At 43.5% G+C, this 120,755-nt stretch overlaps 1 protein-coding gene across 1 annotated transcript; it reads right to left on the bottom strand.

Moving 5' to 3' along the window:
- Positions 1 to 11,463: 11,463 nt before the first annotated feature.
- Positions 11,464 to 111,723, bottom strand: LOC118100360 (protein ELFN1). Its single transcript, XM_047338243.1, has 7 exons — positions 111,380 to 111,723; positions 47,281 to 47,344; positions 20,984 to 21,656; positions 20,736 to 20,889; positions 19,393 to 19,559; positions 16,323 to 17,618; positions 11,464 to 16,279 (listed from the first exon to the last, which is right to left on the bottom strand). Exons 3-7 carry the CDS (start codon positions 21,265 to 21,267, stop codon positions 15,478 to 15,480), a joined length of 2,703 nt encoding a protein of 900 aa, XP_047194199.1. The 5' UTR covers positions 21,268 to 21,656; positions 47,281 to 47,344; positions 111,380 to 111,723; the 3' UTR covers positions 11,464 to 15,477.
- Between the last annotated feature and the right edge of the window lie 9,032 nt (positions 111,724 to 120,755).

Here is a 120,755-nt window from a genome sequence, read left to right as displayed (position 1 = left end):
ATTTCCTGGCAGCAATAAAGAGAAATGGCAGAAATAAAGATTGGGGGGGGGGAGGGAAGCAAGGGAGCAATCCAATAAAACTGAGAAACGAAAGGAAGTGAACCGAGAATAAAGCCACTTATCATAGCAACAATATAAGAGCTCCAGCTGGTGCAGCCATATGTCTCATGAGAAAACATATTCCCCCCCGAACAGAACATGCTACATACTGTCCTCTGTCTTTGTCTTTTGTTGTCCTCCCGCTCTCATTTCGACAACATAGCACATCTCCTGCACAGCCGGCAGCTACATGTCGTATTTGAGAGGATTTCCGATGAGCTGTGAATCACATTCAGACGTGTCACATACAATTGTTCTGCTTCAGGAGTGTCAGATGCTCTTTGGCTTTATAATCCCCCCCGTCCCCCCCCGTCCCATTAAACTGCTGTATCCTCTCCTCTTGTTTTAAAGCTGCAATGCAAATGGTAATCAATAAAGCGTTGGTCTGACTGGCTGCTGCTGAAAGACTGACTTTAATGAATAATAATAACTCTGCTGCACCAACTTTGTGGTAACTTCTCCTGCTCTTCCTCCAAATGAGTCGAGACAATACCGCGGCTGCTGAGAGTTTTTTTTTTTTAATGAGCCGAGTAAGTTGACAATTCTCCCCCCCCGGTTGTTTGGTTCCCCGTTTGATCGCGGCTGCTGCCGTGCCGTCAGGTGGAGCGGCTCTGGTGAGCTCTCTGAAGGCTTAGTCCCAGGTGAGCAGCTGAGCTAAGTGCAGTTCACAGACCTCCGTGGAAAAAAAAGAAACTGTCTTTATCAGAGAACGGTGTCATCTGGACGAGATACCGGCGAGTTTACAGGCGAGAGCGACTGGTGGTCACGGGGGGGCTGATATAGCTCAGGACAAACGGGGTCAGTCTGATAATGGAGTGGTGGATGCTGATGTAGAGGGTCTGGAAATCCAATAAAACACGTAGGGTCCTCTGGTCAAACAGTTATATCAATCTCAGCTTTGCCCACAATGCAACAAATAATCTGCAGACATTCCTTTGACCAGTCGGGTGTTAGTCAGTGTGTTGGACTTTACTTTCCTTTTAGATTCATTTCATGAGCGTGAATGTCATTTCCAGTGTTTATCCCTGTGATGTTGGTTTGGAAGAAGCACAGGAAAATGTGTTAATTGTCTTGTTACCGTGTTTTAGTGTCTGATAAACCTTCCAACTATTGGATTCAGAAAATAAATTGCACTTGTTTCTTTTATCACCAAGACCTGAAGCAGCACCTCCCCAACAATGTGGTCCCGGTGTTTTTTTAACACAGGGCTGTTTTCTGTCTAAATCCTAATAAAGTGTGAATCATTTCTCCGTTTATAATCTGTCCTTCTCATCCTTATAGCTGAAACTTGGCGAGAAGCCTGGTGCATCCTGGAAAGGTGGCCAGTGTATCTCAGAGTCAACATATAAAGAAAGAGATCATTACAAACATCGGCTGTGTCCGAAGTCACTCACTAATCACTATGTAGTAAGTACGCATTTTGCAGGGCTGTCTGAGTGCTTAGTGAAATTTGTTATACCCTATAAAGTGCTCTCATTGTTTTACCATAATCCATCATGATAAATAGTGCACTACCGCGTTGTGCTCTCGCGGCAGAGAGACGAGAGTAAACAAACTGAGGCACGTTCATTTCCACATTTAAAGACTGTCATTCAACATTTTTGTTTACATTAAAGTGTATATACCATGTGTAAAATAAACATTTAAAGTTTACGAAACTTTTTTCTTTTGCCGATTCAAGTTCTCGATATAGAAATCACTACATAGAGAAGTAGGGAATAGTGGGTGATTTCGGACACAGCTTTATTGTACAGGTGAAAAGTCGCCGTGTGTTTATCAATCATTTCTGTACATATTGTCCTGCAGTCGATTTAACTCATCGTTGGCTCTGTTTCATCAGTGAGAATTTCCTGATACTCAAGAAATAAAATAAAAGATTTTCATTACGTGAAGATTTGAGTGTTGGTTCCTCAGTGGGCAACAAAAAAGAAATGGATGATCCTCTTGTTAAACTTCTGTGGCTGTGAACTCTGCCCACAAAGAAGAAATACTAAGACCTTCTCCTTTCAGCCGTCTTCCATATTATTTCCATTCCTGCCTTTCATTACCTGTTAAACCCTCGATTGTCCTCCCGCCTCGCACCCTTCCTGCTCCCCCCACGTCTTCCCCCTCTTTTATTCATTCCTTTATCTTTATTTCATCAGCCCATCATCTCTCAGTCGAAAACAATTAGCACACGCCCTGATATCTCATTAACTTTGAATGAGGTGGTGGAGCCAGGTTGAAAATGCCAACGCTTTAGCTTTATAACTCTGCAGCATACTTTCATATTTTCACACACTCAAAGGAAAGGCACCCGTCCTCATCACGCGGTAAACAATCGATTTTGAAAAGTGCGTTTAAAAGAAAATACGCTGCAGAAATCATTTTCGAGGCGGCGCTGAATCTTTAAAAGCAATTCTCAAGCATGTTTAATTTATGAGAAAAGTAAAGGAGTGGCATTTAAAACTTCGTCTTCAAGCTTTTTTTATTTCTCACCAAGGAGAAATATTTGTAAGTGAGGCTCGCTGAGAAGAGACATCCCCTTAGCCAGGAACCAGAGAGGCTTATGGGACACAGAGAGAGGACCTGTCACTTATTTCTTTCATCTCTCATCCCTCTCTCCTTCCTGTCTCTACCTTTCTCACTTAACTCTCCCTCTGCCCGTTTTCCACTCAGCATCGTTTGCTCTGAAGTGAGTCTTTCTCCAAATCTCTGCCCCCCCCCCAGCAGAGAGACAGAGCAGCTGTCACGCTTTAGCTCAGGTCCCACTGTCTTCTCCCCTCGGAGCTGAGGTAACGTGATACTGTGAAGCACCGAGGAAGGTGCAGTAACACAAGGGTGAGACAGTGTTCATGTGTACATGCAGCAATGTGTGGCTGGACCACCCTAAAAACACTTTTCAGCTGAATTCAGTCCAGACTTTACCTGACGCTGCACTTTTGATTGTTGATGATGATGCTTTTCTTTTAAAAGGTTTTACAAACGGGATATTTCGGATAGTTTAGCCAACATTTCTTTCTGTAATAGTAACACTGTGCATAGCAAATGACTCACTGACATCTAGAGATGCAGCCAGATGTTCACACAAGTTTTAAAAACTGACCTCTGACCAGCTATCTGGTTCAAGCAGATTAGCTTCAGATAGCACAACGATCGTTTTACTGAATTTTGAAGCATATTGGTAATTTTTAGATTTAACTATCTGGGCTTTATTTTAAATATCTAATATCTAATATTCATTTGATAGGCTGCTGTACCACTTTGATCTAAATGTCTCCACCTGTCATGGGTGTGTCTTCGTTCTATCACACAACAAACCATCTCTCATTCACCTGAAAAGACCGGTGCACCGTGGCACATTGTTTTGCCAGGTAGTACCAGAGGACATTCACAGTTCCATCACGTGATGGAGTTGACCCTCTAATGTAGACACACACATTAATGTATCATAATTCATCCATAAAACAGTTTAGTGAAACTGCACCATGAATTTCAAACAGGTTTTAGTTGGTCAAAGTGAAACCACTTTCCACTGCCTCAGAATAACAATGTGCTCGACCAACAGGCCCCTGGACACAAAGACGGGTGAAAGTGCTTCTGTGATTAAAACACTTTTGGTTTCTTGACTCATTTGTCTTTGACATGTTGTTGTTTCCTTGTTCCCAGATGTAAACTATATGTGAATATATTATTTCAGAAACAAGGCTGATCATCTCACATCGTCTCATGACCCCTCAGGTGTATCACTGGACCACTCGGGGTTCAGTGGTGAAACACTTCAACTCCCTCTCCAGTTTATTTCAATTTTCCAAAGCAAATTGATTTTCTACCTTCCAGGCAGCCATTGTGTTCCGGCATTAAATTCTATTCAATCAGTTTGGAGTCCAGTAAATTTACAGAGACATTTCATTTGACACAGTTTTGTTGTTTCTATTCTAATCTGGAAATGCAGCTCTCAGCAAATATACTAATATACTTTAAAAACTCTCTGTGGCCAAGATTTTAAATGTCAGGAAATCTAATACAAACGACAAATTAAAAACAATGTGTAAGTCGTGTCTGTGTTTTAAAAACAAAATATAGCCCAAAATATCTTGGATGTAAAAGCTGCCATCTTGTGCATTTGGAGACCGAGTCAGTGCAGTGGCGATCGGGGGTGGGCTCAGCTGTCAATCAAGACATTTCATCCCATTTTTATTGCATCAAGTAACTAATTAAAACCAAACTTCACAGAAACGAGCTCCTACAAACATCAGTGTGAGTAAAAACTACCTCAAATGAGAGAAACCTGTGAGAAACATTTATTTCATGTTGTATTTTGACTTTTTAAGTTTGTTCTGTCTCCCGTTCACCAACATGAAGAAGGCGATGTTCATGACCTATTCTGCAGCCGGCCACCAGGTGGCAATCGTGACCCTTTGGCTTCACTTTTGAGGAGCAGTCATGTCGTCCATCTTTCAGTCTTTGACCAAAAACAGACGAAAGCCACCGTCCCGTCTTTTAAATCAAGCACTTTGAAGTAAATACGTGTCAGATCCTTTGAAATTGTGGATATTTTCAGCCATTACCAGCCTAATGCTCCTTTTCTGGCACAACAACCGGTCGAGTTTAATGGTGCAATTATGCAGTTCGGAACTGGTGTCAGGCCAGGAGAACAAATTTGGAGGGAGCCGTACCAGGGCAAAGTTTATACCTCTGATGATGGAGCGGCTCCATTAACACATCTCTCCCCATTCATTTTTACACTTTGGAGCTGCCGCGGCGCTTAACGTCTGGCGCGTGTGATTCTCGACAGCCGCTGCCTCTAATCCTCGCTCCCGTACAGTGCGTGTCGCTGCTCCGAGGGCCAGTTGAAAAGTGCAGGCAGGTCTCCAGGCGGGACTCCAATATGGCTGCCAGCGCAGGAGAGTGACAGTTTGGCTAATTAGAGCACTTTTAATTTGTGCTGCCTTGATCTCTCGTCTTGGCCCTCCTTCACTCTGTGAGCCCGTGTGCGTGCGCGGGGATGTGTGCGCGCCGGTGTGAGTTTGTGCATCTCGAGCCAGCTCGGCGTCACCTTTTGTGGTCATTTAGTAAAAAGGTGGCACGGTTTGAAGGGAGGCTAAATGCCAAAAATATCTGTCATTTAGTCTTTCTCTAACTTTGCCTGTCCTCCACGTCGTTCTCGCTGCTAAGTGACTTCTTAGGCATCGTGTTCCAGCTCCTTCATTTCTTGCATCTGGTGTAGAAATGTGTGCACACTCCTCCACCCTGTAACATCTGGCTTCTGACACGGGTGAACGTGCCAATTTCTTATTCTTCTCTCATTCCTGTGCGATGATATGACGCGCACTTTTAAGGCGTTGCCACCTAAATGGCCCTAAACGTTTCCAGCGCATTTGTGACATTGATTGTGAAATGTGAAAATAAAACAAAAAGGCAAACTCCTCCACCAGCAATGGGAACAGAGTCAATTGGCTTCTCTTTTTTTTTTTTGCAAATTCAAAAAACCTGTTTATACTTGTGAAAGAAGTATTAATGAAAGCAGCAGGATTCCAGTGCAGCTTTGGTTATTACCTCCACCATGTTTTCACCCTTTGTTTGTTGATTGGACGGTTTGTTTGTTTGTTTGTTTGTTTGTAAATAGGACAACACAAAAAGAGCTGTGTGTATTCGCTTCAGGTGGCAGATCCAGGAATTTGTTCTCTTTCTTTATCATTTTGAGATATTTCTTTACCTTTTTCTAATTATTTGTTGTTTTGATGTTTAGGGAACTGATCTATGAGTGTGTGCAATTTTGGGCACCTGTATAAATGTATTTAATACTTAGTTGTTATGTCAACTCTAATATTGTTAGATTTGAGATTGTTTAAACTGACAAATGGGTTCATATTTTATATATTTTTATTTTTATACGAATATGTTGAGTTTGCATTTGGAGCAGAGATCTAACAAGATGACGTAAACTGAGGCAGTCTTTGTCTCATGTTATATCACTGCAGTAAAAACAACCTAAAGGGAGCTGCGGTGTTTTCCTGGTGTGTCCTGAACTCACTTACATGTTCCAAAACACAGTGCACACGCTGTCTGGAGGTTTTTACAACTGGTGACATGCCTCCGTCCACAGAGGGGCCAAAATCAAGAAAACTGAAAAGTTCCTTAAAGGAGCTTCAGGGGCCGTTTGGCCTTTGCGGAGGTTTGAGCTTTACCTCGTTCTATTTTAGTTCATCCTATGTCCTCGTTCTTAAACTTATCTTGTTCCCTTGGATCTTTTCTTTTTTTTAAAGCGATGTTGCTGCTCTGCATCGACATCTCCGGCCTCATAACTATTTATTTAGGAGCAGGTCCGAATCACATCCCTTCAGTCAAGAGGAGGATACACCAGTATAACCACTGACCTATTAACTCACAAGTCATGTTGTTCTCCTCTCAGTCGGGCCCCGACCTTTACACAGCGTTCTCTCACTTACACTGTACATTATTAATGCTGCTTGGCCTATCGTGTGTGTGTGTGTGTGTGTGTGTGTGTGTGTGTGTGTGTGTGTGTGTGTGTGTGCGTGCGCTGCAGTGAGAAGCGGGGCCCTCCCGTTGGCAGGTTGATTTTAATATGTATTAATACAGCGGTGAGAGTGTTTCCCGTTATTATCTGTGTCATCACTCTCTCTCCGGCCTCCTCCCACAGGCTGGCCCACATTAGGCCACAATCTTGGAGAGAGACAGCGGCTCTAATTCCCTTTTCAAAAATGAAGGTTATTTCCCAGAGATGACTCCCAGGGCTCGGGGAGAAAGCACAACCCTGAAAATGAGCGAAGAGCCTCGTCTTTCTGTCCTCTCTTATCTGGCTTAGCCTCTTATTCATAATGCTGTTTCCTGTTCCTTTTTTTTTTCTTTTCTCCCCTTCTCCTTTCTATCCTCATATCTCGGCTGTCGTCCATCCCGTCACTGTAAATGCCATGTGGAGGTTGAGGGAAGGGGGGTTATTGTTTGTGCCTGTAGGGAGGCCTCCTCCTGCACTCGGGCAGGCGTCAGTGTGGACAGCTATGGAGTGACGGGGGGGGGACGGGCAGCACACACACACATAAAAGACAGATATTTTGGTCTGTGCGGCGCCGGCTGTGACGAGCCTGACAACTGCTTGTGCTCCAAAAGTGTGAGCTGCAGGGTCCCACTCCGCTCTGCATACGACTGCTTTGATAAGACCACAGCGAGGAAAGGGCAGCGCTCAACCACAGCGCCTCAGAACTGGACTTAATGCAGGCTCTCCTCCAGCGGCAGTAATACCACAAGTTGTTTGGCTGCCCTTTTCAACTGGCCCCACTGGGTACGGGGCCCTGAAATCTTTCATTCTGCTGGCCAGGAGTGCTCTTTTTTTTTTTTATAAACCGCCCAGTGTCATGTTCACGTAAATACCACGTCGAATTTTAAAAAGTTCAACAACAAAATCAAATCAGAGGGTTCAAAACCGTTTTTTCAATCGTTGTGAATATGAATATCTCCCCGCATCTATTAAAGGGATAGTTCACACAAAAATTAAAATTCACTCATTATGTACTCACCACTGTGCCAATGGGGGGTGAAGGGTTTGAGTTTCAGGGGTAAACAGCGTTGCAGCCAAATCCAATACAATTGAAGTAAGTGGGGATCGATTCTTCAAACGTAGAAAAACAACAGAAGAAAAACACAACACGCCTCCATATTCCTCCTGTGGTGTCATCCAAGCCCTGGCATTCAAATTCGATTCAGCATTGTTTACACTGTTTGCCCCTGAGACTCCAGAGGTGTGTTGTGGACTTCACCCACCCCTCTATCGGCACAGTGGTGAGTGGATAATGAGTTTATTTTTTTAAATTTTGGGGTGAACTATCCCTTTAAGGGCTCATGTCTGTCTGTCTGTGCGAGTTTGAGAGCGAGCCCGAGATCTGAGGTGTCACAAAAGGGAGGAGGATGAGGTTGTGGAGGCTGATGATGTAACCATGGAGACACACCAAACTCACCTGCCCTGGGTTAAAATCACACAGTACAGACACAGGGAGATGGAGGGATAATGGAAGGATCCTGTTAGGATGTGTTCCCTTCGCGCCGTCTTGATAGAAGCCGCCCGCCGTCAGGCCCCGAAGCCACTTGTGCTGCAGCCGTTTAAAGATAAGGTGTAATGAACCTGCACCGGAGTTACATCTTTCCCTCAGTCGGTTTGGGATGGAGCTGAACGGTGCTGCTGCAGATGAATTACGACGCCATAATGAATCCAGAATGAATCTTAAGGGTTGTTCCACTCGGAAGGTTAAGCCCCTGAAATGAGAGTTCAAAATCTCCACATCCTTGTAAATATCCCTCGAAAAATCAATATCAGACATGAAGAGGATCCTGCTTTTAGATTTGAAGAGTTCAATGTCACTTTAGTGCTGGAGAAAAGATTTCTTAGAAGAAGAGGCATCATGAGAAACAAGTTTATTTGCTTTTTAAGGACAGATGAGAACATTTGATTCCAGTCTGATGTCTGTGCTGCAGTGTTCAGTTCCCAAGTCTTCTTGAATAAGCAAAAGAACATGAACAAAGTCGTGCACAGTATTTGGTCGTTGTGTTCAGATCTTGAAGTAATTACAAAGATGTAATACTCACAAGTAAAACTAAATACATACTTGCAGCAAACACTAAAAATGTATTTAAAAACTTAATTAATTGATTAATTGAATAATTAGGTTTTGAAAGCAACAGTATTCTACATGTGTCACAGATTAATTACTTGTGTTGTGTTAACTTTTTACTGCTGCAGCTTGGACCTAGTTTTATTATATTTATAAACTGTTCACAGCTGAATCTGTAAAAGCAGAGTTCACTCTATTGTTTGGTTCTAAAAAAAAATAAAAAATAAATTCAAATCTGTGCTGTATCTTGAGAGAAGAATGTGTAATGCACTTCATCACCACAGGATAAACAGACAAGCAGCTTCAGGACAGACGCTGTCATTCTATAAACAGAAACTTGAATATAGAAAATACCTGAAAGTGATTGATTTGCACTGAAAGTAAATAAAGACTAAAACTCAAAATGACTTGAAAGAACTTTTGGGTTGAAGATGGTATCAGAAGTTAGTTTGGTACAGAAACTACTAATTGTGCCTCTGCAAATATATTGAAAACCTTTCCCCTGCTTCCAGGCTTTATGCCAAAAATACACGAGCTCATTCCTCGGTTTCCCAAAATGTCAAATTAGTCCTTTAAATAATGTCTGAAATGTTACCAGGTTTCATAGAGATTTTGGCTTTTTCTTTTGACAACAATAATATTTTTATTCCAAAATCCACTCCCTGGATTCGACTTTTTGCTAAAATCAATCTGGATTGTGTTGTATTAGACGTCACCTGCCTCGTCCCACCAGTTTGTAACTCGAGCGTTGTGCTGGAAACGTTCAGCTCCTGAGCTCGAACTCCCAGGTGTTGTGATTTAAGGGATTTCCTCTCCTCTCGCGCTGCGGCAGCTTCTCCACATCTGTTTTTCAGCAGCTGAGCGCGGCTCCCTGTGACAAATAACCCATCTCCATGTGTAAATCAGTGGATTTCCGCTGTAAGTCTGTCACAGGAGTACTTACCCAGCGCCGGCTGTGACATAACCATCCACGGTGTGTAAAACAGCTGCAGGTGGATAAGCGGTTGTGTTCTTGTGAGGTTCATGTAGGATTTCAAACCTTCTGTTTGTAACCACAGTGTCAGGCGGTAACAAAAAGAGAGAGAGGGAGAGCTTCTTGTTTTCAGAGCCACGCACCGCTGCTTGGTGCACAGTAAACCTTCTCATTAAACGACTCTGAACCAAATTGGATTGTGCAACAATGAGGAAAATGGCTTTGTGTGTGTATGTGTATGTGTGTATGTGTGTGTGTGTTAGGATCATGTTAGATAACTTTGGCGCAGGCATTTTAGACTTTTGCTGTTTAAGCTGCTGAAGGTTTCAAAATCCACGTGGAAGCTTTTGTTTGTTGTCGGAGAAGTAGGTTGAATCGACAAACACTGGAAACTTCCTCGGATTAAAAAAATAAGGAGACGGGGAATAATGATCTTCAATCCGTCTGCCGTTGCTTTTTCTTGGCGCGTTAAACGCCGAGTTCCAGAATGCGTCTTGACCGGCTCTGAGCAGAGATCCTCGCTCTCCAGACACTCCTCATTAGATGGTTCACTTGGTCCATACACTCGCTGCTGTTAATTAAAACCCAGCAAAGTAAGCATCCTAATTAATTTCACCAAGGACACGCTCCAAATAGGGCCTTTCATTCTCAGTGCCAATTCAACATGGCGCTATATCTCTTTTCCCCCCGATGGATTTCAAGTCTTCCTTGAAGCAGTGTTTTTGACTGAGGGTGTCTTGGAGTTAGTCAGTGTCCATGTTCATCCAAGTTTTCCTGGAGCTCATTTGGCCCACATTTACATTCACTGTGATTTTTGTTTGCACTGAGCAGCCGTGTTTGCCAAAAGTATTTTTCTTCTGACAGGAGTTGTGTAATTTATTTAACAGGATTATATTTAACTACGAGCCAAAAACAGTTCGCAAATATCAGCCGGTCATGGATTAATCAATTTGAATATTTAATTATCGTCGTCTCCTCATGTTGTTGTGTGATGCAGTAAAAGTACAAATTAGCTCAGAGTTGTGTGTAGTTTTACATTCTGAACTGTGCAGGGTCACATTGTAGGAAACTAACTTCTGTGTCCCGTCAGCATCTGATCAATCTTTCACTTAAAAACTAATTATCTTCATTACCTCTGCTGGTATTTTGCTTTTCAGTCAATTAGGTGTAATTTGTTGGCCATTTGAGATTCGATACAGGTGTTCAGCTCCACTGCATTATTATCCCCTCTTGCTTTTATCGTTATGATGAAATACTGTAAGTGCAGCGTTGTCTCTTGGCTCGTTCATTACTGTTGAAGTTTCTGGATGTTTTAGTGGCACGTTGGTCCCTTTGTTTAATTTTTCCGATAACCTGCTACAGTTCGTATCTTCCGCTGCGTCCCAGAATGCAAAGCGCAGCTGGCAGGCGGATCTGATCAGGTCGGTCAACATCATAGACTGTACACAAAGATGGACGGCGTGAGAGCTGCCCAAAAGTAAAGCCAAAGTGTCTTGATCGCCACCTGGTGGCTGGCTGCAGTATAGGTTAAAAAATCCTGCTTCCTCCATGTTAGTGGATTGGACATGGACCAAACTAAAAAGTCAAAGTAAACAGATACATTTTCCTCAAAGATGGTTTCTGTCATTTTAGGTAGTTCCTATCAAACTGATATTCAAGTGTTCAAAAGTTTGGATTTAGTTAGTTATTTGATGATATGAAAACAGGTTGAAACGTCATGATTAACAGCTGAGACTGTAGCGTGTTGTATCTTCTGGGATGTTTTAGCTTCATTTCTGGACGAAGTGGAGACACATGGTCCGTCTTTATTTACAGTCTACGGTCCACAGCCGCCTTAACAAATCGCATCAAAGGGGAAACAAACCAGAGTTGATTCAACCAGATGAAAAAGCACAGAGGTGGAAACACCCTCAAAGACGGACCACTGGAAGTAAGAATGTTTGTTTTCTGATTCGGATAAAATAACATATATTCCATGGGTTGTATTACGAGAGCTGCTTACATTTGTGTCACCTACATCATTCTTTAACTCCTTCTATTATGAAGTGTCAAACCATGGAGGGTTCATATTTTTTGAAACTTTTGTAAAGCCTGGAAATGGGAGTTTTACTTCGGTGACATCATCCCAATGTAACGCTGCTGATGTGCAGCGGTGCCGAAAAACCCGGAAGCTAGAAAACATTTTGTCTCACGCGCCAGGCGAGCATCTTTCATCAGGGTGCCATCTTTGAGAGCAGTTCCCACCACACATCCATGACTTACTCGAGCAATCAGCCATCGTGGAGAAGTGGAATGAAAGTCCTGAGTGTGTTTGAAGCGTCTGTGATCTCTCCAGGAAAGGAGCCGGTGAAAGAAAGGCTATTTTATTGTGCTCATTTAAATTTTTTGACAGGAAAATAAAGAAAAAGCCTCTGAGAGATCCTATGGCAGAGCGTTCTCTCTCTCACTCCCTCCCCCCTCTTGCTCGCTCACTCCTGAGTCATTCACCAGAAGAATATTACACAAACTCCCATCAAGGATTTCCTTGCAGCATGCTCCATTGTCTGTCTGTTGTCAGAAGGACCTCTATTTATTTCCACTTTCTAGGCATTGTTGTTTCAAAAACACAGTTTCTCCTCATCACGCTTCAGAGAGCAGCGGCGCTGGTCCGGGGTCACGGTCGAGCGAGCGCCTCGACCGCCGGCCTCGTTGTCGCCGGATCCTGGACGAGCTCTGCTACTCTCTGACACGTGATAAATTCAGGCCATTATTGTTCATAAACAGAACAGAGGGGGGGAAAACAAACAAAAAACAGTTTAATACATCGCTACATTGATATTACTGTTACTCAAAGAATGCTCAAGTGAGGCTTAAGAATCAAGCAATTACAAAATTGCAGTCAGGAAAGTATAAGTTAAGAAACGATTTTTTCGATTTTCAAAGCAATGCTAAAGTTAAAAATATTCAAAGAAAATCGAAAACGTTTTTAAGGCTGTTGTTTGGGTTAAAGCCACAATCTGGGAGGTGTGACGTGAAAACAACCACAGCTCAGGAGCGTCCTTCAGGATCTGAGGGGCTTCGCTGCAGAAGCAGAGGAACCACGTCGTAGCTGCTGCTGTGAGAAGGAGGAGAAAATATGATCTGGCCACACAACCAAATGTGCTTTTTGCAGAGCCGCGAACAGCTGTGGTGATTTCACCCGCCCACGATCATGGCTTTAACCGGGGCTAAATAACTTGAGCATTCTCGACTCGTTATAGCAGAGAGAAAAAAAATTATTTTATACAGTGTTTCCATTCACCAATAAACTTGTCAGTTGTTTGCCAGCTCGGTTGTGTCTATTGTGTGTGTGTGTGTAGCTGTCCGTGTCGTTTCAGGGCTGGAGTCAATTCGGTTTCAATTCAGGAAGCGGGGGGTTGCAGTTCAGTCCGTCGAGCGCTTGTAACACCGCAAAGCTCGTGAAAAATTCAAAAATCAGCTGAATTGAAATGTTCTTGACTCCATCCCTCGTCTTTATGGTCTTCGTAGATAAGTCGTCGTAGCACAGTTCTGTAAAGTATAAACAGTATTTTTGCTGTCACATTTCCAGCCTCCAGTGTTTTAGATCCTGCAGATATTGCAGATATACATGTATAGTCTCTTTTTTTTCACCACACTGGCGATACTAATCACATCACTATCACATTTCTTCTATCAGCTGAAAACCTTTGATAAGGCAGAACCCCCCGTTTTTCTATCGCTTCAGTAACTGAATGCAGTGGCAATTTTTTTTTTTTAGGGCTTCAACATTTGGTTCAATTGGTGACACGAACCGGTGCGAGGAAATCCAAATATTCCGTATTCATCCCCGGCTCTGAAACACAAGTGGCCATCTGATGAAGGTTTTTTTTCTGCCAGACAGATGAAGACACTTTGAATACAGCCCATATATCAGGAACAGGAAAAAACCAGCTGCTGAACAGTATTAATTTCTCAGAGAATACATTCATCTGTGTGTGTGGTTGTGTGTGTGCGCGCGAGTACACTTGGATGTTTGTGTATACATGTGCTGAAGTAGCATCTGTATGGGTGACGGTTGATAAACAGCTGGGGCCGGGTCCGGGGCTACGAGGGTCAATTTACTACCACAGTACTTTGGTCTTAGAAATGATTGGAGGAGAGAAGGGAAGCGGTGAACCGATGGAGCCAATGGATCGTTTTTGTGCAAATTCTCGTTCTGTTTGGCAAAACTCGTGTGTATCGATGTGAAGGAGAAGAGGTGTGTAGATTAGTAGTATTTGAAATAATTTTCAAATACTACTTTGTGAGTTATCACGTTGGCACCACAGTGGATCCTGAGGAATCCAGCAAACAAAAAGCAAAAAAGACCTGGGAGAGAAAGAAAGAAACGAATCGTTGATACAACACAGTGGAGCTACAGTGTATCGGGAATGAAGCTGAGAGTTTTAGGTCTTTTTCCTAAGAGTCGTTTTTTGATTTTGAACAGTGCAGATATGTTTCCCCGGCGGGAATTGAAGACATTCATTTAGAGATTAGAATTTGTAGTTCGATTTTTTCAAAATCAAAAACGTACCGTTGTAAGTGAGCAGGTAGGTGACTAACTTGAGATTCTGGTTTCCTGAAAAGTCTGAAAGATTTCAAAACCACGTTGTACAAACAAAACAGTCACCTCTGTTGCAAATATAGAACTTCTCTCTCTCATCTGTACAGCGTTCCCTCTTTAGGAGGATGAGGAGCAGGTGTCGTTGGGGGTTCGCCAAGAGAAAAGACTGCTTTGTTGTTGGCTCGGCGGCGAGCACATTCCTCTTGGTAAGAAAAGAAGAAAAGGGTCTCGTCCGTCAAACTCTGTCTCTGTTGCTGCGCACTTCTCAGCTGAGAACGTCCCGAACAGTCAAAACACAGTCACATGACGGAGCCATGCCATATTCAAACAAGAGAATATTAATGACGAGGATCATAGGAATAATAATAAGACCAGTAATGATAATAAGAATAATTAATAGTAATAACAACATATCGTTCTAGGTTTTTTAAATTCACTCTATAAAAACAGGGGTGAGGAGACGTTGGTACACAGTAGGGCTCGACTCTCCCCTTGGTTGATTTGGCACATTATACTCACTCCCTGGTGAGAGCTACCTACTCGTTCTCAGCACAGTTGAGTGTTTCTGTTGCCCGGCGACCCATCCAGCATTTCTTATTTTTAATGTTCAAAATATCGCAAATCACGGGCAAAACCTTTCAAAAACGTCTGCTTCCGCCGTCGTATCGCAGGACGCGACACAAAAACAAGCTCCCTGGCAACGCAAAGCGGTGAGCGACAAGCGGACGTCGTGAGGATTGTTGAGGTCGATCTGCCGCGGTCAGGATTGATGGACGTCGCTTTCAAGGCGGATCGAAAGCGTAGCTGTTCGGGACGGGTTGCCCGGCAACATTTAAGCTTTCTGTTCTTAATTGATTCTTTTTTTAAATTTTTTCTTCGATCAAAACTTAGTAGAAATTAGCTACATCGGTCTGAGCTATAATTTTCATTACATTACAAAAAGTAACTCAGTCTCTCTCATAAGTTATGATTTTTCTTGTTCAATATAATATTTTTAGTTTGGTCCTTCATGTTCTCAGACGAAAAGGCTTAGTTTGTGTAAAGTGTGAGCCAGTGTTGTGTGTGTGTGCAGTTTGATTCTGTAGGTCCTGTAAGTTGTGTTTGTGTGTATTTACAGGTCTTTGTTGTATCAGTCTGTGTTTCTGCATCATCATGTTATGGGTGCAGTGTTATGTCTCCATCTTCCAAGTGTTTGGGGTCTCCAGGGGGGGGGGGGATCAGGCCTTCTGCTGGGCGGACACGCCCTTCCAGTAGTCCAGTATGTCATGAAGATCCTCATCCTTGGCAAACTGAACCTTCCGCCTCAGCGCATGTCCCGCTGCCACGTATCCCTCGTCCTCCATGGACGCCTGCCGGTGCCTCTTACGGTGCAGTTTGAACCTCTCCCACAAGCCCAGGGTCGGGGTGCACAGGAGCCCTTCCTCCTCCTCATCTTCCTCGGGGCTGGAGCAGTAGCTGAGGTTGTGGTACTGGGGTGAGAGCGGGTAGTGAGGCGAGAGCTGGGAGTAGACAAGCTCGCGCTGCTTGGCCTGCCTGCTGAGGGTGAGGGGGTCTAACACGGAGGGCTTACGGCCCCCGGGGTGATGGTGGAGCTCCTGCATAATCTGAGGGTGGTGCTGCAGCTCCTGCAGGTGCTGCTGGGAGCCGGGGTAGGAGTGGCGGTGTTCATTGTACTGGCGGATTCTCTGGGCTTCTGCTCGAAGGATAGCTGCTGCCGGGTTGACTGTGCGGATGGCTTCTCCTCCCCCGCCTCCCCTTTCTCCTCTCTCTCCCGGTGAGGTCCTCTCGATGTAGCGGGTCTCTGATGAGTGGTAACCTCCCTCTGAGCGGTAGGAGCGAGGGCTGCGGGCGGAGCCAGGGGACGAGGAGGTGCTGGGTCTCTTGGAGGTCGGAGGACCCTCCATGCTGTGGTGTCGCTGCAAAGAATGATGGTAGCTTCTCCCCCTATCTTCTCTTCCTCCTCTCCCACCTTTATACACGGGGGAGAGGAACTCACCGCCTCTTTCTCCTCTCTCTCCTCTCTCTCCTCTCTCTCCTCTCTCTCCTCTGTCCTCTCTCTCCTTGCTCAGAGAGAAGCACCAGCTGCGGCTCTGCGGTTGAAACAGCTCCTCCACCTGCAGAAGAGGGGGATTTCATCCCCTGCTGAAAGGAGGTCGACTCCGATTTGAGAGCATCTATACAGTTGTTGATGATCTGGTTAACTTTATCAACTTCTTTAGCGATGGTGGAGATCTCTGCGACCGAGCCCTGGGGATTTGCTTGCGGCGACATCTCCCTCTCTCTCTCTCGTTCTCGCTCCCTCTCGATGCCGGATCCTCTGACCTCCATGTAGTTGAGTTTTGCAGGCTTGTGCGCTGGTGTTTCTATCACCTCCTGCAGCTTGTAGGGATCGATCTCCCCACCCTGAGGCAGGTAGGGCATTCTGGACAGGCTGTCCCCGGCAGCGATCTTCTGGGAAACAGATCCTCCGTTCCCTCCCTCTATATCCCCTTCTCCTCCGTACTTGAGCTCTATCAGCGTCCTCTGGATCCTGCTCATCTTTCGCTCCTTCGCCTCATTGATTCTCCTCTTCCTCAGGCAGTGGACAAGGACGCCGAGAAAGAGCAGCATCCCAAACAAGCAGCCCAAAATAGTCATAATGTAGTGAGTGGCTGACGACTCATTGGCTATCCTCTCAGCCCCCGCCCGGCGGCCCATAGAGATGGTGAGACAGGTGTGGTTGAAGCGCAGAGAGTTCCGTATGGAGGCCACACAGTATGTGTAGTCGGTGTTAGGTTTTAAGTTCTTGAGCTCGATATCTTCTCTTTGATTTTTCAGGTTCTGGATATTCGTGAAGAAGCTGTTGTTGTAGAGCACCAGGATGTACATTTTCCTGTACGGTTGGGGGATCTGAACCGTGATCACAGCACTTGAATGCAGCACCTGCTTCAGCACCATGAGCGGACTGGTGTCAGAAAAGATGGGGTACGTCAAGCTGATGACCTCGTCAGGGGGCGTCCCGGAAGCGCAATCGTCCAAACCGCAGGGAGAGTTCGGATCCGGGGACGGGGTCGTGGAATCGAACGCGCTGTTGGGATAGAAAGGTGTCACGCTACTTCCGTCGTCCGTGCACACAGTGCTGAGCACGTGCAGAGCGGTGCGCTGGGTGGGCATGCGGGGGTTCTGACTCAGGAGGGTGAAGCCGGAGATGCCCACGGGGGAGTCGCACACCATCCGCTCACTGGTCCGGTTGGGGAAGGCGGAGAGCCAGTGCAGGAATCCCAGCAGCTCACAGGAGCAGTTGAAGGGGTTGGTGTAGAGTTCGCAGGTCGTCAGCTTCGAGAGTCCAGAGAACAAGCTGCTGTCCAACACCTGAATCCTGAGGAGGACACAGAAAGACATCAGGGATGCAAAGAGGGAGATTCACCTTCAGATGACACTCGGTCGTTTTAAATAGTTCTGCTAAGTTTTAACTTCGTATTTTTGGTCTTACTCTATTTTTTAAAGACCCGAAATTGAAATGATCCTTCATCCTTGACAAAAAAATGTACCCACAATGCAGTTTGGCTGAGTATAGGTCATGAAACCTGCCTCCTCCATGTCAGTAGATGGTACATAGAGCAAAGTAATAAGTCAAATAATATTTTCTCAAAGATTTCCATGGTCATTTTAGCCATTAGGCCATAAAAATGGTTTGAAACGTCACAGTTGACAACTGAGTCTGACTCCTGATTGGTTGATTGCTTCTATTGACGGTGCTGCGCTCCTGTGGCTCCACGGAGACACGTCGTCCAATATTTATATACGATCTATGGTTCATGCAGAGATTCAGGTGTATTGAGCCAACACCAGCTAACGTAGCCTCGAGCAGAGATGAAGAGCAGACTACGTGTCCCCGGATTTAAGAGAGTAATTTAAAAACGGTCAGATGACATCACTTCAGGTGATTCTTCAGACTCCAGGCAGCTGCAGCCACAAAAAGGATTAAACGACCTTTGTCACATATATAGCGGTACTCTCCGAGACCTGTAAATAGAATTAGGTGTGTAGAGTTTCAGAAGCTCCTCCGTCTTCTTAGACTTCAGTTTAAGGCGTGAACCATCTCCCAGAATACTTCTTAACAAGCCCCAGACAACAGTTAAACTTGTTCCATTCGGGCTGTTACTTCAACATTTAGGTGAATGATCGATACCAATTACGCCGCCAATAGTAAGAACAAGACCGTTATTCCCACAGAGGAACAGTGCGGGTGTCAACTTAAATTGAAACAGTGCTTTGTTGCAGCGTTGCATCATGATGCACTGAGAGGAGAGTTAGTGTCTCCACATCCTCTGCACTGAGCGTAAGTCTGCCCAACAGTCAGGGAATCCACAAACAGGACTTGGTCTCTGATTTTGTTTTAACGACATGAAGACATTTAAAATTACTGTTTTTGGAAAGTTTCATATTGCTTTCCAACAAGTGCAGCTCGGTTTGCATCATTAACCAGTGAAACCCAGAAAGCCTGACCATGAATAACCTTTACGTGCATTGGATTCCTCTCAGCATCACGTCACAACTAAACAGTTTTAGGGTTAAATCACTGCAGTGACTTTAATCAATCAATTATTGAAGTGTTTGGTCATTGTCAGCAAAAAATCATTAAAGTTTCCCAGAGCTTAGAGCAGCATTTTTTAATAAAGATAAAAGAAAAGCAGCACATCCCCAGAGTTATGGGGATTTATCAAGTGCACGTTTTTACCTCCACTAAGGACGACTTGTTGGTTTGTTTGTTTCTAAGCAAAAATATGAAAAAACCACAGGACAGAGAGAAGTCGAATAGGTCAGGGAAAAATTATTTAACATTTGGCGTAGATGTGGATCCAGTGTTGTTTATTTTAACACTGTGAGATTTTCAAGATTTCCGTTGATTAATCCAAATCAGACATGTTTATGGAACTGATATTTATGAGTCTATGCAACGGGACCATTGGGTTTTGGCAGAGGTGTGAGCACCACTGCTTTATAAGTGACTTCACCAGGTAGTTGACTTAAAATCAATTAACTTTCATTCATCCAATCAACTATTCATTCCAGCAGCACCTCTCTCTCTCTCTCTCTCTCTCTCTCTCTCTCTGTCTCTCTCTCTCTCACCAGATGCACATGGACAATACCTGTTCATGGAGAGATCTATGTTCTCTATGTTGGGACACTCCCAGAAGGTGTTGGGTGTAACAGCCTCGATGAGGTTGGCTTGCAGGTAGAGATACTGCAGCTTGCCGAGGCCTCGGAGCATCCCCTCTGTCAAGTTCCTCAGCTTGTTAAAGCCCATCTGGAGAACCTGGGGACACCAAGACAAGTGGGATTATTCTAATCTCCGAAGAGCCGGCCGGCGCCAGGCACCGCTCACTACAAGCTGGAAACAGACCGAACAAACAGACGATGGTGGAGAACAATTCGTGTTTCACATGGTGATCTAAGCCTCTGTGCTGTTCCGAATTCACTCCGATCTTTTTTTTTTTGTTTGTTTGTGTTTTACCTCCCGGCACGGCTCCAGCAGCTGGGGGTAGTTGTGTAAGCGTGCCAGCTCATTACGGACGTGTTGAGCTAAGTTTGGTGAAGCACTTTCGCCTGAATGTTTGTGGGATCCAAAAGGAGCAGGTGTGTCTGTGTTCATCTGCCTGATTAGATGCTTTACTCCACTAATACTGATTATCTGGTGCAGATATTATAAATGTAAAATGTTGTCCAAACACAAGCTGCATTTTTATTCACATATTATATAACAATGATACAAATTATATTTAACATTTGTAAATAACTAAAATTCCTGCCTGGCATTTGGTGCTTATCTACGTGACGACTTACACTGAGCTTTAATACACAGCGTTAATTATATATTATGTAATTGGATCATTCGCCCGCTGATGCAACAAGGTGTAATGAGCGGTTTGATGTTGCAGATGCTTAAAAAAAAAAAAGATCAAGCCAATTATAACTTTCTATACTTTCAGGGATTTTCATTCTGTTTCATGCTGATTGTTTTTCTGGTTGATTGATGGAGTTTTGGGGCGGGGGGGGGAACTAGGGTCCTGGGGCCGGCTGCAGGGGGCGGTAGGGAGACGTCAGAAACTGGGGGAGATCTTTGAAGACGAGCTGTGAGATCAGGTCCCGACGTTTTCCACATTTGTGTCATGTGTTTCTGTCTTGATCTTGAAATGAGTGAAATGTTGATCTCCCCGAGTGTCGCAGAGTTAAAGATTATAGAGTGGAGTGCTCAGGAGTTCTGTGGTGCGCCCTCTATTGGAATCCTGCAGTAACACGGGTAGTACCGAAGCAAGTATGTGAAAAATAAAAAAATGTATTTCCCTCTAAACTGTAATGAAGAAGAAATATAGTTAAATAGTTTTAAAAAAGCCAAACAAACCTCAATGCAGAATGTTAATGTATTGAATGCATCAACATGAATGTGCATTTATCTGGATGTCTAGTACATGCAGGTCATGTAATGTCTCACCTGCAGGTTGAATTGTGCTGAGAACGCTCCGTCCTCCACGTAGCTGATGTCGTTCTTGGTGAGGTTCAGGTAGGTGAGGTTGCCGAAGCGACTGAGCGAAGAGTAGTGGACCGACCGTATCTTGTTCTCGTTCAGCCTCAGATCCACGATGGTGCTGTGGAGACACGTGAAGGCTGAAGACGTTCGGCAAAGAGGCGAAACATTGTGTTGGAAAAAAAGAAAAGCCCTGAGTGTATAGCTTCTCTTACCTGTTAATGTGGGAGGGGATGGCCTCGTAGGGCGGCTGGTTCATGCTGCAGATCGCCAGCCACACGAAGCCCTTCTCCCCCTCGATGAGCCAACAGTCGGCTGTAACCATCGGCAACCGCATTATTGACAGCAGGGTGAGCCAACAGAGGAAGGAGCTGGCCCTGGACAGGACCACCGACGACGAACCTCCAGTCACGTGATGCCTCTGCCGTCCTATCCTCTGCGCCATTTGGGATTTCGTCGCTATATCCATTGGAGAAATCCGTGAGGAGCTGCTCGCCATCTAACATTTATCCATGCGGGCGGCCGCCATTTAAAAGGGAACGAGGAATATCTCAGTGAATGTTGATTTTCTTTTTTTGCCCGGTCACAGCATCGTAAATGTTCTCCTGAATTCTCCAATGTTCTGACAGACGCTGAGGGTTTACATAGGATGAAATACAGGAATGGGATGTTTCACTTCATTGGCAGTATCTGCTCCTGGGTAAACTCTATCAATTCTTTAAGTACGGGGTCACATCTGATTTGTTAGGTATAAACTGGCAAGTGGACGACGTCCTGGTGCCAGACTGGGTGGTGCTCATGTCGCCTGTGGCCATCTGCATCTCTGATTGGACGGGCCCCTCTTCTCTTTCTTCCTCATTGCTCACTGGTCGGTGTGAGAACTCGTCCCTGGAGGCAGAGAGAGAGAGAGACAGGAGGAGGGAGTTAGGAAACAATCGCTGATAAAACACAGTGGCTTACGTGGTGAGACGCCAACAAACACAGCTCCGAGCATGAGGAGCGAGAGGTAGTTGTTCTTATGTAACAGTCTGGCATGCATGCACTCCTCCACACGCACGCAAATTAACACATGCACACACACATCTCCCTCTTGACAAGTCCATTTAGTGCACACATGGGTGTGGGTACACAACAAGCACCTGCAGACCTAAACAACACACACAGCTTGTTGCTACACACACAGATTCACGTTTTCTGCCACACTATTAGCCTCGGGGGCCTTAATAGGCCTGGGCTAAGAATGTCCATGGCTCTGATACTGTATCTAATTAATTAATCTGCTCTAAATAAAACACTTCCTGCAGAAAAACAAAACAAAAAACAGCAGATTTCTGATAGAACAGGACAGACAGAGGGATGCGGGGGAAAGAAAGAGCTGGGAGGGTGAAGGAGGAGGAAAACGTGGGGGTAAGAGAGTGGCGAGGAAAGATGTTTAGGGGGGAGGGTCGGGAGATGGCGGGATGGAGGTGGTGAGGGAGGCAGAGGATGAGGAGGCGAGGAGAGAGAAAGAGGCAACGATTCTGTGAGAAAAAGAGGAGGCTGGGAGGAGAGAGGGAGATGAGAAGTGCCTCTCTGTCTGGGGAATGTGCTGGAATAGTGGCTCTCTCTTCTCTTCGAGAGGCTTTCTCTGCGCCGCGAGGGCAACAAACAGGATGTGACGTCACGGGGGGCGAAGGAGGAGGAGTGGGAAGGAGCGAAAGGTCTGGCTTTTCCTCGCGAGCATCACTTGGCTGCTGCGCCCTCCTCATTGATTACAGATGAATAGCGCTGCAGAGAGGTGCTTGTGCGTCGCTTCTCTTTTTGAGAACAGGACAAAGATCCTCAGAACATTTCCGTGTCCTTGTCGAGAGGAAGTGTCGCACTGAAATCTTCTGTAACACCGAAGATCAGTTTTTATCTGTTTGTTCTTTGAAAAAAAGGTGGAAAAGCTGTAGTGAACTGCTTATTTAGCTTCACATCATTTTATTTGCAGGAGATATCAGTGAGGATTTGAAAGATGATTTCCTTCCGTTTGAATCAACCCTCTGTAAAGCTTCAGTTTCATCTCCGCTCTTTATATAAACGTCGCAAATGCCCGGTGGCGTACGCGAGTGTCTGTGGGTGTGTGCACACATGCAGGGGCCTCTCCAGCCAGTCAGCACAATCTATAATTGATGGTGATACTTCCTCCCGCATAGCACGAGACAAACTACCCGGTCAGGCCACCAGAGAAAGGCGAGGGAACTGCTGCCAGCTCCACACAAACAAACAGATGCACACATATGCACAGGATGTCCATTTTGCTGACCGAGGGGTTAAGCTCGGGTAAACAAACTGTTGAGGCCGGAGAGCGTGGGGGGAGTGCGGCGAGGATGCTCAGTGGGCGGCGGGAGACCAAAGGGTTTAGTTAATATGCAGAGATGGACGATTTCCGCCTGACCTCCCTCAGTAGCGAGGTAAGCGGTGTCGGCTGAAGGTTCAGACGCCGGGGCAGGAGAGCAGGGCAGCAGCGAGCAGGGAGCGATGGTTTGCACTTGACCTGCTTTTGTAGTGAATACACTTGTAGTAACGAACGTGATACGCACAGGAGGAACCGTTAAGAGTCTGTCGGCCTCTTTTCCATTTTGCATCATTCATCGCCTTCCCCGACTGCAGTCACACACACACACACACACGCACACACACACACACACACACACACACACACACACACACACACACACACACACACACACACAGACAGAGAAAACAGCTGCTTGGAATATTCCAGCACTCAGCATCATGACCGACTCACTTTCCAGTCATGTCACACTCAAAGATTTATCGAGTACAAAGCGCCATGTGCAGAAAGACGGAGGTGGACTCTGACCTTGCTTTAACTGAAAGGGTTATGACGCCGTGGTTGTGAATATGTTGTGTAGATTTGCACCTTTTCTGATGTATAAGAGGAAATACCCGGAGTATCAGTTTACGGACGTACTCTGATCCAGTCACCTTTGTCACACAATCTGCCAAACAGCAGGGAATCGAACCTCACTACAGGAGTGTGTGTTTTTGCACTAAAGCTGCGGTGGAGGTAAGACATACATTCACAAACATACATATTTATTTTCAAAAGCAGCCAAAGTCGCTGTTAACAAAGCAAAAAACAGAAAGTCTGGTGTAATTTGACTTTATAATCTTAAAACCTACATGACAGGAATCTTCTCACACTCTCATTTATTGTTAATATTGAGCCGGTAGCTTTTCAGAGAGAGAAGAGCGGCAGCAAATGAGGCCGGTTAACAAAACTTTATAATGGACCCAACAAAAAAGAAGGGAGGCTCCCACAACAGAAAAAAAAACATCTTTTATTGTATTTCCGATGTTCGATTCTCCGCTCAGACTTTTCTGTGAAACATCCACAACCATCTCCAGTGTGACTCAGTGGAGTCTGAGCAGAGTCAAGCTTTCAAAATACGATAAACATCTTGTATTCTGTTGAGCAGCGTCAAAGCTTTTCTTTCTACCTTTGCCAAGAATCTGGTGCTTCCACCGAACTGTGCCTTCACCAGTTTGTTTGACTCTTAATAGATTTCAAGTAACACATGAGTTTGAATGCAGCTGCTTCATCCTGATGCTCAGAGGATCAATCAGAGGCTTTTTAGATCATATACAGACATGATGCGAAACTTCAAGTGTTTTTCAAAAACTACGCCTTCAAAAATATCTGCTGCACGTCACAACCCTTAGACCAAGGCTGTTCATTTGTACTTTTGAAAAACTCAGTGACTCTGGTTCATAAAAACTTGGTTTGATATGGTTTTATATTTATTTTCATTACCGTATTTTCATAGTTTCGTTCATCACCATCTAATAATTCAAGAAATCGCTATCTATCTATCTATCTATCTATCTATCTATCTATCTATCTATCTATCTATCTATCTATCTGCAACAATACAGGCAGGTTTACTGTGTGTATTACTGACAGCTTTATTCTATACTAAGAATAATTGCTATTTAATCTGCTTAATTTGGAGAATTAGCTAAAAAATTATCCCACAGGGAAATTAGATCAAACTTTACAGATCTCGATATTTCAGCTGAACCAGGAAGTTGCTTGAACAGATAGGGTTTTAATTAACCCTACGTCGAACCCTAACCCCCAACTTGTATGATCTTCCCAGATGTTATCAATTCATTTTAAGTGTTAAATGTTGTAATGAACTGGAATAATTTGTTCATCAACACAGAGATAGTTTTTTGTCCCTGTATTGTGATAAATACACACACACACACACACACACACACACACACACACACACACACACACACACACACACACACACACACACACACACACACACACACACACACCCGTTACAACACTGTCCCCATTCCCTCCAGGGTGTGAGTGATGAACAGCACTTAGCTGTTTCTGAGTGTGACAGAAACATGAGCACATTAATAACAGGCACACATTGTTATATGCACATACATGCAGAACCAGACACACACACACACACACACACACACACACACACACACACACACACACACACACACACACAACACACAGACATGATTACTACCATTACTCCTGTTCCAAACCAGTGTGCAAAAGTAGCAGCTCCCATTAAAGAAGCGAGGAGCCATGTACAGAAGAATGATGATGAAGGTGAAGAGAAAGCAGGAGGATAAATGGGCCATGGTGCATATATGTACTAGATGTGTGTGTGTGTGTGTGTGTGTGTGTGTGTGTTTGTGTACAATGCATTGTTTCTGCATCTAGAGTAAATGTATATCCATGAATTATTCCCTGGGAAATCTGGGAAAATGTTAAAAAACCATTTCAAAATATTAAAAAAACGAAAGTGACATTGTAAACATGTAACGCAACGCTTTGTAAAAATGTGGAGTAAAAAGTACCTGAAAATAAATCTAGTTAAATACAGATACATGAAAATGTAAATGTACTTCGTTACGTCCAATCACAGCAAACAAACCAACAGGGAAGACAACACAAAGTAATAATGAGGTAATGATGAAAATAAAATAAACTTTACCGTCCAACACTAAACCAGGATGATGTGATCGTTTATGATGTATTAGAACACAGGTATATATTATCTGTTATTTGTTTGTAGTTATAATAAAATTATATACCTCATTTCGAACTGCTTAAGTTTTTAGTTTCATCCGATAGTCACTCACTGTATTTACATTCTCTCCACAGTAGTTTTCATTGGGGGTTTTAAAGTCTTTGATTCACTCGCTAAATTCAAACACAAGCAATGAAGCTTGTATCTGATCCACTGTTTACTGTTCAGCTTCTGTGCACGGTGTGTGTATGCATGGTGTGTGTGCACGGTGTGTCTGTGCACGGTGTGTGTGCATGGTGTGTGTGTGCACGGAGGTGTATTACAGCTGATGCTTCACTTTAAAACATTCAACAGTTTTTATTGTGACACATATTTGCAGGAAAATGCGACGTCATCAGAGTTCACGGAGCGAAACCGCGACTGTTCCTCCAAACTGCTCCTGCAGAACAAGACGTCGTCATCTTCCACTTCTTTTTCTTTCTCAGTTTTTAAATATTGCAGTGACGGGAAACAAAGGGGAGCAGCTACACTGAGCTGCAGCTTGAAGAGTTTGAGGAGTCGAGCTGCTCTCCTCCAGCTCCTCAGCCAGACGGTGAATTCTCTCTCACTGTGCCCTGCTGTTATGTGGAAAATTACTCGGGTCACACGCAGCATGGAATCAGATCGCGATTGCAATTATTTTTGACTGACATCTTTATTACAATAACATTTCTCATTTGGCGGCACTAGAACATTTCTCTCTCTCTATTGTTTTGACTTGTATTTGCTGAAAACTGTAATCATCAAAAAATATGTATTTATCTGCCATGATTACGCCCCGTGGGTTGTGTTCTCCAGAGCTTCTGGGTTGATAACGTTTCTACTGCTGGTAGATACTGAACTTGGTGTATTTTCACTGCAGTTCCAGCAGACTGTTTATCAGCTGCAGGACCGATACGGCTGCTCATTGATTTTTTTACTGACTTGATCACCACCTGCACGTTAGCTACTGTGAGATGTGATATAAAAACCACAGGGTAACAGACAGGGTTCCATATTGATGCTAATCTCCAGATCTAATTTTGAGTTTAATTCACAAAAATCCATATTCAATTACTTTTGTTATTTTGAATTTAATTTGAATCTTGATGGTTCTGTTAAATCAGATAAATACCAATGTTGTTCGTAGGACTGTTTAACATAATGATATAAAACTTGTGATTGTGTCATATTGTGTGTGCTCTATCCTTTATTATTGCTTTTTAAGACGTTTTTGTTGTTGTAATTCTGGTATATTGTGTGTCAGTCACGTGTGAGAAACGTCATCATATGCTCTTACTCTATGAGTTGGGTGTTTTTCAACATTCTTCTGGATTTCTCAGAGAATAAGTTCTGGATCTAGATGAAATTAAAAAATCTGACATGTTTACAAGACTGATAAATATGAATTGTGTGCAATTTGATGCAAATCTGAATAAAGATCTGGATCCAGTGAACTTATGTGAGTATTAAGACTTATTTCTAAATCCATTCTCTGTAGATTGAGCTGGAACTGTCCTGATGTTCTGTTTGTAAATGAGATGCTCACCTCAATGCATTCCCATGTGAAAACAAAGGTTGAATGAAAGAACAAACTATCACATCAGTGTCTACGTCATTAGGCAGCTCATGGAGCCAGTTATCATTCCTCACCATCATTTCAACAAAGCTGAATTTCACACAGAACTAAATGAAGCACTTAAAGTTGAGGTTTACTGCGAAAAACACAAACTCAAAGATCAGTCCTAGGGTTATACAAGTCAGGATTAGCATTAATTAACATGCAGAGCACTGCGGTTACTGCTGTAACCTCTGTGTTTCTACAGTCTGGTTTATCACAGGTGCATTGTGGGAGCTGTAACCGTCTGGTCTCCACAGTGTCTCCCTCCAAACGCCACACCGAACAGTGATGCACAATAGCTACAGCATCGTCTGTTTATATTTCCTTACATCAAAGGTGCTCAACATTAATGTTTCATTTCCCGCTCACTGCAAACGTCTTGATTTCGCTGTGGAACCACCCCCGACTGTTGTTCGCGGCTCCTCTTAAAGCTCCGTGTTGATTTATAAGCCTATTTTTGGGAATCGCTCCCAAATAATTTAGGTATTTATGTAACACAGAAACACGGACGTTTGGTAGTTTACGGTTTCTCTCTTTGTTGCCTGCAGCCCTGACAGAGACGTGCGAGGCGCTTGTTATGATGCTTTGAGTTCATCGTGTAAATTTCTCTGCTTAGAGGCTGAATTCACAAGCTCATTTCTCTGCCGGAGTTCAAAGGCTTTCGTTGGAGCTGTTTGAGTTGAATCCACGGGACTTGTCATTGCTCGGGAATAACATGGGTCTTTCTTTTCTACTTCTCTGCTCTGTCCCTCAGTCTGTCTTTCTATCGTTCCGCCCTTGGAGCCTTCTCTGTATTAGTCATCGAAAACTTCATCTGTAGTTCTGCGGCCTTGTTGGCGTGATTCTCCCTCGCAGAGTTCACACCTCAGAAGGTTTATTAAATGTAGATTTAAAATCAGTAAAAGACGGCGAACACCTTCCGCCCCTGTTTTCACCGTGAGGCTGAATGATCCCTGTGGACGAGCTTGTGAAGAAGAATTAATCTTTGCTCGGTGTCTTGGGGACGTCACATCACAGCGTATTCCACAGTCTGTGCTGGAATAGAACTACTTGTGTGTGTGTGTGTGTGTGCACCACGCAAAACACACACTTTACAAGGCGCAAACGACACATGAGATTTGTGCGATCGATGAGTGAGCCATTTGGATTACATTAGATTACGCGGCAAAACGAAGTGAGGTGGCAAAGAGGAAAAAGAGAGAGAGAGAGAGAGTATGAAGGAGAGATCAAAAAGCAGCTCGCTCCGAGGCAAGTTCAACTACACAAGAGACACGGGACAAGTGTGTGTGTGTGTGTGTGTGTTTGTGTGTCAACACAATTCAAAGACTTCCATAAGGACGTCATTTGTTTCCCATCCTCATCACCCAACCCCCTTGTCTTTTATCAGAGTGATTGACTTACAGAACACACATCACACATCCCTGATGGCCCGTCTCCGCCTTGGGGGCTTTAAAAGAGGGGGCTGATGGGTAGTGGCGATGGAGTGAGGGGTGGGGTGGGGCGGGGGTGGGGGGACGTGGCGGTTGAGCTGACGTCCACACCCGGGCGTGATGGACGTTTCTATAAGAGATATGGAAACACGGAGCGTGACGGACATTTCTATGATAGAAATATTCCACTGCCTGCTACCCGGCCTGTGGCGTTGACAGAAAAGGGGGGAGACGTGCACCGCTGTGTCGAATGGGAGAGCTACTGGGACGCAGTGGGAGAAAATATCAACACTATTGATACACGATCTTTTTACTTTCTCTCATCCCAGCACAATGTTTGCGTGTCATCCGTCTCTGTCTGCTTCTCGGCAGCGGAGCCTCCCTGTCTGTCCATCTCCCCCCCCTTTGTCTTCACAGTGTTGGGGTTATGGCAGAATTACAGGCTCTGCTGATATACATCTCCATCGGCCCTGCGGTGCTCCCACTTGTCACTCCCCTGCAGAGGGAAGCGAACATGTGAGACGCCGTGGATGATCCTCTGTAGCGCTGCATGGTTACGTAATGTGTTTAGTATTCAGAGAGGAGAGGAGGAGAAGAGGAGGAGGAGGAGAAGGGGGAGGGAGGAGTAAAAAAAGGGAAGCAGAGGTGGAAAGTGTAAGAGCTTCATTAAACTGCATTGAATAAGCAAATCACAGCAAAGGCCTCAGTAGGAAGAAGTGCGAGATTTAATTTAGTTGACAAACAGGTTCAGAGAGTTAAATTTCAATCAGTCTTAAATCGATCTGAGAAAAAATGTATATTAATGATAAAATCTAAATTGTATGATATCCAAGTAAAAGTGGATCATTAAATTTGTCCATTATTAATTCTATTCTGTAGAAAATGTGCAAAACATAAAGGTGTCCACATACTTTTGGCCATCTAGTGTATTTCCTTATTAGATTTTTGTATGATAAATTCAAACTTTTATGTGGTAGCTTTTATTTTGTGTTCCAATTTTCTTTAAATCAACATTTATATTGACCTTATTGTCTTTTATATATCTCCGTTTCATATCGCATTAAAAAAATACTATTCATCACTTAAAGGCAGAATATGTGAACGTGTATCTCTATATTTTTGTTGATGATTTTCTTTCCAGAAATCTTTTTTATCACTTTCTTTGACATTGTGAGATGAGGTGGTTTGTTTTTACACTTTCGTTGATATTTCAGAGAGTAATTCATGGATCTGGATGAAAAGTGTGAACACGTTGGTGCAGATCCTTCCTCCACACTTCCTGTCTGTGTCCAATTATCATACGCAAAATAATTTTACAAAAAGAAAAATACCATCATCACCACTTCTCTAAAAGCTGATACACAAAGTGTGACACACTCTTAGTCCTGACCTGAAAACCACACACACACACAGGTGTCGGAGAGAAATCTCTCTCTCTCTCTCTCCCTCCCTCTCTCTCTCCCTCTCCCTCTCTCTCTCTCTCTCTCTCTCTCTCTCTCTCTCTCTCTCTCTCTCTCTCTCTCTCTCTCTCTCTCCCTCCCTCTCTCTCTCCCTCTCCCTCTCTCTCTCTCTCTCTCTGTCTCTCTCTCTCTCTCTCTCTCTCTCTCTCTCCCTCCCTCTCTCCCTCTCCCTCTCTCTCTCTCTCTCGGAGAAGGCAGTAGGCCAGAGAGGGTTTTAACACGCATAATGGGATTTCACACTCTGCGGTACACACACACATGTACACACTCTCGGACACACACTAATGTTGAAGATAAACATGTCTGAAAGCTTTGTGTGATCCCAGACAAATAAACACACACACTCACACATGCACACTCTCTGATATAAAAGGATTTGTCAGGCTCCCACATTGTACACATGCAAAACTAATGGACTCCAATAACCACACAGGAACGCTGCTGTTACCGCGGTGTTTCCAAAAAGACCTGACTTTACACACCTGCCAGGGTGAACGCACACGGGCAGCGGAATCCGCCGCACAAATCTGCCGCCATTACGTGTCTGTCCAGCTTCAGCGTTGTGTTGCACACGCTGCTCAATGTGACCTGTTTCTGTTCAGGACGTGTTAGAGGAGGAAGTCCACTAAAAATCCATCTTTTGGGAATCAAATACTTTCAGCCTGGAGGCCAGAAAGGCGCCTGTGAGTGGTTTGTAGCTTGTTGTTTCCTCTGCAGTTGTGTCAAAACGTTCATAGACATCTTTCAAACTACTCCGGCTCTGTAATACATTTCTCCAGCGCTGACGTGTACTTTCACTTTGCTGGAAAACACTCACGTCTTCGCAAAGGACCTATGAGCTCCAGTGCAAGGACACGCTATGGTAGAGCTGGGATGTCACTCAATAGAGCAGATACCTCCACCCAAGCCCACCAGTCCCCCTAACAAACCACATTTAAATTCACGAGATCCAGATTTTCACACATTCATAGAAATCGTAAAAATTTTAATCAAATGTGGAAAAACACAAAAAACAATGTCGCAATGTTAAAGAAAGTGATAAAAAAAATCCTGCACCAAAATTCAAGAGGTTCTTCCTTCATCAAGTTTCATGGTAATCCTTCAAGGAGTTTTAGCATTATCCTGCTGAATGAGAAACAAACAAAAAAACTAAACCAACACACAAACAGCAGGGGGGGGGATAAAACCTCCTGTGGAAAATGTGTTTGGAGCAAACTGAAACAATGCAGACGATCAGCAGCGCTTTACGGTACAGGAGCAGTTTGAGATGTTTACATTTGTCCACAGTGACAACCCAAGCTCACACATGCAGAGTCAATACAAAGGGAGCTCCATGCATGTGAATTCACCATGAAAGCGGGAGAATCTAAAATGAAGTAGAGTGGCATCATTTCGTTGAACCATCTTCTCCTGCAACGGTTTAATTCCACCCAAACGTTATCTTGATACGTCAGTAAAGGATAGAAACGAACAGTGATGTGCTTTTTCTTTAACAGCTTCTTGAATGCTGACCTGACTGGTGCATATTCTACCCTCTGATGGAAGCCCAGTTGTTCCAGTGAAAGAAAAACAAATTGTTAAGTGTTAATGCCAAGTCAAAACTATAAGGTTTTATTATTTTGAGACATCAAGTCATTATTTTGAGAAAGTTTCTTATTATAATGACTTTAAGCTTTGTTTTTTTTTACAAATTTGTAGAAATGAAATTCAGATGTGTCTCATCAGTATCTCAACTGTTATATAAAATTTAAAAAAGGTTTAAAATATAGATTTTTATCATATTTTTCTAATATCTCTTTGCTCCATCCTGGTGTAACCAGGCAACTGATTTCTGAGAATCTCATCTGACTGAAGCAGAGGCAGTGAGATTTGAATCTGATGCTCAGAACTGTGGTTTTCTGTGAATTACTCCTTCAAGAGCTCATTTCTTTAGACTCAATACTCTTCCAAACAAGCAGCTCTACTGTAGTTATCTGTTGTCTTCAGAGCATGCAGTGAAATATGGGGCCTGGGTGCTGAGAGAGAGAGAGAGAGAGAGAGAGAGAGAGAGAGAGAGAGAGAGAGAGAGAGAGAGATTTCTCCGTAATAGAAAGCAGAGCTTATGTGCTCTGGTAGGTGGAGCGTGTTATGGCCTGTCTGAAAACTTCAGCAAAGTTTGGCTTCAGAACTTCACCAGACAAATGGCCGAGGCTACAAAGTATAACTCACGGTGGGAAGCATCTCTCCCTCTTCCTCTCTTCAGTTCTGTCTGTCTCTCTCTGACACACACACACACACACACACACACACACACACACAAGGACTTTAAATAGTAGTAGATATAAAATCTTTGTTTCTAACTGATTGTTCCATTTTGAATTTGCATTTTTGTCGGTTATTTGTTTTCGTGAAATTAATTTAGAAACGTAGCATTTTATCTTTCTGCATCGATGTCGGGAGGTTTCAAGTTGTCTCTGGCTCAGAGGGCTCGACAACCAGAGGGTCACACACACGGGTTCGTCCGTTCTGCTCAAACATTACAAACTGTAAAGAAATATCTTCATCCCTCCTCGAGCTTTTACTCCAGGTCTAGTGGATCCAAACCTTTTGGACTTGTCACCCCTTAAACTAGAGAGAAACCCACAGGTTAATTCAAGCTGCTCATGCTAATCATCTCTGAGCAGTTTCCCTAAAGCCCCCCCACCCCCCTGTGTTCCAGAACTTGTTCTCGGTGCCATTAATCATCTTGTTTTTCCACAGATTTAACTTGCAACCTCTTGGCGGAGTCCCAGCTTCCAGGTCAGAGACCTTAAATCTCATTTTAATACGAGCGCTTCCATTCACAACGATGTGTCGGCGACATTTCAGGTGAGAAAATACGTACACATGGACCTGGAGGAGGCCGTAAAGGTGACAGCGTCTGTGCATCAGAAACAACAACGTACAGATATCGCCGGTTCCTGATCCCGTCCTGCCGAAGGGAACCTGAGGGGTTTCAGAATGTGCTGCTGTTCTAAAATCCTAAATATCCTGTTATCAATTTGTTTTGTTTTTTACACTGATAAACAGACTTTTACTCCCTCTGCTTTTAAGAGACAAAAATGCAATGTGTGTCGCATTAGTTCACTTGGTGCTTGTAGCTTAATGTGATTCTTGCAGAGCTGAGTAAATGTACAGGATGATTGGAGAACAGGCCACAAGCTCGGAATCAAACTTTCTTTGTTGTGTTTGGGAAACATTCTGCTCTTTTGGCTTTAATGTTGCACATTAACATTTTGCCCCGACTATTTCTGTCATAATGTACCTGCCACAGTTTTTGCCCCAGAGCTGTGAATCCATCCACTGAACTAAATTACAGCAGCTGCCTCCGCGGCGCCGCCATTAAAGCTCATCTGTACTTTTTACTGCTTGGTGTAAAGTCGCACTTACGATTTTGATAACAGCCAATTTGGAAGACTTTGATACGGAGCCAAGTCCTGATGTAACGTCCGGCTTCTCGTGAGAGGTGAGATTACAGGGTTCTGCTTGGACCTTAGAAAAGATAAAGTTAAATGTCCAGTGTGTCGGATTCAGGGGAATTTATCGATGACTGTATATAATGATGTAAATGTTTGTTTTGTCTTGTTGCTGTTGCTACTAGGAACTGTGCCAGTGGGTGATATGATACTGGGTACGTGTGGCAGTTTGCTTACTGATACCAAACTTCAACTTGTTTCAACAGAACAAATGATCTGTGTCTATTTATCTCTAAAATCTGAAATGAAGATGATCTAACACTTTATTGTCTTCAACGTCCTCTGAAAGGCTTTTGGCCAAATTGTCGGTAATTTAAATCATTAGAGCTTCATCTACATTTTCATCAGTGTCGGCAAGTGGACCTTAATTTGGGATAATTAGGAAAAGAATGAAATGTCATGCTTAACAAACATCAGTTCTAAAGCATCAGCTTCAAAGTTTTCATCCTGTCTGAGTTAATCAATGAACTTCAGCTAATCCTGCAACATTAATCACGTCGTAATTGATACTGATCACAATTCTATCAAGCAAAGCTAAAGTCAATAGAGGAACATGAGAGTTAAACAGAGAGTCGCCACGGTGGTGCAGTGGTTCGCTCTGTCACATCGTAGCAAGAAGGGTCTGGGTTCGAACCTCCGGTGTGGAGTTTGCATGTTTTCTAACACATACAGATTATGATAATTGGAGATTGCCTGTATGTGTGAATGTGACCTTACGACCTGTCCCCTCAATGTCAGCTGATTGGCCCTTAAAGAATAAGCAATACACACAATTTGTCTAGTGAAGACAAGACAAAAATTCGACCTAGCTTTGACCTAGTATTGCAATTTGTAGCCATTTTCTTTTAAAAAGCTAATCAACATTCACTACTAAATATTTTAAACACACAGAGAATCAAACCGTCTTGTTTCACGTCCGTTTGAATGAGATGTGTTGACACTCAGCTCCTGTGAGACGTGTGTGTACTTTGTAAATGTGTGTCTGGAAAATGGAGAAACCGCTGATTGATGGAAAGGTTAATCATTCCAGACAGATGGTATGTGCTGCTAAATCAGCATTAGGTGAAGTCAGACTGTGTGTGTGTGTGTGTGTGTGTGTGTCTGTGTGTGTACACTTCAATGTGTCCATGCCTCCTTAAGCTGTAATGAGCCACTTCATTGGCCGTGAGGGGATGGGGAACCAGTCAGTCATCATGGGAACCAGTAGCCTCATTGTTTTCAGTGTAAGGAGATGGGATAAAAAATAATGTACAATACGAGCCTCCTGACTCGTATTGTGTGTGAGTGTGTGTGTGTGTGTGTGTGTGTGTGTGTGTGTGTGTGTGTGTGTGTGTGTGTGTGTGTGTGTGTGTGGTGGGGTGGGGGGGAGCTGCTCAGTGACATGAGACACTAAGCAGCGACCAACCAGGAGGGCGGAGGTCAACACCTCATGAGGCTGGAGCTTCTCTGGACAAACCCACAGAACGCTCGCCAAGGTCATTACATAGCAACGGTGACTCCAGAAGTGTGATTGGACTGACTCTGCATGGAGAGGGTGTGTGTGTGTGTGTGTGTGTGTGTGTGTGTGTGTGTGTGTGTGTGTGTGCAGGTATGTGTGTGTAACAAATCCGATGAAACCCTGTAAACCTTTTGTCCAAACCTCATAAAATCTGTTGACCAAAGGACACTGCTTCACTGATTCACTGGACCGGCCAATAAAGCGCTGACATCCATGCCAGTGCACAGACACACACACAGACACACATGCACACATACACACACACATGCACAACACAGTTTTAATGCATAGCTTTGCTAAGACATGCACTACAGCTGCAATGTTTGCATGTGTTACATACATAAAACATGATTTCGTGTAAACAAAATGCCTTCGCACAAGAAAACCCATGAACAGCCTCCGAGCACCAGTACACACACACACACACACACACACACACACACACACAAAACACATTCACACGAGTTGGAAAGGAAGGAGGAGGCAGCAGGCCGCAGCACAATGTGATAAATGTGTTTTTATATCCTGTATAATAACACACACACACACACACACACACACACACAAGGGCAGTGAAAGAGAAGCAGAGAGAGAATGAGTAATGGCTGGAGAAGGAGGAATTGTGAACGAGATGATGAAAACAAAAGATTCTCATCAGCTGGTTTCACAACCAACCGAGATGTGTCCGCATATTCAGAACGAGTGCGTCATTGTTTCTCTATCCAGACATTGTGTATTTTATGTTTTACAGATTGTTGAGTTTGTGAGCACAAATCAGATGATACGCAAAAGTCTCGTTACATTTGCGTGTTAGGTCTCCATTACACATTGAAGCAGTAACGACCGACATGATAGGAAAGTTGTGCGTTCAAAACTCTCTCTCTACTGTTTGTGTTATTACCCTGAAGAGTTTGATTGACACCTGTGAGCGAGCAGGCGGAGCTCCATCACAGCTTCCTTCTCCCACAGTTCCAGCTCCGCTCAGACGCAACAAGCTGCTAATAACGTGTGTGACCGTCGTCAGATTTCCCCTCTTTGTTTTATCAACCTCCTCATATTCTCTTCATTATGCTCGTGCAACTGCCTGATTGGGCAAACATGCTCATGTTCAAAGGACCATTCAACAACAGATGCTTTAAAAACGCCTTCTCCTCTTTTTATACGTCCGTGGATCCGATCTCTCTTCTTTTTGTTTGTTTCTTTGTTTTGATTTCAACAACAGCCGCTCATCAGATCGACTTCACACCCAGCAACGTGTCCACTGAGGGGTTTTGGATGAAGCGCTTGTTGAGACTCCTCTTATCTGTAATGTCGTAAATGTCATAAAAAACGTTACGTCCATCAGGCTTTTCTTTTAGTTACAACGCACATTTTTAACGACCACGTGACAGTCATTTGTCCATAAAACCAGCCATTGTTGGAACAAAAGAACCGATAAAAAGACTGTTTATGTTGATTCATATGTTGATTCAAGGTTTTTATTTCTGCCCATAAATCAACCAAACACACACAGAATTTCTTCTTTCAGAGATAAATTCTCTGAAAGCTGTGTTTGACACATTAGTCTCCAGAAGTCAGACTGTCGATGTTTCTTCATATTTCAGCTCTGACAGGCGTGAGAATCGTAACTGAAAAACTTCTGGAGCAGCAGGAAAATCCAGCCGACCCCTCACTGTCTATCGAGGGGTCACATTTTCCCTCTTTTCATTTTGATGCTCTGTAATGCAAAGCCTTCCCCCGCTCAGTATTATAAATCTGTTTTTATCAATTCTTCCAGATCACATCTCGTAACTGCACGTACACACACATACACACACACACAAATAAATCCTGTTCCTATAGACTGTACACAAAGACGGATGACACACCGTCTCCCAGAGGGACAAAATAAAAACAAGTACACGTCAAATGAATATTTCTCAAAGACGGTTTCTGTCATTTCCAACACAACACTGTTTGTGTTCATGTTTCTGATTAGATTGGATTTGATTTATTATTTGATGCTCAATAAACAGCAGATTTTTCTAGATATAGTTTCTGTTCTTATTTTTTATTTCTTACTACATTTCCCCTTTGTGCTGCTCAATCAGTTTTTTATTTCCGACACCGGCTGCACAGACTCTGGCTCCAAGTGACGCCATTGGCACAAAATGGCGACGTTGGTATCCAGGATATTTTGGCTTCATTTCCTGATAGTGGGAGCATCGTCCATCTTTATATACAGTCTCTGGTTTAAACATTAAGCTCTTATAATATGCTCTAATTCAAATGTGGGGATTGAATGTAACTTCGTGCATCTGATGAATATTTGAATATTTTGCATGTTCTACTACATGCTGAGTACTTTCAATTCTTCCACTTCACTATATTTCAAAGTTGAATATTGTACTTATAGTATTTAAAAACAAACAAACATGTGATTAGTTTGTAAAACATGATGTATGGGTATAAAATAAACTACTATACAACACATGAAGTTGGTAAATTAGCTTCACTAAGGTGAATGGACTTGTATAGCACTATTCATACACACACATTCATGCAGCGCTGGGCTGTTGTACAAATACACACACTGGGACACTTTCAGCTCAGTGTCTTGCCCAGGACACTTAGACATGCAGATTGAGGAACCACCGACACAACTGGGCCACAGCCAGGCCGAGTACTTTTACTTTAACTGAGATGTACAGTGCGGAAAAAACAAGAAAAACTCAATCACAAAAAGTATTTCACTTGCAGAAGAGCAGAGCTTTCCCACATGAATATTCATGTGTGGAAACGCTGACTTTATTCCAAACTTAAGTGCCTCACATTTCTGCAATCACAGGATTTATCTCTGAAACACCGTTTGATCCTGGAAATGAAGTCTTTCCTCCACCGCAGCCTCACCTGCCCTCTCCGCCACGAAAACACAGCCTCCTCGCGGCTTATTTTTGGTTTCCACTGCCTCAGACGCCCTTTGTTTTGGATTTGTGACGAGCTTAGAGTCAGGCTCTAAAGCGATGACGAGGGATTATTCTATTAGTCATTTTTCCTCACCGAAATAATGTACCAGGGAAGATTTAATATGGTTTTAGGTGCCGGGTGGAAAAGATCTGACTAGGCTGCAGATTTATGACCATTTTACATAATCCCAAGAGACATCTGTCTGTTTACGTGAGTGTGAGTCCCACCTTGCACATATCACATTTGAAGAATTCAAATGAGATGCTTTAGGACAAGAGACACACACACACACACACACACACACACACACACACACACACACACGGGCAGAGATGCTAATTTCAACAGATAATCTGTCATTTGAGGCTCCTCTTTGTTGCCCCACAGCGAGAAGGCTCTTTGAAATCTGATTTTAATTTCAAACCCAAACTGTTTAAAGTGTGAGTGTTTTTTTTGTAGAGGGCATGTATATGTTAGTGCAGATAAACGCTATAAACCCTCGGCCGGAAACTTTCCAGCTGCATCGCTGTTTATCTCCTTATCGACGATTATTTGTTCATTGGTTTTTCCTTGTTTGTTGGAGCTCGGTGGATAAGAAGCACCTTTTGTCTTGACTTATCGGACACACACACACACACACACGCGTCTCCATCTGCTAGGCCTTGTCCCTCTCTCTTGTTCCTCGTAGTTTCCTCTGCATACCAAATGCACGCCCTCGTACTTTGTGATTCGTTTTGTTTGTTTTCCGTTTTGTTCTCCTTGCGCTCGTGTCGCGTCGCCAGACGATCGTCTGTCACATCTCGGAGGCGTCTGTGCACACGCGGCGTGGATGCGTGGGCCTGTGCTAAAGCGAGAAGTTGTGTGGCTGGTTCTCATTCCCTTTCAACTGTCAGAGGGCTGCGCATCAACTTCTCTCCGTCTGTCTTCAGCCCCCCCCCCCTCTCTCTCACTCCACCTGTCGCTGCCACGCTGCTGAGACAAACGAGCCCCACAGATGGTGACAGGATCTTCTCAGGACATCTTTTCCTCATGTGCATCTGCCGCTGCTCTCGCTAAGCTCAGCCTCTTAAAGTTAATGCATCATCACCACCTTCGTTTTGAGGCGTTAAACAAACCGGCCTCCGTGTGCTCGTGCACGGGACCTGGTGGGATGTCAGCTGGATCGTTTCCTGCACTAAACACGAGGAGGTTTCTGCTGTTTTTAGAACTCCTTCTGAGCATTATGTAAAGAAACAGCCAAATTCACGTACTCGTGTGTTCGGTGCAAGAGTGGGAGTGATGTGGAGATTTGATAAAAAAGACTATTTTAGTTACACGGCGGGGGCACGATGGTGCAGGGGTTAGGACTCACAACAGAGAAGGTTCTTGGTTCAAATCCCTATTTTGTCAGGGCCTTTCTGTGTGGGAGAGATGCAGATTCGGGTTGGCGATCAGTTCAGGGTGTACCCCACCTCACGCCCCCCCAAACCCTTAAGCAGTGCAGATAACGGATGGATGAATGATGACATAGTTTGCATTTATAGCAATTGAATAGAGTTAATTACAGTTTAAATCAGGAGACGATACCTGAACTTGAGCTTTTTTATGCATCGGAAAACAACAGATGGGACATAATGGGGCCTAATTCACAAAATACACCAAACAAACAAATCGAAAATAGAAAGTTAACATAAACGTAGTTAATGACTCAAATGAAAATCGTACTGTACGTGAGTAAATCTTATTAGAATCCAGTCATGAAAATGTAACGAAGCAGCATTAAAAGGGTCTGAAGTAAAAAGTCTCTCTCTCTAGAGGAGCTTCAATAGATGGTTTAAGCATATTTAAAACTTCCATTTTCAATAGACACCAGCTGCTGTGTTTTCTTAAAATGTCCACATGCTTCTTTTTTATTGCATATTTGTGTTCAGTCGTTCACTGATCTATTTGTACGTCCTGTGCAAAACCATTAGAGACAAAATACTACAAATGATGAAACGTATCCGATTGTCTCTTTTGAAACAGCCAGGAACATTTTTCTATCAGTGGCATTAGAATAAATATTTTTCTCTTGATTCAAACACGGAATAAAAACTGCAAATGTTGCAACGGATCAATTTATCTTTGTTTCACCGATTCGAGAATCAACCTTTTCATCGGCACAGTCAGATTTTATAAACCAGCTTCTTGTACGACTGATATTTTAATAAGGATTTCAGATTAGAGGGCAAACTACTGCCCAATAATAGAAAATACTTATAATTAATTTCTATAGCAACTTTCAAATCACAGTTATATCGTGATTTACAAAGTTAAAAATGAAAAATTGAAAGCCAACAACAAGAAACGAATTAAGTTAAATAAACTCTTGACCCGACACGAGACTTGATCCTAACATTTGAAATTAATTCACCACATCTGCAGTTTTCTTTACTTGTTTTAAAAAAAGACTGTTAAGCCAATTAATGACTTGTTAACAAGGAGATTTCTGCAGATGAGAGAAGAGTTTAAACTGTTGTAGATGGTGGGAGGGGTGAGAAGGTTATAGTGTTGTAGAAAATCCAAAGACAGAATAAACGTATGCAGATATATGCCAGTGAGAGGCAGCTGGACAAAAGGAACCATAATGTGTGAAATATGGTTTCAATTTGAACAAAACACAAAGCTACTCTGTGTTTTAGCTCATTTGTAATCACACTGAGATGCGGTGATTCATTTGGCCGTGTTGATATATATCGATGTTTACAAATGGCACACGCAAGCACCTGATCAGTCAGGTAGACGCCCGGATAATTCGAGTGAGGTGCCGATGACGGCTCAGAGCTGGAACGTGTCGGCCGCTGTCGCCGTCTCTTATCAATAAACCAAGATGGATCTGCCCTGTGTCCGCCCCTTCCCGTTCGGATGGTTATTGGAGCCTCCACCCAACCTGAGAGGCATTAGAGGACTTTAATGATATCATATCAGGCTGAGGGCACTTAGTCTCACTCCATCACAGTGATGAGATGTGAAAGAAAAACCTCTTTGTCTCGGCTTCATCTCTCAGGACGAAGAACAGACTTCGTGAAAACGTCCGTCAGACGCAAAAAATTGGAGAATTTGAGGCTAGAAAAGTTATCAATGCAAAAAATTAAAACTTGCTTGTAGGGTAATTTATCTATTTATTTTTATATTGAAAACTGGTCTCACCACGGATATTTGGTCAGTTTCAGGTACAAAGTGATATGGAAAAAAGAAAATAGTCGTATATTCTATGCGATCATAAAATCTCTGATATTAAAGTCCCAGAAAAGTTAGTTTTACCGTCTGCAGGGGACGATCTCATCAAGTGAGTGTCACGTACTTTGCAGTTGGATGTAACACAAAGTAAATAGTGGAGAATCGGTTATAATTGAAATGCAGAGGGGAGGTCTGAGTGATAATGAGATGATTTATCAGGGAGATGAGGGCGGTGGCAGGCGAAGGCCGAGGGTAAAGAGGGGATGGAGGTTTGCAGGAGGGAGAGAGAGAGAGAAGGCTGAGCTGTGCGTGAGGAGCAGACTGACCAGGCAGGAGGTGGAGATGAGGAGTTTGTTGTGTGGTGAGAGTCAAACATGATCAATGAACTAAAGGTTAAACAGAAAACTTACAGATCCCATTTGAATTCGTAACCAACAATCTCCTCCTGTCTCATTTCATACACCAGTGATTTTAATCTCCAACCGTTTATTCTTGTGAATTTATGACTTTATGATCAGGGAGAGTTTTACAGTTTTGTTCTTGTAAACTTTTGAGCTTTTCTTTATAAATTGAACACTTCACCTCAGGGAACATTTCTTTTTCTTTTCCGTATATGTTTTACTTTAATGGAAAAGATTCTGAGATTGTTCACTCAACACAACCCCCAGCTGAGACTTCTTTAAAACTGTAATGGCACTAAAATGCACAGAGTGGAAGAAAGAAAGAAAGAAAGAAAAGAAATCAAAAGGTTAAGGAAATATCTTTTAGAATTACAATAGCACGGCGGATGGTTGGATGTATTGATCCCAAATGGGGGAATTGCTGTGTCACAACAAGGCATCCGACACATAACAGAGTAAACAAGATGTAAAGCTCTAAAATATTTTGAATATTGATTTTAAAAAATCAGATTCTCAACCTTTTGGACGTGTTTTTGCTCATGTGATCTCCACTCAACCAGCCTCCATCAGAAAACGACTGTTGACACCTGTCTATTAAACCTGCACAGAACACAAACACAAATCCTCGCAGGGCGAAGACGAAGCCTCAGTGTTGCACGGTCAGCGTCCACTAACAGCCCCCCCCCCCACCCGCAGCAGCCATTGTATCATCGAGCGTCGTCACATACAGCGAACCCTAACAGCCGTGTGATTGATCACTCAGCAGCCGCTCTGATTTATGACCTGGCGTGTGTTTTATTGCACATTTGGACTGACAATGAGCGCGGCTATTTACTCCTGCTGAATGGAAAATCAAGCTTGTAAAATTCACACTGTGTGAAACTCGACCGAGGCCTCATGACTCAGCCTCTGGATTAAAGGGACGCTGCGGAGCTCCGGACCGCCGGCGGCACCGCGGGATGAATCAGAACCGTCTCACGTCGTACCGGTCGTCACACTCGGGCTGATGTTGGTCATTAAAATGGATGTTTTTCCTGTTACAGCTGCGATAATAGTGTTTTTACACAACTCGAGAAAAAAGGCTCTCCATGTAAATGTTCAAGCTGTGACTTGGAAAAGCCTGTTTGTTGATCTCGTCTTTATTTGTGCTGTTCCAGGATCTTGTATCACCAAATTTGAATATAAGCGGTAATTTCTTTATTTCCTCAATTTTGTGACTTTCTCCACAAAGTATACATTTCGGCAAACCAATAATGTGCCATCCTCTACCAAGGGACAAGATTGACTTTTTTTTAATCCACCTAAATTGTGCAGGTGGATAATTCCAGGATGAAGATTTAAACCAATGTTTTGAATTTACAATTATATTTACACAGAGATTAGAGAGTAATTAGGTGACAAGACACAGGAGTCACACGGGACATTAATGGAATATCAATATGCAGTGTTTCACAAATTAACATTGTTACCTCCGCCCGGTAGGTTATGTTTCCATCTGCGTTTTGTTTGTTTGCAGGATTGTGCAAAAAACGACTTTATTAATTTCCAAGAAATCTTGTAAAGTGGTGGAGCGTGAAGAAGCAATACAAATTTGGCGTGGATCCGAATCAGGGGATGGATGAAATTTGTCCCTTTTTTCAACATTGTGAGATTTTTATAACGTTTTCATGTAATTCATGGATCTTGATGAAAACAAATCAGGCGTGTTTAGGGGACTGATATCTTTTAAAATAAAAATCCAGATCCAGTGAGTTTAAATGTGGTGTCCAATGGGAACTGTTGGGCCTTGGCGGAGGTACACGCTCAACTGAGAGTGATTCTAGGTTAATATATTGTTACGACTGTGTTTTACTAAACGATCATCCATTACCTTTTTATACACCATAGTTATAGTTCACAAACGTATTAAAAAACATTTAAAACTGCGTTATAGGGTGTAATAAAGATTTGTTGATTGTAATGTGAAGCGTGAAGCGTCACATCCCATCATATAGCATCATAGTCATAGTATGTATGCCCCTTTACACACTATCGTGACTTTTTTAGTTTCTAAGTGGAAAATTGCACATGCATTGTTTCTCCGTGTATCATTTATTCATGTGTGGACTGGGCGTCACAAGACGAACACAGCAGCAGTCGTCTCTCCTCTCAGATCCAGCTGCCCTCCTGTCACGAAATATCTCTTTCCCCAAAAATCACACCTAACCACCCCTTCGCTCTCTCTCTCGCTCTCTCTCTCTCTCTCTTGCCCCTTTTTCCTCCCTATTTCTTCATCCATCTCTTTTCCTCAGACACGAGCATCTGCCGAGCTGTTGAATTTGAGCTCTCCATCTCCGAGGTAAACACACAGCCGGGCAAAAATAGCATTCATCTCCACAATCCATCTCTGATTCTGGGCTCAAAGATGAGAATCCCTTGGCAGAGATTTCTCGCTCTCACTCACTCACACAAACACACACACACACACACACACACACACACACACACTCTCTCTCTTTTTATCTCAACACACAAATTGAATCTGTGGTCTTGACAGGGCAGGAGGACAGGAAGGACGAATAAAAATCACCTCATTACATACACACTTACACATCACCTCACACACACACACACACACACACACACAGACAAACAGGTCATTCACATGCATTAGGGATGGAAATAGAAAAAGCCTTGAATCCCGGGCAAACATCGTTTGGTGTGTAAATGCTGACAGACGAGGGCAGGAGGCCACATGCGACTCTGAAGGATCAGAGGCGCACTTTGGCGAGAATAACAGGGACGCACGGGGAGCAACAACGGTGCGCACGTTTGCGCAGGTGGAACGGATGATGATGATGACTAAACTGGTGAGTGATGAAGGTCACGGCGGTGATATAAGCAATGAAACAATGATAATGATGATGTTCTCTCAATCTTTATATCGTTCCCTCCCGTCGCTGATAAAGACTACGGCTCCTGAGATGCACATTAATGTTGTTGATGGCCTCCGTGTGATAATTCCAGGGTAGAGTGACGGCTGCCCGCAGTGCAGCCGTGACTGCAGCTTAGAGTTCAAGGTGCTGCTGAAGAGATTATTGATCACGCCAGACTGGGTAGATATTATCAGGACACGTCTCTGTGAAATCTCCCCCTGCTAAATTTGCTCAAAGGACATATGTGTTCGAGCAGTGAGATTTTTGACGATTATAATTTTAATGTATTAATTTATTGCAGCAGATTAACTATTGGTGCATATACACGTTAACAGAACTGTATCTGAGATCTGGTGGAAGAACAGTATGCTAATAACCAGGCAGCAGAGACGACGCCATGAAAATGTCACTGACACAGTTTTATCACCTTTTAAAGTGGCTCGATGTAAATTTTGCCAAACTGGGACCACGAGGGGCGATGACAGGATAACGGCAAATAATAAAATGAAGTGTAACTATTGCACGAGCAGAGAAAAGTCATAAAGCCAATGTCACTTAAACATCAATATCCACCTTAAGTTCGCTACTATTTTCTACCATGAGGCGCTGGTCACAGCCAAAGTTATACGACGCGTCTCCACTTACTCCCGGTATCCAGAAATGAAGCCAAAATACCCCGGATTCGAACGCTGCCATCTTTGCAGTAGCAATCGGGGGATGGAGCTGTAGTAGTGAGGTCTCACCGATACATACACACTTGACCAATCACGAGTCAGTCTCAGCTGTCAATCAAGATGTTTCCTCCCCTTCTTACTTGCATCAAATAAATAATCAAAACCTGCTGAAGAATTAACACTTCAAACATCAGAGTAAAATATACTTAAAATGACAGACATTGATCTTCCATCTTTGACAAAATTTACTTGACATGTACAGTCCCACCTACTAACATGGTGGAGGCAGGGTTTATGATGCATACTGCAGCCCACCACCAGGTGGCGAATGAGATGTTTTGGCTTCCCTTTACGGGAGCAGTCATATCGTCGATTTCTATATACGGTCAGCCACAATCAACCACAACCAAGTGGCAACTATAGTATACAGTATACCAGGTTTTAATGTCGTGGTTGTTTGGTATATGGAGTAACTTGAACTTGATATGAAGTAAACAGCTTTGGACGCTTGCTCTTGGCCACCCGGTGAATATACAGAAATTCCAGAGTTGACTTTAATTCCTTTTAGCTCCATTTTTAATCTCCACCAGCTCCTGAGGGAAATATTTGGCTCTCTAGCAACTAAAGGCTCCTCTGTGTTCACCAGCTAGTCGCTAAGTGTCTCTCTGCCCTTTGTTGCCTGTGTGTTGCAGGTGCACATTGGGTTTTTATAGAGCAGTGATTGTGAACTAAAACACTGCAGTTGTGGGCTATAAAACAAACATAGGAACTGGATTTATTGACTTTTGCTTGTGTGCCTCCACCGATCAGTGAAGTTACAGGAAATGTGTTTGGTCATAAACAGTAATTGTGAGGTCACACTGTCCTGACCTCTCACTACCAAACTCCAATCAGGTCAATCTCCAGTCCCAGTGAACGTTTCTGCCGAATCTGGAGAGACTCCCTCAAGGCGTTTCTGAGAATCAAGAATCTAATGGACGGACGGAGAAGCTGAAAACACAAGGCCTCTGGTCCCAGCTGTTCTCAGGGTGGAGGAATAAAAACACTGTAGAGCTGAGAGGAACTAAAGAGTCAGGTGACACATCTTCTGTGGGTTCATCACGACATGCGACCGCCTTTACATACGTTAGTCATGTGACCCTTTGCTTCATAAATCAGAATCAGAACTTCAAACAACTTCATTATGTGAATCCAGTTGAATTTAAAGCAACCAGAAGCAACGTAAAACATCCTGGACCACGCTTGTTGACATGTAGAACGTCACCCCCGCCCTGTTGCTACTGATCCCAGAAAAACAAAGGACATAGTGTGTGTGTGTCCTCAGTGTCTCCAGCTCTGTCTCTTGACGAGCAGGTTGACTCTGGGTTGGGAAAGTGACAGAGCAGCGTTACCAGCGTCTCTTTGCCCTTGAGGCCTCCAAACCTGCCCTGACTACTGCACCACACTGCTCAGTGGCATCCAGCAGATCAGACTGCGGTTAAACTGAACAGCGTCCCGGTGTGAATGTGTCTAAATGGCAAATTAACAACAGTAGTTTTGCCAATTTAGCGACAGAGGAAGAAGAAAATTTGAATATGTCAGGGCTTGTCTGTGCTTGTGTTCGGGTGCACGGAGGTGTTGTAAGCATTGCTGTAACATTTGCTGCATGCCTTTTTTTCATCCGGACTTAAAGCGATGTTTTGTATTCCGCAGACATCTTCTCGCCGAGCGGAGCAGGTTGGCGTTCAGACGCAGAGACAGAGAGCAGAATGGGAAACAGACAGAGGCAAAGAGGAAGGAGAAGGAAAAACGTACCTCTGCGGATGGAGGACCTCTCAGAATCCGATGAGCCTTCAGTCTCCGCACGCTTTGCACATCACTGTCAGAGGGAGGAGAGGGAACAGGAGGGGCGGGTGGAGACAGACGAGTGGTTAGAACGACAAAGGTGAGACATATCTGGAAATCAGTCGGCAGCTGCACAGATTGACAGTTAACACTCAAAAACAGGGGCAGCTGCATAAGCAGCATCAGAAAAAAGAATGAAAACCCAAAAAGTGGAAATTAAGTTTGGACTCGTTTGCGTTTCCCCCTGGTTCCTGAGTGAAACTTGTCAAAAAAATAATAAAATTGTGTTTATATAACACAATTAATAAGACACCTCAAAGCTCTGTGTGAGTCACAGGCGGTGGAGAGATACGCTGGGAAAAGAGCGAAGCATTGTTGAAATACGGGCTGTGTGGAGAGAAAGCAGAGGGGGGATTCCCATTAGAGAGACAGATGAAGGGACGGCTGAGGATGACAGCAACATCTGACAGTTGGCAAGTCAATGATGGACAGAGAGGGAGACGGAGAGAAAGAGCTCCTACTTCCAAGGCTAATCCGTGGCGCTGCCTCACACGGGAAAAAACCCAATCATGAAAAGAGTTTTACAACCTTCTCCGTCCCCTTTGTCACTTGATTGCTCATCCTTGCGTGTCTCACGAAGACCTCGGTGTGTGTTAGCGAGTGTGTAGGTGTATAAAAAAAGAGACCTTCCTGTAACCCAGAGAAAGAAAACGACCTCTTCCTGTAAAGTCTGTCTATCATTTTGTTCTCACCACCCCCGCAATATACGACCAATTTCCTCGCAGCCTGTTACTGTGTCATATAACACCGACTCAAAGAATTACCACAAACGTGACTGAACACCATCTACGGTAGTTAGACCACTTTCGAGATTCTGTACCGACCACAGAATAAAGATGGACAACATGACTCTCTACAGTATAGGTCATGAATCCCGCCTCCTCCATGTTTGTGGACGGGACATGAAACAAACTAAACAGCCAGAATACACGTCAAATAAAAATGTTCTCAAAGACGGTTCCTGTCACTTCAGGTAGCTGTTGTCACTCTGATGTTCAAATGGGATAAGTTTGGTTTTAATTAGTTATTTGATGCTATATAAATGGGTAAAAAGTAACGATTGACAGCTGAGACTGGCTCGCGATTGGTCGAGCGTGTGTATTGACTCTGGTTTTGGATTGTGATCGTGGTGGCAGCTGATCGTGGACTATGATAACAACAAGACTGCTTGATACACAATATGTCCACTCACATATTCTATCATTACTGACAATAACTCATCCATTTCCATCATCAGTGCTGCTCCCTTCGTCTCTATCAGACATATCTAACCCTAACCCCTTACAGTGCCATGCTCAAAGAATGAGGCTAAACGTCTAAGGCAGATGTTAGCATCCTCTTGAGCTAGCCCAGTATTATTGCGCATTATAATGTACTTATAGAGATTAAATTAAATTCACTGTGAGCTATGGATTGATTAGAGGAAAGCCTTTTGACAGGCACATGTGTCACAGTGACGCTATACGATGTTAGTGTTTTTCTCACAGCGGACTTTACTTTCACACGAGCAGGAGGATCTGAGGATGAGTAATGGGTTTGGCAAACATAACGATATATATCTGATGCCACTTTGGCTGCTGGAGTGTGAACCAATCCAGCCAAACCAAATAAAAGGGCAGGACAGAACCAATATCATTACACCGTGATGACATTACACAGTGGATGTCCCAATCCCCCAACAGGTATTTTTCTAACAGGTATTTTTCTAACTTAACCTCAGCGCCCCACTAAATAATGTACGATGGGGGAACACACACACACACACACACACACACACACACACACACACACACACACACCCTCCACCCTCTTTATCGCTTCTTTTCTCTGAGGCTGACGGCCGCCCACCCGGAGCCTGGTTCTGCTCGAGGTTTCTTCCCATTAAAAGCGAGTTTTTTTCTACTTGCACTTGCTCACAGGAAACGGTGAGTCTCTGTAAATAACAGTACATTCTAGATCTACATATGAGGTAACGTCTGACACACATAACACCGATAATATGGTTAACCGAGTGTTTTGCTCCCGTTTTCTTGGTTTTTGTTTTAAGACTTCACCCTCTAAACAATTCATCCCTCCTCCTACGGCCACACGCACACTGCTACATGATGTTGGGGGAATCCTGAGGTTTGACAGGCCCGCTGTGCGGAGTCACGGCTGCTACGTTATAATTAGATAATCGCTGCTCAGTGGAGGGTTTAGTAAACAGTAAATTTGTTGTGGGACGGTTGAATAAAAGCGTTTGTTCCTCTGGTGTTCGTGATATTTCTACCAGACCTTTAAGTCTTTCAAACCTATATAGTCCTCGTGATGGAGTACAATTCAAAACGCAGCAACTTTGCAGATTTATGATCTATCGACACATTGCTGGATAATTCAATGTAAATTGATTGGATGTTTATATCATGCTATCACTTTCCTATTGTAATTAATTTGGCGTGTAAATGTCATATGAGGAGCAGTGTGATCCTATGATTTGATCCATGTAATTACTTTTTTATGTACAAGCAACCAGGATTTACAGCTTCAGACAATGAAACCCATTCAGATCATTAGAAACAATAATGGCCAGGAAAAGGAAGAACTGCTGTTTTCATTTGGCCATTACAGTCACACTTCATAAACTTTCATATTGTCTTTGCAGCATAATAAATCATATCTCAGCAACATGGTGGAGTTGAATCAGCGAAACAAGATGACAGTATATAAAAACGACATATTAAGGATAAAATTCAAAATAACAACACTGTTGCACAAATGAAGGACAGCATTTGGTCTCACTCTCCCAGACACACATACGTTCAATGAATGTGTGGACTCTCATTGACTTAATGCTTCCTCTAGCGTCTTTCCCCAGTAAAATGAAACCAAGGACCAGCCAAAATGTCCTCACAACAACAGAATGACACGCAAACACACACAAACACACACACGCTCCTGCAAACTGCAGCCATGGTTTTTTTTTTAGTAAGAGAGCCCGAGGTGGACAGAGCCAGCAGGGAAACAGAGACTGAAAGAGGAAGGCAGGGATGCTGGGAAACGAGCGGGGGCCTGAGTGTAAAAGGTAAAATGGAAAGAATGGCAGACTGTAACAGATGAGATAGTTGTTGATTGTAACTGACAGCTGCTAACACGTGTCATGATTCCGGTGCGTGTTTGTGTGTCCGTGTTGTCCCGTGAGGCTGCTGGACTGAATAAACAGTCAGACATTCAGTCACCGAGCCCCTGCTCTGACGTCAGATCAGTTCATTCACCGCAGGTATCACAAATCATCTGTAATCAAAGCAGGTTTAATAAAAAAAATAAAAAAATTCCACAAACTGCACGCAAGAACAGAAAATTGTCAATTTTTATTTCCCGGAAGTAATTTTTGGCTTCATTCCACTCGCTCATTATCTACTTGATTTGAGGTTAAAAACTCAATGAAAACAAAAGAAAATTTAAATTGTTTCGGTGAGGCGGCACGAAGTGGAAGATGAAGCAAAGCTGGGCTGGAACATTCAGTGGTAAAAAAAAAAAAGAAAAATGAAAGAGAAACAAAGAGGAAAAACACAAGGGAGGAGATGGATGTGGAGCCTGCAGAAAAACAAAGAATGACTAAAAACTGAGGTTTTGCATTACTGCTGGCAAATTAGCTAAGTACTACTGAACTGTCGTACACACACACACACACACACACACACACAAAGAGAAACACACACACACACGCCGTACTCTTTAGCTATTCTTTATGCATCAGCAGTGCATTTGCTCCTTTGTAGTCCCCTTGACTGCGAACGGAGAGGACAACAGAGAGGAGCTGGGTGTTTATTGTTATCCTCACAGACTAGTGTCAGTGAAGGCTAAAAACCCAGTGACCAGCGAGCCCAGGAGCAGTGTGAGTGAGTCAGACTCAGCTGGTCTCCATCAGTGGGAGGTCTGCAGTGTGCGGTATCTGATTTGTTGTGAGAAAAAAAATGTTTAAAAATCTGGTTGGCTGCAGGCGAGCTCGGGGCGCAGTGAGCCGGTCGCGGCGGCCTCACACTGAGTGTTCTGAATGTCATCTCTCCAGAATGCTAAGCAACATGTAATTTATCAAGTGATGTATATGTGTCATGCATGCAACCACAAGATGAGTTTAATAAAAAAAGGGAACAGATTGTATTGTCGGACAAGAATGAAAATGAATAACTGATTGTGTTTAATGTGAAGAGGGCTTGTTCCTTGATGCACAACCTAGAGAATCATGCCTCAGCTCTGCAGTGTTTTAGGGGACTGTCACAACTGCCATGTTTGGTCCAGACCAAAATAAGAGGTGTGAACGGTACCTTAGACCACAGTCTAGTCCAAAGAAAACAGGAGGTCTGAGTCCAGATCAAACTGAACCACAGTTTGGTTTCTTTGCACAGTGGAAACTTCATCGTTTTGACTTTCGGACCAATTGCAGGAAGTTGGAAGTGGAAGCCGCTGACAGGATCACTTGTAGTCTTCACCTCCTACGATGTGTTTTTAACGACGAGGACGTTCATTAGGAGCATTCCACCTATTATCGAGTACTGGACCTAAAGTTGGTACAGTTGTAACGGAATTGATGATTTGATTCATTAGTGTTTTCTCCAGTCAAACAGAAAAGACGACTTCCCACTGAATTGACAACATGCGGACATCAGACACCTTCCCGTCCACAAACAAAGTAAAGTACAGTATAGGCAGACGCAGCCAACGTAGGGGATCACAAGTGGACGTAGGTCATAAAGAAGTCTGACGTGCGCTCCTTAAACTGTGATGTGAAACCAAACATGAAGCTTGTTCCGGACTTCCAGGTGTAAAAGCTCCCTTAGTGTCTTTAAGCTCATTGTTTAGATTTAAAGTCAACAACTTCTTTTGTTCACTTGTACTTCTCCAATCAACCTCTTCTTTGGGCGGCAGTATCATTTTCTCTTGTTAACAAAAGGTCTAAAACCCTCACTGTAGACTACTTGCCAGGCACCAAGCAACAGAGTTAGCGATTAGCTGCTAGACAAAGGTCAGTGTTAAGCTACTTCCCTGAGTCGTTGGTGGAGACTAAAACCAGAGCTTCAGACAGAGCGACTGTTATACTTGGACAATGAATGTTGCTGTGTCTGTGGGAAGTGTTAATAAGCCGTTCCCCTCAACAACTTTGTTAGGTGATTATATCAATGTTGTTGCACAGCCGCAGAATGGTTACTGCCTCATTCAAATGCCAAAAGAACAACATGGATCCACTTGTGCAGCGCCGCCGCCTCTTCATCCACTTAAGAATCCGACCATGACTTCATCCGTCTTTGTTGTCGAGCAGAAACTCGTTTATATTAGGACTGCGAGATGTGTCTCAGGAGTGTGTGACGGTCTACAGGCCTGTAAATGAATGCACGGACTCATACCTACGCTGTGGGACATCAAACGACTCTCCCACGGCACTACAGATTACCTCTGTGCCTGTGTGGACACTTAAGATTCCAACAAAACACTGTTTTCTAAAGGACAAACTCTGGACGACAAAAGCCATCAAATCCTTTCTAAATAGGGAAAGAGCTCACAGGGTGTTTGGACAAGGAGGAACTTAAGTCTGTCCGGGGGGGGAGCTGAAGAGGAGAATGGAGGATGGGAAGAACACCTACTAGGAGAGGACAGAGAGCAATCCACAGCAAAAACAGTCTGAAGGAGGCGTGGAGTGTGGTGAGAAGAATCGAGCAGGCAAACCCAGAGAGGAACAAGTGGTGTGTCAACAGGGGAATCAACTGCCTTGCAAGATTTTCATGCAGACTATACGAGCTGGCACTTGGACTTGATGATCCTCCGCTTCCCACTCAACAACCACATGCACACACACTGATCCTCTGCGGTGATACAAGTCCTCCAACTCAAACAACCACAGAGGTCACTCTTCACTGCCCTTGGATTCAACACCAAGGAGCGTACCAGCAGCAGGTTTACCAAAACCAGGGGTTGTCATGGCTACACAAACAAACCTGGGGTTAAGGTTGTGGAACAGTCTCCAATAAAAGAAATTCAGATTCACACAGGAAACAAACTCCCGCATCAACATCTTGTTTTCTTCAAACCATCCTTCCAACCACAGCCTCCTGCAGTAGCGTGTTCTTGACAATCTATATACTACAGCGCCCCCTGTAGCCACAAGTTTATCATTGATTTTTAATTCTGTCTAGCTTCTTGTCCAATTAAGTCGTTGTCTTGTAGAGAAAAAACGAGGCCTATTAATCTGCTGCGCAGTCCCACAGCACCAAAAAGCAACTGACTGGTGGCTATTACCCATGAGTCCCTGCTTCCTGAACCAGACGAGCTGCCGCTGTAACTGTTCACCAAACTCTGTTTTGAATTCATGACATTTTTAAAGTTTCCTGGGTGAATAGTCGAGATAAACGCTGGTTTTTAAAATATTTTTAACTGATCTGCAGTTCAGCATTACTCTTGAACTTGCTGGACCTGATTCTGACAGCTGAAGATGCGACTGTCAGTCAGTTCCACAGACATTCAGTGTGAGCAGTGAGGATTTAATCAGCCCAATTCTCTCTTTTCCAAGTCAGTAAATCAGCCCAAAAATATTTGAAGCTGCACTTTTCAGATAAAAAAGTTGTATAGTGTTGCTTTAAACCGTCCTTTGTGTGTATCATTAGTATAAAGGGTGCAATGGTGCTTGAAATATCTTTTTTAAATTACCGATTCACATGTACGCTTCAACTTAGCGTACGAGAAGTCAACTTTTAGCTACATCCAATCACTAACCTCATATTTCTGCTCTGAGAAAACTTAAGATCTCTAAAAACCTGATGAAACATTCAGCAGTTTAAATTAGTTCACTTGTGGAGTCATGATTTAATCTCACATTGTTCACTGCTCATTTCATCTGCAATGACAAAAACCATGGTAATATCTGGGGCTGATGGGTAATGTAGCCATCTGCCTGACCGAACTGATAAAAATGAGTCCTCCTCATCTATTGAGGACTACGGAGGAGCAGATTTGAATAACACTTTGAAATAGGACTTACAGTGTTGAAGGAGCTCTTGTGGCAGCAGCTGCTCTTCTGACTTTACACTCGATTAAACAAAAAGACTGATCCAGATTTGCAGGTTAAGGTTTTAAGCGGTTTTCAAATGCTCCAGCTGACTCTTTTCTAGGCAGCACAATGACTTTGGCAGTGTACATTTCCCCTGGTGGATGTTTGTTTTGTGGCTTATTCAACAAGCCATGGCACAGGACAACTGATGTCCCCCATGCCGGTAAATATAAAAGATCACAGCCGTTAGAAAGTTAAAGTGGGTTGCATCGTAAAGTTTGTGGCTTTTTTGGAGTTGTGACTGGTTTATTAGCTCGGTATGATGTTGATGTGTTTACGAAACTGCTGGTTTTATAACATGAATGTCAAACTGGGCAGTGGTTCGTACTGTTGCATGTTCTTCCCATGTTTGCATAGGTTTTCTCTGGGTAGCTTTCTCTTCTCACAGTCCAAAGATGTTCAGTTTGGGGGTTAGGTTAATTAAGCTGCTTTCACACATGCACTGAACTCCAGATAATCTCCAGAGGGGGTTTGTGCGAGAACGCAAACTTCCGAGTAATAGGCTCTGCACGTTCTCCGGAGTTTCACCGACCAGCCCTCGAGCTAAAACTCCAGATAATGACCGAATGAGAGTGAAACACAGCAGGAGATCCTCTGGAGGACTCACTCCTAGCTGGTGGTTGATGACAGATGCAAAAATGCGAAAACAACAAAAAAATAATACAAATATCTCAGGATGAAAAGGAAGTTCTATACATGTAGAAGACACAGAGAACTTTTGGGGATAAGGGTCGACGCCTGTGTCGATGAGCTGTAAACAAATACATGTGATCTCCACAACTATTATGTAACATCCTTCCTCCTGGACGTGCTTGTAAACACCGTACATTCCTCCAGATCAGTGACATGCTGCCTGAAATGTTCAGCCAGATTCGACCTGCAGCTAAAAAACATCCTGCATTTACAGCACTTTGCCCAATGTCAGCTCCAGTGGTAGAGATAATAGATGGACGGATGTCAAACTGGTATATCCACAGAGCGTATGAGCCCAGTCATAAAAAAGAAAGCACTAATCTTTTGTAATCTAATTCACACAGAAGATCTGTACGCTTTAAAAAAACACTCAAATTTAATTTCAGTTGGACTTTAATATAAAAACGCAGTGAGAGTCATAATTGAACTCCCTCAGCTATGAGGCAAAGCCCTGTTGTTCTTAGTCATTACTCCCAGAATGCTTCTGGGTCCCTCCCCGTCTGGCAGGGTGTCAAATCCACTTCCCAACAAGGTTTGGTCCAATGGAGCCAATCTGTCCTCCGAACAAATGAACACGGATTCAGGAGCAAACAAAACCTCCCCAAAAAAACCAGAGCTCACATTTCACTCGTTTATCTGCGTGGCACAGTCACGAGAGGGAAAAACAACACGATCCATTTTCTGCTAATAGCGAAACGCTCCCAGACACACAGACACATGGTCGGGTCAGCGATCGGCTGTCGCGCACTGGGCAAAGTTATGAGGCATCGCTGCTGCTGCTGCTGCATGCATCCACAGGATAACACACAAACACGCGTGCCTGAAAACACGCTGCCTGCAAGCTGAGTGCTGATTTGCTAATGAGCTGTCATGGTGACAGATACTGCCATTTAATTGGCTGGCAAAGGAGGCAATTAGAATTCAGTGCGTAGATGCATAGATGAGAAACGGAGCGGAGGGAGCCGGGGTGATGGTTTTTTGTACATTGTGTGTGAGAGTGTGGGCTTCAGAAGCGAAACACCCATCAGGAGACCGCAGGCATGTCACTCACTTGTTTAAATTATTAATTCTGATGATCCTGTTTAACTGCTGCTCACTGTATGTTTAGTGTGTGTGTGTGTGTGTGTGTGTGTGTGTGTGTCCTTGCATGTGTGTTACTTTGCCTGCATGAGGTTTTTACCTGAACCCTGCTTCTCCATCCCTCCCTCTGCTCTCTCTCTCTCTCTCTCTCTCTCTCTCTCTCTCTCTCTCTCTCTCTCTCTCTCTCTCTCTCTCTCTCTCTCTCTCTCTCACTCTCATCCCGCATCTCTACCTCTTTCTTATTCTCATTGTCTTTCCTGAGCGATGCCGTTTCATTCATCCTCGCTGTCTCTCACATTCAAACTTTCTTTATAACTTAAACTATTAAAGTTCAAGCTCCTTTTTTACTTTAAACTCCTTTTCTTTTTTGATTACTTTGCTTGATTGTCTCTATTCATTTGACATTAATGTATGAACTGTGACAGTTTTATGATTCCTCGCTTATTATTGTTGTCAGACTATGTGTCATATAAGGGGCAGTCAGATTTTGACAGATACCAATTTTAAATATTTTAAATTAGCTGCGATTTGAGAGTATTTTTGGTGTTAGATTTTTAGTTCATTGATTAACTTGAGCTACATTGTCCATTGGGACAAGTTTTGAGGTTCGGTCTATAAAGTTTGAGACATTACTGCTGCATGCATTTCGATTTTGTTCTATTCGTCTCTCGCTTGTCTTGCAGGCCGCTCTGAAAAATGTGTGTGTGTGTCTGTGTGTGTCTGTAGTGTAGGTGTGTGTGTATACGTGCGCTGTGTCTTGTATGAGCCAGTGAGGAGCGAGCACAGATCAGTGACCTTCGCACTAATACATTTTTAAACCAGGCCGTGAATAATAGATAAAGTTGGAATAAAACAGCGAAGGATGAAATATGAATTAAAATAATCAGAATTACAGAGAAAGGGGGCCGAGGGGATGGAGGGAAGAGGAGGAGGAGGAGGAGGAGGAGGAGGAGGAGGGCGAGTGTGAGATGGAGAGATGGAGAGATGAGGGAGGCAGGGATGGAAGGAAAAGAGAAATGGACAGATCTCAAAGAGAATGGACGAGTACACACAGATGAATGACACTACAGAGGGTTGTTATTTATAAAGACACAAGGCTCGGCAGTTACATTATGTACCAGCCGATCGTGTGATTGGTTAAAGGAGTTCACCCCCAAAAACAACATCTGCACATCGTGTCTCTGTCTTTGTGCAGGAAATAAAAACCGTCGACTGATTGTGGTGAGTATCCATCCTGTTATATTTAGAGAGAGACATCTCTGTGGCACTTTTTAAATATAACCTTGTTCTGCTTAGGGCGTCACCAGATGTCACTGGGCTACAGTTTGTTCACATGCAGTAGCTTCAACTCAAATAAATCACCTCAGACTGAAAAGGAAGATGCTTAAAAATGGATGTTGCACTAAACACTACATACAAAACAAAATGTTGTTCCTCTCTGGATTGAAATTTCAAGATTTCCCTCTGAATCAGTAATTCAGGGCAGGAATTTGACTTCTTTTCTCTTCACCCCAACACAAACCATCATAAATTTATAAGCTAATCATAAACTTGGCCACTACCCATCTGGTGGGAAGGTTAATCCAGATTATTACACATAATACAAAAAGTGTAGGGCTGACCAACAACTTCATTATAAATGTTAGTTTTCAACCAATTCAGTATTAAAAGGAGAAATTGGAACCTGCGTGTTTGCTGTGTAGTCATTGCAGGAACCAAATGTAGGCTCCAGTCGTAAGGTGGAGTGGTAAACTGTCCATTATGTGTGGACATGTGCGTGTGAGCTACAGCAGTTCAGTGAGGTGCCCACCAGACACAGGTGAGACCAGCTGAGAGAGTCGCACCTGATGCTATATCATCACTGGTCACTGTTCACGACAATGAGCCAAACCACCCTCAGGCCGAAGGGAACCGTCCCAACGCTCCCGACGAGCTGTCCGCCAGTTCCTCTGGTGAAGAGTTGAGGCTCCACCCATGATGAATTTGTTCAGATGAACTGACAAACACAGCTGCCAATAAAAATAAACTTTAAATTCATCAAAAACAACAGACAGATCCGAAGAAAGGCCATCAACGGAAAAATGAACAAATAAGACCTTCATCAAAAGTAACATTACACAGTTTACTTTTTGTGTAGAGTTAATGTTCTTCAGTAGTTCCATGACTTTCATCTCCTGCAGCTCTACCTTATTTTAAAATTCAAAAAACGGAGCTTTGTGTTTTATAGAACTATTGTGTTCTTGGTTCAACATGAAGAAAACTGTCTGAAACGTTTTGTTTTGTCAGCAACAAAACTTTTTCCAAGAGTCTAGAACCGAAGCCACTTTATCAGACCTCTATGAACTGAAGCTCACAGTTCAACGTGACCTCCTGGCCTTTATGACCTCTGCCTCCTCTTTTACTTAACTCACAGATTCATTCATAAAGAGGCGTTTCCCTGATTTGATTTGATATTCCAGCAAAGCGTCCGTCCTCACTGCTGCTCTGTCGCTCCCCTGCCACACCGTCCCACTGCGAATCTACCGAGACTTCCAACTTTGAAGTCCTCCAGATACTGAATGATCAAAACAAGCGAGTTCTTGCTCATCAGCGAACCATCGACTGCTCCGCTGCAGATGCTCATTAAATTCAGATTGTAAAAATGAGCTGGGAGAGAGACAACCTTATGGCTGCTCTTCGCCTGCACACAGCTGCGGAGAAAATGAGAAGGGGGGATGACGCAGGGAAGCTGAAAGACGAGTCTGAGCGACAACACATCATGAAGCAGAGGCTCTCCTCAGACGGCTAACGTGGCGTGGAAAGCAAACTTTGCTCTGTTCTGTTTGAGTTTCCCCTCACACAAACAGCAGGGCGGCGAGGAGGAGACTGCCGGCCTCGTCACGCTCGATCAATAAAGCCATCTGTCAAAAGCATCAATCAGCGAATCAATCCATGTCACCGAAGCTCAAATGAACGGAAACAAACACCAGACGGTGCTGCTGGTACGGGGGAACAGAGCAGAGAGAACAGGAGCCGGGTCATCAGGTGATAAATGGAAGTCAGTCAGTGTGGGGCGAGATGCTCCAGTCCTCTGCCCCTCTGGGCTCGCACCGACCACACGTTTCATAAATCATGGCATTTTGTTATTGAATTGTGTGTGTGTGTGTGTGTGTGTGTGTGTGGGCACTCGTTTAAAAAAAGCACTTTACCAGTATAAATACTAACCCTGAAAGGACCAGTAGACCTCATGAGGAAAGCCTGGTCCTAATAAGGCAAAATTACATTTTCAGGTTAACCTGGTTATGGTTAGGGGTAAGATGAATGATCCCTGGTTTTAAGGCTGCGGGCGATTGGCCGAATTTACTGTCAATTGGCGATCGGTTGATATATTTTGCTAATGTGATAGACTGTCTCCTCATTCAACTCTATTAAGAATTAACCTAGGAGCTTGCACTTATTTATATTATAAACATGTATATTTAATCATCCATTCATTCATTTAGTTCCTCCTGCTCGCTCGCCCACTTCTTTTCTCTCTCCGGGAAGTGAGATCCGATCACAGGAGGCCACAGGAAACAAGTTCAGGACACACTTTAACGCCAGGTGAGAAGAGATGAGACTTAATGCTGGGCCACTTGTGATTGGATCTCTCAGGACGGACGTTAATGCCACGTCTGAACAAACAGGAAGTGGCTAACTGTGGCCAACGAGGACATTTTAGCATATTGCCAAACCTTATCAAGTTTCAACGTTTTTGTGAGGCTGTAAATGGAAGAAAGTGCAGTGTCCTAAAAAGGATAGATACTCTGTGTGTGTGTGTGTGTGTGTGTGTGTGTGTGTGTGTGTGTGTGTGTGTGCGTGAGTGTGTGTGTGTGTGAGTGAGTGAGTGACGGACACCATGGGTGCACCGACTGTGAAAGGAATGCAATTTGGGTGACATTGAGGATGAAATGCATTTCACTTCCCATTGTCCTAAATGTGAAACAGCCAGGGACAGATTTCAAGGAAAATTCCAGGATATGCTCCGTGCACTTTACAGCCTTTTCCATTTCGTATTCAGAAGAAACCTCTCAGTGCTGCCGGAGAGGAGAGACTCACTCTGCTGCAGATTCTCTTTCCCGTACTCACACACAAGAAATAAGGACCTTGAACAAGTATAATGTACACTTTAAAATAGCAGAGCACCTTCTGAATAGTGTTATTATTAAATTGAATATGTACAGTAATCAACTGAAATAGTTTAAAATTAGGTTATGAAAGGTCTTCAATTTCTGTGCAACTCACAAACTGGCGATTTATTCAAAGTGAAGTATTCATCATCATCATCATCATCGTACTTGGCCTTCATCTGTTCAACACATGCAACACGTGCTTTCTCCCCGTGTTTTCACTATAGGCCCCGTCTCCCTACATTAAACATTTGGTCATTTGATTATTATTGGAATTTTGATTATCAATTAGATCATGTAGCTAACCTGTTTTGTGTTGTGTGTTGCATTCTTTTCCAGCCAGTATGTGACAGTTTATGTTGTTGTGTTTGTGATGTTGTTTTGCCAGGTACGTGGGGTCAGACCAGCAGGTCGATCAGGGAGAGTGACAACAGGTTTGCACGATCGGGTCTCTGAGAGAGGAGGAGCCGGGCAGACTCAAGGTGACAGAGGACGGGTGACGTGTGCTGCGTTGGATTACGTTTCAGTCAGGACGTTGTATTTATCTTCTGTATTTCTGCAGATAGGTTGAATTGTGAGGTCAGCAGTAAACCCAGAGTCCTGTGTTGATCTTGTGTTCGTCGTGTTGAGTGTGGTTTCTACTTGTCTGTCTGTTTAGATCACCTTATACTTACCAGTGCAGGTGGTAGGTTCCAGGCAGGTGAGGCTATAAAGCAATATGCCAGTCAGTAGTGAAAGGGGGGGGGTGAGGAGTTGGCAGCTTGCTGCGAGGCTGCAGAGTTATTCTAGTTTTGTTCCCTTTTTCTGTCTCTAGTATGATTTAGTTTTGTTGGTGACTGAACCACAGGCAGATTTTCATCCCAGGTCTGTGGCAACGTGACGGCATGTAAAGATCATAAATATACAAGAGCTTGACAAACTTTGCTTGGAAGTTTGATAGTAGACACTTCCTACTAAACTACTTGTGTAAACATAAATATTGATCATTTTCAGGACAGATGTATCTATGTCATTATAAAGTTAAAGTACCTATAATACTTATCCATGCCTCTGGCTCACCTACAGTATGTGAATATGGAAACAGCCTCTCAGGCTTAAGCCCCACAGCCTGTAGCTTGAGAAATCGTTTAGTTCACAAACTTGAATCAACAAACTAAACCGAAACATTTTACATATGAAATTTGATGTGAGCCTTCATCAGTCTTTACTTTGTGTTTGTTATTATAACCATGATGATGAAGGTCCTCTTATCTTAAAACATCACTTCTTTACCTTAACCTAACCGAGTGGTTATTGTGCATGACACTAATAACAACTTGACCTTGTCCTAAACTTCACCGCCTGTCTTAACCATCACAACTGTGTGCCCCTGTGGGGGACAAATGACCCACATGGTCTTTCAGGTTGACGGACTTGTTGTGAAAGTATTTGCTTCAAATGCCAAACATCTGCTCTTCTGTCCTCATGTACTTTCATAGATTGTATCCGTACATGTGGAGTCTACAGGGAAAGCATTTCAGAAAATGTCACGGTACCTGACTGGACATCACCTGTACAGAGTCTGAGCTGTAGTTTGTTTTTTCTCTCTCGCTCCTGTTCGCCCGCTCCCTCTTTCCCCTTGCTCTCTGTCACAAGAACACAGACATATACACACCTCTGATTTCACGTCTCATCACCCCCGTGACCCACATAGACCGGGTACTAATTCACACAGGCCAGAGAGAGACAGAGCGACAGACAGAGAAACAAGAAGGTGACGGGAGGCAGACTGAACGAGGAGGACGGGAGGCGGAGAGGCCAAATGCGAGAGAGCAGAAAACCGAAGTGAAAAAGACAAGCAAGGTGCAGGGGATGGAGGGAGAGCCGGGGGTTACCGAAGGCAAGACGACAGGAGGAATTGGTGGAGGTAGAAGAAGGCAAGAGGGAGGAGGAGGAAATAGAGCTGGATAATGTAGCCGGTAAGTGATAGACTGAGCAGCGGGAGAGGTAGAGCGAGGTCAGATGGAGAGATGGATAGAAGAAGAGGAGGAGAGGAGGGGTGGAAGGGAAATTTGGGTCGGCAGAGTGCAGCTGCATCAGGAGAGAGCCGAGATGAGGAGGGTGAAACCGAGGGGGGGGGAGAGACAGGAGGCAGGAAATCAGTTGAGCAGACAGAATGTAGAGTATGTGTGGAGAGGATAAACGGAGGGGGTGAAGATGAGAGAGAGAGGTAGAAAGAGGGGGAGGAGGAGGAGAGGAGGGCTGTGGAGTAACAGTCATCAGTATTCCAGTCTTGTGCTCAGTTTCCTCGCCAAGACAAATGAGAGCCAACATCAGGGAGGAAGTGGATCAGCTGAAAACACACCAACCTCTCCCTCTGTCACCCCGCTCCCCTTTCTCTATTTTTCTCCCTATCTCACCCTCCTCCCCCCCCTGAGAAGAGAGTGAACCTTATAGCTGCAGTCGCTCACACTGCCAGGCCCTTTCCCAAACATCGCACAAACACGCACATATACGTACAGCACCATAAATACACACTGCCGTTCTGGTGTGTCATGTTCACCCTTTCCCCCCGGGGGTTGTTTCACAGCAGAGCGGGCGTCCTGCTCTGAGAGGGGGAGAACATTAGTCTCCTCCCCCCCGGAGGACTTATTTCAGGTGTCATCACATCAGGGTTTTTTTCTATTTACATCGTGCAAACGAGTTTCAAAGTAAATCGCACCAGACGGACACACAGGTTTGTCTTCTCGACTTTGTTAGATGTTGTCCAAACAGTAAAATGTAGAAGAAGTTTTGATTCGCGGGAGTAACCGGTCACTACAAAGATCACAAATCTGAAAATGAATGGCAGCTCTCAGTACTTTTTTTGGTTTCAGCTTGTAAATGATGTGGTATTGACACATTTACAACTAAGGGCGATTGAAGAGTTGCAATGTTTCAGAAAGTCTAAAATCTAACAATCCTGGTTCCAGCTGTTAATCCAGATTCACCTTAAACATCTTCCTAAAGCCATGCCCCACCACTCCAGAATATTTTAGGGAAAACCGTTTATCCTGCTAATAGACAGACAAATACAAAACGGCGATGAAAAGATGAAAAGTACGAGCCAATCGGCTACCCTCTGACAACAAATAGCCTATTTTAGGGAGTTCTGGTGTAGACAGCAGACATGAGGGTCAAGACTCAGGTGACCTCTTTCAACAGCTATCTACATATGAATGCAGATAAATTAAAAAGCAGATAGCCGATGTATTTCAGTCAATGTGGCGACCAAAGCCTGCTCAAACACGACTGGTCAGACTAGAAACGTAAAACAGAAGACTTCTGTTCATAGACATTATCTCAGCCGAGGTAAAAAAGTACCAAATATACTTTGAGGTACTGTATGGACCCATTCTGGAACCTTCTCCAAAGACGTGCATGCTAGGCTAACTGGCGACTCTAAATTGCCTGCAGGTGGGAAAAGGAGCGTGAATGATTGTTTGTCCTCATGATGGAGAGGTGAATTGTCCAGCGTGTACTCTGCCTCTCGCTCAATGTCAGCTGGGATTGGCTGCAGCCCCCGGTGACCCTCAAAGGACGAGTGGTAAAGATAATTGGACGGATGAAGGGACGGTACGAACTAAACTTCTTGGACTAAAGGCTCTCGTGCATAATTTAACAGATCGTAACATTATCGTTGACATTTTAACAAAGGGATCTAAAAAAAAAATGTTTTAACATGAAGCATCAGAGTTAATAAAACGTCTTTGTCCCAAATCAAAACCTCATTAAATGTAGCTTAACACAACTTTCCCTGTTATTTTGCACCGCATTACCAAAGTGCCCCTCACTCCCCCGTGAGCGACTGGGATGTAACATCTCAGCTGTATAAACAGTGTCAAAGGGTCAAGGACAAATGTAATGAATGAAGAAAAAACCTCCGGGTGTTAACAAGCAGAAATGAATTCAGCATTTTGTCGGCTCCTCTGCGCTGTTAACACTGACCTGCTGCTCCGCCCTCCCCGACCACGAGAAATCATCACGACACCGATCCCACACTCTCCAACTTCATAGTTTGCCAATAAGCTCAGATTCTTAATCACTCCGAGTTCACAGCTTTCACTCTCTAGTGTGGAGAATGTGACATTTCTGTGTCAGTGCCGGCGCGGCTAAATATACAGTAGCACACATACAGTGGGGTTTTAGCCGCTTCGCTAATTGAAGGGTGTCACAGAGAAATGAACTCCGAGCTTGACAACACCATAATATGAACTTGAGCCAGTCACATGCTTCATTCCCGCCACGGCCTTCAATCAGCTTTGAGTTATCCCCTCATTGTAATCCCCCTCCCATCATATCTCTCTCTCTCTCTCTTCCTCTATGAAACAGCAGCTCAAGCAGAAATCAATTTCACCCACTCTTCCTCCCTCTCTCTCTCTCTCTCTCTCTCTCTGCCTGCCCCCCCACTGGGTTTTCCTGCTCTGATTACTGTTTGTTCGTACAAAAACAAAACCCACGGTGGAAAGGATGTACAATCCTGAAAGAAAATGAGGAGACACAGATTTATCGTCTCTCTCACACACACACACACACACACACACACTATTAAAACGCAGGCTGACCTGTGCCTGCGCTCCGACAGGACGCGGTAACCGTAGATTTATTTTGGATTTGATCCGATGCTACATACAGTATAATCGTACACTTAGCCTGAATCCAGACCTACTAATCCCCGCCGACAAACTCAAATTTGTTCACTGATCAGTCTGCTGTTGTGTCCATTGGTTGACGTGTACACAGAAAGAAACAGTGGAGCAATCGGAGCTAAAAAATGGACGTACACTCTGGGTCTGAAAGCCAATGCTAAGTTCCTGAAACCTGTATTCTCTCAAATGGACTGCAGAGGGCGACACCACTGGTCAAAAAAGGGAAGTCAGTTTCTACAGAGGTCTATGAGAAAATGTTTATGGTCTCAATCTCTAGTTTCACGTCTTCTTCAATACGGCCTGAGGTTCATTTAGTAAATTATGGTCCCATTTAGAATCAAATAGACGATGAAGTGTGGTATGAATTAGGGCGTGGACACTGTGTGATTGACAGCCAGTCCTGTCCAATGAGTGTAGTAGGTTGCAGGTGTAGGTGGGCGTGCAATGTGCTTGAGCTTAGTCAGACTCCACCCCCTCTGCTCATCTAAATATGGTTACTTCTGGTTTCAAACAAACAAGATGGCTTCAGAACAGCAGCTGACAAACCAAAGCATCTATTGCTCTTCTGTCTGTCCTGGGAAAGCGATCCTCACATGTGGATCCTCGCTGGTTTCTACGTGTTTTTCCTGTTAATATGTTGTTTTTTAGCTTTTCCTTACTCTTGCTGAGGGTTAAGAACGGAGGATGTCGCACCTTGTTTAAGCCCCTATGAGATAAACTATGATTTGTGAATATGGGCTATACAAACAAAGTGTGATTGATTGAGGAATGGGTGACATCAAGGTGAGCTGTCACTCGGTCAAACAGAGATCAACACATGTACGGGTCAGAGGTCGACGTATCATTAAAGCTGCTCCTAACAGCCGCTGCCCCGTCTTCATCCGAACAGAGACGTCACTCACTACCGACTGAGCAAACAACACAAAAGACTTAACAACGTCGAACATGAACTGATAACTTAACCTCAGTCTGATTATCAGTTTAACATCCAACAAACACGATCCTGATGTATGCACGTAATCCACGACTGGAAAAGTCTCCTCATATAGACTTTTTCCTCCTCCCTAGTAATTTCACAGCCCAGCTGCTATGATGCTGATTAGAGGATATATATAGTGCATAATATACATGCATCCTTTTAGCCATGCTAGTGGCATCGCTCTGAGGTCGTTCCACTACTCGGGTCTAGACTGAAATATCTCAACAACCATTAGATGGCTGGCCATGAAATTTGCATGCCCCCCCACCCCCACCCCCTCCAGGATGAATCGTGATGACTTCAAGGTCTTTTTTTACTTTTTCATGAGCGGTTTGACATCTTTGGTTCGTGTGTCATCAAGTCAAACATCCGATTTTGCCCAATACGTTGGTTTTGCTGCTACCTGCTAAACATATAAGCATGTTGATGTTGGGATTTAGCCCAAAGCACCGCCGGGCTCCAGCTACAGCCCGACAGAGCCAACGGCGGCTGTGGACTCTCCGGCTTGTTCAAACACACCTTTTCCAAAAGTTCACAGTTTAGAGGAGATGTTCGTCTCTCCCTCCCCCTCAGCTTCCTCACCTCCTCTCTCTCTCTCTTTCTCTCTCTCTCTCCATCTCCGGTTCCATTTTACAGAGCGACACAATCTTAAACTCTAAAAAATAACATTTTTAATTAAGCAATATGCGTACAGGAAATTGTCTTGCATTTCTTCAAATCCGCCTCTAAACGTTTATTTAAGTCTCTATATTTAGACCTTAATTAAAGCATTGCAGCAGTGTAGTGTTGAGAACTCCACGGTTATTATGGTCCACTGTATTGTCCTCATTGTGTCTTTTTCTCTGTGGAACAAACTGCACACACAAACACATTTACACACAAACGCACACACACACACACACACACACATTTGGATAGAGTAATAACAGGAATGAGATGGAGGCAGCCAATTGTCTCTGCTGTATCTTATTTGTACCAGGGAAGATGAGCAATTGAAAAGAAATTAAATGAGGGGGCGAAATGATGCGACGGCCCCAAAAAAAAAAAAAGAAAAAGAAGAAGAGTTGTTAAGTTTAAAGTGCTCTGAAGAGGATAAGCAAGTAGGCCAGTCAGAAGAGGAGGAGAAATGGGAGGAAGAGAGGAGCGGATGGGTGGAGAAGAGAGAAACAGGACGGGGAATTGATAAATAGATCATTGTATGCGAGGAGACGCTTTCCTCTCGTTTCTCCGTCTTCCCACGCCCCCCCATAAAAACAAAACCCTCCATCGCCCCTGACACCAGATAAATAGAATTTCTAACTCATCTGTTTACTGTAAATGAGTCTAAATAAGGCCAGAACACAGAGGATTCACACACACACACCCACACACACACACAAACACACACACACACACACACACACACACGAACACAGACCGAACAGTTGTACTGTATAACGTCTTTTTATGTTTCACGCCTTGTTTGTCTTGTCTTCTTGTTGTCAAACGTCTTCTGCAAATGAGCGTCTGTGTGTGTTTACTCAAGGTTTTGACAGGACTCATGGCCAAACTCTTAATAGCTCAACACACACACACACACACACACACACACACACACACACACACACACACACACACACACACACACACACACACACACACACACACACACACACACACACACTCTGATACCGAACAGGCCCACAGGCTCCTTTGACATGCTGCACCTCTAATGGATGAAACAGGCTGGAGCACGATTAGATGTGAAGGAAACTCTGGGAAGGACACACACACACACACACACACACACACACACACACACACACACACTGTTCTCTGAATCTAATAGACAAAATAGAAACGCTGCATGGCCGTAAAGACTTGTAGCACTGGTAGAAACAAGACTGAGGACAGGGAAGGCTGGATAAAGTAGAAAGGTACCTCTGGGATTTTCGCCTCTATCTCAGTTTGCAGAAACATATCCGTAACTTTTTCACATTGGCGTCCTTGAACACTTCGAACATTGCGAGTGTCCGGAAAAGACTCTGTGGGGAATCTTTTACCGGGCAGCTGTTGGTCTGCGAGATACTATTCATGCTGTGGCCGCAGAGGATGATTCATGGATTCTGATAAATGAGGTAAGGAGTTGTGTAAGGGTTGCTGATGGTCGCTCTGGTGTTTGCTTCTCCTCAGAGGATGACGTGTAAAAACTTTCTCCGTGAGCTTAAAGGAAGTAAAAGCAAGAAGAAGCCAATCAGAAAATTGAGTGCATCTGATATTGCAGCTCCTCGGCTCCTCTCTGCATTTTTGTTTCTGGCAGAGTAACAAATCATTGTTGCTCAGAGGAACTGTGCAGAAATTGTGAGAGAGAAAACAATGTTGGAAAAGGTTTTTTAAAAAAATCTCTAAAAGGTGAAAGGAGGGTCGTTGAGGAGAACAGAGAGAGTTGTTTCATGTCTATTCAATCCATACTTGTGTCATAGCTTGAATGTAAAAACATCTTATGTGGGTGTAGTGGGGTCACGAAGTCCCACATACACACGCAGGGCTTCCTTTTTCCCATCAACTAGATAGTGAGGACAATATTTCCGTTATTACTCAATGGTTTATAGATATTAATGAATAAAACCAACTAAAAATGTTCATAATGTTGTTTGGTTGTACAGAAAAAGACTTTAACAGAAAACATCAGATTTTTGTTTAAAATTTCTCTGTTTCTTTTATCCATGAACTTTCCACATCCAAAAACCAATAACCATCATGATTAATAATGTAAATAAAGACTATAATTAAAGAGGGAAGACTCGTCTGCATTTCCTCCCACTATCTAGAAATAAAGCTAATATATATATCTATCATGTGCATTTGGAGCCAGAGTCTGTTTAGTACCGAGGTCCCAACAATCACGAGTCAGTCTCAGCTGTCAATCCTGATGTTTCACTCCTTTTTTACAGCATCAAATAACTAATTAAAACCGAAACTACTGGGAAAATGAACTTGAACTACCTCAAACAACAGAAACCACCTTAGTTTGATTTATTGGATCAAAAAACTAGCTTACTAATGATTCAGTGCAAAGGCTTATATTTTAAAAGGTGAATAAAAGATGAATCCCTCCTCCCCCAACCGAATAATTCAGTCTCTTATAAAGGATTTGAATTCTCTCTTCTTTTTCCTTCCAGTTCAGCGCCGCCTGCATTTACGTCCGACTTGTCCATCCATGTAACTCCCCCTGAAATCCTCATTTGGTGATACAAGGTATTTAAAGGCCACCTGTTCCCTGCCTTCACGTCCCTCTGCAGTTTATTTGCAGCTGCGCAGTCCTGCTCGGTTACAGCCGCAGCTCCGGTGCTGCAGTAAATGACAGCTTCTCTAAGTCTATAATAGAGGAACAAAAAAAAGACCTAATGAATATGAATCATATCAATTAGGAAAACGGTATAATCTGTCTCACATGAATAGAGCAAATTCTAGACGGAGAGTCAATCAAACAAAGAGCTGATACGAAAACCTTCCTGTCTGTAATTTAGCTCTGTCTTTTCAATACTTCATTATCTTCATTCTCATCATCTCCTGTCCTCACAGAGGTGTTATTGGCTCAGACGACAGGCAAACTAACCCTGGAACATAATGTATTACTACTTTCACAGGTCAAAACGTCTAGACATGAAGGTTAAATCTCTTACATGTGGCCGGAAGCTTTAGGTTGTTTAAACCTTCAACACTCATAGGGATGTAGCAAATTCAGCAACGGAATCATCCATTCTGAGTAAACGTTGTAGCGCAGGCAGAGGTCAGGGTCATTCAACAAGCTAAGCTATGTATTTGTAGCTACGCAAGTTTCTATCTCCTGCGGGCATCTGGCTGCATTCCTGCTCGGAACACACAACGTAGCCTAGCGAGCATTCAACGCTAGCACAGAGTACACGGGACTCAGATGTAAACATGCATCACCAACTGGATCGACCTCCTCTCTCTAGGCTGTATTTGACTGAAATTGCACATGGACTTTAAACTGCAAGTCACATTCACCCATTCACACAGCGCTACTATATATATCACACCAGTCATACACTGCCAGGGCACCAAGGGCAAATTAGGGTTCAGTATCTTGCCCAATGACATCTATTGGCATGCGAACTGGAGGAGCCAGGGATCGGACCACCGACCTTCTGGTGTTTGGACGACCCATTCTACCTCCTGAGCCACAGCCGTCCAAATCAATTAGCCACTGATTTGATTGGCTGGTGCCTGGGCCTGAATATTTGCAGTAAAATGATGTGATGATTATTTGATGGCTGCGCTGCTGCTTGAAAAATTGACCTTTTCTCAACTTCTGTGCAGTTTCGGCAAAACCCCCCAGTGCTTACGTACGCCTCCTCCATTAGGTAGCACACATGTTCCAGATACGTACAGAATCACCTGAACCAGATATATCTCACGCACAGGTTCACTCTGACAATCGCACCATTACACCTAAAGGGCAGGTAAATAAAGACTTTAGCATTAACTCTGTTTTAATGTGAACACTTAGCGGTAACCAACAGTTCAAATGATGCAGTCGGCCCCGGCTGACGAGCCTGTGAGACGCGCCGAGCTGGTTCCTCCTCCTTGATATTCAGCTGCTTATTAAAAGGCCAATTTCAATTTACGACTCCACCTGTTACTCTTTGATCAGAACTTATAAACACAGAACAAGGCTCTCACTTATCCACCAGAGACAGCCAGGGCTCCATTCCCCAAAGTGTTTATAGTCTTGTTCTTGGTTTCTCATGCTGAACTCTGCTCTCGTCTCTCCCGGATCTGTCGACTCGCATTATCTTACTAATATTTCAGAGTTTGTTTCCTCGCATAAAACAGCAGGGATTCATTTAGTAGGCACTGCTCTGAAGGAACAAGAGGCTAAGAAGCAAAAAAACAATCCCAATCAATATGGGATCTCTGATGTTAGGGCCATGGATTTTCATTTGTGTCCGATGCAATATAATCCTGAAATGTACGCGGTGGTTGAGGGCGTTCTGAGCAAGAGACGCAAAAGCGACCCTAATATATCTGAAGGGTTTTAATCAATAGCAATGACTTAACGATTACTTTGCATATTGTGATGCTGAGATGAGCTCTGGGGTTTCTGGCTTTCAGCTTTTGCCATATTTTAGACACACATCCCCTAAAAAACTTTTTAAAGAGGGACAACTGTGGGTGTTTAAAACGAGTCGCCGGCGCCGCATCACAATTCATTCTTTAGCCATTAAAAGCAAACAACCTCCTTTATTTCCCACAGACCTGTGGATGCACTTGGCTGGTGGCACTGATTGTTGATTGCCGTCGTAAATGACGCGATGGTCCTTTAAACCCCTCGTGAAGTAGATAAGACATCTGATCGCAGACAATAAAATGTAATGAAACATAACTCAGCTGGAAACATTAGTGAAAGAGCTTCTGTCATAAAACACGGGGGAAAAAAAAATGGCCACCTGTCCTGGTTGGCAGTGTCCATTCAGAGCAGCCAGGGAACTGGAAGTGACAATTTCACACCATGTTTGGATTTGAAAACCGAGCAGAAGCCCGACAGTATCACACTCGATTATGTAAAACAACATGGTCTGACATGAGGAGAAGCTCAGGTGTAAATAATAAGATTCAACATGGCTGCATCCCATTCACTGGCTTTGATTCAGGCCCTGGTATTGTGCGTAATGGCTCAGGAACTCTGAATAGAACTAAGATGTGGTTAATGTTATTAATACGCTTTCCTCGCGGTTACAGATCTAAAGGTCTGCAGTGAAAAAGTCTGTTTTTTTCAAGGTTGTTTCTATAAGAAACAATTCAGCTTCATGGCCTTCGTCTCTATGGTCATTTTACAAGATACAGTTCATCTGGGTTGGACACGGGCCAAGAGAGAACCTCATAACTTTTGATGAGGTTGCTGATAAAGAAGCACATTTTTTTAATTTCCTTAACATTGCAAGATATAAATATATAATTAATATAGAATAATTCATGCATTTCCACGAAAGAATCTGGAACATGTAACAGCCTGATATGTATGAATGTGATGCAGCTTAATTGACTCTAATGGGACTTTTGGGCCCTGGTGGAGTTATGCCACATTCAATTTGTGATTATATGTCTTAAGTGGGACATAAAAGTGAATGTATCTCAGAAAGGAATAAATAAATAAACACGTTGTACTAGCAAAGACCACATCTGGAAACCAAGTTAAGCCCGTTAGATTCCAGTGGAAGTGAATTTACTCAGGCAGTGGGATTTGAGCGGATTAGAAACAAAAAAAAACATTCAACAAACAAGCTCAACCAAACATATACATCATCCATCATCTGTAGCACTTCTTCTTTGAGGGTCGCGGGGGGGGGTCCAACACACAGAAACCATCTAGTCTCCAATAGTTCCCCCAGAGGACATATGGAGAACATGCAAACCCCACACAGGGCAAAAACAGGGATTTGAACCAGGAACCTTTCTAGCTGTGAGGCAACAGTGCGATTCAGTGCAGTATCCACACAATTTATCCTTCATCAGCCGATCACAACACCATCCTCTTCAGTCTACCCTGAATAACAAATGAAAAACAAAACCAACAACCACCAATTAAAGTGTAAAACAACTTTTTACGTATTACTTTAATTCTATATAATTTCAATTTGAAATTCAATTTGAAATCTCCCTTTTTTTTCACATTTTTAGTGCTTCTTGCTTCTTCTCCACTGGATGCATCAGATGTCATGGCAACCACTAAGTATGGCACAGCATCCCATTTTACCCTGATGCTCCATTTACCTTCTAAGGAAATGCTTCCAACGTGTTGTTCTTCTTTTTTCTCTTTACAAACGAACAGAGTGCTTCTCAGGGGGCAGATGATGTGTTGCGCAGATGATGTGGAAGACGGAGAGAGTTGGAGAAGATCAGGATGAAATGTGGCTGTGTTCTGCTCAGGCCCTTTTGAGTGTGATTACCAGTGTAGAGACAGCTGTAATTTGAGCCCCGGGCTAAAGAATCATTTTTGAGCAGCACACAAACAGCACGGATGACTCTGGAATCAGCTCATTTCTCGTCAACGTGGACGAGCTCTGCTGTCTCATAACTGCGAGAGTCTTCAGCCGCTGAAACTGTTCATCATGAGGACATTTTAAAAATTGGATTGATGTGGTTTGTTTTCACAAGCTTTTTAAATGAGCAACTCGTAGTTTTGTGTGTGTTCTCCAGTTAATACACAGCGACTTGCTCAGGGTGTTAACAGTGAAAATAGTCTGAGGGCTGGGTGATTCATGTGAAGAAGTAAAACTGGGTTGAATTCATTAAAATTCTAAGAATACGACGGCCGGTCAAGTTGTGTGCTCTTCTTGCTACTGACTGTGAAATCTGATTAGTATTTATGTAACTTGCATGTAACTGCCAATTACCTATTGTGTTTTTTTAAGTGGAACAGTTTGCATGTGGTTCTCGTCGTCACACACATCAATCAAAGACTGACGCATGAAGACATTTACACTGTATGTAAATATGCTGCAGCTTCATTCAGCTCAATGGTTTGAAAGGAAAACGCAGGGTTAAATCTCACTTTGTCAACTTTGGCTCCGAAGCAGCGTGTTGTCATCCAGCGACATTTACCAGTAAACTCTGCTGTTTTTATTTCGCAATCCTCAAAACCTTATTGCTGCCATGAAAAATTTCCAAAGACTCCTGGTATCAAACTACTCGAGACCACAGCAAGATCTTATATGTTCTTTCCACTGGGCCCAGTTCAGTCTGATTAACCTAAACACCTATATATTCGGTAAGTGACTCTTAGTGGCCCATAAAATGCAAACCCAGTGTTTCCAGATATCAAATTAGAAACCGTAATTATCCCTGAACTATATCTCGATACTTAATTGTGCTCTTTCATTACCATAATAATTGTACAATAATGAAAGTATGAGCCTAAACCTAACCTGCCCATTGTAAAGGGCAGTTAAAAACCATCCATCCATCCATCCACCCATTCCACTTTTCCTTTAAGGGTCGCTGGGGACCTGGAAAGGTCGCCTGCGTATCACAGGACCAACATTCACACCCACGGTCAATTAACCCGAGCTGCATGACTTTGGACTGTGGGAGGACGTAACCTGGAGAAAGCCCAGGGAGACTAGTCATAAAACATGCATGTTCTAATTGACACGTGGGAGCTACGACCTGGAGACAACATGTCGCGCTTGTTTTGATTCCCCTCTGGAAAAAGGAAGCACGAGGGTTTTTCGACTCCGCTCATAGAAGTACATCAAACAAGCTCACGACTTGTGCGAGGAGCCGGCTTCTTAAAGTGTTTATGTGGAAACAGGGGAGAGAAAGAATCCTGTACACAGTAATTTACAGGACCCAGAGCAAAGATTAGTCTAAAGATTAGTTTAAATCAAGATCCTTGAATCTGGATGTGCCCCTCTGATCCACAGCAAAATTTAACGGGTTCTTCCTTGGGTCAGGGCAAATTGTTAAATCGTTACATCACACATATTAAATAGACAATTAACTTTTGTCTATATTTCTTAAATATGCTATATTTCATAATATCCAAGCAGTAAGAACCCGAATGTATCAGTTGCTGTCATTACACAGTTGTAAGAATTTACAAAGTGCATAGGTCACCATTTCTCTAGATTTTGTACTACAAGGGTATTTTCTGTATTTATGCCTGCAGCCGGCGTGCAGAGACAGATCTGCTGCTACGCTGCTGCTCCTGCGAGTCCACCACAGCACATCAGTAATATCTAAAGTGGGATTTACAACCTCCCGTGTGTGAAGACGTTGTTTATGCTCTTCCTCCCCACTGTGCAGGGCAGCGTTTTCTGCAGTAATGATAATTCACCATCATTAAGGGTTCTCCCATAATAATGATACCAGGCTGTAGCCTCTAACAGCCTGCGGCGTGCGGCGTGCGCACCGCCAGCGGATGCACGAGAACGCACGTTTTAATAGGAACTGTGTCAGATTCAACATTCAAATCACACACATGAGTACATGCACACAAACACACACACACACATACACACACCAAAAAAAATCCATATCCACAGATGCAGCTGCAAGGACACCAATCAGTTATTAGTCTCATCTCTCATGGCCAATCACTGCCACTGCGGCGATCACACATTACACGCACACACACACAGCACTGTGTGTAACTGGGCATGAAGTGTGTGTGTGTCTGTGTGTGTGTCTGTGTGTGTGTGTGTGCTGACACAGATAACCAGTCGTCTATTCTGAACACCTGCACCTTGTACACTCCGAGCCATCTTTCTTACACAGACACACACACACACACACAGTCGCTTTGCATTACATGACATTGACTTACATTACTTTACCCTGACCTTAACTATAACCACGATTTCACTCACCAATAACTTAACCAAAACCTGTCTTCACCTTAAAATGTATTGATTTAAGTCAAGGGGAGTTGCTGTATGTCCCCGTAAGTGAGACATGTGCCCAGTGTGTGTCTGTCTAAACTGATTGACGTCCCTACAACATTAGTAATACCTGCACACACTCACACACGCACATATTTTCTACAGGCTTTGTGATTGACAGACCATTTTTCTAATATTTTTGTCTTCCAGAGAGTCTGAGACACTGAGGTGTGAAAAAGGATGTTCTCTCCCTCTCTCTCTCTCTTTCTTCCTCCATCCCTCATCCCCTGCTCTTATCTGTCTTCGTCCTTCCCTCTCAGCTGCACGTGTGTGTGTGCACGTGTGTGTGTGCGCACGTGTGAGTGTGTGAACGCTCGCCTGGTGCGGCTCCCAGCCTTTCATTGAAATGTTATTTAGCCAACCAATTAGATGTAGGGAACAGCAGGTGAGCCCTGAGCTCCATCCAATCAATGACCTTAATCCTCCCTAATCAACCAATTAAGATTCTATTATCGGCACAAAATCACAGACACATGCACAAACACGCTGGATTCGCATAAATGCAGCGAAGAGACATTGATCACCATAAACTGAAAAAAGGCAGTTTTATGTTATATATAATTTATAAGACAACTCGAAAACAAAGAAATATGCTGATGATGTTTTTAAAAAATTCAGATTTAATCAGAATGTGGTTTTTCGGAGGATGAGAGGTTTCCAGTTTCCGGTGATAAAAGTCACACTGTAGCTTTTAATCCAATTCATTACCGTGAACATTCCTCTCCACGTTCTTTTCTCATCCCCTCATTCCTCCTTTATTATCACATGCCTCTGTACAGTGTTGAATTAAAGCCAGAAATGCCATACATGTTTAAAAATAATCACGTGCATCCTGCAGAGTGATATTTGCAATTTAAATCCCCCCCCAGTTTCGTTTAAATCTCTTCCCAGATCTAAGAGTTGGGTAAGCGTCCTCATATGGAGGCCACAGACCAGTGTGGATGATTTGAGGGGAAATCCAATAATACTTTAAAGTAAAACTAATGTATATGTGGAGGAAAATAAAGCAGAAAGGCAAAGAGAGCAATTGGAATTCCCCCCCCCCCCGAAGAAAAAAGCCCTCAGGTCTGATAATATTGTTTTCTTTAGTAATCCAGTAGACAAATAATTCCCCTCTGCCTGTAGGGATTTAATTCCCTTCAAGACAAAGCTTTGTTAGGGAAATATGTGGACATATATAACAGTGTGTTTGTATCCACAGTGTTTGTGCGTGGCAGAAACACGACAGGGACATTCTGACATTCAGCGGCAACGACATCTTCTTTGTGTACCTCTTATTGCCTTTCTTCATCCGTTCCTCCCGCAACCGCATTACATTTCTGCAGCGACCGAGATCCCTACATTTATTCAGATTTATTTTAGTCCAGAGAACCTCAAACAAGGCAAGTAATTGTTTGCTCTGAGCGAAAAAGATGTGGGAGGGAGCGGTGAACGAGACAGACAGAGGCAGAGAGAGGCAGGGAATTAAGTAAGACCTAGAAAAACTACAATAACAAGGACATATGAGTGCGGGGACACAGATGGATGAAAACAACGAGCGGTTGAGGGAGGAAAGTGTTCGCAATTGGAGCCACTTATTTATGTGCGTGCGATTCACGTCGTTTTCATGCTCACCAAACCATTCACTGACCCCCATGCATCAACCGATGAATTTGTATTTGTCTCATCGGGCTTAACAAGGAGCGACATCCTCCGTCCTTAACCCTCAACAAATGGAAGAGGGCACCGTCATCCAGGAGGTGGCCGCTCCCTTCAGGATGGAAACGTTTCATTGCAGGATAAAGGAGATCACTCAGAACAGCCTCGTATCGATTTGTCGTGACCCCTTCCTCTAAATGGAAAAGTGGTCCTAAACCATGTCAGCCAAGTGCCCCCCTCCCCCTGCCAACACACACAGCATGGAAGAGCCACCAGATCCCCTCGCTGTCAAGGGTCAAGCATTCAGGCTCTCTCAGTGCTCAGCGCACATGCACTCAGCCACTTGTCGAGAATACGATGAAGGATGACTCATATGACCGGATCGCTTGTTATTTCCACATCTCTGCAGACCGGTGACTTTTTGCACCACTGACCTCTCAGATGTGCATTCACCTCTGTAATATATAGATATATATACACTGCAACTGTAATATCCCTCCTTGTGTTAACAACCACAGACGGTTCTTGCCAATGCACTTTCATCACTAAAAGATTCAAGCCCCTTCTCCATTGGTTAAAAAAACCCGCTAACATCTGGGTTTTTGTCCACAATGGGAATGGATACAGTCGGAATTGACTTCCGGGTCACATGACTCAGTGGACGCAGGTTTCTATTGGCTCCTCGCAGCAGTGATGGAGAAAAAACACCCGAGTGAACGTATATTACTTTAGCAAGACAGCGAAGTGAGAGACGACCTCAGTTTTATGACTCACGGGGGGAAAAAGCAGAAAGACAAACTCCTCTACCGGCAGCTGGAGAGGAGTCAATCGCCCTTTTTTAGTAGATTTTCCCGGCAAACTCACCAATGTGGTGTAAAAAAGATATTGGAAGACATAGAAAAATGTGGCAAAGAATTCACCAACATCCATTTAATGGGTTCCGTCTTGGCCCAAGTTCCATCCTTCCACCAAGTTTCGTGGAAATCAGTTCTGTAGTTTTTGCGAACAAAACAACCAACTGATGGGGCAAAATCTCCTCGATGGGGGTATTAGATAAAGAGAAAACTACACATACATAAAACTATACAAATGCAGAAATATAATGGCATACAAATGTAAGAGTATAAAAGGAAATATATACATATAGAAGTAGAATGACACTCAGTAGAGCGTGTACTTCCACCGAGGCCCACCAGTCCACTTATGAAACCTCAGTTAATTTCACTAGATCTGGATTTTTATCTGGGTCTGCACCAAATTGCACAAACTGCCAAATATCAGTCCCCTAAATATGGCAGATTAAGATTCATGAGTTTTTCCTTGAGAACTTAAAAAAATGTTTAAAAACAATGTTAAAGAAAGTTCCGAAATATCCTGATATCCTAAACCTCATTGGCGGAGGTGAATTACAACATTAATCAGTGGACATATTGTGCAAATGTAGAATAAATAATCAGCAGCAGAATATAAAAAAAAGTTTCCTCTTTCTTTCTTTGCATATCGGAAACAATTTGGGAGCATCCCAGCGATCCAACGTTCGCTGTCGCCCACAATTCTCGAGCCCGTCCACTGACGTCCGTCCCACAGACTGAGACACAGATGTCTCTGTCGTATTGAAACATCCCCGCGTCTTTGTGACTGAAGCTTCCATCTGTGGCCCAACAATGAACCCGCTTTCAAAGTTACTCAGATAGTTTTCCTCTTGTCATCTTGACAAAAAAAATCGGACTCAACAGGCCTTGCTCAGCATTTTTCTCTCCACGCCACAGAGGATGATTGAATGTTAAGTGCCTCCTCGCACCACACACACTGCACCTGTGTGGAAGGCATCTGCATTCGTTCCATTTCTCCACTCATTAATTCAGGTTTTTCCTCTCCCCCTTAATTTGCCGCCCGTCTACGTTCTGTATGGAGCCTGACACATCAACCATTTAGTGTGATATTGAACAGAGTAAAGCTTTATTCTTTAATGGAGTGAGAGGCCTCGTTCTCCTGGGCCGCGTGGCGCTCGCCGCCCCTGATCCTCCGCCAGGTTTTATGGCCAGAATTCAACACTTTCCGTGGCACTTTGGCATCGGCGGGGGCAGAAGTTATGACAGCAGCAATTTCACTTTGGAGGAGGGATGGAGGAGGCGGGAGAGGAAGAAGCTGGAAGCATCACACTGTTGTGAAATCTAGCTAATACTGTACCTCAGTGTGTGTGGATATGAATGTGCATTTATTTTTCATCTCTAAGATTTGTTTTAATCTTCATTTACTTTATTTACTTTGTATTTGGATATTTATCGACGTCACCAGATGGAGACATAACAAAATAAGAATTGAATGTGTGCATATGACGGTAAAGCCTTTGAATCTGAATGCTGTATATATTCATTATGTGTACATTATATACTTTATATACAGTCTTCAGGGGAATGTAGGAAAGAAAATGTAGTAACAACAGGACATACAAAGTAATAACATACATATGAGGTTTCCTTAATGGGTTATAATAGAATGAAGGAGATAATGATGTGTTGGTAACTGGTGGAGAAAATAAGGTTATTGAATTTTAGTGATAATTTTAAAATCCAACTGAAAATCCGCCCACGACAGAATCAAATATACACACTGAGTACATGCAGTCTTTGTATTGTATAATGGATTGTATATTCTCTACCTAGATATATAAATTCCAACCACAACGAGGTCATCACACTTGTTTCACGCTGCCGGGTTTAGAATCCACAGATCCAGCGTGCTAGATAGCGTGCAGGGATTTCTCAAGTCTCTCAGATCCAGTCTTCGAGTGGCACAAGAATTTGCCGGCAGCGAGCGAACGCAGATTTTTCCTCTGTGATCTCCGAACACTGTGGGCGAGTGGAAAATCGGGGGGTTTGGAGTCGTGGTGGGAATTTGAGCGTTGGCACTGGCACCCTGGGTCTCCTGTGTTCCTGTGGCATTCTTATGTTTGGACACATCCTATGGCTCAGTGAACAATTCCAGCTTCGTTATGTAAGTCGGTGAATTTTCACAACACCCTCTGTATTGTGTGTTTGTGTGTGTGTGTGTGTGTGTGTGTGTGTGTGTGTGAGAGAGAAGGGATGTGTGTGCGCTGCATTGCGTTTAACAGGGTAGCACGAGCTGAGACTGGGGAAAAGTTCTTTACATCTGCCTTAATTGAACTGCACTCAAGCATAAATTAGTCTGCCCTGCCAACTCTGCACTTTTCTGCCGTACGTGTGGTGTGTGTGTGTGTGTGTGTGTGTGTGTGACAGTGTGTGTGTGTAAGTGGGTTCCCGCCCACACATGTGATTTTGCATTTGCTAAAACAGATTACAAACTGGACTATTTTTGTTTTCTCGATTTTATCTCTCCTCAGCTTTTCGTGCACACGTTGTTTTTCTTCAGCTGCGTCTCGCTAAGTTTCTATTGTCTCCAGATGCTGACACAATTTCCGGCCTCTTATCAGTTCAACTCTCCAATTTCTCTGATTCACCATTTTCTTCACGGCTTTAACTGGCCAATAATCTTTCCTTCCTCATTAACAATTTTTATATATTTAATTTGGGATTGGAACACTGTCTTATAGCTTAACTCTCTACCTCCCAAATGACAACCACGATCTCCAAAGGATCTTCCACCTGTTGGCTCAACACCATCTCTGCAGAGCACCCCCCCCCCGTCAAGGACTTTTCCTTTTTACAACCATTTGACGAGAAACATACGTAAAACATCAAGTTCTCTTACTTTTATAATGTTTTACAAAAGTATGACTCATCCGCCATTAAAGGTTTGATCAGGGTTAGGCCACTAAAACAATTTATTCAAGGTAGGTAAAGTATAAAGACGGACGGGGCGTCTCCACCTCCTTCCGTTGAAGACAAAGTATCCTGGTTGTAGTTTGACGTTGGACTGATCGCGATGTGGAGCCGAGGTATCACGTTAACAGGCTCGACCAATCATGAGTCAGTATCAGAACATCAAAAAACTAAACTTTTCACCCAGACTCTTCACGTAACTGAGCCGTTTTTGTCCGTATCCTCATTCTGTCAATTCACGGCCATTTTCAGTCTCTTTATGGTCGTTCAGTGTCTTTTCACTGAGCTTTATGACTTTTCAAACTAGACATATTAACATCGCTCCCTTCACACAGAGGCTCAGAACCAGGGACCTGGCGCTGACCCTCAGGCCCCCGAGCCTTTGCCCTGAATTCATCCATGACCTAGCCATCCATAATCACACAGCCAGAAGATCTGTATCAGGCGGCTTTTAAAGTAAGTGATACAGTAAGTGTGGGAAATGAAAATCACTCATATCATATTCAGAGACGGCTCCGGGCTGCGATACTGTATTTTCTCAATTTGATCCATTACATCCAACAAAAATTAAAAACGCTCACAGCGCCGTATCGGCAAGATATTATGTTTTATCCCTGTGTGGGTGTGTGGGTGCGAGTCGCCCATTTCATCGAACTCGCAAGTGCTACAAGGCCAAAAAAACATGGAAGAGCTTCTTTCCACTAGAGAGACCGGGGCACAATCGGAAAATACAACATCCACTTCAAATTCATGGATCTTTTACATTTATTCCACCTTCACACATCTGAATTTTTATGGAGACTAGTGCCGTACACGTTCTAAACCTGCCTGTCTGGACTGGGCTGTTTGGCTTTTGGTTGCAGAAACCGTAGAAGTGACCTGCAGTAATTGAATAGGACTAGATTGAATAAGAGGTAGAACGTGTCCAAACTGCCCCAATTCGACACTTCACTTCCTCGGGCCCTTGACAATACCGATGACAAGTGTGAAGCCGATAAGACGAGCGGTTCTCCAGATATGCATTTCACAGACTTAGCAGATAGACGTCTCCTCGCTGAATTGCACAGTTTCAACGAGTCCTACTAGCGTTATCCAAAATTATTATCATCGTCCCCCCCAAAAAAACCTTTGCATATTGCAATCCTTCCGGCTCTGACGGGAACAACATGCTTGGTTAAGGACGGACAGGATGGTGGTCACGGTTAAAGGAAAGCGACACTGACTGATTGTAGACATAACGTGAACTGATCTTCCATGTCAAAGTCACACGCTTTATTCCCAAGAGGTCAGTTGTCAGGAAGGCAGAAACATGGGCTGTTGTTTTTCTAATGTCTCCCGGGTCCTGTGGTGTTTCAAACGTGCATCTTCTTGACTTTCCGTGCGTGCGTGCTTCGACTGAAATCCTTTTGTGCCGTGAGAAGGACCTGCCCCCCCTGTCTGAAAATAGCCAAACCATCACACACACACACGTATATACCTGTCTTCAATGCACTGGCTTCCTCAGCTCATCAGTACGCCAAACTGAGAATTACCCACTTCCCCTCCACTCCTGGTCACAATTAGAGCTCATTTTGTCACCTCCTCCTCTTCATCCTCCTTTTTTTTCAACTTCACTCATCCGTCTCACATCTGCTCGTCACTGCTATAAAGACCAGAGGAAGAATCGCTTACATCAAAGCCCCAGTTTCTTTTTTCAGATTCCCACTCGCCCTCCCTGCAGATGACAAGACCCTCTGATGGGCCTCGAGTCTCCTTGAGGAGAGGAGAGGAGGAGGAGGAGGAGGAGGAGGAGGAAGAGGAGAGGAAGGACAGCAGAGGACAGGTGAGAGGCTTAGAGGAAAGGATGATGGAACCAGAGAAGAGGAGATCTGTCGAAAACAGGGAAAAAAAGCGTTTGGGTGCCGATGGTCTCAGTCCCTCTCCAGTCCGGCGGTAGTGATGTCTCGGGGCACACACACGGTAAGAGGGTGTCAGCGCTCTGATGATGGAGACAGCTGGTGGTCGGAAGCTATCAGGGCATCGGATTCTTGGTCTCTGCTTTGAAACTGGGGCACTGCGAAAGTGTGTGTAAGTCTGTGTGTGTGTGTGTAATGGAGACCGACAACTCTTTCCTCGGGTCGCACCGCTCCAAGGACAAAGAGACAACGCGCCGTGTGTTTAAGCTTTTTGTGAAATCTGAATATTTAACCTCCAGTTACAGGCGCTAACAGCCATATAAAGGGAAATGGAAGTACAGTGTCGGACGAGACACTTCAAGCACAATGAGAGATGAGAGCCACTGGAGGTGAGAGGCTGCAGAGGAGAGAGGGAGGAGGAGGAGGAGGAGGAGGGAGGCAGGGAGAGATGTGAGAGGAAGACAAGACACTGGCTGAGGAAGTGGAAACGATGTACACACGGATACATGGCCAGATTAAAACAATAGTCTGAATAAGAAACTGCCATGTAAACATAATTTTCTGATTACCGTAACCCAATTAAGGTAATTCTAGGAATAAGCAATAATTGAATTAACGTGCGTGAGAAGTGCTCATGTCTTTTTCCCATTGTTTCCATTTGATCTGTTAGTTTTGGTTTAACATTGTGGGAGCGAAGTTCAGATTGAGTTCTTATCACACTGCTGTTCGTTCCGGTGTTCATTTTTTATCTGGTAGATTTGGGTTTTACTGGGTTATTTGATGCTTTAACATCCTGATTGACAGCTGAGTCTGGCTTGTATCTTGTACCTCACCGTGATCACCAACTGAGGTCAAAAGCTGATGGTGGCTTTTGTTTACGGGATATTTTGGCTGAATTTTAGTTTGAGAGGAATGAAGATGTGTCCTCCGTCTTTACACTTTATTCTGCTGTGGAAAGTACTGAAGGAAAAGAATTAAAACAGTTGTCAATAAAAAGTAATCAAGTGGTAGAATCGTCCAAAATCGAAAATTGTAATCTTACGCCATTAGTAGTAAAACTAATTCCTTCTGCTGTTGTGTAATTACTAAAGTAATATAATACATTTCAATAAGCAACAATGAACTCATCCTTCACATCTCATCACATTCAGAACTTAATACACATTCATTCATTCATTATTCTTTCAGTTCTTGTTTTTCACAGTGTTTCTGTTATTTTGCACAGTCTCTATACACAGCACATGAATATAACATGTTTATACCATACATATCAAATGTATATACCCACGCACAGTATGTGCACAAACACTGAAATGAAACAAACACACACACGCAGAGCGTTGTGGATCTCGTGCCCGGTTTCCATGGGGACTTGAGAGCTGAATATTCTGGGATAGAGATGAGCACATGCAGGCAGCACTCAGGCCATATGGGGTGTAGCCGTGTTAAAAGGCGCCTACTACTCAGATTTGGAATTTACATAATGGTCTTCCCCTGGCCATCAGCTCACAGGACGGTGAGGTAGACAACCAAGATGCTGCGCACGTTTCACATTCTCACTCTTGAAATTTCACACACAGTTCAAAAGACTGGTTGAAAGAAGTTAACACATGTACAGACGTGGTTCCCTTACATCTCTCACTGAACATTGCTCCTCTCTTCATGAAGGGTTTTGGAATTTAAACGTTTTTTTGTGTCATGAACACTTGTAGATCTTATCAAATGGCCCAGACAAAGCAGAAGCAGTGAGAAATAGGTGGAGACGTATTTCAGGCAGATCGTGGACTGTTAGTTATCTTAGTTTGCAGGATTACACCAAAAACTACTGAAAGGATTTCAACTAAACTTGGTAGACGGGTGTGATGTGGATCAGGGTTGTAACCATTGAATTTTGGTGCAGATCAAGATCAGCGAGTGGATGCAGGATTGTTTTTTTCTATTACCTTCTTTAATAATGAAGACATAAGGTGTTTGTTTTACATTTTCATTGATTTCCAGGGAATAATTCATGGATTTTGAAGAAAAAAGAACTGATATCTATGAGTGTGTGGAAGTGGAGGTATGGTCGGTTTATTTATCAGCAGGATTAGTAAAAAACTACTACACTGATTTCCACCAACCTTGCTCAAAGGACAGGGTGCGAAGATTAACCCAGAGAATCTTTTGTTTGATTGTTTGGCCTTGGCACAGGTAAGCACTTACTACTGAGTGCCATTCATTTAATGCAATACTTTCTAAAAAAGGGAAGAAATGAACCTTCTCCTTGTGAACAATTTGATGATTTGAAGGCGTCTTAACCTGAAAATAACTGAATATCGCTGGAGAAATTTCATTTTGAAGATTAAATGTAACATCAGACGTCAATCTCAAACACAAGGGATTCATTGTCCAGACTCGTTTTCAGAGTTTTGACGTTCTGACGCTTTTCAAGCCATTTCAATGGGATTGAATAATGAAAATCAGACAAACATCAGAGCGACGTCACCGACTGGGAGTCAGCTCAACCTCTTCATTATTACTTTCCTCGTTGGGGGATGCAAGTCAGGTTTTTACCTTCAAGCTGAATCTCACTGAGGCGCAGGAGTGATATCTGAATCCTGAGCTGCTTAACGATTACAGTGTTATTATAGTTCGCCTAATTGTGCATTCAGCAGCGATCCTTCTCCCATTAGTAATCATTTATATTTTAGCAACCTGCATTGGCTGCAGAGAGACTCCTGTCACAACACATGCTTCAGAGAAACTAATTACTGGCATATCACACAGCAATATGTGCAGAGGGGAACATGCTATCAGGGACATTTGGGAGAAATGACGACACGACTCTGTAATCACGATCAGCCAGAGGGGAGCGCTGCATTTTTTTTTTGTGGCACATCACTTTAAGCAGTTGGAGACGACTCAGAGACGTCGTGCTGATAGCGACAGGAAGTGAAGACATCATCCATGTTAGTCAATGATCCAAACAGGGATCCAAAAGAATGATAGAAAGGTTTTACCCTGAGTTTAGTTTGAAAACACATCCGTCGGGACTTTGTAGATATTATGCAACTTCTCAAAGTTTCAGCATTATTGGCACAATGTTCATAAAGAGGAGTAAAGCTCTTTTTATCCTTGCTCTGCTGCCTTAAAAGACAAATATTCAGAGGAAACAGGCTTTTGCAGCTTCTCTCTTTCCGCTGGTGTGTTATAAAGTTTTTTTTGTGTATGTAAAAGTTCCAAGTTAAAAAGCCCAGAGTAGATTTCCTCAGCTAAATTAATGTTATGAGCCTGAATATAAGCATTACAGTATATATGTCTCCTTTAAGATATTATGACAGCAAAGCAGATTATCACCTGGATAAGGCTGCATGGAGCTGGGAGCCAATTGTAGAAGTTAAGTTGGAACAAGCTTCATTCCATTTACATTTTGCCAACCTGTAATATTTCATGTAATTATTGAAAGTGGCCATTACATTACATATAGTATGTCAAAGACTATGCCTCTTTTAAATGTAACACTAACTACCATAATGTTCTGCAAACGTGCTTCAAATATTGTCGGCATGCACAAATGTTTTCAGCCTTCTGAAGCCATCGGGATTAAAATAAAAGTTTCTTCTCTCCAGGCTCACAGAACAATCTCAGGGAATCAAACCGGTTTCTCTGGTGGGAGCAGCCTTGACAGACCAAAATCAAACGCAGCCACAAGACACACGTTTCCTCATCTGTGAGCGGTGTGTGGCTCTCGTGTTTTCTTGACTGGAGAATTCCTCTGCTGGGATACATCAGACTGTTCAACCCACAGCTGGATGATACTGATTTGAACTGGTAGGCAACTGGAAAACTGAACAAAAGGTACACGGGCGTATGCGGGGGAGAAATAATTACAGCACTTAAACCCAGAATAATTCTTTGAATTCGCTGCACATTGAACCTTAATGGCAGAAAATAGTCTCTGAAGGTGAATTCTTCTTTAATGCCACTTGCTTTTCTCTATTGTGCAGAGAAGCATTGAAGCAGAAGCGTCTCTCTGATTGTTTCTGTCCCACACACTCGGTACCTCCACATGTACATTACAACAAAACACGTGCTCATGTGTTATTAGCCTCATCATGACTTCAGTTTTAATCTCATGATGGCATCAAATCACAATGTGTGCACGCCCTGAAACCATCTGAGTCTATTATGTTAAATATATGGTTTGGTATTAGGCATCAATGATGTGCTGGTTTCATGAACATAAAAAAATTGGGTTGCATTTACGTATATTTGCCAGTTTACTTGGTTTATTTTAGTTTAAATGCACTAAAACAAACTGGTCTGATAAAACCCAGCATTTTGGGGCAGATCCAAATAAATGGGTGGATCCAGGATTTTTTTGTTTTGTTCCATTGTCTCTGCAGCGTTTTCCACAGAATTCATTCCATCTGTTGAGAGAGTAGAGCGGGATGTGCAACAGTGTGCAACAGTGAAAGACAAACTCTCACGCCAGACAGAGAACCGCATTGCACGCCACTTGAGGGTACGTGCACAACTGCAGCTGAAGCGATGAGGTCTGATTGTCGGCAAGGACAATAACCACTTTATGGACGACAGCGGCGGGGGTATGCGTTCTCACGGTGAACCTTGTGCAGGCTTATCTCTTACAACTGTTGAGCAATAGAGGGTGTTCGACGTCTGCAGACGTGTCAGTTTCAGCTTTTGTCAAATATAAAGCAGATTTACTTTAATTAAGGACGTTTCCTCTTATTCAGCAACTCTCCTCCTCCACTGTCACTGAAATCTTTTGTCGTGCACACTTGCAAAAAGGACAATTTACCCAAGTACCTGTGTAAATGACACAGAAATCTACCTGGGGAAATTATCAAATCCTCTACTCTGATTAAGAAAAGCCAGGTTTCTCCTTTGCTTGACATTTACGAAATTAGCTTAGTGAAGTCGGCAGTAATCTGGTTTCCCTAAGTGCATGTAAAGTGCACTGAGCAGGACTCTCTGAAGGACGGTATAGTAAAGTAAGAGTATGGTGTTCTTGTAGGTTTCGCTGTAGGGCTTTTGGGGAATTGTTTTGAGTTTTGGACTCCAAGAGCTTATTTTGTTTGAGGGTTAATATACTTCAGGAGGATGTTTACAGAAAATGTGTGGACGTGGTTCAGGAAATAAAAAGTTCAGTTCTCATTTCCTGGAGAACAGCAGGGAGGTTTGACAGGTAAAAAAAAAATGGAGAGAAAAGCAACGCTGCTGAAAAACTGCAGTGTTTTCTCCCAGGCTCATGCAATATGTATTTTAAGGCGTTCCTGTTAAGCAGTGTAAGACACGGGAGGGGGGAAGCGAAATAAAATTGAAAAACTGTAGTGACTGTAACTTTTGACAGGCGCAGTAAATATCCACGTTGGTTATGAGGTTAAGGCAAGAATTGGGGTTAGAGGTTTCGGAAATTCACGTCCGTGGAAGTCCTCGAAGATACACAAATACACAAGTGCCAGGGAACACTGCTCTGATGAGTTGTACATGTTTCACCCTGTGCATAGACCAAACTACACACACACACACACACACACACACACACACACACACACACACACACACACACACACAACACACCGGTCTTCAGAGAGATAGCAATGTAATATTCATCTTCTCTACAGAGATAAAAGAAGCAGAAACTAATAACATCCCTACCTCAGCCACTCCTGTGTTTATGATACTCTTCACACGCTATCACTGCACAATCTTCAGCAGAACACCACACACCAGAATGTGACCCGAGCTCGGAAGACAATATGAGCCGAATATTATTCCATTCAATAACGCTGCTGGTGTGAAACTCTCACAGGCAGTTTACAATTATTTTTCCGGGGGAGGCACAAACCGAAATGAGCAGCGCATGCCTTGAAGCTCAGTCGTGACACTCGGCGAGGAGCAAAACACTTTGATTCCACTCAGCCAGAGAACATGCACATCTGCTAATGTTCTTTTCATTTCAAATTCAAACCTGAAACCACAGTGCCGTCTTTAAAGTGGCATGTGGACGAGCCCAGGGCAGAGCCGGAGAATCCTTCCAGCAGCATCATTTAGCTCGGCTGTTAGGAGGCATCAGGGACGAGTGATGCACAATGTGAGTAGTGGATGCCTGTTGCCTTCCGGCCCGTGGCAATACATTAAATATGTAAAGTCATTTGGCCCAACATCACTCTCGAGTGCCAATACTGGAGCAGGATGAGAGGAGGCGATAATAATTCTTTCTCACCACAGCAGTAAAGCGGCCACTCCTTGGGCTGCGGGACGACTCCTCACTGCGACCGCCTATACATTACAAAAGTGGAGTGTGAAATGAAAGCCAATATGGAGACAGAAGACCTAGAGTTCCTTCGACGGAGTCACGGGGAAGTCAATCTCCGACCGGCGCAGGGAGCAAAATCACCAAGCCAGTGCTTCACTTCCTGGACCTTAAAGTGGAGAACAAAAAATAAAATGGTTCCCCCTTAATGAATAATACATGCGCGAGTGCTTCTCCTCCTCATTATTCTCTGTGCTTGAGTGATTGCGAAGGCATTCCTTGATTAATTAACACTTTCTCATCACCGGGAAAAAAGCACAGAAACAATGTGGCGTCTATTTTGTTTGATGTTAGAGGAAAGAAGGAGAACGTGTCCCCGATCCCGTAAAAATACATTCTGAGCTGGTCTTTACTATTCCTCCAGTTCTCACCTCTGTTCTGGGGAGTATATTGCCTCTTAGCACTTAAATATGAAGGCGCTCCAGACTCTGTTGGGTGAAAAATGGCTTTCATCTAGGATTTGAGCTAAAGCAAATTACCCCTCTGGTGGTATAGATCACTTTTAAGGAGGTAGGTTTATACACCGAAAATGAGCAAGAGAAAGAGAGCGGCAGAGGTGTGTGTGGGGGAGTGAAGCAGTAGAAATGCTGTTTTCTGATAAAAGTAAAAGAGTCAAAGAGAATAAGAAGGAGCATTAATGAGACGGAGCAATTTGATCTGGTGCCGCTTTTATCGGGATTCAAATAAACAGTACTCAGGTTGTGTAATCCGACAGCAAAAAAAAAAAAAGTGTGACTTGAAAATCAACCGCAGAAACCTAAAGCACCTGAGAGGATAACTGGCTTACCGGTGGTCAGATAACAGATCTCAGACCAGGATCTTCACGGCAAACAAACGCAACATGACTCGTTCCTTCGTGACAACGGAGAGACCCAGATCTTTGTCCTAATATTTGTTTTTGTCATTTTCTCATCCTCCTGGGAGAAGAATTTCAGCGACGCTGCTGTCAGACACAAGTTTAATCACTAAGAAAGACGAGAATCCTGTGCAGGAAACTTCATCACTGGAAAAGTTGGACATTAATTTTTAATTGAATTCACCAAACATGGCAGTGACAAGACGGAGTGAGAGAAAAACGATGAAAGGGAATTGAAATGGAAGAGGAGGGAAGAGAAAGGACAAGACGGAGAAGAGGAAAGGAAAGGAAAGGAAAGAAGAGACCAAGGAAGCAATCGTGAAAGACAAAGGAAAAGAAAAGAACAAAAGAGGAAAGGAAAAGACTAAGAAAAGGGGAATATGTAGGAAAGGAAAGGAAAGGAAAGGAAAGGAAAGGAAAGGAAAGGAACGGAAAGAAAAGGAAAGGAAAGGAAAGGGAACAACCAAGAAAAGGAAAGGAAAGACCAAGGAACGGACAGGAAAGAGAAACCAAGGAAACAATTGGGATAGACCAAGGAAAAAGAAAGGAAAGGAAAAGACTAAGAAAGGGAGAATATGTAGGAAAGGAAAGGAAAGGCCAAGGTAGGGAACGACCAAGAAAAGAAAAGGAATGGCCAAGGACATACCAAGGAACGAAGGGACAAGGAAGGGACAAGGAAAGACCTAGGCATGACCAGGGAAAGGAAAGGCCAAGCAAAGGAATGACGAAGTAAAGCAAAGCAAAGGAAAAAGGGTTTGGACCTGCACATGAGGGGGACAAAGGAGATGGAGCCAACTCTGCCCTGAACCATATGTGTGTTGTGTCGACAACACACCCACAATTATCTAATGACAGTGTCCCCTGGAAGCTCTGTTCCTGGTCTGACTCGGCACATCACGCTGTCACTCCGGTGTTGACTCAGTCATGACACACACACACACACACACACCACACCAGTCCATCCATCAGGCCGGAGGGATGACAGTGAGCGAGCCGGCTGCAGGGGAGCCGTGTGATAGGTGCGTCTGACAGATGGTCCCATCAGCGCCGGAGTCGGAAACAACGGCGAACTTCCTCGTTATCATTCCCCCCCCGACCCTCGCTTATCCGGCTCATCGTTCAACACTTTGTTTTCCCACTTTACCGCAAACTATCACAGGGCGACATGGAAATGTTTTATGTATCTCACACCTGACTTGACAAAACTGTGATATTTTTAGCTCGTCGGCCATGTACATACAACGCACCAGACGGTATTGTGTAGCTGTGAGTGTCGACTCCAGTAGCAGCGCACACACTTTGGCTATAGCCGTGTTTTATGAAGTAGTGGCTTGTTGCCTCTGGGAGTTTCCTGACGGCTCAAACTACGGTTGCTCCGAGCCGTTTGAATCGCACAAATGAGCACAGCTTTCCAGGTTCAGGTGCAGTCGTTGGTGGTGGGAGGCCGCCCACCTTGTAATTAGAGAGTGTTAACCTTTTTAAATATACATAAATATATAAATGTCATGACGTAGGGTCGTTCCAATCTGTTGACTCAACCTAAGCATGAGCTCTGCATGGTCCAAACAAAACGGTTTGAACCACTAGGTGACGTCATGAGCCGTGGTTCAACCCATAAATGAGTTTTATTTTGTAATGAATGTGATGTTAAACCAGCATTAATGTGTTTCATCACAGAAGAGTCATATAGTTTAGTTCACCCGTCAAAAAACACATTGAAGTGCAGTATCACTTTAAGAGATAGATAAGTGGGACACAAGAAGTGACATGAGATTGAGAAATCCGATAGAAAATGGTGTTATTATGAGTGAAATTAGATTAAGATTAAATCAGATGCCAGAGATCAGATATAGAAGTCTGATGAGATATCGAAGTGACATTAAATAAAATAAAATGTTACAGTTAAATGAGTTTGACGAGATTAGAGGTGGAGACAAAATGCAAGAAATGGGATTTAAAAAGTGTCATGAGAAAGAGTTGGAATAATGTGAGATAGAAACTCCTGGAACTGTCCCCTTTTTCCAGATCTGCACGAAAACCCAGTGAATTCTTCCGTCTTCCATGTTTCATCCTTCCACCGAGTTCAGTTGAAACCCGCTCGGTTGTTTCTGTGTAATCTTGCTCACAAACATACAAACGGGGGAGAGGAGTGAAAACAAACCCTCCTCGCCGGTTGCAATGAAAAGAGGAGAGAGAGAGACTAAAGAACTGTGATGCAACAAACACAAAGCAATCAACTACAAGGAATTAAAACAAGATTAAAAACCCAGACTGTTCAATTTTTTTCCTCGGCGACAAAGTCTGTATCATCATTTCCCTGCAACTCACCCGTCTAACGGAATCGAACACGTTGCTCTGCTGGATTTACAAACACGATTGTTGTCTCTACTGTACGGAGACATGTTGATAAAGCCAACAAAGTTTTTTTTGCACCCGGATGAAGGGAGTTTTTGACGGGTTTACTGGGAGCGAGACGAGGGACATCAATGTGCAGGCGAACCAAAGGACAGCCGCCGAGTTCCAGTGCAGCTGCAGCGCGTGGCGGCCGCAGTTATCACGTAGTACAGTGGCTGCGGAGATACTTTGGGCCTGATAAGATGTGACACGTGGGCCGCTACATGTCCAATGCCTATAAAAACACTACAGAAAGCTTCTTCCAGCCCGGGGCACCCTGCAGGTATCCCCCCCAACCCTCCTCCACATAACAGCATCTCACAGGTGGACTGACTGACATCCCTTCTCCCGTTTGAAAGCGCGCTCGCCGCTCGGTGCCTCTGACTCAACTCCCATCTCCGTGTTCCTTGCGCCCCGAGGACATCTGTCGCAGATGCAAAGAACATGTAAATGGGGGGACATTTTTTGAAGAAAAAAAAAGAGGGTAAATCTCATCGCATAAGCAGAAAAATATTTAGAGGGAAGAGATTAGAGACCTGGGGCTGCTCGTCACATCAAAGACATCACATCCTTCCCTCTCTCTCTCTCTCTCTCTCTCTCTCTCTCCTCTCTCCTGTTTTTTTCACTCTCTCGCTCTGCCTGTCTCGCTGTGACTCTCCCTGCCGTCTCTCCATGAATGCGTGGGTGCAGCTGGTTCCTATGGCAATGCCAGTCTTTCGAAGCTCGACCTATGTCCCCCCTCTTTTCAGAGAACGGCTACTAATTATGGGCACACATCGAGAACGATTGGAAATATGTCTTTTTGACAGTTGTTCAATCCGTGCATTTTGCATTTAATTGATCATGCATCATGCAAACACGAAGCCAGATCCCCTTTAAAGATAACCACTTCAGGTTGAGAGAACAGACTGTCGAGTGCGGAGGAAATAGCACTTCCAAAATCCGCTTCCTAATTTTCCTGCTCTTTCGACACCTCGCTGCTGCGATGAGTCCGATAAGAAAAATACTCTTCAATGATAATTAAATCAGGTGTTCATCATCGGCACATCAGGGCCGCTGATAATAATTAGCAATCAAGTGATACTCTGTTTATCCCTCAGGGGAGTTTCTCTTTTTCCGTTGCCCTCGGGCTACGGAGCAGTAGCCTCAATTACAGCCGGTAAGAACTCTGCCAGTTCTTTGCTCAAGGACGCTTCGGCAGCGAGAGAGAGAGAGAGGGCGAGATGCTCCCACTCAGGTCCTGCTGTTTCTCTGGCAACCAGGTGACCGAGGGAGCAGAAGGACGAGTACAGTGATCAACTAGCGACAAGTGACAGATGGCCCAGGATGACCCGTTCAGGACGTGTCTGCTCCGGAAGAACCAGTCACATGTGGGGGGGGGGACGTCAGGCGGCCGCTCGAGTGGGAGTTTTGACAAGTTGAGAAAATGGGTCAGTTTAGTGGAAATGTGTGACCTTTACTCAAAGTAAAGCACGTGCAAGCTGTCGTGGAAAAGACGAGAGTGAACGGTCACAGATTTTGATTCAGGATTCCCCCCCGAGCGAGAGAGTGGTAAAATGTGACATTTACACATTTTGGGTTTTTCAGCCTATGTTACTTTATACTTCAGAAACTTTCCAAGATGAATACTGTACGTTTCAAGACTAAATACTTTGTAATCAATTCATCACTGCTGTATAGGTACTTTTACTTTTGCTACTTTAAATATTGGTGCTAATAACTATACACGGAAGTCAAATTTTTACAGTCTAATTATAGGTTTTACAAATTACACATACAAAGATCAGATTATCAATAAAAGACGAAGTGATCTACATGGTCTGTTGCGGCCAACACAGCCGCTAAGGGTTCAGCATCTTTCCCAAGGGCACTTCGGCAGGTCGAAGGGGGATTGAACCGTCGACCTGGCTAATGGACGGTCAATCAATCAAAGCAGAACCAACTCAGGGAATTGCATCACTGCCTATTACTTCTATTACTGCTACTGCCACTGCTACTACAACTACTTTACTTGTAATAGAGTATTTTTTACACTGTAGTATTTGTGAAGTCTCCAGAATCTAATTATTAAATCTGAATATTTTCACAATGATATACGGACACGAACAGACGTGTGATTAATGATCAGAAGCTGCTTCATTTGGTAAAAGACGAATGGAATTTTAAAACCATAACAAATGAAAATTGGAGTCCTGCAGTTTTTTCAGCCGTGTGTTTTCTTTACATCCTCTTTTCTTCGGCTCGGATGTTTGAGTCCGTTAATGCCTCAAAAGACCAAACGAGCATATTTATAAACGCTAAACACGCTAACTCTGAATGCCTGCACCTCTGCTTTGTGAACCATGTATCTGCATCAACAAGGTAAAACAGCTGAATACATTTAAAGTTTTATCTTCTCCAAGTCCCTCGGAGGAAATGCGACTGCCTCAGTAGCTTATTGGACCCCGTTACCATCATTATTCACCACAGTGCTCTGGGCTTAACAATACACTCACATATGTTATTGTGCATTTGCAGGTTTTAAAGCATCAGGTCTTTGAGCCAAGCAGAAAACACAGAGTAGCCATTTGTGTGAGATTTAAACTTGGCACGAGGAAATAGGTTTTTTATTCAGATCAGTTGATTAAAAAGAAGAAAGTATGTTTAATTATCTTTACTACACAAAACAGTCGGACTGTCACAACTGAATGATATTAGAATTTGTTTGGGACATAATGTCAATATGTAAAGAAAAAGTTGTTATAACTTTAAGTCCAAACACAAAAGAAAGTATAAATATTATGTTGAACGCTGCTTAAATCACTCTCAACTTCACCTTTCTTCATACTGCAAAAAAAATAAACGAAAGCAAGAAAACATTGCCCTTGATGTTTTCTCACAAAAAGCAAATGTAGCTTTTCTCAGCCGGGAAATGTCAGCGAAATTGGTTCCGCACATTTTTCCAGAGTTTGTCTTACACATGTGAAGAAAACAGCAGGTGATCGTGTCAGAACGCGTTTGAAATATTTGAGTAAGGGTCTGCGGAGCACGTAGGAGGCAGGGCACGAGGCACAAGCTCTGCTGAGGCGGCTCTTTTCATCAAAGGCTCGGGAATGTTGTTGTTGTTCAAAGTTCCCCATCTTCCTCAGCGTCTTCCTCGCGTTCGTCACGCCTTTTTTCACCCTGTGATATTTTTTTCCATATTTGTACTCCATCATGTTACATACACGTCTGTCACGACACATCGACAGAACTCCCACTTGCTCGATGTGAATTTTTCAAAGATTTTCCTTCCGTCTTCTCACATGGGCCATTTTATCTCGGTGGGGGGGCGCGCTGGAAGCTGAAGTTCCAGAAAATGCCGCAGCAATGAATCTAGTGTTTTGGAAGCATCATCTAACATTTACCATCAAAACTTCTCTCCCAAGAAACTTAGGTGAATTAATTGGACCTAAATCAATAGGTTTGAACGTTTTGGACAGACTGTCGGTCACATCGTCTTCTCCACTTTACCCAAAGTTCGTTCATTCCCAAGTAAGTACAATATTTATCTGGGCTCAATTGATTCTTGTAGATGTTTTCCCGACTTGAGTTTCACAGCCTCGACAGGTTATTGCAACATCCCATCGGCGTGTTTAGACTGAGCGGCGTAGAAGAATGTGTCAGGCGCTAATTAAAGTACAGTAACTTTTATGGTATAATCTGCATATGCTTCTACTTTATATGCACATAAATAAAAAGCCTCCAGCTACCAAGTCACTATAAATAGAGGCTCAGTGTGAGAAACCGACATGATACACTACATAAAACAGACTTATTAAAAACGAGACTTCTGTTGCATTTCATCATGCTCTCAACTCAAAAAAACCATCGTGTCACTCAAAACCAAAAGAGTCCAGTGTTTAAGAAGCCCCTCGCTGGCTTCTGATTGGCTCCCGGCCCATAGATACACAACTGCTGGCTGCACACATCAAAGAGCTCTGAGGACGGAGGGGGACGAGCCAAATGCTCCGACAGTCACTCGCTTCTAATTGTCGAAAACGTGGACAGTAGTCAACTGTTCCGCCGTCGTACACAGCTCCATTCAAAAACACTCAGGCATAGAACATGTGCATGCAAACACATCTCCACATCTCCACATGCACACCCGCCTCCCGCAGGATCTCATTACCGCCATCGACCTCGTGACCTTTTGCTGATTAGGACTCTGTTTTATGTCCATTTGCATCTTAAGTATATGACATGCCTGGAATGTGTGTGCGTTCGCAGCGCAGGCACATACATGTTTCGTGCGTGTTAGCAGCAGCAGCAGCAGAAGGAGAAGGGGTAACTATAGGGAGGAAGAGGAGGAGAACAGAGGAGAAGAGGAGGAGGAGGGGAAAGGAGGGGCGAGGCCATGCATGGTCAGAGAGGGCAGACGTGAGCTAAATAGCTGAGTTGGCAACTGGAGGGGAGGGAGGGAAGGAGAGGGCGGGTGAGTCATGCTGCTGTGATGAGGTACAGTGCGAGGACAGTAGACTTTTTTCTGCCTCGTCCTGTGGGGTGACGTTGTGCATGCGTGTGTGTGTGTGTTGTGTCCTTTTTCTGATTTCGACTGTATTTCCTGCTGCGACGGCGTTACCGCCTGAAAAACTGTGAGGCCATTTTGGGCCCGGGAACAAGAGCCCGATCTCAGGAGACTGATCTGATCATATGAACGTTAAATCAAATCAAATACACCACATGGTTTAATGTAGATGGACACGCAGCCTCCTGTCTCCCCGGCTCTGGGAGAGATTTTCAACCTGGCTGCAGAGATCCGCTCCCCATTCAGCCACAAGAGCATTAGTGAGGTCGGCCACTGATGTGGAGCGATAAGGGCCGGCTCACGGTTTGCGGAGGATTAGGTTTGATTCGATTTTTCCACAGCAAACTAGGGAAACTGTTTCTCTATGGGCCTGGTTTTTAAGTGCAAGGGGACACATGTTAAAAAAGACCTTCTCCAAACTGCTGTTCTCTAGAATATCGTTTGCCTGCAGCAGTGTTTAGAAAAGGTATCTCTGGATGGGATGGAGGTGACCTTGACCGAAGTTGAGCTGCAAACATTAGTCAGCAAAGCACTTGATCTGTGGCAATTCTGATAACGTAGAGTTACAGTTTCAGTCATTGAGAACACGATGAATAAACTGAACCCTTGGTCTGTTTAATTACTTTTTGACATTGTGTGACAAACGGATTAATTGGAAATAAACATCAGATCAATAATGAACAACATCACAGCAAAACTGGGTTTCTGTTACGATATATTTTATATTATTACAGTTGAGAGTATCCAGTGTTTTACAAGTGGCCTAAAACTAATGGAACATTTTTGTGTGATTATGAAAGAGTGCAGTATCACTCAGGTGTGACATTTCCAAGGTTGGTTGGAGGAGCTCTTTTTATGTCATGTTGTTCATTGTTAATTTGGCCAAATTTGAACTGAATTGGACAATAACCTTTTTAAAACAGTGTTTATACAGATTTATACGTGAGAGTTTGAACGTTCAAAGGATTTATGCATTTCCTCTTATATACACCGACTAATCCTATGTACTTATTTACATAAATCTATTTTCTCTAGTCAAGTTCCAATGTTTCATTCTTATTATTTCTTTCTGTACACGTGTTTGTGGTGCAGAGACGTGGTACTGGCGCACCCAACGTTGTGTGACGTGCACACAAAGCGCTGACACACAACAGATACAAGCTCTTGTATGTGATATTTTTGAGTTTACACAACGTGTCCTCGACTGAGCTTGTTCTCGGCAGCACACAAAGCAGCTCTGTAAAAATCCTCAACTCTCACATCTCTCTCTCTCTCTCTCTGTCTCTCGCCCCGAAAACCAGCCCACCCAGCAGTCTGCTCCTGATTCTAAGGGACATATGTGGGATTTAATACAATTTGCAGGGGGAAGGAGGCAGAGAGGGATGAATGATATATTGACTTCTATATAAAAGCAAGGCTGGGGTGGTAATCTCATTCCAGGATGCCGTGATGAGATTTTGGCCTGTTTTCTCTCCAAGATGATGTGACTTTGGTCCTGACATCATCAGGCTGCCGTGTGTCTGCGTGGGCGTGCGTGCGCTGTGCATGTGAGTGCTCCGTGCTCCATGATATGCTCCTCTGATTTTATCTGGAAGCCCCGGCTAAAATTGCATCTTTATATATTTTTATGCGCGCGCGGTGGAGATAAAAATTGAAAGCACTATTTTCGCCGCCGCATCAAGTTACTCTTTGCTTCTCTAAGTTTCTGTTTGAGGGCCTTTTTTTTTTAGAAATAAAACCATCTTTTTCAGCTTTGCACGGTTTCGAAGACGGTGAAGTACTCTACCTTTTAAACTGGCTTTTCCTTTTTCTAAGAAAATACTAAATATTCATGAGAAAGGAAGCATGAACGTGAAAGGCATGACAGCAGGACACAGGGTCAGGCCGGGTGGTCGGACATAGAGACGTTAACCATATTGTTTTTATCGATTTTTACTGGTATTTCGTGGTTGTTGCATTTGTTGTTATTTGATTTATTCACCTTGTTGTTAATATTCTGTTTGTTCTCGATCTACCTTAGCAGCGCTCTCGTTGTTTCCTCCACTAAAGAGCTTGTTTTTGTGGCTGTTAATTAGTTGGATTACGCAGAAACTACTGCAGAGCTTGGAGGTAGGAGACACAGGTTCATGCTTGAGGAGAGGAGCCCATTAAATGTCGGTGCAGATCCGGATCGGGGGACGGATCCAGGATTTCTTTTTTTTTTACTTTCTAACATTGCGAGAAAAGGCATTTTGCAACATTTTCATTTATTTCTTGGAGAATAACACGTGGATGTTGATGAAAAAAAACAAAAACAATAACGTATCTTAAGGGAGAGATGAATGAGTGTGTGAAATTTGGTGCAGATCCAAATAAAAATGTTGGCGGAGGATTTCCCTGCCAATCTAGTTTTGAACATGAAGCACATTAGTTTTGTGAAGTAATTTTATTGTCGTTATTATTATTACTACTACACACTCACCTTCAGAACAGATATCCGGGTCCAGATTTAATGAAAATGTGACGTTATGAAGATTTCCGTTCACATTCAAGTTAGATGTCACGTTTCCCGGCGGCAGCAGCTGATTCTGAACCCGTCACCAACTTTCACCTCAGCTTCCTGTTGCGGTTCGGCTCCTCTGGTTCAAACAGACCTACTGTGTAAATGCCAACGCACCGCACACCACGGCTGACCGGGCCGGTGTCGCCTAGCAACAGGTTACTGTGTGAAGGTATCTCAGAGCGACGCTTTAAGTTGTTTTCGTGTTTATAGAAAATCTTAGTTGATCCCATTTAAAAGAAACAGGCCTCCACCTTTCCTGTTGTTGTACGTGTGTATGTGTGTTTGTGTCCATGTGGGTTCTTTACTGTTTAAGGGGGGGCGGATGTTTTTATTTATTCATTAAATTCTTTTATTGTTCTTCTTTGATTCAAAGCACATCGAGCGTACCTGCTGTTAAATGTGAAATGCAAATAACTTTGCAAAGACTGAACTATCTTCTATGGTTGTAGAACATATTAAAATTTCCATTTTGTACATTTATACTTTATACTTTATACTTTGCACTTTTTACATTTTGCATTGAAGAATACAAATGTCAATTTGAATATACAATTTCATGCCATGTTATTTTTATCCGTTTATGAAGACTATATTTATTATTTCATCTCTTTTCAGTGTTAGGAATGAACCTCAATCTTTATGTTTTCACATTAACTTCCTAATACTTATTGACTTAAGGACTTGCAGAAAAGTCTTGTCAATAATTACAACATCTTGGCACTTGATCATTTGAGCTTTTTGGTTCCAGGAAAGTGTCACAGAAATAACTATTTACAGAAATGTGACAGCCTGGTGTTCACTCCTATACCAACCACTCAGATGTTTGTCAGGTATCACAAGTCAAACTACATTTTAAGAGTTGAAATGAAGTGCCTCTGTGTCACAGAGCAGAGCAAAGCCTGCTGTAGCGTCAGATTACTGGAACAGTCGTGAGCTGCTTGTTTGTCCTTATTCCCGCGGTTGTCATGGTGATGTCGAACATTGAGCTATTATATGCAAACTGAAACTCTTTTTAAATTTGTTCTCACCTTCTCAAAGTGCAAAGTGATTCAACACGGCAGTCTGAAGCTTTAATTTAAATTATCACACATTTTTCTTTTCTACATATATATATATTTGAACTGATAGTAGAAAATAAAACGATATATACATTTTTTTTCCAGCTATAATACATTTTGTGAAACACTTCATTTGCATTCCTGACGAGCAGATCGATACGGTTCTACGAATACGGAGAGAGAGAGAGAGAGAGAGAGAGAGAGAGAGAGAGAGAGAGAGAGAAGCTCCATTAAGTGCAAACTGGTCTTTTTGAACTTTTACAGAACTTTTACATGCAATAAAAAAAAACAACCCTATAACACACAAGAGGAAAGAAATCTGAAAAATGTCTCCTTTCAGTTAATTAAACCAAAATACAAACTCTCAGGCAAGAGAATAACTCACAGATTAGTTAGATGAGGAAATCGTCAGCTGCTGTTTTCACGCTCCTAGCTCTGAAACCCGTGTGTTTTCTTATCTCCCCAGATAAAATGAAATTAAGGCCTAAATTCCCCAGGTTTTGTGTGAAAGTCTTCAAACAAAAACCGATGTGAAAAATACTTGAACACAAAGTGTCACTGCTGAGCACAAAGCCTGAGAGACAGAAGTGACACTGTCACAGGAAGAAAATGATAGGTTGACGTCAGGCAACCATTATAAAATCATATACACCCCATATTGCCTTTCACTCACACTCACACATTTGACACGCAGCATGTGCCTCAGCACACACACACACACACACACACAGCCAGACAGACACACACACACACATACACACACACTCACACAGCCAGACAGACACACACAGAGCATGTCAGACTTCCAACACTTACAGCTGTCAGATATGTCCGCCTGTTTCCTTTTCTTTTCTCTGATTGCGCTCTCACATATATACTAATACTGCATGCACACACTCCCTCGCTCTCCCTTTCTCACACACACACACACACACACACACACACACACACACAGACACACACACACACTTAGTTTGTCTCCTCACACAAGGTTAATAAACCCAAATTGACACGAGGACACACACACATGCTCGACCTCTGGCCTTCCTCAAACACAAGAGGAAACCAGATGCCCGCCCGCCCCCTCACACACACTCACTTAATAATTCACACAAAACATACATATACACAAACGCTGGCGCACACCCTCCCCGTCCCGAACGCGGACGTACACACTTGGCTGCCGAGCGCTGGTATTTCCCCCGGTGTTCCTGAGCGCTAATTGACTAGCGCTAAAGGGTTTGTCTGGTTTAGCCCCTGTTGCGATTGCCAATTGGCTGATTTCACAAAGCTTTTTGAATAATTGGAGAGCTGAACTGAACAAAACACAGGAGGAAGAAAAGCGGATCCAGGAACTGCACAGTACAGAACGTCGATGAAGTGGAAACACCTTCCATATGTGAACCTGCGAAAACAGGCAGGAGGAATGAGTCAATGTCAGCTCCACCATTAAATGCATCAGCCTGGACTATTAAGCTTTTAGCCATTTGTTGTATTCTTCTATTTATTGGGGTGAAGTAATTTCCCATTGATGCCCCAAAAGTCCTTCTTCTTCTTCTTGTCTGTATCTAGTAGCTGCATCAGAATTAAAGTTATTCTCCTGCAGATTCTCTCAGGCTCCAAATCGGACAGGAGGCATCTCCGCACAATGATGTTCATTCCTCCACAGATGGTCAGTGGGCCTCAAGTCTGGGCTTTGGCTGTGCCACTCAGAGACTCGCACCAAAGCTACTCCAGCATTTCCTCGTCTTTATGCTTCAGATGGTAGAGGTGCCGCTATAATGACGTCACCACCATGCTTCACCGTAGGGAGGGTACCCAGGTGTGTAGATGTAGTTTTTTTACCTCTGCTCAAAGAGTTCACTTTTTTCGTCTCGTTAGACCAGAGGATCTTTCCCCCTCGTTCCCTCAGAGTCCTCTAAATACCGAAATCGGAGCGGGATGTCACAGACCTTTTATTCAAAGTGGCGTCAGTCTGGCCACTCCACTGTGATGGCCTGATTAAAGTGCTGCTGAGTTGGTCGTCCTTCTGGAAGGTTCTCACATCTCTGCAGAGGACTCTGGGTATAAAGTGACTGTTGGGTTCATCGTCACCTCCATGACCAGGACCCTTCTCGTCCTCGTGGCTCTAAACTTATTCCATTGCACAATTATTAAGGCCACTGTTCTCTGAGAAGACTTAAAGTTATAGAAATGATCTATATCCTGCCACAGTCTAATCTCAGAGGTTTACATGGAGTTCCTTTGACTTGTCTGATGTCCTGTGGAAGTTATGTCCAATGAAGTTCCAGACACATCTCCAGCACAATTAAAGAAAAGAGGATTGCATCTACAGCTCGCCACAGCAAAGTGTGTGATCATTTTAGACGTTACTAGATTTAGATTTCTGTTTTTGATTTGCAATGAAAATCATTCAGGGGTTACCGAGTGCATATTGGTGGGAGAACTGCAATTTAATTTATTGAAATTGAAATCTATAACACTGTGCAAAAATTGAAGGGATCTTAATAGTTTCTGACGCTGAACTCTTTATCAATATTCCTACTGCGATCAACCTCATAGATTTCAAAGTCAAATTCCTTGAACGTACTTGACCCATGAAGCTCTTTCTGATTCTGAACAGTTGAAGTCTCATCCAGAGTTTTCATCTTGTTTCATGTTGAGCCCTGAAAGGAGCTTTTAGATTAGGGATTACAGTTACAGCTGGGATTCAGGTTTCTTTTTACCAGGACAAGACTATGGGCTGCCCTTCATCTCCGGTGGTTTGTATGTAAGTGTCATTGTTTGACTGTTTTCAGACCAACAGCAGCCACACATCATGAGTCAATTCATTTCAATCCAATATAGCTGGAGCAACCAGCCGTTTTCACACACTCGCACAAAGCAGAAGCATGTGGCGGACATACATCTGCAGTCTTCTGCAGCTCGTATGTGTAATGTAGAACAGGAGGTTGTGTTTTTCTTGTCTTCTAAGAAAGCCTCGGCTCAGAGACTCTGCTGTTGTGGCTTCGCCGAGCTCAGGGAATCGGATATTAGACCATACAAACAGACTTGACATGATGTGACTTGACAGAGTGAAACCACATTAAATACGATCTCTCTCTTTGTAGATGCGGCGGCTCACACATGTAGGAGAAGCGCACACTTTGGATTGCTCAGCCCGGCAGTGACTCCTTTTGATCGTCTAGCAGAACATAAAAGGGAAGAAAGAGCTGGATTTCCAGCCTCACTCAGAGATGTCGTAGTTTCCTATAAATTCACCGTAATTAACTACCCTGTCTTTCTGTTGCTATGCTCGCAAGCTTCATCCAGTATAATGGGGACAGATTTACCATCATAACTCTTAATCACTCTTGAAATGATTTGTTCTTGACTTGAGAAAAGGGACACGCGACTGAAATGACAACTATAATCAACTCTAGTTGGTTCATTAAGATAATGTTAGCTTGGCAAGTTTGTTGAAAACACACGTGGCTTTGTAACGTTTCAAATTTGCTCTGTGCAGGCGCCTTATATACACTCTTGGATGTATGAGGCTAAAAGTCTACGGTTCAGGTTCTGCACTGTTCTCTTGTTGCAGTAGATCCTAACATAAGCAGCACCATCTACCCACCAGCAGCAGCACCATGATCCAAGATGGTCCTCTTCACCCATGTTAAGACAAATCACACACCTCACTGTCATTCCTACACCCCCCAAATGATCACTGATGGTAACTGGTTTGTATTTATAAAGCACTTTTCTAGTCTTGATGACAGTAGCAAACAGTTTTTGCCACTCGCCCATTCACACACACATTCACACAGTGCATCAATGTGCAGGGACAATGTCTGGGTTCATATCTTGCCCAAGGACACTTTGGCCTTTACCGTATATAGTGGACCCATTGTTTCCCACAATGCATCATGAAAAGTAATGTACAACCGATGGTCTCTAACCGAGCGAGGACTACCATCATGCATTGTCCTCGCGGCAGAGAGACGAGAAGACAGAGGGCAGCAGGAAATGTAAAGACGAGCAGAGCATCACAGCACAAACTCAGAGCTTTGTTTCTACATTAAAATATTGATCGTTCAACGTGCTTTTACCTACAAGTATTAATGCTAAGTGTAAAGTAAAGCAACGCAGAGAAAATGCACCAACTTTTGACGATGTGCTCACTATATAGTCCCCTACATAGACGTCCCTATATAGTGAAGTGGGGTTAGTGAAAGAGTGATTTCAGACCCTATATTTATTCCTCTCATTACTCTTTTGTGTTTGTATTTCTTGCTCCTGAGAGCGTTATATTTCAAACTCTGTACATTCACACATCAGTTCAAAGTGCAGGGAAATCTGAAATAACAGTTGCTAAGCTATGAGATAATGAATTAAGCATTGTTTAGGGCAGGTTTCACAGGAGTCTGTTGCCTTTTCCAATGGCCAGTAATGCATAATACATAGAAAATAGTCTCAGGGCCACAGGAAGGTTAAATTTGTAAAATAGTCACCACAGTAAGGAGTAAGAAGTTGGGCCTCTTTGAGTGTTTTCTTTACATCTTATTTCTCATAGACATCCTGTCAGCGGGTTGTAAGAGGAGCTCCTGGGTGTTAAATGGAGCCACTTTTTGTTTTTTTCCAAACAGGGAAATGAAAACATTTCAAGATTTAAACGTTCCCTCGTATATATATAAAAAACTGTCTCTTAACTGTTAACACAGAATCATCTTTGCCCTTCACCTCTATTATCTTCCCGGCTGGAATTGCTCTCAGGATATTTCAAGCAACAGGAAGCTGGGATACAAATGACACCCGCTCCCTGGAGAAATCTGTCACCAGAGAGGAGCGAAAACAGAGAGATGCCTGAAAGATAAGGGAGGAGAGACAAATCAAAAAACAATCTCGCTGCTCCTCGCCTGATGCCGGTGTCCTGGGGGACTGAACGACAGATCTTTGCGGGGAAATGGAAGGAAAGTCGATGTGCCGCTCAGACAGGGGGAGGTAATACCATTTCAATACTGTAGTCTATAGTAGTTAATGGGACAGCCGGAGAGATTTCTCCTCCTGGCCCTGAAGAGCGGCTCAGAACAGGACATCAGAGGGATTTTCGAGCCTCTGCCAGGCCACCGTGTCTCCGAACTGCCTCTGCCACGGAGACAGTGCTGTCTGCAGAACAGAGGGCAGAGGTAATGAAACAGAAAAGAGACGAGCAGGCCGGGGAGAAAACACATCTATTGAACGCTCTCTCCATCTTTCCAACCCCTTTGTTATTTCTTTCTCCCCTGCCTTTTCATTTCACCCTGTGGCATCCCAATCCCTCTCTCTATCTCTCTTTCCGTCTCAACTACCTCTTGCCCTCTTCTCCTCCCCCCCACCCCCCTGCTCTTTCTTCCTCTCTCAGCATCCACACCACGATCTCTCCTTGATTTCCAGAGAGAGGCTGGTACGGCCGGCATACAAACTAGCTGACTCAATGCGCACACACATAGGAAACGTGCTGTGTGAATGGGGTGTGTGCGTTGTGGCGGTATGGAAAGATGGAGGCAAAGATGGCGATGGATGAGAGGAGGAAGAGGGAGGAGGAGGAGGAGGGGATGTGGGAAAAACAAGAGGAGGTGGGAGACCTTTGCCGGAGAGTTTGGGTTGGGATTAGCTCCGTTGCTGGCACGCCGGCATCAGCAAGACATGCATCAGCATACATTAAGCAGCTCATCTATCATTCACACTGTGAGCAGGAGGCACGAGGTCACTGCTGGGTTGTCTCATCGATTCACAATGTTACTCCCTGGTTAATGAAACCGCCTCGCAGGAATTTCTCAAACTACAGCTCGAGACCCCAAAGACAATTCAGGCTTCTTTCTTTTTTTTTAGGATACCCAGACGGAAAGAGACCGACCAAAATTTGATGAGCCCGGGGCCTAAAAAGCTTAGGAACCATATCACCAGAGAGAATGATTGGAAAAACTCAGGCTTATGAGAGCAGCGTGGATCTGAGCCAGCCTACTTATATACAGTAAGATATCTTAAAGGGTCGGTTCACCCAAATATAAAAAGGAAAGGTGTTTCTTCGATTCCGTGTCATTTCTCGGTCAGTGACGACGTGTGTTTGGGATTTCTGCTGCCGCTGTAGTTCGATAAATGGAACTTCTTTGTGCAGGTTGGAGTGGAACCACTTTCTCCTGACAGAAACACTCTGAAAAGAGATGTCACTGTTTAATTTTTAAAGGTTTTCTCAACGCTGCGCAAAACCACAAACTATATTCGCCCATTTTGTTTTGCACAGCAGCGACAGCACACTCTGGTTTCTGGTGGCTGGTGTTTTTGAGGTATTTTAGAATTTGAATGCTCCTGGGGTCGTTTTAAGGTTGTAAACTTTATTCTTAATGGTATTGTATTGTTATTTCTGACTTGTGACTTAAGCACTACTTTACATATTTATGTTGTTTGTAACCTCTAACAAGAAGGTACTGTTTTCACCCCTGTCCATTTTCTGGTTTGTTTGCTTGTTCATTTGCTTGTTCATTTTTAAAGTATGATTACACACAAAAACAGCTAAAGAACCGGATTCTGGTGTGGATTCGATCATTTACTTTATTTAATATTGGGAGAAGGGTGTTTTTCTAAATTTTCACCAGTTTCTCAGGAAATAAAAACATGGATATTGATTTGAAATAATCTGGCACATTTAGTAAGCTGATATTTATGAGTGTGTGAAATGTGATATTCTCTCAGAGCGCCACTGTAGTTGCTACTGCTGCCTTCTTTGCCAAGACATTTGTGAAATAAATGCAAAATTTAAATATATATTTTTAAAAAAAACATGAAATGGAGACAGATATTTCCAAACGCCAGCAAATTAGAAAAAGCTAAGAAAATGTTTTTACTCATTTAGGTGAAATGCCCCTTTAAAACCTAATAGCAGCCAGTTTTCCAACATCTATATATATATATATATATATATATAGAGAGAGAGAGAGAGAGAGAGAGAGAGAGAGAGAGTGCAACTTGTAACACAAACTTCCTAATTACAGTTTCCCTGTGTTAGTGCAATCTCCCTCAAATGCTAACTAGCCTCCTACAGGGAATACAGTCTCGTGCTGGGAAGAGTGTGTCTGCAGCATGTGTGTGTGTGTGTGTGTGTGTGTGTGTGTGTGTGTGTGTGTGTGCACGTGTTTGTGCATGCACTTGTCTGTTTGCTTGTCTCTTCACATCCCTCTAACCCTCTTGTTGTGATCATCTTACACAGGATTGCAGTGTGTGTTTGTTTGGCTATTTTCCCTCATCACAAGTAGCCTGTAATTTGAGTTTTGTTGACACCTTATTTGTGTTGTTGTTGCGTTTCAATAACAAAACAGAGAATGAATAAATGCGACGGTAGAAAATATCTCAACCATTGTACGAAAAACAATCAGAAATATCCTGACATTCAGGCTCATGTCTGTAGGGAGGTGCCATGTTAACTATGCATGCAGATTTGCCTCCTCACCACGGGGGTACTCCCTCTCAACAAAGATCAACATTATGACAAGAGATACTGTCGGCTCTCTGTGCAGCAACATGCATAATACGGGGAGCCCGTGTCTGTTGAAATATGGATGACTTTGACAAATAACAATGATGATTCTGAAATTTAGCCCGGGACTTCAACAGATACGTGTGTGTCCCCAGCGGCAGCAGCAGCTACAGGGGTGAACGAGAAGCGGTAAATGGATGGGAGTGCGTGGAGGGATCTCCCATTACACAGTAGTGTTTCTTTAGTATTCCTGGAGTACTTGCCCCACAGTGATGCCTGTAGGTACTTAGATTGTACCATGGATGGATAGCTCACTCCAGGGTCTACAGTAAATGATACAGAGAGAAAAGAAGAAAACAAACCTTTTACAGCTCGAGGTGAAGGTTCAGAGCAACAAGCTAAAACAATGACAAGACAGCGCCGACTTTAAACCCATCACAGTTCTTCCACTTTGTTCCCGCAGACAGTCTGGCAGTTCCTCTCTACTAACGCTGTCACTTTGCATTACAGATGATTTTTTAATGTTGCTACCTGCCTTATTACAGATGTCACCGTTAGAGTCCCACCGGTTTTTGACATTTCTGCTGCCGCAGCACAAAAAGCTGTCACCGTGTAGAGAGGCTGTTCTTGAGTGAAGTTTTTTAAGCCCCACAGATTCAAACGGAGCAGTTCACAGGTTTGAGGGACTCTGTTGTTGCAGCAACGATCAGAAGCGTCCTGCTCTCACAACTCTGGAGACCGGAGAAAGTGTGCTGCAGCGAGCACTGCAGTACTAATGCAGGATGAAAGCAAGATGAGCGACCTCTAAGATACTTATCAATGAATTCCCAGGACAACTAAAGTCTTCACACTGACTGAGGAGCTCTGGCCTTGAAAAGAGTCGGCCGGGCCATTTCTCATATACAAACACTGAGTCCCAAAATGAGTCATTGACGCTGCTCGGTTTTACTGGCTCTATACCTCATGTCTTTCATGGTGCCCGGAGTGAGACCCATTCCCTCTCTCTCCCTCTCTTCTTCTATCAATCTTTCTGTCTTCCTCCTCCTTCCCCTCTCTCGCTCTGTGGCACTCAGCCAACAATCGGAGTCAGTCAGTGGAAAAACTCTGTTAGTAGTCCATGCCCTGTGGGACAAAATGGCAACAACATCCGTTTCAACAGATAGTGGGGCAGTAGGCAGGAGGCACACAGCACAGCGGCCAGAATTTAACTGGTCGAGCGTCTTTGTGTCATACACATACACTCGCTGGGCTTCTGTGTTTTAACCGCACATCAAGACGGATTTTAAGAGGCCTGGACTTTGGCTGCGCCGCCACGTTTTAACTGGGTAAAAGCTTTTACGTTCATGCCAAAGGGATGTTTCTGCTGCCGCACAGTGTGATAAACATACAGATGGGTGGCAAGGCACTGCCAGAACAATTTGCATTCGCAAATGGGTCTGGAACATCTCAGCTCATGTTTCGATTTCCAAGAGGTGTTATCAACAGTCACAGAACAGACACACAGCTAATCAGAGCCCTGGACGTGTGATGTATAGCACAGAGGGAGAAAAATATAAACAGACCACAACGTGCATTTGTGTTTTTCTTCTTTTAGAGGTAATTTACTTTAAATCTGTCCCGATAACTTTGATTCAACATATCTCAACACATCACTGGAGCCATCAGGGAGTTATTGAAAACGTTTCAGACTGGCTCATCCTGTCAGTCATCATATTAAACCCACTCAATTTTACATAAATGGTTGTGATTGACCTGCTCAGTTTTAGGGTGGATGGAAAATGAGTCTTAAATGGAGGGTGTGCCTCACTCGAGCAAAAACAAACATGAGCTTGATGATGTTGATTTTGTTTCCAGGCCAACAGATGGATGAAAAACCAACATGAAACTTCACCATCACACTTCTTACCATTGATTCTACAAGTCTCTACAGGGACAGAACACCATTCTCCTTAAAAACGTATTCCCTCCTTTGTAGTTTTGATGATGGGGAAGAGCGACGACACATACATCTCTCCAGAATCTCCCATATAGGATCAACTGACTGTGACAGGCATAATATATTCACACCATTCTCATTAAAACATGTGGTGGTCTCCCTCGTGTCTTATATGGAAACATCTTTATTCATCTGTCTACAGTCATTTACTCACATCTTTCCTTAAAAAAGTGGCACTCCACTAATTAAAACATTAATTAATTATCAACAACAAATGTTTTCCACCTGTTAATAGTGTTTTTTTTTGGTGTAGTTTCTCCTGACTCTTGTTGAGGGTGAAGAACAGAGGATGTCGCACCTTGTTAACCCCTATGAGACGAATTAGTGATTTGTGAATATGGACTTACATATAAAATCGGATTGATTGATTGATTGATTGATTGATTGATTGATTGATTGATTGATTGATTTTAACATGAGGTTGAGCTACATAAGCTGTGAAAGTTTAAACAATAAACCCTGATGGTGTCTCATGAAAGGTAAATCAAATCATGCAGATGGTATAGAACCCAGAGTTGGGGGCTTCTGCTCTTTCAACGATGAACATATTTCTTTCAATGGTCCAACTATAGGACAATAAAACACTTAATCCTTGGAGGGCCCCTTAAATTTGTCACCTTTCTACATCAAGCACAACGATATCGAGGTTTGCACTGATACTACTGACATGCTACAAGCTGTACATGGGTTCCAATGAAATCCATGAGGGAATACATCTTTCTCCTGGACAGCCTGGGATATGAAGTGTTAAAGTTTCACCTCCCTGACTTCTACAGACGGAGAAACAGACTGAGAAGAACAGACAGAAGAAAGAAAGATGGGGGGTTTTCACAAGAGTGTGGAGCCGCTGTCCATGGTGCTGAACACTCAGCCCGCTGGACTGCGCTGCGCTGCGGGTTCAAACCATGACCGTGACTCACTGTGGAAACGGAGCCTGTCCCGGGACAAAAGCCACTCAGCTCGTCCTGAGTAACCGGGCTAGATGCGTGTCAGACATGTGTTTAAACGCTGACCAGGCTCGGAGTTGCACTGGTTTGCACGTAGACACACGGGACGTTTAAGCGCCGCGCACCAGGCGCCGATAATGTAAATCACGGATCTGCGCGTCTGCGTCCGCATCATCAGCGGACACCCAGGGATGAAGATAAGACAAGCGGGGTTACATGAGAAAGAGCCAAGCAGCAGAATCCCCTCATCCATCACGCCTGCACACACACACACACACACACACGCGCGCGGATGGGTGATTTCAGATCCGCAGGAATGCCAGGGCTCCTTGGCGCACATAAATCAAAGTTACCTGCGCAATGCGAGTCGAGATGAAGCCCAAACTGTGTGTGGCGCAATCTACACATGTTTGCGCGTGGTGTGCACTTTACCTGCTCCTGGTGCCAACGTGCAGGAAGATGCAGCTCCGCTCCCCCTGCGCCTCGCTCCTCCGGTCGGTCTCCTCAGCAGCACGCTCCGCTCGGTGCCTCTGGAGGTGCGTGTGCGTGTGGTTGTGGTTGTGTTGAGGGTGTGTGTTTTCTTGTTAGTCTGTCTCCTCCTCCTCCTCCGCCTCCTCTGCGGTGTCTGTGTGGAGCAGTGGCCGCGCAGTGACTGGCTGGTGTCCGCTGTGCAGCAGGAGGACTCAAAGATTTTGAGATGCAAAGCGGCGCCTGATGTGATGCGCTGCCTCCTCGCCTCTGTCTCTCTCCTCTCAGTTTCTGCCTCTCACACTGCGTCAGGCTCCACTCCCCCTCCTCTCCCTCTCTCTCTCTCTCTCTCTCTCTCTCTCTCTCTCTCTCTCTCTCTCTCTCTCTCTCTCTCTCTCTCTCTCTCTCTTTCACACACACACACACACACACACACACACAGTGGAACAGACGGTGATTAATTCGCTGGATTTCAGTGCCTCTCTCCTCTCTCTCTCTCTCTCTCTCTCTCTCTCTCTCTCTCTTTCTATGCGTGCGCCTCAATCAACCTCAATCCGTCGCCTCTCCTCTGAACTGGAGCGATCGCCAGCCAGCTGCTCCGGTGGAGGAGAGAGGGTTGCATCGCACTTCAGGCGTCATTTAGATGAGACACTTTCCCACTTGGAGAGCGTGATGGCCTGATAAGTACTGTACTATCATGTACTTTCACACACCGATCACTGGGGAAGGTTCTTGACCAAACTGGAGTTCAGCCTCCGGCACATGTGTGGTAGAGAAACACTGTGTTGTTTTGTGATTGTTCCCGAGAGCTGGCGGATGTGTTTCATGTTTTTATTGTTCACTTAGGCCTGAGTTTAGGATTTTGTAGGTTCAGCAACTGCCAGTTTCTTGACTCCTTCTACAGCCTCCATAAAAACACACTTGTTTGGATTTCAGGTTACATTTTTCTCCATTAAGTTTTAGCAGTTTATTGATTATTCAAATCAAATCAAAAGGGGGAAAAATGTTCTCTCGGGCCAAAGTGCTGCAGCAGCTGCAGAACAGCACATTGTGCAACAAACAACAAAATACACTTCACAAGGACGTATCGCGTGAGGACCAGATTAATAATGCAGAATAAAAGTGAGATAAAACACTAAAAGGATATAACGCATAAAACATGAAAAAACTGGCATTAAAACCTAAAACCCAGAGTTTAAAAAGGTGCCAGACAAAGTGCGAAGGTTATTGAGATACATGGTGGAATCAACACGTATACACAACATGTTCGGTTCTGCTTTAGGTTTCATTTGACTCACTTAAGTTCAGTATTCCTTCTTATATATTACTGATAATTTGCACAATCTTTTACTTTTCCTCCATAATTCCTCTGTGTTTGAAGCTATAGTTGATGCCTACAGTTTCTTCAGGATTAGTAAAGTATCCATCCATCCATGTATCTGGTCTCCTGGAGCCACAGCAGCTTACCAGGATGAACAGAGCGATGTTATTGGAGTTTGGCTGTTTGCCTAAATGCACTATGGGGCAACCTGATGTTCGGCCAGCAGACATGGTCAGATTAACCGCCTCTTTAGTGCAGGGCACAGACAGACACACACGTGCACACACACACTGACATGGAAGTTTTAAAAAAACACATCAAAAGCACAATTTCCACGTGTGCTCCTGCTCAGAGTCGTGCACATTAACTGCCCTTTTTTCCTCAGTGAGCATCAACCCAAGGTTGTATGTTGTCTGGTTTACATCATATGACACGTTAGCAAATACGGAGACTATATATAATCTGCTGCTATATGGCCGTAGGTGATGGCCGACTTTGGAGTGAGCCAACTCCCGGTGACCCTCATGCATGACGGAGTAATTAGGAATTAGGGGGATAAGAGGCGGATGAGGTCAGAGAGGGAAAAAAAAGAATAAAACATAACCGAGATACTGTAAATTCACAGAAATCCGTCTGCCTGCACGTCGCTAAAGAAAGAATAGAATAAAGTAGACGAGAACCAGACTCGCCACACTGAATTGTCCGTAAAAAACTATATTTGCATTTTCTACAGACGACCTTTGACCTGTATCATGATTATTATTATTGTTTGATTTTTAAAAAGTCAGCTAGATGAGAGACCATTCTCTACTTTGCGGTGGTGCCATAGTGCCCTTACTGGTCGAAGTGGGTCACAACAGCTGAATACAGTGAGGTCACCGAGAAGTATTTTATACACTGAATCTAGTTTTCTATTTTGTTCTTAAATGTATTTACATATTTTAACTGCATCATGTTTTTAGTGGCTTTTTACAGATGGTACGCACAAAGGAAATTATCACTGTACAGCTCTACACGGCTTTTTAGCTCCATTTCTGCTTAATGTGTAAACTGAAAACTGTTTGTCATGTTACATTGAAAGTTATTAAATTTTGTGGTTTGAAATTTCATCTGATTCTTCAAATTTAGGTGATAATCCTCCGTCGATTCTTCACATTTACACTTTCACATTGTATTACATTTATCATTCAATACATTTGTTATGTAAAATCTGCTTTGAGTGGAGAATCAAAATGAACAATTCATTAATTAAAATTAAAGATGAAATATCCAAATAAGTCACCCAGTTAAAATGGCAGTACTCCAAACTGCAGCATTTCTAAAACTCTGACCCTGACTGCAGCTATTATTCAAGTTTGCTTCCTCGTGTAATGAAAAGAGCATATAATATAATTTTTAATATAATCTGTGATACTCTTACACTAATATTTTGTGATGTTTAGTGTTTCCTCGATAGATAATCCGTGACGGTGTCAAGGTGGGTTAATGAGAGAAGCAGCGATTCAATCATTGCATCAATGTATTGATTCTCCACTATCCCAACTCAATACATGCATCTGCTAACAGACATGCTAATCACTTCACAAGGATCATTGGAAAGGTCTAATTGAATCCAAACGAACCCGACTCACACTGGAAATCTCCAAAAGACGCTTTTAATCTTAGAAATATTCACACGTTTATGACACGACCCAACTTCCATACATAGGTTTCCTGTTAACAACTGACTTCTCATCAGGAATGGGACCCGACACCATCCAGGGAGACGGTGACGTGGAGTTGAAAGCTCCCAGAAAAGTATTAAACACACATTTCTTAAATAAAATCAGACTGTTTAAAACAACAATCTGCTGTTATCGGGTAAAAATGTTGATTTCCAATATGAAAAGACAGAATATTAATCTGTCTAGAATCAAAAGTTAAGATAAAAGGGATTCCCTTGTAAACCAATGATTAGCACCCCTGGTGTTGTTTTGCTGTCACACTTTCTTTTTACATTTTACAGAGGGTTTTTTAAACAACACCTGGAAAATAAGCAGGAAGTTGTGGTATCAGCTGTAAGTCACACATCGCACACTGCACACACTACACAACCAGACCCAGTGCATAAAAAGAGAGGCCTGCACATGGGCTGTTCATGGTGGTTTATTGTAAATGCAAATGTTATCTCCTTCTGCACGTGTGACTGTTAATCTGCACATCACCGCAAAGTGTTGATCTGGACGACTGACGCTGTGGTGATCTGACCGATGTGGTTGATGTCTCAGATTGTTAAAAAACAAAACTTTCAGGATCTTCTGCAGCTCAAACATGTTGGATGTGCTGTCACGTCACATCCTGGTGTCATCACTACCTTCGGACAGTTTTCTACTGGAACAAGAAAAACAAAGATCAAAGAGAACACAGCAAAGAGAGGCGGATCAACAAATGTGCTAAAATGCTTCTATCAGAGGTCATTGGCCTGACCATCGCCTGTGTGTGTGTGTGTGTGTGTGTGTGTGTGTGTGTGTGTGTGTGTGTGTGTGTGTGTGTGTGTGTGTGTGTGTGTGTATCTGGACCATTGTGAGCATACACCTTAAGGAGCCTGGGCATTTTGGCCAGTCCTCATTCTTTCAGAGGGCTGTTAAAGGGACTTGGTTTAAGGGTTAAAGTTAGAATTGGGTTTAGGTTAGGGTTAAGATAAGGGTCATGCATTTAGCTGTGATGGTTAAGGGTAAGGATAAGGGAATGCATCATGCCAATCAGTGTCCTCACTAAGATAGAAGTACAGTGGTGTGTGTGTGTGTGTGTGTGTGTGTGTGTGTGTGTGTGTGTGTGTGTGTGTGTGTGTGTGTGTGTGTGTGTGTGTGTGTGTGTGTGTGTGTGTGTGTGTGTGTGTGTGTGTGTGTGCGCGCTCACTGCTTTGTGTGTGCGTCATTAATTAAACATCCCAGTGACCTTACTGGAGGCCGACTATCATTTCAACACACTGTGATTTTGATTAGTTGTGAGTGAACACTGTCTTACAACAGTGAAGTGTAGCCAACAAAAACACCCACACACCCGTATGGATGTCAGCTGTGCACGCATTTATAAGCCACAGTAATTATAGTTTACTTTGTACTTTTCTAGTTTTTTTTATCTATGCAAACATACAGTATGTGTGTCTCATCCATTATTAACAAACAACAACGTGTGAAAATTATACGGAATGTACTCCACATGAACTATGTCACTTGTATGTCCTGAATCTGTGTGGACAAGTAATAACTACATGCACATGTATGTATTATTTAAGCACATGAAAAAGAGATTATTTGTACTACAACCACACACTTACTGTTTATTGTACATACTGTAATTACTGAAATATTACGTATTTATTGATTCCAATTTACTTTCAGTACTTCGTCACCGTGACAACTGAGCAAAGTTCCTCCAATAAAAAAGTCCGTTCACGTGGCTGCACACAATAATAAATATTGTCAGTTATTTAAAATGACCATATGCCACCAACGACAGTATGATTTCTTCCATTACATCAACATATGATAGATATTAAGATTCCACATGCCGTCATCATCGTCTACACTGTGAGTATTTCCTCTCTCTACTGGTAAGATCCAGACAAACACATGCTGCACCATTACAACCATCAGCACCGTCATGCCAGACAGGAACAAGAAATGCAGGCGGAGGGTTTGAGATGATTGACAGAGGAGAGGAGAGGGTGGAGGTGAGAGGAAGTCTCTCAGGTGCTGGAGGCTTCCTCTGACCTCTGTCACTACACCATCACTGGGAATGTCACCTTCACGTGTGTGGATCGCATGTTTTATCAGATTTAACAGGATTTAGGTGAATCTTTTATGCAGAAATCGATTCTAACATTCATAGTTAAGGTTTCATCAATGTGTGATCACCTGGAAGTTTAATTGCATGTTGCTACAGTAGCCCAGAATGGACAATGTTATGTAATGTAACCTGCACGTTCCCAAGGGGGGGGCGTATTCAGTTGGTTGGATTATGCAACTTCACCACTAGATGCCACTATATCTTGTACACTGACCCTTTAAGCTAAAGCATAGGGCTGCACTGTATGAGAAATAAAACCATGTTGCAGTTTTGTTGTTTGATCAAATCCAATAGATATGAGCATGAGACATGAGAGAAAACTGAAAACTTTGGATTTCTCAGCCAGTGGGTGTGGAGGGCTGCAAAAGAATTTGGAAAGTGGTGCGTCTTAAGTTTTTACAAAACCAAGAACAAGAACAAAAGTAAATGGAATGGATCAAACGTTGTGTTTTTACTGCTCCAACACAGGTTTAGTTTAATCAGTAGCATGTCCAACTAACTAAATATTGTAACGGAACCAAGAACTATTTCCAAAGTCAAAGACAACATCATCAACTGACACATTTCAGGACATGGAACCAGCATATGAACTGGGTTTGTACTTTTCCCACTGTGTGGAAAGGGGGTCCTGGATGCTGTCAGAGAGCAGCGATGGGGAAACAGTGGCTCATACTTGGCCTCCTTACGTGAACTGAAGATCGCTTTGAAAGACAATGTAAATACAATGCTCATATAAACCCCAATAAATATGATTTTATGACATTTTATGATGCCCCCATTAAAATTAAGTCTGGTAAACGTACACAATGATTGTAACTAATATATTTGGAATATTTGACGATAACGTGATCAATACTCGACTTCAAGAAATGAAACAGTCACCGTTCATTATCTGTGGGTAATGTAACAATCACAAATGATTTTTAACATAAGCCACTTTAAATCCATTTGTCCTGACTGACGGTTAAAAATGACAATCGTCCCAAGGGGAATCTGCTTTTACATCACACATGTAAAAATATATTTGGCCCGTGTTTGAACCCTGACGGCTGCGCCCTGGTTCAGAGCAACGTTAGCGTCTCCGTCCTGTTCTTTATCTGGAAAACTACTCTCTGTCAACCACGATCAATATCACAGGAGACACTGGTACAACCACATCAGTTACTCCTCCTCAAAGGCTTCTGCTCTCGTGATGTTTAGAGTCCAAACGTATTATTTAGAAAATGACAAAAGCATCGTATGACAACAACTTTATCGTACAAATAATAATGAATAACGCTGGAATTCAAGAACAAGAGTGTTTGTTGGGATCATCAACTGGGAAGATGCTAACTTTATTTTATGGGACATGTGGTTTTGACCGCAGCCATTTACCGTGACATCATCTGACCGATGTAGCCGTCGAGTTCGTATTTAAGATCCTCAGAACATGATTCTTGTTTTAAAACAAGTCAACGAGAAAACATTTAAAAGTCTAAGTTGATCGTTTCCCAACAAGTTGTGGAAATACTGTTCGCTAGTTACAGGCGATGAAATATGCCAGAGAAAAATGAGAAGCCGGGACCATTATTGCAAAATTATAATGACTTTAACAGATCACCTTCTGTATTTACTACAGTCATTAAAGACTATATGTAATCTCATATTAACATCATTCATTTACCTCAGTATATACAGTTAAAACATTAAAGATTATTCATTACCCTGAAAATAAACGACAAACCAGACATTGGGTGTAAAGACGGACGACATGGCAGCTGCCCAAAAGGGAAGCCAAAGCATTTGGACCTGGTGTCAGGCTGCAGTGTAAGTGATAAACCCCACCTCCTCCGTGTCCGTGGATGGGACATCAATTTTAAAAAGTCTTCTCAAAGATGATTTCTGTCATTTTAGGGAAGTTCTGGCCACACTGTTGTGTTTCTCTTGTTTTTCCAGTAAATTTGGTTTTAATTAATTATTTAAAAAGAGGGGGGGAAACATGAGGATTGACAGCTGAGCCTGACTCATGATTGGTTGAACAGGTGTATCAGTGGGACTTTGCCACCATGGCTCCAACCCCCTCCCGATTGCTATACTGCACAGACTCCGGCTCGAAATGTGCAAGATGGCCGCCTTCGTTTCTGGGATATTTTGGACTCACTTGTGGATATGGAGAGGAAGCGTCGTCCATCTTTACATTCAGCCAGAACTTAGTTGGCAAAGTGATCACAAGTCAAAATGAATACGCTATTAGGACGTAATGTGTGTCGGCAAGATTGAAATTACAACATCTGAAAAACGAATTGACGCAAATCACCAAATAAAATCCAGATGAATGTGTGTGTGTGTGTGTGTGTGTGTGTGTGTGTGTGTGTGTGTGTGTGTGTGTGTGTGTGTGTGTGTGTGTGTGTGTGTGTGTGTGCGTGTGTTGGTGTGTGTGTGCTAATCTGTGTCAAAGTGTGTCTGGGTCTGCAGCCCCGGAGGACCAAAGTCTCCTTTGATACAGAACGAAAAAGGCCAGCGGTGGCAGTGAAGACGAGCCGAGGCGAGATGAAAACATGAAAGCAGCATCAGTAATTATGCTTAACCCTCAACCCTTGAGGAGAGATGTGCTGATGCAACGTCGGTCGGCCTTTCACGAGGCTCACACACACACACACACACAAGCAGAACCTCGCTCTACCTTTTCTCATAGAGGCCAAAACAATGCAAACAAACACGTACACACATGTACAGTATAATCGCTGTGGGTGGAGGAGAGATAGAAGATGTCGCAGGATGCAGAAGGGTGGGGGGGGGGGGGGGGAACAGTGACACTTGAAATCATGAAAGCAGCAACTGTAGTCGGTTCTTACTCAGTAATTGCACCCAACGCTTCAGGGTGGGTTTTGGACTCGCAGCATCTCGCCAACTCTATCATGCTTTTTCACACGCGCACACGTATGTGACTTGCGCACACACGCACACGCTCACATGCACTCATTTATCTCAGTGCGGTAATAACACTAATGATATCCCGTGGGTGCCTCAAAGTATAAAAGGAGGGACTGAGGGAGGAGAGTGGGAGAGAGAAAGAGTGGGAGAGTAAGAGTCTTTGTGAAGAGTGCGCTCTCATCTCCGTTGGCAGGAACGCCATTTGTGAGTCTGTATGATGTTTAAATAGAGACAGCGACTGACGCGTGCGCACACACACACACACACACACACAAGCCGTGAAACACGCGCATATGCACACACGGATGAGTGTGCGCGGCGACTAGAAGACAGAGACCGGGGGAATGGAGAAGAAAAGAGGATTTAAACGACACTGGCAGGCTCTCACACTGTTTTTAGGTCAATGACAAGAAGCCTATTCAACAGACACACACAAGTAAAAAGTACACAAACACTAGCTGTGGTGTGCACGGGAAGGCAGCTGAAACACACACACACACGAGCAGTGCACATATAGGCGCAAAATATACTTAGCTGCATTTACTGTCAACCCTCAACAAAAGAATCTCAGTAACTGTACTAGAAAGGCTGGACTGATATCACACTCTCACTCTCCTCAGCTGTTATTTTTCCTCCATGTCTCTGTCTCTCTCCGTGTCCATCTTTTCTTTCTCTCGCCCTCTCTCTCTTCTCTCTCTCTCTCTCTCTCTCTCTCTCTCTCTCTCTCTGAAACGTGTAAACAGGAGTTTGTTGATGCCGTCGTCCACATGGACCGGCTCCATTTCCTGTCCTGTTTGGACACTGTGTGCTCCTGACCCACCACCATCTTGGCCGGGGTTCAAAGGGACAGTGTGTTTGTGTGTGTGTGTGTGTGTGTGTGTGTGTGTGTGTGTGTGTGTGTGTGTGTGTGTGTGTGTGTGTGTGTGTGTGTGTGTTTGTGTGTGTGTGTGTGTGGGGGGGTATGGGAGTAGGCATACAGATCAAAGGGGTTTGAAAACAGTCTGTCATCCCACTAGGAAGCATCAACTCTCATACATATTCACCGGAGGATGTGTGCGTGTTCATGTGTGTGTGTGTGTGTGTGTGTGTGTGTGTGTGTGTTGTGTCCATCATATACTGCTGATCGTGTAACCTTCTGCAGTTAAAGGAGCAGTTTGACATTTTGGAAATTTACCGACTAACACATCATAAGTGGTTGAAAGCAGCAGTTAGAAAACTTAATGGAGCATAAAGATTCAGAAGCGCGGGGGTGTAGCTGGCCTTGCCTTGCTGGAC

This window comes from Hippoglossus stenolepis, chromosome 2 (assembly GCF_022539355.2).
Source record: "Hippoglossus stenolepis isolate QCI-W04-F060 chromosome 2, HSTE1.2, whole genome shotgun sequence".
In the NCBI taxonomy this organism is placed as follows: Eukaryota; Metazoa; Chordata; class Actinopteri; order Pleuronectiformes; family Pleuronectidae; genus Hippoglossus; species Hippoglossus stenolepis.
This window is presented reverse-complemented; position numbering and strand designations above follow the sequence as displayed.

Coding starts and splice junctions, on each gene's coding strand:
- LOC118100360 (XM_047338243.1), bottom strand. CDS start 21,267: ATGGCGAGCAGCTCCTCACGGATTTCTCCAATGGATATAGCGACGAAA. Junction 19,560..20,735: donor CAGCACAATTCAACCTGCAG/GTGAGACATTAC, acceptor TGGTGTCCCCAG/GTTCTCCAGATGGGCTTTAA. Junction 17,619..19,392: donor ATAGATCTCTCCATGAACAG/GTATTGTCCATG, acceptor TGTCCTCCTCAG/GATTCAGGTGTTGGACAGCA.